This window comes from Anolis carolinensis, chromosome 3 (assembly GCF_035594765.1).
Source record: "Anolis carolinensis isolate JA03-04 chromosome 3, rAnoCar3.1.pri, whole genome shotgun sequence".
Taxonomy (NCBI): Eukaryota; Metazoa; Chordata; class Lepidosauria; order Squamata; family Dactyloidae; genus Anolis; species Anolis carolinensis.
The window spans coordinates 206,645,979-206,769,339 of record NC_085843.1 but is presented as its reverse complement, the minus strand read 5'-3'; the positions used below and the strand labels follow the sequence as shown (position 1 = coordinate 206,769,339).

The following is a 123,361-nucleotide window of genomic DNA, read 5'->3' as shown; positions in this document are numbered from 1 at the left end:
GACTCGGAAAACCCAGTGCCTTTCCACACAGCCATATAACCCAGAATATCAAGGCAGACCATGCACAATATCTGCTTTGAACTGGGATTTTATATAGCTGTGTGGAAGGGCTCCCAGAATATCAAGGCAGATACTGTAATCCACAATATCTGAGTCCACACTGCCATATAATCCAGTTCAACGCAGATGTTATATAGCTGTGTGGAAGGGGTCCCAGAATATCAAGACAGATCATCCACAATATCTGCTTTGAACTGGATTATCTGAGTCCACACTGCCATATGGATTTTATGCGGCTGTGTGGAAATTCAACATGGATTTTATGCAGCTGTGTGGAAGGGGCCCCAAAATATCAAGGCAGATAGTCTGCAATATCTGCTTTGAACTGGGTTATTTGAGTCCACACTACCACATAATCCAGTATAATGTGGATGTTATGGAGCTGTGTCTAAGGGGTCTCTGAATATCAAGGCAGATCATCCCCAATATCTGCTTTGAACTGGATTATCTGAGTCCACACTGCCATATAATCCAGTTCAACGTGGAATTTATACAGCTGTGTGGAAGGGGCCCCAGAATATCAAAGCAGATACAGTCAGTAGAGTCTTGCTTATCCAACATAAACAGGCCGGCAGAACATTGGATAAGCTAAAATGTTGGATAATAAGGAGAGATTAAGTCAAAGCCTATTAAACATCAAATTACGATATGATTTTACAAATTGAGCACTAAAACACCATGTTTTACAACAAATCGACAGAAAAAGCAGTTCAATATGGTAACATTAGGTAGTAATTACTATATTTACAAATGTAGCACAAAAACATTGCAATGCATTGAAAATTGACTACAAAAACATTGACTACTAAAATTGACTACAAATAAAGATAGAATTGCATAAAATGAATTTATAGTAACAACATTGTCGGAAGTTAAATGTGTTCAGTCCTTGCTGCTTAGAGAAATAGCTGTGGATCCGGGCGGGAGGCAGACTATGTTGGATAATACAGAACATTGAATAAGCATAGGTCGGATAAGTGAAACTCTACTGTAATCCACAATATCTTCTTTGAACTGGATTATCTGAGTCCACACTGCTATATAATCTAGTTCAATGTGGATCTTACCGATATGTAGCTATGTGGAAGGGACCCCAGAATATGAAGGCAGATCATCCACATATCTGCTTTGAACCCCAAAGGAGACTCAACTTGCTCTGATGTTCTACAATTTACTTTAATGTTTCTGTGTTGTAAGATAGAACTGAACAAAAACGGTCCCGAAATTTGTGGGGGGAGAAACTATATGTAATACAACCTTTTTGTGTTTTTTTGAACCAGAATATTTAAACAGCTGGCTCCTGAAATGCTGGCTTGTCTGGAAGTGTTATACTGGAATGTGAGCATACAAGTCAGATTTATTAGGTTGACGTTATTTATATTTTATATATTGACATTCTTTTTATGTTTCTCTAAAGGGGGATCATGGCAAGACAGATACATTTTATTGACTGATTTGTCTATTTAAACACAACAAAATAGAGGCATCCTTTCTTCAAAATGCTTGGGACGAAATGTGACCCGTATTTCTGATTTTTGTGGATTTTGGAATATTTAGATATACATAACTAAATATGTTGGAGATGGGACCCAAGTCTAAACATGACATTTATTTATGTTTCATACACATTTTATATCCATAACCTGAAGATAGTTTTATGCCAGAAAAAGCAAGTCACTTCATTTTGAGAATCTGTGGATGTGGATGGCTGGCTGTAGTGTGTCATCACATGGTTATTTTGCATTATTTTGAACTGTATGTCAGTGCAAAGTATCTGTTCTGTGAATCATACTCCATTTGGATATTTTGTATTTTTACAGCTTCTATTATAGCTCCCAATTTTTAAAACGAGGAATTGATTCTAACAACAACATAGAAACATCAATGAACAGAAAAAATAAGGCAAGATCTGAAAAATACTATTAAACATTTATGTTTTCAAATTCAGTGTTCTAAATTTCAGATGCATTAAACAGTTTTGTACCAATAGGCCTATGTTTGCCAAATAAATATTTTCCAGATAAGACAATCATTAACAGCAATTTCTGTGGATATATTGGCTTTTTATTTCTCTATATCTTGTGTCATCTAAAAATAAATTTTACAGAAGCAGCTTGTTTTATTACATTTATTTAGAAGACTTCTGAAGTTTTGAGTTTTTGTACCACATAGAACAGGTATTCCCTGAAATATTTTAAAAACAGAAATGTAACATTTTCCATATTAACAAATATCCATGCTGTGAAGCCAGCATCTGTTGTACGTCTGTACATTTGACTTTTTCCCCAACATTTTCCAGCTGTTTAATTCCTGATAGAATCATAGAATCATAGAATAGTAGAGTTGGAAGAGACCACATGGGCCATCCAGTCCAACCCCCTGCTAAGAAGCAGGAAATCGCATTCAAAGCACCCCCGACAGATGGCCATCCAGCCTCTGCTTAAAAGCCTCCAAAGAAGGAGCCTCCACCACGGCCCCGGGGAGAGAGTTCCACTGTCGAACAGCTCTCACAGTGAGGAAGTTCTTCCTGATGTTCAGGTGGAATCTCCTTTCCTGTAGTTTGAAGCCATTGTTCCGTGTCCTAGTCTGCAGGGCAGCAGAAAACAATCTTGCTCCCTCCTCCCTATGACTTCCCTTCACGTATTTGTACATGGCTATCATGTCTCCTCTCAGCCTTCTCTTCTGCAGGCTAAACATGCCCAGCTCTTTAAGCCGCTCCTCATAGGGCTTGTTCTCCAGACCCTTAATCATTTTAGTCGCCCTCCTCTGGACGCTTTCCAGCTTGTCAACATCTCCCTTCAACTGTGGTGCCCAAAATTGGACACAGTATTCCAGGTGTGGTCTGACCAAGGCAGAATAGAGGGGGAGCATAACTTCCCTGGATCTAGACGCTATTCCCCTATTGATGCAGGCCAGAATCCCATTGGCTTTTTTAGCAGCCGCATCACATTGTTGGCTCATGTTTAACTTGTTGTCCATGAGGACTCCAAGGTCTTTTTCGCACACACTGCTGTCAAGCCAGGCGTCCCCCATTCTGTATCTTTGATTTCCATTTTTTCTGCCGAAGTGAAGTATCTTGCATTTGTCCCTGTTGAACTTCATTTTGTTAGTTTTGGCCCATCTCTCTAGTCTGTCAAGATCGTTTTGAATTCTGCTCCTGTCTTCTGGAGTGTTAGCTATCCCTCCCAGTTTTGTGTCGTCTGCAAACTTGATGATTGTGCCTTCTAACCCTTCGTCTAAGTCGTTAATAAAGATGTTGAACAGAACCGGGCCCAGGACGGAGCCCTGCGGCACTCCACTTGTCACTTCTTTCCATGATGAAGACGACGCATTGGTGAGCACCCTTTGGGTTCGTTCGCTTAGCCAATTACAGATCCACCTAACCGTAGTTTTGTCTAGCCCACATTTTACTAGTTTGTTTGCCAGAAGGTCGTGGGGGACTTTGTCGAAGGCCTTACTGAAATCCAGGTATGCTACATCCACAGCATTCCCTGTATCGACCTAACTCGTAACTCTATCGAAAAAGAGATCAGATTAGTCTGGCATGACTTGTTTTTGGTAAATCCGTGTTGACTATTAGCAATGACCGCATTTGTTTCTAAGTGTTCGCAGACCACTTCCTTAATGATCTTTTCCAGAATTTTGCCTGGTATTGATGTGAGGCTGACCGGACGGTAATTGTTTGGGTCGTTCTTTTTTCCCTTCTTGAAGATAGGGACCACATTCGCCCTCCTCCAATCTGCTGGGACTTCTCCCGTTCTCCAAGAACTCTCAAAGATAATTGCCAGTGGTTCTGAAATAACTTCCGCTAGTTCCTTCAGTACTCTTGGATGTAGCTGATCTGGCCCTGGGGACTTGAATACGTTTAGAGTGGCCAGGTGTTCCTGGACAACTTGTTTCCCTATTTGGGGTTGGATTTCCCCCAATCCTTCGTCCATTCCATGTTTCTGAGGTTGAAGATGGCTTTCTTTTTGTGAGAAGACTGAGGCAAAGAAGGCATTAAGTAGTTCTGCCTTTTCCCTGTCCCCTGTCGCCATCACCCCATCTTCTCCTTGCAATGGCCCTATCGCCTCCTTTTTCTTCCCTTTTCTACCAACGTAAGCAAAAAAGCCTTTTTTGTTGTTTTTTATGTCCCTGGCAAGCCTGAGCTCATTTTGCGCTTTAGCCTTGCGAACCTTTTCCCTACAGGTGTTGGCTATACGTTTGAATTCTTCTTTGGTGATTTCTCCCCTTTTCCACTTCTTGTGCATGTCACTTTTGAGCTTTAGCTCGGTTAGAAGTTCTTTGGACATCCATTCTGGCTTCTTTGCACTTGTCTTATTTTTCTTCTTTGTTGGCACTGTTTGCATTTGCGCCTTGAGTATTTCACTTTTGAAAAACTCCCATCCATCCTTAACTCCCTTGTTTTTTAATATCGGCGTCCATGGAATGCCGCTCAGTATTTCCTTCATTTTTTGGAAGTCAGCTCTCTTAAAGTCCAGAATGCGTGTTTGACTTGTCTTAGTTTCAGCATTCCTTTGTATTGCAAACTGCAGGAGCACATGGTCACTTGCCCCTAAGGATCCAACCACTTCAACTGTATTGATCAGGTCTTCCACATTTGTTAAGATTAGATCAAGAGTTGCTGATCCCCTTGTTGCCTCTTCTACCTTCTGGACCATAAAATTATCTGCAAGGCAAGTGAGGAATTTGTTGGACTTTGTACTCTTGGCTGAGTTTGTTTTCCAGCAGATATCGGGATAATTGAAATCGCCCATGACTACTATATCTCTTCTTTGTGCCTGTTTGGTCAGCTGTTGACAGAAGGCTTCATCAAGTCCTTCATCCTGACTCGGAGGTCTGTAGTAGACACCCACAACAAGATCTTTTTGAGTCCCGGTTCCCTTGATTCTTATCCAGATGCTTTCAAGCTGGTTTCCCGGATTACAGTCTTGCATTTCTTCTGCAACGTAACTGTTTTTTATGATCAACTTGTAAATCACTCTCTTTTTTTACATTGTGGATTTATCAACATAGTTATGAAGTTTTTGGGAAGAATTGTTTAGCAAATTCAAGTCAAGCAGGTGTCTCTTTTGTGTGTGTGATTGTGATGAACCATGGGCCTTGTAGTCCTGCTCAGGACATTGTAATCCCTGATGAAGATGAAAACTTGGGTTTTTTACCTTCCCAGTCTGAACTGGATTCCTCTCAGCCAGATCCTTCCCAGGCAGATCTGGAAACCTTGCACCTGCAAGAAAGTTGTGCCCCAGAAGTATGTCAAACAACCCCAGAGCCTACTTCTCCCGTGTTCTTGCGCCGGGAGTTTTGTAAACAACAGAGAAGTTTGGATTCAGCTTCGCGCAGGAGTGCGAGGATAGCAGCTAAGAATGTTGCCAATTAACATTGGTTCTCGTGAGAATCTTTAAGGAGTTTAACATCTGGTCTCAGAGTTTAGCTTTCGTTTCTGATTCCCAGAGAACCGCTTTGGTGAGAAAGTTGGACTCTATATAGGTGTTTTGCCCGCGTAGCAACTTCGCGGAGTCAATTCGTCAGCCTACGGAGCGAGTTGTGTCTGGACAGCGCGCTCCGATTCAAGCCTCGCTTCAGCTCAAGCCTTGCCTTGCTATCCAGCCTTCGCCTTGCTTCCCAGCCCTTGTTTACCTACGGACTTTGCCTTGTTTCCCAGGACTAATCCTTGCCTTGTTTCACGGATTTTACCAAGTTATTCCACGGACCTTGTTCTTGCTCTTAGTTACCTTGTTCCACGTTCAAGCCTTGTTTCAAGTATCAAGTTATTTCCTAGCCACGCTCAAGTTTTATGGACTAAGGACCTCGTCATCTCCCCTCACTTTGCTTGGCAAAGTGAGTGTTTCGGTTATTGGATTACAACTTTGGACCTTAATATTTCTTATTGGACATTGCTTTTTTGGACTAATTCTGACCTTTCCTGAAGGGTCTGATTCTGGACTATTTTCTATACTTGTTTTTATTAACTTTATATATTCCTTCAATAAAGATATTAGTTAGATTCTGGCCTCTGTGTATGGTTATTGGTGCCTCTGCCGCCTGGGTCGTGACAGTTTGACTCCGCCACCCATAAGCACCAACTAACCGAGGCCAGGATGTCTACCGGAGCCGCGCCGGCTGGACAGCCGCTCAGCTACACCATCAGCAAGGACGAAGTGGACCGCATCCGTGACAGACTCAACGCGCAGGATGGAGAAATAAAAGGGTTGAGGGAGCGCGGAGTTCGCCTCCCGGCCATGGCGTTGCCTACCAAGTTTTCTGGAGAAGCTGCTAAGGTTCATGTTTTCCGCCGCCAATGTCAAGCTTATCTAGAGGCCCGTGATGCCGAGTTTCCCCAAGAAGACATCAAGGTGGCGTGGGTCTACAGTCTTCTAGACGGACCAGCGGCTAGCTGGGCGACGGCCCTGTTTGATCAAGCCTCCCCCCACCTAAGTTCAGCACAACGCTTCTTGGATCACCTTAAGGAGACCTGGGGAATCGAGGACAATTTGGAGGCAGCCGGTCACAAACTCCGGCGCCTCCTTCAAGGAGACAGACCCATGTCTCAGTACATAGCCGAGTTCCGCGTGCTGGCCCACAACACCGGCTGGAACGATGTAGCCCTCAGAGGACAATTTCGGGAGGGTCTCAACATTGAAATGCTGGAAGAAATCTCCAAGGTGGATCCTCCCCATTCCCTCGAGGCACTCATTGATCAATGTTTACGGGCTGAAGTCATGATTGCCAACAGGAAACAATGGGTTCGAGGCCAGGGCGGTAGAGCCGGGGCAAAACCCCCCGCTCCCGCCAGTGTTCAGCCACGTCCGGTGTGGAGACCCCCGCCGCCAACCCCATACCCCAGAGGAGGCGAGGAGGTGCCGATGCAGTTGGGCAATGTGCGTCCCAGACTAGATGCCGCCGAGAAGGCCCGTCGTCAACGCTTGAACCTCTGCTGGTACTGCGGGAACGGGGGCCACTTCGCCAGAGAGTGCCCAGCCAAAGGGAAGCCTGCCGCCCGTCTCGCGGCGGCGTCCTCCACGGAGTCGAAGGCGTCTGAGCCGACTGGCACACAGCCGGCGGGGGAAGCCAACGACCGGGTGTAGAGAGGCTCGCCAACCCGGTCAAAAAATCCATCCAAGAGCCGCCAACCGGGGTCCTGTTCCTTCTCGTGGTCACATTATGGTCAGCAAAAAGGGGACCCGTCATGGTCCACGCCATGATAGACTCTGGAGCTACCAACAATTTCATCGATAGAGAGTATGCCGACTCTCTGGGATTACAATATCATGATTTCAAGAATGCCCGTGTGGTGCAAGCCATAGACGGCCGTCCCCTCAAGACGGGCCCCGTAAGCCAGTGGTCGGAACCCACCAGGATGTGGATAAGGGAACATATGGAAGAGATTTCCTTCTTTGTTACCGAGGTTCCCCATTTCCCTGTGATTTTGGGAATTCCATGGCTGACACTCCACGACCCTAACATCTCCTGGTCCAACAGAGAACTGCAGTTTGCTTCACCGTACTGCCAAAACCATTGCCTCGTAGCCAAGGTATGCCATGCCACAGACTCCGAGCCCATCATCACCTTGCCAAAGAAGTACTCCGAGTATTGGGATGTATTCAATGAGAAAGAAGCCGAAAAATTACCCCCACATAGACCTTATGACTGTGCCATTGACTTGGTGGAGGGGGCCCCGATCCCGCGAGGGCATCTCTACTCCCTGACTGAACCAGAGCAAGAAGCTCTCAGGGAATTCTTAGAGACAAACCTTCGCAAGGGGTTCATCAGACCCTCTCAATCCCCAGCCGCCTCCCCAGTGATGTTTGTGAAGAAGAAGTCAGGGGAATTACGCTTGGTGGTGGACTACAGAGCATTGAACAATATCACCAAGCGGAACAGCTATCCCCTGCCCTTAATCTCGGATCTACTGGACCGACTTCGAGGAGCCAAGGTCTACACCAAGCTGGATCTTCGGGGGGCTTATAATCTAGTTCGCATCAGAGAAGGGGACGAGTGGAAGACCGCCTTCCAGACTAAATTCGGATTATTCGAGTCCCGAGTTATGAATTTCGGTTTATGCGGAGCTCCCGCAACGTTCCAGCATTTTGTCAACGATATTTTTCAGGACTATCTAGACAGATTCTTGATAATCTACCTGGACGATTTTTTGGTGTTTTCCAGATCACAATCAGAACATGAGAACCACGTCAAAATGGTGTTGCAACGACTGCGGGATCATGGACTTTATGCCAAGCTAGAAAAATGCGCTTTTGATCTACAAGAGGTAGATTTCCTTGGCTACCGCATCTCGCCTCTAGGGCTTTCCATGGATCCAGCCAAAGTTTCAGCAGTATTGGAATGGCGGGCGCCAACTAACAAGAAAGAGGTGCAGCGTTTCTTGGGGTTCGCGAACTACTACCGCAAGTTCATTCCAGATTTTGCCCGCTGGTCCGACCCCATCACTAGCTGCATCCGTGGAAAGCAGCCTTTCCGCTGGACTGATCAAGCAGAGAAAGGGTTCCAGCAACTGAAGAAACTATTCACCTCCCAGCCAATTCTACAGCACCCAAATCCTGGAACCCCTTTTGTGGTGCAAGCGGACGCCTCTGATGTGGCAATTGGGGCTGTACTCTTACAACCGGTGGGAGATCACCTCCACCCCTGTGCCTTTTATTCTCGTCAACTAACCACACCAGAGAGGAATTACACCATTTGGGAAAAAGAACTACTGGCCATAAAGGCAGCCTTTGAAACTTGGAGACATTGGCTAGAAGGGGCCAAATTCCCCATTGAAGTCCACACTGATCATCGTAATCTAGAACATCTAAGAACTGCCCGCAAACTAAATCAGAGGCAGCAACGTTGGGCTTTGTTCTTTGAACGTTTCAACTTCCAGATCCATTATGTGACCCCAGCTCAAACCAAGCAAGCAGACGCCCTGTCACGTAAACCGGAATACGCTGCAGGACGCAAGGAGACCTTTGAATCCCAACTGCTACAACCTGAGAACTTTGCCACGCTCACAGTGGGGAACACCAAATCCAGTCCCATTGGTTCAACTTCCCCTACTCCAGGACCCATCTGTGCTCAAGAAATCAGGGCTAGTCAGCAAGCAGATGCCTGGGCGCAGGACCAACTTCGCCAAGGTCTGCATTTTCCCTTTTCGCTTAAAGATGGGCTGCTCTGCTATAGAAATCATGTTTATATCCCACCCGGACCGGGCAGGGAAAAAGCGCTTCGTCTGTGTCATGACTGCAAACCAGCAGGACACTTCGGACTATTTAAAACCATGCATTTGATCCTAAGAGATTTTTGGTGGCCCAAGATCCGCAAGGATGTGGAAAAATATGTCAACACCTGCCCAGTATGCCAGCGCTCCAAGATACGAAGGGAGAAGCCCTCAGGGCTTTTGCACCCCCTTCCTACCCCATCTCGCCCATGGGAAATAATTTCCGCGGATTTCATCACTGACCTACCACCTTCCTGTGGATTCACCACGATCTTAGTGGTGGTGGACCTATTCACCAAGTTAGCCCATTTCATTCCCTGCGAAGGCCTCCCCACGGCCAAAGAAACTGCGGATCTATTTCTTCAACATGTTTTCAGACTACATGGATTGCCCAAGAGTTTAGTCACAGACCGTGGATTTCAATTCACCTCTCGTTTTTGGAAGGCACTACAAAAACTACTGGGCATAGACTCTCGCTTATCTTCAGCTCATCATCCCCAAACAGATGGGCAAACGGAGCGCACCAATGCCACTTTGGAGCAGTATCTTCGCTGTTATGTAAACTACCAACAGGACAATTGGGCTTCTCTGTTACCACTGTCTGAGTTTGCCTACAATAATGGAGTTCAAGCTTCTACAAAAGAAACGCCGTTCTTTGCAAACTACGGTTTCCATCCACGTTTCTTTCCCCCTGTCATTGAAACTTCAGAAGTTCCCGCAGCAGAGGATTGGCTGCAGGAACTCACAGCGGTGCAACAACTTTTGCTCCAGCAACTGGACCAAGCCAAGGAGGACTATAAACGCCACGCTGACAAACACCGCCAGCCGGGCCCCGAAATCAAGGTAGGAGATCGGGTTTTCCTGTCCACTCGCTTTCTGCCCTCCCACCGCCCATGCCGGAAGTTAGATGCCCGCTTCATTGGCCCCTATCCAGTGGTGGCGCAATTAAACCCCGTGACTTTCAAACTCCAACTTCCGCGTTCAATGCGCATTCACCCAGTGTTTCACCGTTCCCTGCTCCTTCCGGCGGATGGTGTGCGTCCTGATACAGACCAACCGGCCCCCCCTCCTGTTTTGATGAATGGGGAGGAGGAGTTCGAGGTTGAGGACATTTTGGATTCTCGCTTTCATCGCCGCCGCCTACAATATCTCATTGACTGGGTGGGTTTTGGGCCTGAGGAACGCTCTTGGGAAGACGCCTCCACAGTCCATGCTCCTGATCTAACCCGTCGCTTCCATCTGACCTATCCCACCAAACCGCGACCTCGCGCCTCGGGGAGAGGACCCCAGTTTGGGAGGGGCCCTGAGGAGGGGGATAGTGTGATGAACCATGGGCCTTGTAGTCCTGCTCAGGACATTGTAATCCCTGATGAAGATGAAAACTTGGGTTTTTTACCTTCCCAGTCTGAACTGGATTCCTCTCAGCCAGATCCTTCCCAGGCAGATCTGGAAACCTTGCACCTGCAAGAAAGTTGTGCCCCAGAAGTATGTCAAACAACCCCAGAGCCTACTTCTCCCGTGTTCTTGCGCCGGGAGTTTTGTAAACAACAGAGAAGTTTGGATTCAGCTTCGCGCAGGAGTGCGAGGATAGCAGCTAAGAATGTTGCCAATTAACATTGGTTCTCGTGAGAATCTTTAAGGAGTTTAACATCTGGTCTCAGAGTTTAGCTTTCGTTTCTGATTCCCAGAGAACCGCTTTGGTGAGAAAGTTGGACTCTATATAGGTGTTTTGCCCGCGTAGCAACTTCGCGGAGTCAATTCGTCAGCCTACGGAGCGAGTTGTGTCTGGACAGCGCGCTCCGATTCAAGCCTCGCTTCAGCTCAAGCCTTGCCTTGCTATCCAGCCTTCGCCTTGCTTCCCAGCCCTTGTTTACCTACGGACTTTGCCTTGTTTCCCAGGACTAATCCTTGCCTTGTTTCACGGATTTTACCAAGTTATTCCACGGACCTTGTTCTTGCTCTTAGTTACCTTGTTCCACGTTCAAGCCTTGTTTCAAGTATCAAGTTATTTCCTAGCCACGCTCAAGTTTTATGGACTAAGGACCTCGTCATCTCCCCTCACTTTGCTTGGCAAAGTGAGTGTTTCGGTTATTGGATTACAACTTTGGACCTTAATATTTCTTATTGGACATTGCTTTTTTGGACTAATTCTGACCTTTCCTGAAGGGTCTGATTCTGGACTATTTTCTATACTTGTTTTTATTAACTTTATATATTCCTTCAATAAAGATATTAGTTAGATTCTGGCCTCTGTGTATGGTTATTGGTGCCTCTGCCGCCTGGGTCGTGACAGTGATTCTGCATTCTGTTTAAAAGTGAAATAGCAACATGGTCATTATTCATATGTAATATCATTGTGCTGAAATATTCGGCTAGTGAACTCAATATCATAAAAAGGATGCAACCTCATTTTTTTAAGTATGCAATTTTATTTGTTTAACTTCTTTTATGAAGTGTGCCAGCTAGACAATGATTTAAAATATCTTGTTCTGGCTTATTTAGAAAGAAAAAATTCCAGAGAGAATTGTGAGGAAAATTGATCTTTTACAGAAGGAAAGTGCTAGAAAGAAGGTGTGTTCATTCAATTTGCATCCAAGAAAGCCTGGGGTTTGGGTTGGGGGTAGGGACTGAAACCCAAGAGAAACCCAAGTCCAGATGACACCCCACGAAAACACGAATGCTTTTGACACAAAGCAGGAAAACTCTGTTTTGTGCCGAGATAATGTGATAGTGGGTTTGATCCATACCTTCTTGAAAGGTGCAGGTTGAACCCACTATTTCTGCTGTCTGGACTGCTTCCTCTGGACTGCTTCCTCCCCCCCACTCCCCTTCCTGGCATGTCATTCTTACATGCCAAAAGAGCTCAGGCACCGTGCTAATGGAGGCCGGGTAAGTTCTTCTATTTTTTAAATGGTTTTCTAGGGTTTTTTTGGAGGGGGTCTGAGTGTCTCATTGTCCTCTTGGGAGGGCATCTGGACACCAGTCCTAGAAAGCATGAGCTTTCTGGGACGTGTGTGGACTTGAACTCGGACAGAATCACATTTTTAAAATGCGCTTTCTCCCGGGTTAAAGGGCTCTCTGGAACTACCCTCAGAAACAACCCTTGTTTCTTTTAATCAATTTTATCTTTTATATACATTCTTCAAGATCATAATGTTAGTTTATGACATTTTAATGAACTTTAAAAAATTGATACAAAACAAAGATGTGACACTATAATTGACTGGACTCATGGAAATTACATCAACATGTATTATTTAATTATTTGCAATGGGTGATTCATCATATTCAGCATCAGTTGTTATCATCATCATAATCATCTCCTCCTCCTCCTCCTCCTAAATATTGTCATTATTAAACATTCCATGTGTTAAGATGAGTTTTTGGAGGAGAATATGAATTGCTCTCATTTTTTGTGATCAAAATAAATGGATACCACACTGAAAAAAAAACTAGAGTAGGATTAATTGTTTCTTAAATTCTGCAGATAATGGGTGCATTTCTGAGGAAAGTTAAACTTTCCCTTCCCACTGCGCAAATGTAAAACACTCTTCAAGTTGCCAGTGCTGTGCAAACTCAAGAAGACACACTGCTTATTAACTTCTTGTGAGAAAAGTCGCCCTAGTCCCCACAGGAAGACGGGGCAGAATATAAAAGTTTTGTTGTTGCTTGTTGTATGTTTCTGAAGGTATATTTATTTCTTCGTGAGTTATTATTTTGATTTCATTAAACAATTTAAATAGAAGGCAAGAAATTTAAATTTAAAGAGAAGGCATATGGTAAATGGTAATAAGCACCTGCTTCACTGAAATTATGCCGAACATTCTTAGATGGATTTGTAAAAATAATATATCTCAGGCAAACTGAGGTTACATCTATACTGTCATATAATGCAGTTTGAAACCGCATTATATGGCCAGTGTACTCGTTGAATTAAACTGCATTATATGAGTCTACTAAACTGATCATATAATGCAATTCAAACCTCATTAAATGACAGTGTAGATGGGGCCTGGGTTTAAATGCCCCCATGGATTAGTTTGAGAGAACTTTTCTTAACTTTGGCAGAAATTAAATTAGCTGAATATTTTGGCCTATTGCCATTGGAAATCAATAGATTGTAGGTCTTTTTCACATACATTTTAAAAACTTGACAATGTGGGAAATTCTTCTCAGAAAGGCTGGATATAAATAAGGTAAAAGAAATACATACTTGCAACTTTCCTCTTGTTTAATGTAGCAAACTGAAGACAATGTGTATGTTGATGGCATCAGGTCAAAAGGAGCCCTTGGGCAAGATCCGCAGGAAGGTAATTAAATGTTTTTTCCCATTACTAAGTTGGCTTTTAAGGGATTTTTTTTTTTACAAATGTGGCTTAAATTGGATTATAATTTAAATGTCAATACTGTATATACTTTTGTTAACTATTCTACTCTCTATGGATAGTTATCGCATATGGCACAAAATTGTGAATATTTAAATATGTTTTATAGTATTATGTATAAAAATTGTCAGCTACTATTTGAAAATACAAGTTGAAATCATGTGTTTTATGCACCTTTGTTGTATATCATTTATAATTTTGTATATTTCTAGGACTCAAGTTAATACTTAATAAACTTTGAAAAACATTTTCAGTTATGATTATTGCCATGTTTCCAGATTTCATTAGGTTCCACATGAGATTACAGAAAATGTTTATTACTGTTTCTTTGCAATGTCTATTGCAAAATATGTTTTAAAAATCTTTTTTAAATGATAGTTGTGACTGATGTAGAACAACGGGTTAGATTGACTGAAGCATTGCGTGACAGAGTGAAAGAGAAACTGAAAACTTTTAAGGTAATGAATAACTTCAATTGAACTTGTAATTTGGCATTCAAATGAAGCCTACAACAACATGTATTTGTGTTTTTTATTAAAGGGGGACAGTTCAACCAATTTAAAAGGTTTGCCTTCTTCTCCGTGCTTTTTGGATTCTCTCGGAAAGAATAAGTCAAGTTCCAGATATGGGAATTTTGTGAGTATTCTGTGTTCTTGTTTATTCATGTCTTCAATATTAAAAGGTACACTGAAATGTCTTTATTTTAGGCCAAACAAGAAGATTTTTTTCCTGAGAACCAGGATGCTCCTACTGAAGAAAACCCAAACAACTATGAAGTTCTGAGTGTTGAGGTAATAAGACTTTCATAATATGCTATCAGGAATGATAAACTAAAAGTGTTTGAATTCCGATTATGCTGTCTTCACATGTCTTTCATTTAAAACTTCACTTGTGTCTTTAATATCTATATTATAGTATGCAAACTCAATGTTGTTGGTAAGAAAAAGGTTGTAGCAATCAAGATGTTTGGATGTAATAGCAAACAGTTTTGGATGAGAAGGTAAAGAGGAATAGCTAGAATTTTGTAAACATTATGAAATATTGTGAGAGAAGAATGGCAGTACTTTTCTGTGATGGTCAGGTTGTATGCTCCATTGAAGTAAGAGGCTAAACGGATATAGCATTGATGCTGGTAGGGTATCCCGAATTAAACATGCATTTCCTGAGGAGCTAGTCTAAATGTGCTAAAAAAACTATTTCGCATCAGCAGTATTGGCATGTACATGTGTGTGTGAGAGAGAGACACTGGTGGACAACAGCACTGTGCAGAAAATGCTAGTGGTAAACCACTCCTGAATGCATTTTACCTATGATACAACAATCCAAAATGAAACAATAGATAGTGCTGGAAAATGAAACTCCCAGATCAGAAGCTACTCATTGGGCTACTGGAAAAGATTTTTTTTTTTTCGTGTCAGGAGCGACTTGAGAAACTGAAAGTCACTTCTAGTGTGAGAGAATTGGCCGTCTGCAAGGACGTTGCCCAGGGGACGCCCGGATGTTTTGATGTTTTTTTTTTTATCATCCTTGTGGGAGGCTTCTCTCATGTCCCCGCACGGAGCTGGAGCTGACAGAGGGAGCTCATTCGCGCTCTCCCCGGTGGGAGTCAAACCTGGCAGCTTTCAGATCAGCAACCCAACCTTCAAGTCACAAGGCTTTCATCCACTACGCCACCGTACATCGATGAGTAGTGTTGAATCTGATGATGCAGATGGAGTCAAACTAAAAAAATGTGGCATGTTCAGAAATGAAGGAAAATTCCAGTGCTGCACAATGTATGTGTTAGGAACATGAAATGTGAAAAGCATGAATCAAGAAAACTAGACACCACAAAAGAAGAAAGAGCATGTCTTGACATATCTGTACTTGGTATGTATGAGTCAGAGACATTTTCCGTCAGATTATTACGTACACAGTGTTTTAAGAAAACAGGACTATGTGCTCTAGTGAGATATAGCAAAAGCCACCAAGGAATGCAACATGAATAGTGATCAAAGTCAGAATTATCCATGTCATGATATTTCCTATTTCTAGGTATGGTTGTGAATACTGGACAGTTAAGAAAGTTGAGAATTAACAGGATTTGATTGTGGTGCTAGAGGATATCTGCAGATACCATAGACTGCGAGAATGAACAAATCTTAGAGCAAATCAGGCTTGAACTCTTACTAGGAGCCAAAATGACTATATTGAGGCTGTCATACTTTGGACATGTCATAAGGCAATGTGATTCAGGCAATAACACTTGACAAAATGGAAGGCAAATGGAATGGAGGAAGAGTGTCCTCGAGGTGGATTTACTCAGTAAAGATTTACTCAGTAAAGTAAACCACCTCCCTGAATTTAGAAATCTTGTAAAGTAAACCACTTCCCTGAATTTAGAAATCTTTGTTTCTGGCTGAAAATGTTTAGTAAAACTGGATAACTCATTAAACTGTCTGTAACCTTTTGTATAATAGTAATATGTTGTCATCATAAAATATACTTCTTTGAATTTGTATCCATAATTTTGAAACTTCTTGCAGATCCCTTGAATTACTGGCATTTTTATTTGTGTTGACGCCATTAAGCGATTGATTTCTTGGGGAGTAATCAAGGCTTAATGTAAGACTTAGTATCATGATGGTGATACTGTGCCAAATAGATATTAGGACTTATTAAGGAAATTAACTTTGGGAAATAAGAAAATGGAATGGTTAGCACTTTTCAAGTTACTCAGCTGTTTTTTCTATCTTAGAAAGAAGTTCCATTAGATGAAGCCTTGGCATTTTTTACATCAACTTTTGAAAACCACACAAAGCTGGAAGAAGTTGATCAAAATGTTGACCAGGTATTGTTCTTTCTTCGGTTTACATGGTTTTTATTCCTGTTACATTAAGTCATTTAGTGCATCAGATCACATCCCGCTGAAGAATTCACCCATATTTGAAAGCCCTGTTCTTTTGTCCTTTTTCATTTGTAAAAGAAGAATTATTAAGTATCTTTTCAAGATGACCTATCTCCAGTAACCCAGAATACAGGTACTACCCAGTGACGTGTCTTTAATCTTTTTCCTTATTGCTTACATATTAAACTTTCCAACTGCCTTGTTCCACTCTTGTTTTCTGAATTAGGATGCAAGGACTATACATGCGAATTACAAAATTTAGAAGTCAGGCTTAAGGCCATGAAAAAGTGAACAGGATGCTAGCCAATAATGTTGTTGAACCTTTACAATGAAAATAATTATAATAGTTTCTCTGTTTTGTAGTATGGCTGAAAGATATTCTAAGTAGTACCAGAAAAAAGAAGATAATACAAATATTCACTAACCATTTATTTCTAGTTGGAAGTTAGAGAGTAGTGATAACTCTCTGATTCAGTTTTCATCCAAACTCACAGGAGGCTTTTAATCTTGAGACGTTGCTCTATGTACACATATATACACACAGATCAGGATCCCCTGATCCCCTATCAGTCAGTGGCATATACAGAAATATACTTACGACGTAGGTAATAGATATCAGCAATAGATGTATGGCAAGAAGCAAGAGAATCATGGCAAGAGAAAGAACACACACTTCCTACCCTCTTTTATACCCACTGCTTGCCCTTCGTCATGAATGTCACATGGTCATGAATCAGCTTCTTTAGCATGTACCTTAAATTACACATCATCACCCACTTAATCATTCAGCAGGTGTGTGACCTGCTGAATCCATTAGAACTGTATTTTCCACCAGTTTTACACAATAGGGTTATAACCAATGCATTCCTGTCTAACAATGCATTATCTATTTAAAAGTTATTTTGTCACCTCTTAGGCTCCTTCCGCACTGCCCTATATCCCAGGATCTGATCCCAGATTATCTGCTTTAAACTGGATTATATATATGGATAATCTGGGATAAACAGATAATCTGGGATTAGATTTTAGGATATAGGGACAGTGTGGAAGGGGCCTTAGTTGATCTTAGGCTGGATCTGCAATACTTTATATCCCTAGATTGTCTACTATGGACTGGATTATATGTGTTTCCACTGCTATATAATCTGGGATAAACAGATAATCTGGGATAAGATCCTGGTAAATAGGGCAGTGTCGAAGGGGCCCTAATAATATAATGCTTTCACTTTAGGGTTACTGTGTATAAATATAGCTTATTTTATCAGAAAATAATGTGTGTCAATTCTAATTTTTTTAATCTAAGATGTGCTCCATTTTAAAGCTAATTGTCCACTTTTCTCTAAATTCAGTATTTCACACTGATTTTGTTCATGGTGAATACACAATAGAAATCAATAAATGGCAGTCTTCAACATGCCTGTGACCTAAATGAGCAAACCCCACTGCTTCGCCAAGTCAGAGAAATAATGCCAGAACTACTTGAAGTAAAAGCTGCTGAGTATGAACACAGTGATTTGAAGGAAGAACAATGTGATTATCTTTTCATACCAAGCACTCTTCCAGGTACTTTAGATTTCAAAATATGGCAATGTCCTTCCTTTTACAAATGTCTATATGGATATTTGTAGAGTAGTCCCCTGATCTTCCAAGGTTTTTAATGCTAAGTTTAAAAGTTAGGCATAACACGTTTTTGATAAAGTCATGCTGGAGTTTAGCAATCACAGAATTCTTTTCCAAATGGCTATAGAATTACTGCTTGATTATCACTTCTGTATCTTTTTCTAAAATGGATGTCAAACTGAGTAGCTGGCAGTTGCTCAGATTCTCTTCCCATGCTTTTTGGGTACATCTGCACTGTATAATTAATGCAATTTGACACTACTTTAATTGTCACGGCTGAAAGCTATGGAATCCTGAAATGTGTAGTTTGGTGAGGCACCAGTACTCTTTGGCAGAGAAGGCTAAATACCTTGTAAAATTCCCACATGTAGATGCATCCTTTCAAGATGGGAACAACATTGATCCTCCTCTTGTTTGCTGGGACCTCTCCTGTTTGCCAATCATTCTCAAAGTTCTGTTAAAAGGAGTACCTTAAGAAAAGTTTACAGAAGTTTGAAGTTTCCTTGAAATTCCATATTGATACGAATTGTTCTGGAGCACTCGTTGAAAGATTAGATAAAAGAGCAGAAATTGGAAAAAAAGTGCTCAATTGAATGTTCATTCTATTTGAGATGGATGTAGCAGAGGATTTGCTGTCATGCCATATATTCTGGTCTCTTATTTGTTGTTTCCTAGGTCATATATCAATGTTTGTGGGATAAAAGAAGGGATAATGCACAACAAAGGATTTATGATATCTCTCTTTCCCTCCCTCCCTGTGTGTGAGTGTAATGCTAAAATCATATTAATGTTCTCAGTTATACACAGCTCTAAATTACCAAATAATATGTTGCCACGGATTTTAGAAGATGAAGGATTTTACATTCCAAGAAAACCTTACATTCCTAGGAATACATATCACAAAATGGAAAATCGTCTTCTTCAGCAAGAAGGGGTACAAATACAGTTTTGCTTATGTTTACATATTTCTAAACAGTATGATTAAAATGTAATTACAGCTATTGGGTGTATTGTTTATGCCTCTGAATCATCTTTGTCAAGGGGACAGACTGGTTTGAAGAAAGTGGAGAAATAATATCATTACCTTCACCTGTAAAACAAGCTCATCATTGCAGAGTATCTTTTCCTGTTGAGGCTGATACACAGTTAAGGACAACATATAGGAAGGTTTGTTTGTTAGTTTCTGCTTGTTGCTCTTTAGTTCTACCATAAAGGAACTGGATACATTTCAGTAGTAGATTGTATTATTTGATTATGTTTCAACTGATATATTTTCATGTATTCTATATAGTATTTATTGTTTTCGAAATTAGACTGTGAAGGAATTTAATAGAATCAAACAACAGGAACATTTTTGGACAGAATACAGTAGCAGATGTCAAACTTTAGCTATTTAGAATCACAATCTTTCCCCATTGGAGCTGGGGAAAAACCATGACATCTTGCATATATTTATATTTATATTTCCGGATTTAGAAGTTCTTCCTAATAGTCTTGATCATCTTCAGTACTGATATCTGTTACATTGAACTGGATATAAAAGTCTATACTGCCATGTAACCCGGTTCAATGCAATTAATCTGCATTCCGAAACTGAATTATATGGCAGTGTAGATCCAGCCATAGTAATCATCTGCAAAAGAATTGGAACCAATAAAATTATCATCTTGTGTTTCAAATATAAATGAATTTTATTATTACAGTCACAGACTGGGGAAAACGTTAAAAATTACAAACAGAATTTTTTAAAGAAAGTGTTAACATTAAGACCAGAGATTTGTAATATTAAAAGCAGAAAATCCATTCAGTTGATTTCATAAAAGGTAATTTAATAAAACAAAGAATGAATTATACATAGCTAATGTGCATAAAAGAATAAACTACTTGCTTTCATAATACTGGAAGTACAGTAGAGTCTCACTTATCCAAGATAAACAGGCTGGCAGAACATTGGATAAGCAAAAATGTTGGATAATAAGGAGGGATTAAGAAAAAAACCTATTAAACATAAAATTACATTATGATTTTACAAATTAAGCACCAAAACATCATGTTTTACAACAAATTAACAGAAAAAGCAGTTCAATACACAGTAATGTTATGTAGTAATTACTTTATTTATAAATTTAGCACCAAAATATTGCAACATTTACTATTTATTTATTTACAGTATTTATATTCCGCCCTTCTCACCCCGAAGGGGACTCCGGGTGGATTACAATGAACACATATCTGGCAAACATTCAATGCCAACAGACAAACAACATTCAGTTTTTAGACAGACACAGAGGCATTTTTAACATCTTTTCCAGCTTCACGATTCCGGCCACAGGGGGAGCTGTTGCTTCACCGTCCATTGGTGGCAAAAACATTGACTATTAAAAGGCAGACTGCCTTGGATAATACAGAACATTGGATAAGTGAAGCTTGGATAAGTGAGACTCTGCTGTAAATAAAATTATTGAAGTAAAAGACAGAAAAGACAAAGCATACAGAGCTGACTGAAGGAGAAAGTGATTTACCAGTGGAAAAGCAAAGATGTAAGTTGTTTTCTGTTGTTGAAAACATCTGATCAGAAGATAGTAATGAAAAGGAGTTAAACAGAGGAAGAAATCAAATGTAACAAGGTATTAAACAGCAAGGAGTCCGGTCAGATTCAGCAGAAATTCTGATGCAGTTTAAAACAGAGTTTGTGACTAATTTATTTCATTACTATCAAAGATGATAAAAGCAGAGACACAAATGTGCATAAAACAGGAATAGTGTGTTCTAGTTCAAACCACATCGAGCTCTGAAAATCAGATCAGTTTATGATTTGGAAAAATTATTTATTTTAAAGGAACATTTGCCGGTTTTCTTTTAAATGCAGGCAATGCGTCCTGAACTGGAAAAGCGTATTATAACTACGACAGGAGAAGAAAGCAAGATTTACCAACTTGATCTTAACATATCCAGCATTGTATTCAATCACCATTCTCTTTTCAATTGTGAGCAAGTGTTAGCTTCTAAACTGCTTAACATTTACGAGTGCTTTCAAAAAAGATGCCAGCAAAATGTTACTCACTTGCTATCTGAAAAGGTAAGGAAATGGTTTCATGTCAAGTTACAGTTCTAGTTATACAGCTGAAAGATTTTGATTACTTGAAGCAAAATGAGGCAAACAGATGCGTTTCCAATTATTGTCTTGATATCTCCTGATATACTAGGCTACTGCATCAACCTGCTTGCCCTAGCTTTAGTTTCCTGAATACCTTGATGAGGCTTATGACGTTGGGAGAATATATATTCTGTGTTTCAGATACAGTAATAACTGTTTTAATGCTGGATTTTTGTTTGTTTTTGGCAACATAACTGGTCCTTTACTGGCAAGAAAGACTTTGCAGTTGTGGAAGCTTTTCTCAAATAACTGGTGTTTTCTCCAGCAGAATATGTATGTTTGGACATAATTTCAAGTTGCCTGTCAATTTACAGTGACCTCATAAATTTCATAGTGTTTTCTTAAGCGGATACTTTACAGATGCTGTAAATCTGACCACATCTTGCTTATTCTGAGAAGGTGTTATTTTCCAAATGGTCTGAACTGTATTCTTACCAAGATGAAGTTCCTCAGCAGACTTGCCCCATGTATTTTACTGAGTCAACTTTAAACTCCATTATATTTCTCCTTTATATTTAGTATTCATAGGGTGTGTTGTTTCTATCATTTGATGTAAAATGTGACCATGCCGTTCAAATGTCCCTGCTGCTATTCACAGCCCAAACTTTAAAAAATTCTTGGTGTCTTTGCTTTTAGGCCTGTTTCTGGGGTTATTTGGGGTGGTGATTTAGCAAATTTCATTGCATAGATCACATCAGATCTAATTTCTTAGATATGGTTATTATGATTTTCTATGGGCGAGCAGATGACGGCTACTATATGCCATATGTTCTGTATCTGATAGGGAAAACCAGTGCCATTTTTTGAATCAGTGGATCAGCAATACCTAGAAAGAAGTCTAACATTTGAGGCATCAAAATGTGTATTGGCCAGGGTTATGTCATCAATTGTCATATGCACATCTTTTAGGTGCCCAAAAGTTTCTTCCTTTTTCTGTTGGTCGAAGGCAAAATGGAAAATGATGAATGCAATAGTTTCCCTAGGGCATATTAAATGTGCATAGTTTTTGAGGAATTTTATTTAATTTCAGCTGGCAATAATGATCTTTCTTATCTAAATAAATAGCTCATAACACCTTTTATTATAGGAATAGTAAACTATTATCTTCAGACCATTTTGCTAAGATCTTGTGGATTAAAATTTATACACAAACTTCCATTCTTTTTTCTGTTATAGATACAGAGGGTCTACTAAGTTAAAAAAATCTTTCACTTCACTAAATATGAGTACAGGCAGTCCCCAAATTATGAAAAAGTTATGTAGATTGGTTTTTAAGTTAAATTTGTATGTAAGTCAGAACAGGTGAATTTTTAAAGTGTAAAGGAGAAGATGGGGAAATGCTGACAAGGGACAGGGAAAAGGCAGAACTACTTAATGCCTTCTTTGTCTCAGTTTTCTCACAAAAAGAAAGCCATCCTCAGCCTCAGCAACATGGTGGACAAAGAATTAGGGGAAATCCAACCCCAATAGGGAAACAAGTCATCAAGTCCACAGGGCTAGATCAATTACAGTATATCCAAGAATATTGAAGGAACTAGCGGAAGTTATTTCAGAACCATTGGCAATCATCTTTGAGACTTTTTGGAGAATGGGAGAAGTCCCAGCAGATTGAAGAGGGCAAATGTGGCCCCTTTCTTCAAGAAGAGAAAAAAGGATGACCCAAACAATTACCATCCAGTCAGCCTCACGTCGATACCAGGCAAGATTCTGGAAAAGATCGTTAAGGAAGTGATCTGCAAAAACTTAGAAATGAATGCACTCATCGCTAATAGTCAACATGGATTTATCAAAAACAAGTCATGCCAGACTAATCTGATCTCTTTTTTTATAGCGTTACAAGCTGGGTAGAATGGAAGGGACACAGTGGATGTAGCATATCTGGATTTCAACAAAGTCCCTCATGGCCTTCTGGCAAACAAACTTAGATGAAGGGTTAGAAGGCAAGATCATCAAGTTTGCAGATGACACCAAATTGGGAGGGATAGCCAATACTCCAGAAGACAGGAGCAGCATTCAAAATGATGGTAACAGACTAGAGAGATGGGCCAAAACTAACAAAATGACATTCAAAAGAGACAAATATAAAATACTCCACTTAGGCAGAAAAAATGAAATGCAAAGATACAGAATGGGGGAGGCCTGGCTCAACAGCAGTACGTGTGAAAAAGATCTTGGAGTCCTTATGGACAACAAGTTAAACATGAACCTACAATGTGATGCAGCGACAAAAAAAGCCAATGGGATTTTGGCTTGCATAAATAGGAGTATAGTGTCTAGATCCAGGGAAGTCATGCTACTGTGATCGAGGTGACCACCCCCCCCCCCCAGGACTTTGTAAAAGATAGTTCAAAAATCAAGACTTTATGTTCTATATTCCATATATTTATAGTAGAAGGTGATTGAGACTTTTTACTGGAGTTTACTGTGACTCTCTGCACAAAAGGTGTTTGACCTTTTAGCCTGAGGCAAGAGATAACAACTTCATGAATTGTAAAATCATGCTGCCAAAACTCCACTTTTATGGATTTCCACGCTGGGTTCTCCAGATGTTATGAACTTCGTTCTTATCAAGTATTTTCAATTGTTTATATCATTCATGATTCCCCTTTATGCAATGTAACTCACTTTTATGAATTCTCCCTTATTTCCATGAAATCTATCTATCTGCCTATATGTAGCTGTACTCTTTGGGATCCCCGGAAAATATGTATTTTTCCCAGCATGGTTTATATTCCAACTTTATTTTATTTTTCATTTTATTTCATATAATTGTCAAATCATGAAATCAAATAGGAAATATTTTGAACTCAACCTGAACCCCAGAACTTATCCCATTTCCTATGACCCAGGCTTCCTTTCCCAAAAACAAAAGGATAATCTGCCACCGCTAAATCCAATCAAATTCAAATTGCATGGACAATATAGGGCTTGAGTCACCGAATTCGGAGTGTTGACCTAAAGGAGATTCGCCCCAAGGCAAACATTGTCATAGCTCACCCAAAGAAATATCCAGGACACCTCAGGAAGGCGCCCTGCAGAGCCTGTCAATATGGCTCATCACCACCCATCTTTGCTTCCATCTCTGACACCCCAAGGCATATCTAAAATCTGTATACGCGACAGAAACCCAGACATCCTTGATTGCTGCCATTAATAAATTAAGCACCCTTTAGAAATCGGTCTAGCAGGACTTAATCCGCTAGTTCCTGTCCCGTCACCTCATTGTTTCGATAACTCCCGCCTTCTCTCTCCTGATTGGCCCGAGTAGAGACATAAGGCAGCTTCCTATTGGGCCAACGAAACGAGGCAGGAAGCGAAAGCCCGCCTCGTTCAACCTTCTAGCCTATCAACGATCAGATAGGCGGGGGAGCAGGGCGGGAAATTCAAAGGGCTGTCAGACTGAAATTTTGTATAAATATGGCTTTATTTTGATTGTATGGTACCCTAGTAGACCGAATGATCGCTACTAGAGTCCTCTTCAGCTGAATTGCTCAATAAAGACTCCTTGGCGGATTTTCCTTCAACTTTGGCGGACCTTCTTCATTTCGGCTTCAGGTTGTATTGCGGCTCGTAATTCTCCTTTTGGCTTCGCCAAGGTCCGTTCTCTCAGGACCGGATCGGGTCTCTCCTTAAGGGCCCGATCCCCTAAAACGCGGTCGACAACACTACCCCTATATTCTGCTTTAGTTAAACCACACCTGGAATACTGTGTCCAATTCTGGACACCGCAGTTGAAGGGAGATGTTGACAAGCTTGAATGTCTTCAGAGAAGGGCTACTAAAATTATCAAGGATCTGGAGAACAAGCCCTATGAGGAGTGGCTTAAAAGTGTGATGACTCATGGGCCATGTAGTCCCGTTCCCAGTACTATTGTGGCAGATGAAGAGGAAAACTTGGGTTTCCCACCGTTTCAGCCAGAATTGGAGCCCTTGCACCTGCAAGATGTTTGCCCACCAGAAGTCAGCCAAACAAGCCTTGAGCAGAAATCTCCCCCATTTTCTCACCGGGATTATTATAATCGAGATAGAGGCGCTCGGGAGGCGACTCGCAGGAGCGCCAGGATAGCTGCCAGACAATTAGCTGATTAAGTCTGTTTCCCTTGGGAAACTTTAAGGAGTCATGCATCTGGACACAGTATGGGTTTCGTTTCTTGTTCCCCAGGGAAAGTGTTCCTTGGCGGGAAAACAAGATCCTATATAGGTGTTTGCCCGCAAAGAAATCCTTGCGGAGTCAATTCGTTACCTTGTGGAGTGAGATCGTGTGTGGACTACGCTATTCCAGTCCCTTGCCTCCAGGACCAAGTTCCAAGCCTTGTTTCACGGACCTTGTTCTAGCATCAAGCTTTCCTTGTTCCACGGACCTCGCCACGGACCCTGTTCTTGCTTATTGTCTTTTGTAGCCACGTATCAAGCCTTGTTGCCAAGAATCTAGTTTGCTTCCAGCCTTGTTGTCAAGCTTCATTGGACTAAAGGACCCTGTCATTTCCCCACACTTTGCCTGGCAAAGTGTGTGTTTCGGTTATTGGATTATAACTTTGGACTCTAATATCACATATTGGACATTGTTTTCCTGGACTATATTTGACCTTTCCTGAAAGGTCTACTTCTGAACTTTATTCTTCACCTGTTTTTATTGACTTTATATATTCTTTTAATAAAGATATTAGATAGATTCTGGTCTCCGTGCATGGTTATTGGTGCTCTGCAGCCTGGGTCCTGACAAAAGGCTGGGCATGTTTAGCCTGCAGAAGAGAAGGCTGAGAGGAGACATGATGGCCATGTATCAATATGTGAGGGGAAGTCATAGGGAGGAGGGAGCAAGCTTGTTTTCTGCTGGCCTGGTGACTAGGATGCGGAAAAACGGTTTCAAACTACAGGAAAGGAGATTCCACCTGAATATTAGGTGAGAACTGTTTGGCAGTGGAACTCTCTGCTCTGGTGTGTGGTAGAGGCTCCTTCTTTGGAGGCATTTAAGGCAAGGCTGGATGGCCATCTGTCAGGGGTGCTTGATATGTGATTTCCTGCTTCTTAGCAGCGGGTTGGACTGGATGCCCCATGAGGTTTCTTCCAACACTATGATTCTATATATCTATATCTATATAAAATGAAAACTTTGGATAGCATAGGGATGGCTTAACACTCCTGTGGTGTTTGTTTTACTGTCTGTGTCCCAATTCAGAAGATTTCACCTCATTTTCTGTCTCCGTGACAATTGCATTTTGAAAATTTGGCTTGTTGTGGGAACAAGGATTGATGATATAGCCTCCCCATGATAGCAGTTTCAAGAGTAAATTTCCCTTCTGAGGGGAAGATTTATCTCACTTCCTGTTGTCTCACTCCAGTTCTTAACTATGAGCTGTTTGTAAGTTGGATCTTTGTAAGTCGGGGACTGCCTGTACTGGATTAATATAGAAAATAATAAATTTTGCATGTTATATGACATTGCATTTGTATATGAATGCTGTTATGAGTGTATTATTTATTAACTTTAAATTATCAAAATGCCATTTAAAGTTATTAAATTTTCTAATAAAAGCTGAATGCAGTTTAAATACATTATTTATATTACAGCTCAAAGCATTAACAAGTGCCACCAAGCTGAAGGAAAGTAATTTAAAAATAAGCCAGCTGAGTACAAATACATTAAAGGATTTCAGATCACAAATAAGGTACTGTGAATGTGAAGTGAAATTGATATCTGATATAGATGTTTTATTTTGGGTTTGCTTGTTTGGGCTATACTTATATTAATTTCAAAGTTAATATTTCTCTGCAGCAGCCTGCTCACTTTGTTAAATGATAGTGCTGAACTGTCATGGCATGCTCACATGTCATGGTGTGTTCATACAAGTCACCTCCAGATGGATAAAAATAATCTCTGGAACCCCCTACTTTTGTTCCTGTATTTTCTGATTTTGTTTTGAAAAGCCATATGATGTTCTCCTCACATTGAAGTATTATTTCCTGTGAGCTCCTGGCATTATCTAAAACGGAACATCTAGAATCCACAAAACTGGGGTACTGTCATTGGGCTAATCAAAAATGCATAAAACAGATAATGCAAGCTTTCAACGCTCCACTGGCTTATCTTTTAGAAAAATTAATATCCAAAGTGATTTGCCATTTCATTCCTGTCTCTGTCTCTGTGCTGGGAAATAACAGTGGGTTGTAGAGAGAGGTTCCTCATTCTTCTTTTCTGCTTGAGTCTGCTGCTATAACTACTGCATTCCCACTCAGACAACTTCCTAGTAGAGTACCACTGGATAAGTTGCTTTCTCAGAATGAGGTGCCTAGTTATTAGAACAATAATGATGGGTTTGATTGGACTGCTTTGATCATAGGGTAAGTGCCTCTGTTGTCCAAGCAAACAACTTGCCCAATTGAGCTCTTCTTTTTTGGCTGGGAAGGCAGCAACAGACAAATCACTTGGGAGGAGAAGGAGAAATTAAAATGATACTGATTCAAGTTTGGAGTGTGGACAGCAATATCATGTCAGTTTGGAATTTTACAGGTAGATATGGCCCTAGCAGAGTGAATTTGGGGCAACTCTGCTCCTGATTAATCTGATTTACAGCTGGATTATTGTTTTGGCAGTGTAGATAAATCCTGAGTGTAGTTTGCCCAAGTTCATCAATGGCATCTATGAATGAGTGGCAATTCGCTCATTGTTTTTATTTGAAGATACTTTTAAAAATGCTGTGTGTATGAAAAAAAAAACTTCTTTTAGTTTATTCCAAGGAAAATTCAGCTTCCATGGAAGAAATAGCTCACAATGGTATAACTTGTATTATCACATTTTTTTCTTGACTTTGTATTATGTTTGTTATTTTGCACTTTTATAAGACATACTAAAAGGTTATATGATAAAGAACGCCAAAGAGATAGCTCTTTAATACAAAGCATGTTGAAGATATGGAAACAGATAAAATCTGTACGTATACGACAAGGATTTGTCAGTACTACAGTAAAGCTGCAGTTTCAAAGGTAGGTGGATAAAACTTTCATAATGTTTGGTAATTGCTTTTTTATTTTATTTTATTTGTTATTCAGTGGGTTGCACTATACACACATGTATAAAAGGAAAATGTAATATATAAACTATAAAAATGAATTGAAAATATACTAGAAGTTATATTGGCAGGTGACATAAGGTAAAGAACCCTATAGGACAGGAATCCCAATCCCATGCCTTCTCTTAATACTCTTTAGCCAAATAAATAAATAAATAAATGACACATCATAGTTGAGGTCACACTACTTATCCACACAGTTGATAAAGTAGCCTTTACAGCTTCTGGTTTTAGAGTAGCGGTTCTCAACCTGGGGTCCCTAGATGTCCCTAGAAATCCCATCCAATTTACCAGCTGTTAGGATTTCTGAGAGATGAAGGCCAAAAATATGTGGGGACCCCAGGTTGAGAACCACTATTCTAGAGGTAATTATATTCAAACTGGGGGGCTACAAGGAAATGTTTTCATACGCCATTTGCATTACCAAGTCCTGTTCCCAAAATTACAGTCATCATAAACTTTTACAGGATCTGAGAGTTTCACCAAAAGCTTCCAGATGCTTAAGTTAGTACATTTAAATCTTTTCTTCCTTCCTGCCCGTCTGCCAATTCCCTAGTTTGATTTTAAGGCTAACTTGCATCTGCCAATGTTTTTTTTTTCCTCAGAGGCCTCCCTTATTTGCTTCCTTCAGATCTAGAATCATAGAGTTGGAAGAGATTTCAAAGTTCATCCAGCAGGCAGCTATTCTATAAACCTGTAGACTGGTGGTCACAACCATTTGCCAGATTCTTCCCAGTCCTCTAAGAGGATTTAAACTGCATTCTAGCATTCTGTTATGTCTCTGTTACAGGCAGGATCAAGGTCTGGAAAAATTCCTTACTGTTGGCCGAGCCTTCTGGTTGTATTAATTTTAGGACTTCATCACATGGCCTTTCTTACCTGTCGTAGGATGCTTCAAGCACAGTTCCTGGATGGAGCCTGCCGGATCCCATCAGACGACACACAGCTACTGATCCAAACAAAGTTTGAGCATCCTACGACGGAACCCTGAGAATATGGGAGGCTTCCCGTATTCTCATTTGATTGAATGGGGAAAGTGTGGTGGAAAGCTGGGTAGCGATGCTTTCTCCCGTGGGATGGGGAAGGAAGTGATGCGGAGCGCGGGCAGTTGGTTCCCACGTTGCCTGCCGGATTTGTCCTGCTTCCTCACAAATGCCCCCCCCCCTTTTCTCCAGATTCAGGACCTCAATGTGATGAGGTTCCAAATCTCCCAATCAGCCATCCTCTTTGCCCTGTTACAACTGCCTCTCTTCTGATTGCTGATAATGGGGATGCAAAGTGTGCAGTGCTAATGTCTCTTCAACCTCCAGCTTCTTGCTCAGTGTCTCCTAGGGTCTCTGCTATCAGCTTTGTACTCTCAGAATATATGTTTTTAATAACAGGATGCTTTAATCTTGGCAATAGGGAATGTTGATAGATTAAATACAGAGCTATCCAAAGAAAATTTTATCAAACACACAAGAGTCATAATATTCACAATAATATGCATTGTGAATACAAAACATGATGGTACCATAGTTGTAATTGGATGACAGAATTAATGGATATCACTGATAATTGCCTAACAATCACAGTTGCTTCAGAATGGAGAACTTTTAACTAAAATAAAAATACTCACAGTACTTGTTTTATATTTGTTGTGTTTGACATCTAATGGTTGCTGGTTGTGAAGTCAATCTGAGCCCCCCCCCCCCCGGGAGTGAGAAGGACAGGATATAAATGTATGAAATAAATAAATAAATATGATTTGGAATACTGCAGGAGATGGGCTGGGGTTTGGAGCTATGCTATTAGGTGCAGGAGGTGCCAAGGGGAAATAAAAAAAAGAGGGAAGTTCAGAAGTGGGGAACATTAAAGATCTCAACTTTGGGACATGGGGCCCTTCTACACAGCCAAATAATTCAGAATATCAAGGCAGATAATCCATAATATCTGTTTTGAACTGGGTTATCTGAGTCCAAACTGCCATATAATCCAGTTCAATGTGGATTTTATACAGCTGTGTGGAAGAGGCCATGGACATACCAGATAAAGGGGCTATATGAAAGAAGCTGGGAAGAGGAAACACTGCCTGAAAATTAGATTTTAGTGGTTATTGTAAATCACCTTTAGGAGGGCTAATGAGTAAGATGGGAAGCAAAAGGATTAAGCACTCCCACTTCCCATTACTTTTGCCAATTTCTGGTTTGCAGCAGGCAAGGAAGACTAAAAAATTTACTGTTCACCTTGGGACTAACATCTAAATACAGTTAAAAATCTCAACTAAAACAAATCAGTTGAGCCAATGGAACTCAAGATACAAGTTTGCATGATCCAGTTGAGACTAATGAACTAGATTTAGGGCTCATTCAGGGCCCTTCCAGTCAAGGCCCAAAATGCAGACCCTATCGGACTTTTACCTAAGGTGTCTAAACGATGACTCAGGTAAAATATGACTAATTTGGGACAAAGCAGGAGAACCCTGCTTTGAGGCTGCTCCAGCAGCACTCCTGGTGCGTAAAAATGATGAGCCAGCAGGTGGGGGTCGGGGGGATTGTTTCTGTCAATGACCTCCTGGCACGTTATTTTTATACACCAGGAGGGCTGCTGGAGCAGTCTCATGGCAATCTGTTAAGGGTGTTAAAGGTTTTTCGTGTGGGTGTTGGGGTGGCCCCATTCCAGTGCTGTAGTTACCAGGCTGGAATGGGGACAAATCCCTGGGAAAGTCCAGGTCTTTGGGAAGGGTGTGGGGATTTAGAGTCACTTCATAATGGGTTTCTTATACCCGCTTTGAAGCGAGTTTAAGCTCTGTGTGGAAGCGCCCATAGAGTTCTGTAGCAGTTTCATTGCTTCCTTTTGTCCTTCAACAAGGCTGGCAAATATCTCTGAACTGGATGACTCTGAAGCCAAAATATCTGAAGATGATGAAAAAGTGGTAAGGAAACATTAAAAATAATTGACAATGGTTACCAAGCAAACTTTCAGCATCTGAAAGAAATAGGTTTTCAGACTGTAAGGATTTTAAAATGATAAATACTTGTGCTGCAGTAAAACAAATTAGACAAGTACCAATATCATTTTTCTTCATGTATATTAGTGTCTGATTGGCTTATTAAAGAAATATAGCTGATCTAAATATTGTCTTTGGTATAAGTTCTAAAATGTCTGATATTACATGCTATTATAAGTTAATATGCAGTTTTTAAAAGAGAAATAAATATAAATACAGACATTGTTATTTGTTTGAAATAATCTTATATGTGGTAAAAGTATTAGCATTGATTTCTAGGATTGCTTGGAGTCATCTCATGTACTTCAAACTGCAACAGATTTTGGAGATCAGACTGAATCTCTTTTCATTCCACACCTCTCATTTGTGACAGAGATAACAGCAACAAACATGTGCCCCAAGTGAGTTTCAGGGTGTTTTCATCTTTACAAAGCACCTACTTTTATATTGTATATTTCAATTAAACTGGGATTATAAAAACATAGTATAGAGAGAGAAGGATATGTAGCTTTCAGCTTCCTTACCCAGTAATATATTTTTGTTTTGTTAATTGACCATGGAATGTATCAGAAATATTTAATGCTGTACATTTTAAAACATTTTAATGGTACAATGTCTCATTTTTCTACACCGGTTATTTCAGGTTTGATGTATGGTTCCATATTTAAAGCTAATGGAATATTTCCTTTGATCTATTTCATCTGTATTCCTAGAAATGAACAAAAGAGAAGAGATAGAGTCAAGCTGGAGAAATACCTTATTAAAATATATTACAATAATAAATTGGTTTCTTCTACTCCAGAAGCTCCTCTGTGCCAGGAATTTAAAGTAATGTTTCAACAAATGTTTAGAATTCAAGTATTAAACTGGCCTGAATCTCTTTGCTTAGAGGTAAGGTTGTTTTGATAATGTTATATTTTAATTGAAACTTTGTATCTTTAGAATAGTACTGTATATATTAATATTGTGTGTAATTTTATCAACCATTTTAATCTATGATAGTTTTTATATTTTGAAGGTAATATGTAGACCTGAAGTGCTGTATATGAGCTTATATGTAGCCCTTAATATATAAAAGGGTAATACACATTTTTCATATCATACATATGTATCCTAAGCATACACAGGAATGTTGCTTATTTGTACAAACATTTACAAATACAGTAGAGTCTCACTTATCCAACACTCGCTTATCGAACGTTCTGGATTATCCAACACATTTTTGTAGTCAATGTTTTCAATATATCGCGATATTTTGGTGCTAAATTCGTAAATACAGTAATTACTACATAGCATTACTACGTACTGAACTACTTTTTCTGTCAAATTTGTTGTATAACATGATGTTTTGGTGCTTAATTTGTAAAATCATAACCTAATTTGATGTTTAATAGGCGTTTCCTTAATCTCTCCCTATTATCCAACATATTCGCTTATCCAACGTTCTGCCGGCCCGTTTACGTTGGATAAGCGAGAATCTACTGTAAGTAAAACAACTTTTTTTATTTTGGGAATCTAATACCATGAGACCACACATTGTCTACACTGATTCTGGAATGCATAAATGTTATGAAGATATTTCTACAGCTAGATTAGTAGTCCCTTTAGTGCGGGTTTGTGCTGTATACTGATTTCCAGAGGAGCATTCCCTGAATCATTAGGAACACTAACTTGTGGATTTCATGATGAGGTTGAGTGGCATCAACAAACACTTTCCCTCCCTCCTTTCTAGAAGCCCACATTATTTCATGGGCTTTGAGAAAGAGTTTTATGTCCAAGCAACCAGGCAGAGTCTAATTTCTTGGAAAATGGGCTTGGAAGTTAGCTGAGGGTCCTCCTACACAGTATCTAAAATGTGGAAGTTACCAGGTTAAGGAGGGGTGGCTAAACGATGTTTAGCTAAACTGCAGGAGGAATCTGAGGAATCAAGTTAAGGGCTGAAAAACACATGTGCCCTTTAAACCTAGTTCTTCCTGAGAAACACACACCTTTCCATGCCTGTTATGGAGAATTGGGGGAAGACAGAGATCCGAAGGAAGGTTATTTTTTTTAATTGCTCCATTGTGCACTAGACCTCATATGTGCATCTCTGGAGTGAATTTTAAAAAATAAAGCCTTCTGCGGGATGTCCCCTGTCTATTTTCCATCTTGTTCTGATACGGATGAAGCCTGTGAGGACAGTGGGGGACCCAATCCTGGGACTAATGGGTCTGTGTGGACCTGCTGTCAGGTCCCTGGATTTTTTACCTCCCATTTTAAATCCAGATTTTGGCGTTGTCTAGAAGTGCCCTCAGGCTTCAGTTTGATCTATTCTCATCTCATTTAAGAAGCTCATATGTCATTTCAAGTCTAGCCAGCTTGGACTTGGACTGGGTGAATTGATTCATATTGGCCAGCAGGCAGGTTACCAAATGTCTGAACTGAGACATAGGCTATAGGACCAAGCTTCTTTATCTGCAACCAATAAAACTGTGGCATTTCTCATTCCAACAAAATAAGTACATTTTAAAAATATTAACTTTGATGGGGTTTTTGGTATATGATACAGTACTGTAGTTTCTTTACAAATTCTTTTCATACTTTAGGTAAGTAGTCTGAAGTATCTTACTTTGTTAGAGCTTGACCTAATTTTTAAAGCAGTGCATTTTTATATTTTAGATTTTTAAATCAAGTAAAAAACCATCTTTGTTGGCCAGAGTATACTTGGCTGTTCCCAGTGTCTTTATATTAAAAAGCAAGGATGTTTTGGATGAGGTTGAATTTAGCTGCGAGCAGCAAGTTTACCCTTTGGATGGGGCAGTGGGAAGCAGTAAGTTAATCATATGAATTTTAACTAAATAGAGAAAATGGTGGTTGCTGTTATATAGATCATTGAAAGAAATATGTTACAAAACCACTATGATGGCTTATCAACACTAGGGATTGGATTGACAAAGTTTAAAATATAAATATCACTTGACTACAGGTTAGTCAAATACATAGAACTTTCTCTGCCAATATAATTTATTTTGTTTTTTAAGGACAAATTGGAGCAATTGGAGAAAATTTATATGTAGCTATTTTTGAGATTGCTTCAGTATGATAGAATCATGGGTTTTTACTGACAGTTGGATTTTAAAGTGCTGATTCATGTTTAAATACATCAATCTGCTGTTGTCATCATTAGTTTGACACTCACGTAGTGAGCTTAGCTAGGGCCATGCTCGGTGAGCTTCCGCTAAACCGGATCAGCCAGGACAGAGAAACAAGCTCTCCTGGTTGAAGGCAAATCCACAGAGGTTAATTACAATTCGACCAAAAAGGATGCAAGTATAACCAATTTGCTTAAAAAGGTACAAGCATAAACTCACAGACATTAAGTCTAGTCATGTCCGACTCTGCGGGGTGGTGCTCATCTCCATTTCTAAGCCGAAGAGCTAGTGTTGTCCGTAGACGCCTCCAAGGTCATGTGGCCAGCATAACTGCATGGAGCACCATTACCTTTCTGCCAGAGCAGTCCTATTGATCAAATCAAATCAAATCAGTCATAGACCAGCATAAGTGGGGTACAGTTTTATAAAAGCATGTACATAAAATCTAAAAGGCTTAAAAAACAAAGGCATGTTGAAGGCTAAAACACAAAACTCTTTATAAAAGGGATTGAACTAAAAAGTGATGGAGAGGAGGAAGATTGATGGAGGGGTAGGAGCATTCAGGGCACAGGTCTAAGGGATTGGGGTGGCCTAGGGGACTGGGGTTGACCTATTGGACTACTCACATTTGCATGTTTTCAAACTGCTAAGTTGGCAGAAACTCAGGCTAATAGCGGGAGCTCACTCCGCTCCCCTCCCCAGATTCAAACCGCCAACCTTTCAGACAGCAAGTTCAGCAGCTCAGTGGTTTGCCCTGTTGCAACACCGCATGGCATTTTATACAGTTCTGACAGTTATTTAGATTTCCCGCTTCCTCCCCTGATTGGCTGAAAAAGAGGTAGACTAGGATCTACACCAGGTTCCCTTGACATTACAGCCTGCAGGAAGAGATTCCTGTGGTGTGAAGAATTACAACTGGTGGTTGGTCAGTTCAAAGAACTAATCCACTGCAGAGATGCCTCTTGGGAGGGAACAGTCCACGAGGAAACAATTGTGTGGATATGCTGATTAACTCAAATGTCAGTGACATGTGAGACACAGGTGCAAGACCCAGAAGACAAAGATGGTGATATTAGACAAACAAGGGCTTGGCTGCTGGCATAAAGAGTTAATGTCTATTAAGGTCCCTCTCTCATGGGAACAGCAGACTCTTGGCCTCAAGTTCAATAGACAAACATTCTCAGCTTATTTTATTAACAAAGAGGATCATGTATCTACAAACACATACAAAGATTCTGATAGTTATATTGTTTGGTCATAATTTCCTTTCCCAAGAGATTATGTAAAGGTAGCTGCTTTCCAAAGACATTTTGATAATGCATTTGATACCGTTTATACACTTCATTTTGGTAGGAATTGACACAGTACATAAAAGATACAAGTTATACAAAAATCATCACTTTGATACGTTTTATGAAAGGGTTAGATTTGATAGAGTTTGTAGGGTACAGCTGCTGCTGGGACCGCTCCACAACCTTTATCGCTTCGACATTTTGTAACTCTGGGTATGTAGAAAATGTTTTAATAAAAAAGAAAATCATATTATTTGCTTGAAGTTTCTTGATGTACTATAAATCTTGCAGAAAGAGCTGAGTGAGCGGAGATTTTGACAGCTGTCAGTGTCTAAGTCAGCTGAAGGAAGCTATCAAAGTCAGAAAATGAAGAAAATAAGGTTTTCCAAGTTGAGGAAACTGGGGAAAAAACTGTAAAGAAGCGAAGAGCTGGTGGGAAGCTGGCAAAACCAACTAGGGCATGATGGGGTCAGGAGTTGTTGGGTCCCAGGGCTGGCTGGGCAGCAAGTAATCTGGGATGTTTCCGGACCCAGATTTTGAGGTCATCTCCCAACTCTGCAGTCCAGTCTTCCTCAGCCACAGGTTTCTGGGGGTGTTTTTGGAACTGTTGTATGTTTTCCGGGCCTGCCATTGATGCCTGCCATTGATGTGGGTGAAACATCAGGAGATAATACTTCTGGAACATGGCCATACAGCCCAGAAAACACACAACAACCCTGTGATTCTGGCCATGAAAGCCTTCGACAACACATGTTTTTGAAGCCTTTGCTGCTTTCGGCCTGGTATGATATACCCACAGCTTGATGCTCTCTAGCTTGGCAGCAGTGTAGCTGGTGAAGATGATTCAATATGGCCCTTGCCACTTCTCCTTTAGCACAGCTCCTTTTCACGATTTCAGCCAGACCCAATCTCTACAGGAAAAGGAATGTACAGGAGAATCCAAAGAGATGAAACAGTGGGATAAAAGATTAACAGAAGAGATGACAAAGGCTAGATCATTCAGGAGATCTCTTACCCCACTTGCACCCACCTCATGTAGGTGTTTTGCCTTCAGAGGCCCTGGAGAGGAAGGAAAAGATCTACCATAAAGAAACTAAAAAAGGCTAACTTGCAACACCCACCTTGGTACTGTTCTAATCCAAGGGAGGGCCAACGGAAGGGCATCAGGCCACTTGAAGTTAGCCTGCTGGCAGATCTTGGCAATCTGACACTTCAGGGTCTGGTTCATCCTCTCAACCTTGCTACTGGATCGAGAGTGCCAACTTGAATGGCGTCTCCATCAGATCTGCAGACCCTTAGCAACTTTCTTGATGGCACTAGCAACAAACTCTGGCCTGTTGTCCCATAAGATGAAGGCAGGGAGACCAAAGCAGGGATATTTTAGAATGTTCACTGTAAAGCAAATTGCCTTTAATATTTGTTTCTTTCTGTTTGTGTGAGTTTAGAAAGTACAAAGAGCTAAGGTACCCCTTAGATTCTAAGTACCCCTTAGAATCATTATGGAAAAATGTTCCATTAATGAACAAACAGAACACCATTATAAATTTATTTAGCATATAGTATTATGATTTAAAAGATTCTTTCTGTTATGTTTATGTTACAGATGTACCTTTTCTTCTTGAAAATGAAACTGAAGAATTATGTATTCTGACATCAGGAAAAGTAATTTATTCCTTATTTTGGGCAGTTGATGACAAAGGAGTTCCTTTAGCACCCACCTTTCAACCTATATCTGTTGGCTCTACTAGGTAAAAAATTTATACATTAGGTGTCAATCCTATATGTCTATCTGGTAGACAACATTGATTGTTTGCTGAATACAATGTTAAATTTGATGTCTTATTTAGTCTCCCAAATTCCTGTGTAATGTCATAATGTCACAACCAACATTCTGAACCCTCCTGGAGTCTGTAATAAATTTGCTGTCAGAATCTCTTATGTTCTTTGCCTCAGAAAGGTGTATGTGTGCTAGAGATAAACTTGGCTTTTTTTAAAAACGAGAAAGCTGCCAGTTTTGCTTCTCGGGATCAAATTACATGCAACAACTCTATTTTTGGGGGGAGGAGGTGGGAACAAAGGTGAGGCTGCATTTTAGCTATGTACTCCCTGCTTCTTAAACAAGTCTTTTCTAGCCTAAACTAATATGTAAGGATGTATCAGTGAAATGAGGGCATTGTTTCCCCAAATCAGGATGTAGAGATGTTGAAAATGCTGCGTTCTCATTCTAATTCCCTTGGTAACTTTGTGTGCTCTTTTTATTTGGATGCCTGAACTGGTTTATAAATGTTCTACTATGGTTTCAACTTTATGTATAAAACATTTTTATTTTAAAATGCTCATGATATTTTCTTCATCCCAAAGGGAAGCCCCTGCATTAACAAAGGTTCTCATTTCCACTCCGTAGGTCAATTTATCTTAACCCAATATTTTCCAGAATGAAATGTCTCTACTTGGCTGTTCATTTGTATTGTCCTAGAACTAGCTAAAATGACTTCCACCAGTAAACTTTTGTTGTCAGGACACAGATTCAATAGAGGTCGAGCAAGGGAAAGGGGAATATTTGAATTTAAAAAATGATTTTAGTGTTCAATAAGTTTGGTTTTGCTAAAGCACTGTAGCATTTTAACTTTTAATTCTGAATAATAATAAAGAAGACTTAGAATTGGGTGAAAATACATTTCTGAAATGTTGCACAAGTCCAGATTACTGAGGGGAGGAGAAAAAAAGTCCAAGGGAGATGGGAATGGAGGAAACCTGCAGTATTTCAATAAAGATTTTTGATGCAGCTGGTAATATGCTGTTAAAAAAAAAGTACAAAGGGATAAAGGTGGTATCAGTATACCTTAAAACCAACTGTAATATGTTTTTTGTTTTTCAGTATGTCAAGGAATGTCAGGTCTGGCAGAGGAATTGGAACTTGGTGGCATTCTGATATACAGAAATGTATTGAGTGGGCAAACGAGGCCAATATTGATCCAAATGACCCTGATTACACAGATTTATTTGAATTAATCACGGTAATGAAGATATTTTATTATATAACAGTTATTTAGGGTGAAAGTGTAACAGAAATTAAGGAGATGCAAGTAGATTTTAAGGGTTAGATTTAAATCTAAATAAGAAGCCAGGCCATGACCTTAATCCTAAGGCCACAACATTGATCAAAAATGTCTTGACTTGTACATGCTGGTTAGAGAACCTCTCTCCATCTTAATTGTTTGTGATACCATCTATATCTGACCTTTTCCTGATCCTCCTCTTCCACCACCACCACCTCTTATTCTTCTTCTCCTTTTACCTTTTGCCTCAATTAGTCAACCTTTGATTTCTTCAATAAGTAGAATGGATTAAGTAATAATATTTATATTGGGCAAAAATGACCCAAGTGACTCAAGCAAGTGGGAGACAAGTATTTTTCTTCTTTCATAATATAAGAAATGGAGGCTTTCCAAAGAAGGTGGCTGATAATAGGTTCAAGACTGATGAAAGAAAAAAATATTGTATGCGCTGTGTGCTTAATTTATGAGTCATTAAAATATATGGCAGCAGACATTCACTGACTTAGAAGTGTTGAAATTAATCTTTTCATGGAGGGTAAATGTACAGATGTAAAACAGATAGCTATTAGTAGCTATGATAGTTTTACAGAATCTCCATGTAAAGAAGAAATATACTTCTAAATACCAGACATGTAAGGGGAAAGACTATAGCCTTAGGGTCTTGTTTGTGAATGTCCCTGTGACATCTGATAGGCAACTATTGAAATATACTAAGATTGCTGGACTACCCTAGTATATGATCCATCAGTCTTCTTAGTTTCATATGTTGTACTATAACAAGGCAAAAGTACCAACTAAAAACCCTTCATTTTAGTATAAATCCCGTCATTTTAATTCAGAGCATGGAAAAATATCTATGGTGTAAATTAGAAATGTTTCATACCCCTTCTGTCTTCCAGCTGGTTTTAGTTTTCCCTGTTGTTTTTCAATTTTAAATGCCATATTTTAAATTGAAAATGCACACTTTTTGCCTCTTTAAGGGTGTTTAAAACCAGGTTCGCCTTATATTGATGGAATTTTATATTTGTCAATTTTTGGTTTTTAAAACTGTTTTACCTCTGAGAGGAGGGGGGAGGAGGAGGATAAGGATGAATTGCCCCAGCCCCAGCCCCAAATGGCTCCAGTTTAGTTTTTTTAAAACTGTCTTACTTCTGAGATTGGAGGAGGAGGAAGGGCTTCAGTCTCAAATAGCTCTGCTGGCCCACACCATTTTGTTCTCAGACTTAGCCAGATATCTGTTACATCTGGCTGAGCTAATTGCAGCTTCCTGCTTCCAGTTCACTCTCTCCCCAATGGGCCCATAGTAAAAAACTTAGGTGAACAAGATGAGCTCTGAGTTTCTTCATACTCCCTCATCATCCAACAGGAAAAGATTGCACTACGAAGTCAATTTGAAACAAAAACATGGCACTGTGCATGCATAGAACATTCTAAAATATATTCTAAGGAGATCGTTTTTATTTTCAAAATCAAAGTTTCAAAAACAGGGTGCGCCTTACATTAGATGGCGCCTTTGATTTGGTGAAATACGATATATGTTAGTGGTAACATATATGAGATGGGGGTTTTATTTGCCTAATGTAAAAAGTTCATTATGTTTTTATTCACAGGACCCTAGTATAAAACAGAGTGCAGAATAACTGAAGGCACACATCTTTGTCACATCATAATTTTTCTGGAATTATTTTAGAGTTGTAAACTCTATTTTATTCAGTATTAGTCCAAATCTACAGGACCTATTCACCTGTCCTTGCAGATGTATTAAAATTAATTTCTGCTCTTTCTGTATTGGTATGGGTCCAGGTTACTTACAGGATCACCTTCTCCCACACAATCCATGGCCCCTTAGGACACTGAGGTCCTCTTTCTCCAACCAGCCAGAACCCAACTGGCAACCATCACCCAGATGACCTTTTCATTGTCTGCTCCATGACTGTGGAATGGCCTACTGGAAGAGATCTGACAGCTAAACAAGCTATCGAAATTTAAGATTCAGTTGATGACCCATCTCTTCTGGCAGGCATACCCAGTCAACTTTCAATCATGAGTTTTGATTTACATTATATTGCTGCTTTATGTTAAATTGGTACCCAGTGTTTTGTGTATGTTTTATTTTTTATTTAATAATGGTGTGTTTTTACCTATGAATTTTATTTTATGAATTTTATGTTCATATGTTTTGACTTTGTTGTTTCCCACCTTGAGCCGTCAGGACAGGCAGGTAATAATGTGTTGTTGTTATTGTTATACTTTCTCATCTTTAACAGGCAAGTAGATAGGTATAACATTGGAAACAGCACTCAAATTAATAAAACTGTTAGGGTTCAAAAGCACAACATTTATTTGCTGTAGTTAATCAGCTCGATATTCTAATTTATAATTTTCATTCTCTAACAGTATGCAAGATCCCTGGAACAAAGTAATTCCAAGTACTTTCGTCTTGAACAGCTGCATGAAGAATTTAACTTTGTCACTGCAGAAGAGATTGAAAATTGTAAACGTTTTCAGCTGTTGCAGCTGAGAAGCTTAGGACAGTTAGACTTCTACTGTTTTCAGCAAATTCCTCTCTATGACAGAGAGATATCAGACACAATCTTCCAGGTATTTCAGTTTAACAGCCAATCTTTGTTTTACATAGTACTTGAATGCCTTTTGGTTTGCCATCATTCTGCTTTTATCTAACAAATTGAAAAAAATAAATAAAAGCACAGACACAAAAACAAAAGAATCAAATATAGAAATGATCCCATAACAAATCACCCTGAGTCCCCTCAGGGAGATAGGGCAGGTTACAAATAAAGTTATTATTATAATATTATTCCTTCCCTATAACTTCCCCCTGCCCCTGTCAACTAAAGCTAACAAATAAACTCTCTCCCCCTCTTAAAAATAGATAAAAAGTATATTAAAAGCATTAAAAAACACTACTGAGGATATCTCAATTGTATTACTGGTAGGTCTTACTGGGACTGTGATTCAATGTGTCAAAGGTCAGACGCCAACTGAAAGCCAAAATATAGTTTATTAAAGTAATAGTCAAAAAATAGTTCAGTAAATTAACAGAGACTTGAAACACTTAATCTTCAGTGTTATTAGGCAGTCAAAGCAGGAAAAACGCCAAAAGTATTAATTGGCATATAATCCGGATTAACCAGAGATATAATCCAGATTTAACATAGAAACTTGAACTCAGCCCAAAAGCTCAAAACAGGCTTAAAATGGCAAAACAAACAAAGGCAAACAGTTATGAAGCCCCAAAAACTTTCCCAAAACCCAGAAGTACAACAGCGATTCCAAACTGAAACAAGAACCCAAACCGGGCTAAAAAGCTCTTTGCTGTGAGCGGCAAAAACAAGTGAAACTGGAAGACGCTGAAGAGTTAGTGGCAAACCGCTGCAGAGACAAACACCGAGCCAGGAATTAAAGGAGCAGAACTCTGTAACGTAGTCAAGCCAGTCCGAAGTTGGGATAAGAAGAATGCGTCAGGGTCGGAAACAAAGCCAGTAGTCAGCAACAGTAGACAGCCACAAAGACAGGAACGACACCAAGCTGAGTTTGGGAGTGAAGAGATAAGCCGAGTTGAGTTCCAGTCCAAGGTCCAAGAGGTGAAGTCGTCACAAGAAGGTCCACGTCATGGAATGGCACAAAGAGCCAAGACAACAGAGGCAAACAGCAGATCTGTTGCAAAGTCCCAAGCCAGTCTTCAGAATCACGTACAGGAAACCCATTGGCGCCTAGCAACACTTTGCCACACGCAAAGCATAGTGATCCAACATTTATTTAGGTTTCCTTGGGCGTCTAAACCTCGAACGCCCTTGGATTAGGTGTCCCAAACTCCTCATCAGAATCTGAGCTCCAAACAGCCAACGCTCTTGGATCAGGCATCACAAACTCCTCATCAGAGTCAAGATCATCCTGCCCACACCCAACTCTATCCACACCTGTGGAACTACCCTCATTCCTACAGGCAGACCATGTAGGATCTGCTTCTGAAGATACCCAAGTCTCTCCAGCATTTACAGCATCCAAGGACCCAGATTCCTCCCCAAGATCCTCCGGAGCCCGTGCCCAATCTATGCCAACTTCCTCCATCACCACTGGTTCCTCAGCATCCATTTCCAGCTCAAGATCCCCTCCCAAGTCCCCACATGAATCTTCCTCAGAAGACTCCTCATCAATCTCCCTGATTCTCTTCCTGTATAAATCTTCCAGCGAGCACTCCTCGCAAGGGTTCTTCCTTCCTCTCCTGATCACTCCATTATCACTCACAGCCTCAGAAGACTCATTCACAACACAATGTTTCTTTCATTTTACCCACCTGCTATTGCTCTGAAAGCTAGACTTTCTAGATTAGGGTTTGGCAACCAGGCAAATTTCAAAAGTCTTCTTCAAGTCATCAGTTCAGCCCACTGCAAGTTATTGTCCTTTCCCCACCAGACAACTGAGGGGAGAGGGGAAAAAAGAGTGGGTTCATATTTTTTTGTTCTAGTGGCATCCATTCTGACTTCACATTATTTCATCAGTAGCTTGCAACCCAAATAGTATGGGCATTCCCTTGTTCTTAATCAAGTAAGGTTTGTATCCCGTGAACATATGAGATTTCAGTTTTAGGATCTATAGAATTTTGTCAGCTTCCCATATTCCTATCTCTGAGAAACCCAGAAACACATACCGTATATACTTGTGTATAAGTCAGCTTCATATATAAGGGCAAGTTTGACACAAACAATGCATAATTCAAGGGTCATTCTACAGATGGGGAAAAATGCTAGTACCACCTGAGGTGGTCAATTGCTCCTGGCTGCGACTGCCATTTCTCTGCCAAGGAATTTTAAAAGACCAGAAGTGGCACTATGGCAGAGAGAGTAAAGGCAGGAGTCGTTTTTTATTCCAGAATGGACTAAGCTGTTGCCTTTTGCCCTCTACTCAGAAAAGGGGTTGGTTCCTTTGTTTTAATAAAAGGTATAGTACTCACATTGACAGGTGGACAAATTGACCCAGGTTTTGGTGTTTGATTTTTTGACTAAAACTTCTAGATTTATACATGAGTATAAAGAGTAGGCAGACTTTTGATAAAAGGGCTGGAAATGATAATAACTGAATTGGAAAGGAGGGACATTAGTAATACATTTCTGATTACTGGGAACACAATTTATTTCCTGCAGCAGGCAGAGGAACATGGTGGAAACCATCTTTGTTTGTCACCAGGTTTGTCCTCTTCTTCCCTGAAGGCCTGTGTGACATGAGATTTGGAGAGAGTAGGAAAGATAGCCAAACAGAAGCTACCAAGATGACCTGAAGATGGGACCAGAGGTGGCCAAGGGAAGGCTTCATTTAGGTCCTCTCTCTGGTTATATATGTTTGACCCCAGGGTTCTCAGCCCCAGTTCATGCTTGGACTTTGTTCTTACTCCACTTTTTTCTCTGTCTGTTTTAGGTATTGCCATTTTAGCAGTTTTAGCATAGGGTGAGGATTCTGGTCTGTGTACCTGTCAATGTTGGTTCAGGTTTGCCTTATGACATCTTTATGCAGGCTAAACAGAGACATGTCCATTTTGAGAAGCATACATGATACCCTGGGCCTAGGCAACAGATGAATCACACAGTAGCTCTATCCATATGGATGCCCATGTCTGTCATTCTGTAGGTACCCAGCATATAGGCTGGAATAGAAGTATTTGAGTTCTTTGGATGGCCACGTGGGTTGATTGATGCCCTGATCCTGACTCATGTTTTCTTCAATTCTGCTCAATAAATTAGTGATCCCCCCTATTTTTGGTGCTTATTTGTCATAAGTGCAGCTTCACTCATTTTCTACTGAAATCTTTGTCTTCTCATCAGTTTTTAAGTACTAGTTTCATGGTAAGATTTTAAAATTTAATATTTATTTTAAAAAGCAAGCAAAAAGTGGTGTGGTGGCTTAGTATATGGACAGGAAAAATGGGCTTGCACTATACGCTTACAAGTCTGACTGGGGCAGATGTACACTGACCACTTATCCCAGGGTTGGTCCTGAAATGATTTTGACTGCCATTCCCCCAGTCTGTTAATATGGTTCAAGACCCTTTAAGCAGCTTTGGCCTGCATTAATTCAGATCACTTCCATGCACTGTTTAGCCTCCATGGAGCTGATTTGCTGACTCTTCACATTAAGTATAGTAGATGTGTCCTAACACTTTCAGAAACATGACAGGATTTTCACTTCATGTTAACTGTGTTTAACACCCATGTGATGAAAGTGTAGAACTATAAAGCTTGCTCACGATTATGCTGCATTTCTGCTAATTCTAATTCTTAGTATTGCCCATCTGCAAACTGAAATATTATTCTTATTTGTCAACATGGTTTCTATTTGCTTTCCTTTCAACCCTGAAGGAGTTCTTTGTGTTGTTCTATTCTACTCTGTTCAGTTTTTCTCTTTAAGAAGTAATGTCAGGATATATTAGAAATTGGCAGGATTTTTTGTGGGTTGCAAACACTGGAATAATACAATATGTGGGAAAATGAGGACACAAATTATATAACAAAACAAAGAGAAAATACTGTTTGATACTCTGAAAATCTATGTCTAATCAGAAAGTTGAGTGTAACATTTAGCAACTTGGATGTTGGCTTTCTGCCTGGCTATATAGTCAAGTAAAAATTCACAGGTAATTTATTAAAATACCTTAATTGTTATTTTAGGAGTATGGGCACAATTAAGAAAGGAAATGTTGCTGACACATGTGCCTATTTCTTATTTTAGCAATATGGAAGCCAGTTTGAAAATGACATGTCAATGACAGATGTGGATCCTATTTCTGCACAAAGGAATAGCTCTGTCAACTTCATTAGGATGGTATGCTACTTTACATAAATGTAGTATTACAAATGAAATGACTGCAAAACTACCTGCTGTGTTGAACATAAATCTATTTATTACTTCAGTTTGGACTAAGCTCAAGGAGTGTTGTTCCCCACTGAGCCTCATGTGGTGTGCTGTCCCTGTTGTATGCCTGGCTCATATGTCATTGCTACACCAACAACAGCTGTCTTTGGTTTCCTAATCTAAAAATACAACATAATTAATGTGGCACAGAACTGTGTGTGTAAAGCATATTTTCAGACAGACAGCTCCTTCTGCCAGGAGCAAGAAAGCACACTATGCCTCTTTAAAATGTGCTTAGATTTTTTTCCAGTGAGAAAAATGAGAGAAATACTGATGGAAAAAGAAATGAAATTGTGAGTGGTAGACACAGTTGTGTGAAGTTTTTGAAAAATGCTGTGAATTGGTCAGTACACCATGATTACAATTTCATCTGGAATTGCCTAGACAAATGGACAGATCAGAAGACACATCACTTGCCTGTTTTAATCTCTGTATTAAGGTTATGTATGAGTAGTTGGTCTGTATGATCACAGTTTGCAATCTAGATATAACTGCCTAAATCTTTCAGATGCATTTTAAAAAAATCTATCACCTTACTTCCAATTATTTCAAAATAAAAAAACTACCACATCTTGTATTTTGAAAAATATGTTACCAGATTGGGGAGGGGGTCTGCTAGTGCACAATCTGTGATATTTCTAGTAAATCTCATCTAATTTGGCAGTGTAGATGCACCCTTTGTTGGTTTGAACAATGACTTGGATAGAAAATACTGGTTGTATGGTTGTTTTCAAGAAAGAAATGACAGAAAACATGTTTGTCTCTGTAAACAAACCCACGACAATTAAGCATTTAATCACATTTATTAAATAGTGTGTATTTTTTTACAGATGAGAAAGCAAGTTAGAAAACAAATTGTGACCATTCGGCACAAATATAATTTATCAGATATTGTGAGTGATTATGAAGAAATTATATCTATGAGGTACATATTTAGAAACTGGAATTCTTTGCATTGGGTTGAGATGAGGAAACATATAATATTTGTAATAGTTGGCAATATCAAATTTTACAGATCTTTTTTATTATAAGATGCCAGAAGGTAGAAAACCAGGAAAGGATGTTTACTCAAAAGTATAGTTTCCTAACTCTAAAAAATGCCACAGTAAATAAAAATACATAATTGAGTTTGCACTTTTCTCATGTTGGCATGTAAATTACTTCTATATTTCCTTTCTAGCCAATTGAGTGATGCAATTTTCAAGTTAGGGGAACGCAGAAGGCATTTGAAGCCACAAAGGAAAGAAAGACGCAAGATTCCAGCGCAGGCTGTCTCTGATGGAGATGTTAAACTTCTCATCAGAATATTGAGAGCATATAATATTCCTGAAAGAAAGCTGCTGGAAATTAAGTAGGTATAGAATGTAACTGTGAATGTTGCGTTTATTTGCAATCTCCCAAATGGTATATGTAACATACAGGAAAATATGAAGATAATTCAAAGCTTTATTCTTTATGTCTTTCATTATGTGATTCTTAGTTTAAAATGTGTCTTTGCTTCCTCAATGAAGAAACAGAATGTAAGAATTAAGTACTACAAACATTTAGGTAAATATTTCCAGCTATTGAAGGTAACTGAAATAAATGAAAGACGCAAACTAGAAGGATTCTTTTACAATAATAATATGAAATATTAATAGAAATATAGGGTATACATTTTAAACACAGTGCATGCTTTACTTTAGCCTTTAATTGTCAACACATTGTTAGTTCTTTATTCTATTTTTGTCTGAAGATTAATTGCTTTGAAAGACTACCTTAATATACAGACACGTGGAGGAATCTTATGAAAGTGTATATGTTTACTATAATGGCCTTCAGATTTAATCTAATTCTACAAAATGAAATGTTTAGTGTATTCTGAAACAAAGAGAAAACCATGTGCCCTTAAGAATGTGTAGCCTCCTGTCAAACCTATTATTATGTTAATAGTTTGGTTTAAATGTTACAGTGTAGGTTGCATGCAGACAGAGTTTCTTTTCAGAGAAATCTAAGTAATATTTGACAACAGTCATTGATATAGAAAAAAATTACAAACTATTTACACTGCTACAGTCAAACTGACTTGAAGAGAACTACATCATTTTGCTAAAAAAAATCTCTCTGAACAAATATACTATTCATGATTTCGCCCAAGCATTGAAGTACAAAGAAAACTATTAACTCATTGCTCCCACACTCAGAAAAAAGACATGGGATTCCAGATCTGCATTAAGTAAAACTTTATTGATTAACTGAACCTCCCTGAGTCCCCTTGGGGAGATAGGACAGTCTACAAATAGTTTTAATATTATTATGAATGTGATATATAATAAGCAGATCAACCCCAGTTTTAAACATATCCTACACAGTTCAAGCACTGCTACATATGTGTGAGACCAAAGGCATTTCTGTCATTTCTGATCATCCTTTTCTGTGCTCCTTCTTATCATCCTTTTTCATTGTGCTGATGTGGCCCCTGGTAACAATCTCACTTCCAAGTGTTTGAGCCCTTGGAATAAACAAGACTCCATATTCAAAGCCAGATTTTTTGTCTCTACTTTTCTTAAATTGTGGTGAGTTTCTGAAAACTAGCTTTCTCTGAAATTCTCTGGAGTTAAAGGTTGGCTTTTTTATGGAATTCTGCATTTTTTGTTTTGCACTGTGTCTCTGTCTTTAGCACACCTCCAAGAGTGACAGCTGTGTTGTTCTCCACATCCTGTAACATAAAGAGTATCAGAATGGACTCTGAGTTTGCCTGAAACCTACTGTTTCTTTGTCAGTTCTTTGGGATAACTCCAAACTTGTCCCCTTTAGCTTGGTTTTGATGTTGGCTCTCAACATTTCCTGATACTGCAGGGGTATTGGATTGCTGTGCTGAACTATTATTATTAATGGCACAGACAACTACTGAGAGGTCCTACAATGCTTTATAAGGTTTGGGATCCTAGCTTCAGTCACAAGGCAGAGATCTAACCCTCCATCATAATGTGTAGGTAAAATAAGTTTTAACTTTCTGTCTGCCGCCCCCTCCCCCTCCATGAGTCATGAATAACCCGATATGTTTGTTTGAGGATCTCTGACACAGCATTATTCAGTGAATTGCAATTTGGAGCTTGTCAAAGAAGGAAACTACAGGCTCTGGAATGTACTCTTAGTAAATGATTTCACTACATGGCACAATATGTTCTGAAATGCCACTACTGAAATTTGGGGGAAAGTGGGACACCCTTTTCAACCATTGTTGGATAATCACCTACAGGATTAGTTTCTGTAGCTGGGAATTGGGTAACAGGCAGCCTACCACCTCTTGCCCAGAGTAAAAATATGCTTGTTTTATATCTAAAAGCCAGTGGCAGGTTTTTACATCAGATAAGCATCTTATAGTATAGCATCTCAGGTCATAAGGGGTCTCTAATTAAACAAAACAAACAAACCAATTATTAAGGTTCCAGGCTTTATTTAATTAGTAGTACAATGAAAATCTGGCTGCCTACTAGTAAAGGCTGTTTCTATATTTAGACTTTTTATTTCTTCTTCTGATTCATAAACTGCCACATTAAAAACTTTAGCTCAATTTTCTATGACTCTTCAGTGGCTCTTTACTCCTAAACCTCAATTGATGTTTCTGCTGCCTTGTTGTTGCACTATTAGTTCATCAGTTACGTCTTCATGAACATAAATAGACAAAAATGTAGGTGTTTTCATTTGAGAAATTAGCTAAAATATGTATATCATTCTTATTTAATATTTCAAGGGGGACAGTCTCACATTCTTCATCTTACTTATTGAATCGTATGTCCCGTGGCAGACATATTTTCTCAGGAAACTCAGCCTATACAGCTGATCTTCCCAGTGAGGTAATTATATAATAATCGTTTTTCTTTAAAATTCAACCATGCTTCTTTCCTGTGTAAATATGAATTTAATGATTTGAGCAAGGAAATTGTATATTCATATACAAGACATCATTTACCAGCTAAAAGTTTACTTTGATTAAACAATAGTCACATTTTATCAACAGCTTTTTGGGTATTTCAATGCTACTTAGTTGGTGGATTTTGATGTTTACAAGAGAAGCAATTTCTGTTGGGAGACAGTTTGATTAGCTTTGTTGTTTAAGATTTGACAGTTCTTCTGACAGACTTAAGGAACAAAATCATATGTGAGCTCCACTTTGAGACTAATTGCAGATATTTCGACTACAATAGCTGCCCTAATTTTTGTTGTTAGGGGATGAGGAAGAGGGCCTTCTCTGTGGTGGCACCCTGGCTCTGGAACTCACTCCCCAGGGAGATCAGGCAAGCACCCACTCTGGCAGTTTTTAGGAAAAGCTTAAAAACCTGGCTTTTTCAGTGTGCCTTCAAAGATTGAACAATTATACCTCTTTATCTTATCTCTCGCCTGTGAGTAATTTCATTGCTTAGTTTAGCCCACCCGAGTTTTTCCTTACTACATGTAGCACCTCTTCGATCTACCTCACCCACAGGCTTTACTAGCCTCGTGCCTTGTACTTTGACCCAGCTTGTCATCGTTTTAAACTTTTACACTTTGTTTTATTGTGCCATTGTCCCCATGTTTTGTTTTATTTTATTATTGTACGGCAGGGCTGCATACTTTCACCCTCCCTATTCAACTTGTACGCAGAACACATTATGCGATATGCGGAGCTTGAGGAATCCAAGGCCGGAGTTAAAATTGCTGGAAGAAACATTAACAACCTTAGGTATGCAGATGATACCACTCTGATAGCCGAAAGCGAGGAGGAGCTGAGGAGCCTTATCACCAAGGTGAAAGACGAAAGTACAAAAGCTGGGTTGCAGTTAAACGCCAAGAAAACCAAGATCATGGCAACTACACCTATTGATAACTGGCAAATAGAGAGAGAAAACGTGGAGGCAGTGACAGACTTTATATTTCTAGGCGTGAAGATCACTGCAGATGCAGACTGCAGCCAGGAAATCAGAAGACATTTACTTCTTGGGAGGAGGAGAGCAATGGCCAACCTTGACAAAATAGTGAAGAGCAGAGACATCACACTGGCAACGAAGGTCCGCATAATCAAAGCAATGGTATTCCCCATAGTAACCTATGGATGCGAGAGCTGGACCATAAGGAAGGCTGAGCGAAGGAAGATAGATGCTTTTGAACTCTGGTGCTGGAGGAAAATCCTGAGAGTGCCTTGGACCGCAAGAAGATCCAACCAGTCCATCCTCCAGGAAATAATGCCCGGCTGCTCACTGGAGGGAAGGATATTAGAGGCAAAGATGAAGTATTTTGGCCACATCATGAGGAGACAGGAAAGCTTGGAAAAGATCACGATGCTGGGGAAAATGGAAGGAAAAAGGAAGAGAGGCTGACCAAGGGCAAGATGGATGGATGGTATCCTTGAAGTTACCGGGTTGACCTTGAAGGAACTGGGGATGGTGACGGCCAACAGGGACCTCTGGCGTGGGCTGGTCCATGAGGTCACGAACAGTTGGAGACGACTAAACGACTGAGCAGCAGCATTATTGTACAGGCACCCTATGGGATGCTATTGTGTGCCTGGTTTGTATTTTAATGTTGTTTTATTGTAATTGTTTGGGCTTGGCCCTGTGTTAGCTACCCTGAGTCCCTTCAGGGAGATGGAGGCGGGATACAAAAATAAAGTTGTTGTTGTTGTTGTTGTTTCTAATTCTTTCCCATAGCCTGGTAAAGAATTTTGAAGATGTTATTTTTAGAGAATGAGTGGTTTCTGTTTATTAAAAAATGATTATGACACATCATCACATCCGGGGTGACATCATTTCTTTGATTGTTTCTCTTATTTATGATTTTCCATCATTGTTTGATAGCATTAAACATGCTCCCTCATACAACAGCATGGCAAAGTTGATTTTGCTGGGTATATAAAATTGCCCTGAATAATTTTATTGAAAAAAATCCCTATAGTCCAGAGAACATAACCCATTGTAATATGTGCAACCTATGATTTAGGTTACTTGCACACTTTCTGAATGTTTGCTGCTGTGATATTTTCTAGAAAGTACAAAAAAATAAGGTATTAAGCCTTTTATATTAGTGAAAATTGAAGAATAGTGTTGTAATAATAATAATAATAATAAGGGTAAGTATGGTACATTCTTTTAAGAATGTGAAATCAGTATAGATAAAAGTGTACTCCCAAAGGGGTAGACCCACCATTAGTTTTAGGGTATCGCCAAAGAGAGTGACACCCAGCCACCTCTTTCTCTCAAACTATCTTACAAGAAATGAGTCCTAGCTTCACTGCATAATGGACAGAGTAGTAAGCAGTGAACTGATGACCTCATCAGATGGGGGCAAATTTGGCGGCATGTGCCGATTTGCCTTCCCTTTTGCGATAGAACCTACCTGCTCTCATCCCACTATGTACTGCAGGGCTCCACTGTAAAAGTGAAGTTCAACTGGCAGATGCCACCATGGTGGCAACACAGAAAGACTCCTGTGTTACATTGACTTCAGTGGGGGGAAACCGGGCAAACCAGCATTTCCCCTCATGGGTTGGGGCAACCAGGCAATGTGGGGCATGGAGTGATGATTTGTGGTGATTCCAGTGGCACATTTGATGAAGTCATTAGTCTTTCTTGTCCCCACAGCTACAAATAAGCTGAAAATTGACAGACACACAGATTGGGAAATGGAAGATAGCTGCATCAAAAATACTGGTTTTGTGGGTTCAGTGATCATATTTGTTTTGTTTGTTGTTTTTAAATGGGTAGGCTTTTAAATATTTTAAATTCTGTTGGTATTGTGGATATATCCCAACTTTTATGATGTGGCTTTTTATCTGTAATGTGTTTTAACTTTTGTGAGTATCCTTGAGACCAGTTCTAAATGAAATTAATGATAAGTTTGAAAATTAGTTAAAAGTATGATTGTAATTAATTATAGACAGCATTTGTTTTGTTTTAGATTTCTGTCCACCCTTTTGTAGAAGTAACTTTCCAGAACACAGTATATCAGACAAGTACTGCTGATGGCTCACATCCATGTTGGAATGAAGAACTTCAAGTTGATTTCACGTAAGCTACCTGTATCCTATAATTCACATTTCTTACAGCCACATTGCAATCTGCTCTATTTCCTTGGCATTTGAAACAATTTGCTACTGTTGCATTTTCTACAGTGGATAGTTTACAGGTAATCTTCCTTATCCTTTGTTGTGGTTATAAAAATAGATTGTACTGCCCAAGTGGAAACAGTTTCCGTTAGGTAAGTGGGACGGGGAGGGGATATTTTTTTACTGTTAACACAATTAAGTAACTTCATTGCCTTTGCCTGTCTGTTTTTCAATTTATTATTTTTTAAAAAGAAGGTGGCATTTTTGTTTTGTGATTTACAATATTTATTTCTTTGTTTCAGGTCACCAGGGCATGACTATACTTTCTCAGGGCTGTCTAAAATAAAAGACAACATAAATATTAACATTTTTGATGAATTTGTAATTGAAAAGCATGAGGTAAATTTCTATTACGCATTGGGAACAAATTTAATCATGTGAATTATTCAACAGATCATCGTGGATTTGTTGGATGACTGACGGGAATGGTTTAACTGGATTTCCTGTATGGATTGGATGATTGTTGAGATCTTTTGCAACTCTACAGTTCTATGATTCTGTGAAAGTTTACTTTTTAAAGGCTTTGCTTTTAAATGTACAAGTGATCAGAAATTGTGAGAGTGTTCCTAGATGGAAGAAGCTACACTAGCATTTTGTTTCCATTCCTGAACAAATAATGGTAGGATGCATAGCTGAGGTTCACTGTTACAATGTTAATTTCAAATTTTCATTGCATCCATTTCAAGGAAATAAGATATGTAGACTCTCAGTTAACTAGAACTCAAGCAACCAGCAAAAAATTTGAAGAGATGCTACCTTAAATAAAAGTAAATATACATGTATAATGTAGTATAATGACCATATTTATACTGTAAAAAGGCATCTGATCTAAAACAGCAGACTGTGCTAAATTACTTGGAATTTTCCCAACTGATAAATATTATATCTTGTTTCTTGTCTGAGTTTTCAATTCTTTTTGAATAGTGTCTTAATTTACACAGTGAAAATTACTGCTTTTTAATGGGGATATCAGTAAATATCACCAGTCATTCCCCGGTGGCGAAGTGTGTTAAAGCACTGAGCTGCTGAACTTGCAGACCGAAAGGTCACAGGTTCAAATCCCGGGAGCCGAGTGAGCGCCCGCTATTAGCTCCAGCTTCTGCCAACCTAGCAGTTCGAAAACATGCCAATGTGAGTAGATCAATAGCGGGAAGGTAACGGAGCTCCATGCAGTCATGCCGGCCACATGACCTTGGAGGTGTCTACGGACAACGCCGGCTCTTCGGCTTAGAAATGGAGATGAGCACCAACCCCCAGAGTCAGACATGACTGGACTTAACGTCAGGGAAAACCTTTACCTTTACTTATCAGTGAAAAAAGTGCATATCCAGAAACATAGTTTTTATGCATATATCTATATTATGTGTGTTTGTGAATTTTCAGGGAAAATATAATCTGTCTGATAAATATCTTAAATCTGCTCAGTAGAAATGCTTCAGACTGGTCAGTTATGACAGTAAGTGAAAAAAAAAGTCCACATTATTTGAATTGACCCATCATGAAACCATTGATATGTAAAATGTGTATGTATGTGTATATAGATCTTTATATCTAAAATACCAACAATCAGCCCAAGTTTTGTTTCCTTAGGAAGTCTGCCCGAAAACCTGCAGCGGTCATTCCTATGTAAGGAAGAATTGGCTTGGATCCGTTACATTTCCTTTTTCTGCTCTCCTGGAACAATCAAAGGTAACAAACAAGACGAAATATATGTACCTTTGGCAGAATTTCTGGAACTGCTGTTTTTCTGTAACCTCTTCAGTTATTGAAAACTAGGGCCCCATCTACACTGCCATACAATTCAGCTTCAAACTGCATTATATGGTGAGGAGAACTGTGGCAGGGAAGAATCCTTTTTGATCCCACCGCTGCCACCAATTGAAGAGAGCCCAATTTGTGGTACTCAACTCAGGCAGGGGAAATCTTTGTCTAAATCCCACTGCTGCCTCCAATTCAGGAGATGTGCGCGCGTGTGAGAGGGAGGGATGGAGGATGTGTGAATGTATGACAGGGATGATTTAGTGGATAAGGAAGGATAATGGAACTGATTGGGTTTAAATGAGTAAAGATGGTAACTTATATAGGAAAGTACGGTAACTTATATAGATAGGTACGGTAACTACCACCAACGTGAGGTAACAGGCTTACAGAGAGGCAAGGAGACTTATCTTTATGAACAATAACAAAATTCAAGTTTATTTTTGGTACATAAGCGTATGGTTTCAATCAGTAAACGTTCCGGATCTTAAGTTACAATGTAGTCTTTCTTGAATGGATATTTCTTAAATAACTTCTCTTCAATACAGTATACTAAACTCCCCCGGTCAGCTTATATTCCCAGCCTTTCCCCTGAGTGACCATAAGCTGCCGTCCTTAGCTGATTTCCCCAGCTCCTAATCTTTCCAAAACCTAACCGCAACTGTCCTTTTTTAAACCCTCACAGCAACTGAACTTTTAAAAGGGAATATCCTCCAACTGTCATCTTAGCCACGCCCCTTTTCTCCCAAGGGAAGCTGTGTTACCATGGCAACCTACCAAATGCTGCTTCCAGCTAGTTTCCATGTTAGGCTTTTCCTTGCTAATATATAACCCTTTTTTTTCTTTTAACAAACAAATAAATAAAATCATATCAATAATCTCTGTTTAACACACAACTTCTCTACATATGGTCAGTGTAGTAGACTCATGTAATGCAGTTCAATGCAGTTAAACTACAATATATAAGTCTATGCTGACCATATAATACAGTTTCAAGCTGCATTATATAGCAGTGTAAATGGTACCCTAATTTTCCTGCTTTACAGAGATGTTTTTGGGGCTGCACACCAGCTTGCAATAGAGAGGGAAATTGGCTCCTTTTAGTTGTTCTGTATTTCTGACAGCAAAAGTCCTTCATTGATCTCTGACTTTTGTAACTTCGGATAATCCCAGATAATACCGTTATGTCTTCAATTTTCCAGTCCTATTGCTTGCCTTAATTTGAATGCTTCTATTGATAATGTGTTCACAGATATGTGGTACATTTCAAGTAAGCACACCACCAATTCTGCTTGGATATACTTGGAGTAAGACATATGTACCTCCTAAAGAAGAATGCTACGGACAGAACTTGAAAGAATATACTTTTTTAACTATCTTTGCCACTGTTGAACCTCAGCTATCTTCTGCTGAAAATAACTTACAGCCAGATAAGGTTGGTATATATATATTCCTAATTTAATTCTAAATTTAATTCTAACAATATAATTCTAAATGGATATCTTCATCCATATTTGTATGAAAAAATCACTTAAAATCCTAAAATATCACATTTCTATGTATGTTTCAGCTTATAAATAGTGAAGATGAAACACTATTGCAAAGAGCATACATTTTTAAGCAAGCATGTAAAATGTTGTTTCCAAAGAGAAGAATCATAACTTCAGTTTTTGACAATCAAGGAAGAAATGTTTTAGTAACAAAGTATATCACTCCTCTCAATCCACCACAAGTATTACTTGATATGTATCCCGATGATCCCAACTCAATTTCTGTAAGTATGGAATGTTTGTCATGGAATAAGAAATAAGAATCAGCCAAACTCTTTGATATACTTTGAATGATTTCCCTGTTGTGTTTTCCAGAGCACCAGTCAAAGATACACACATATACATAGATATAGAATTTCAGAGGTTTTTTTGTTTCATGTTTTTAATAACTTCAATTTCCTAACATACATTCCTAGGACTGACTTGTTTCTGTTAATTTTACAGGACCTTGTATCACGATTTGTATCTTTAATTCCTTGCATGTCAGATACTGTGGATGAAAATGGTGATGTGGATATTTGGATGACATCAGAGGTATTTTTCAAGTTTTACCATTCTGTTGTTGTTTTTTAAAATGATGTTTACAGGAATTACATACGTTAACTATATAAAAATACTTGTTTTGAAGAATAGATGATTAGGCTTTCCCAGACCTCTTCTACATTGCCATATAAGATCCAGATTATCTGCTTTGAACTGGATTATATGGCAGTGTAGACTCAGTGGATTATCTGATTTAGTAATGTGGATTGTATGGCAGCGTTGAAGGGTCCCCCAAAGGCAGTTGAGACTGATGGACAAAATGAGGAATGTCTAAAATTCCAGGGATACAGGCAGACATTCTCCAAAGCAGTTTAAAACAAGCTATCATTCATTATGGCTCATTATTCACCTTTATCATTGGCCAGCTTCTGTCTGGTCAAAGGAAATTTAGTATAATGCCAAGTTTTTAACTTTTCTTGTTGTTTTTCTATACATTATAACTGTGTTCTCAATTCACTCCTGACACAATAAATAAATAATTCACCTGAGCAATGTTGAACATATAAAAAGGTAAAGGTTTCCCCTGACGTTAAGTCCAGTCATGTCTGACTCTAGGGGTTGGTGCTCATCTCCATTTCTAAGCCGAAGAGCCAGCATTGTCCATAGACACCTCCAAGGTCATGTGGCTGGTATGACTGCATAGAGCGCCGTTACCTTCCCGCCAGAGTGGTACCTATTGATCTACTCACATTGGCATGTTTTCGAACTGCTAGGTTGGCAGAAGCTGGAGCTAACAGCTGCTGCTCCCGCCGCTCCCGGGGTTTGAACCTGAGACCTTTCGGTCTGCAAGTTCAGCAGCTCAGTGCTTTAACACACTCTGCCACCGGGGCTCCATTGAACATATAGTACCAAGTAAATATATTTTTCATTATACCAAAAAAGAAATAATTTATATATTTAATTTGGGAAGTTATTTTACTCCCGTATTTGAAATTTGTATTTTATTATTATAAAGCAGAACAAATAATCTTTCAACTTCTGAGTTTTTTATGCAAATGTCTTTGTAGCACCCTTTCATGGGATGTCTGCTTTTGAAATTATGTATTTTTTACTTTTCTTACAGCACTGCATCAAATGGGGTATTTGTAATAAAGAAGAGCATGCAGTGCTTTTGTGTAACTACCTTCTATATATCGGAAAGAAAGCCTGGCTGCTTTTAGGGGCATCTGTGCTAGAAGTAAGTCTAGCAAAATATTTGCATCCTTCTTTGTATAATTCTGCACAAAAATAAAATACAGTGGATCTTTGACTTAAGAGCACCCCAACTTAAAAGTGTTTTGAGTTAAGACCCATCACTCAGCCCGGGTTTCACCTTGATATACTGTACAAGCAGTGTTTTGAGTTTTTAATTTTTTTATTTTATTATAATTCAATACATTTGCTATACATTGTTTGTTTAACAGCAGACACATAATATTCAGTACAATCTACCATTCATTAACGTTTGGCATCTACTGTTATTTTTATGCTTATACATATTTTCTACCCCTCACTGCTGTTCCGAGCCACTAATTTTATATATAATCTGTCCAAAATTTCATTTCCTCTTGTGGAGGTAATTTTCCATCTTTAAAAAAACCTTTTCAATACATTTTCTCCATACATCATCAAAATCACTTTGCTTCCATAGTCCTCTTTTAACTCTCAATTTACATGTCAGCTTATCATTTATTGCCAATTTCCATACTTCCTTATACCACTCCTCTATTTGTATATCTATTTCTCTTTTCCAATTCCTTGCTATAAGCAATCTTGCTATTGTTAATAAGTTTGTTATTGCATCTTTATTCTCTTTTCAATTGTTTATTATTATATAAAGATTATAAAGCTATACTAGGACTTCTTTCTATTTTCATATTCATTATCTCCTCTATTTCTCTAATAACCTTTTCCTAAAAATTACTTACATATTTTCATTGCCACCACATATGTATATATGTTCCTGATTCTTGGCATCCTCTCCAGCAAATTTTTGAATAGTTTTTATTTATATTTGCTATTATTATTGGTTAGATACCATTTCCATAATGGTATCTTAATTCTCCTTAACCCGTATTGATAATTTTTTCAAATGGCTTAATCTCCATAATTGTAACCACTCCGTTTCATTTTTCATCCCTAAATCTTCTTCCCAGATCTCCTTGAGGATGTTATTCTTTCTTTTCCCTTCATTTATTTCAATTATTATCTTATATACTTTACTAGTTATTCCTTTCAAATTTTTATATCCCTTCCATTTTGTATTATTTGTTAAATTTTCCCCAATTTTGGAACCATTGTTCTGATTGATACATGAAATCATGTCATTTTTATTTCTCTAAATGCTTCCATAATCATTTCCTTCTTCATTCCAACCTTTATCCAATCCCTATTTTGTCTACATTTTTCCCTTAACTTTTTATCCATTATATTTTTAAAAATTTTCTTTTCATTATAATTGGGGTTATTGTTGAGCCATCTGGTATTAACTTTCTCCTGTATTTGTTCCATACTTCTAACACATTTATTTATTTGTTTACAGTATTTATATTCTGCCCTTCTCATCTCAAAAGGGACTCAGGGTGGATTATAGTGCACATATACATGGCAAACATTCAGTGCCATTATCAGAGATATGTCATATACAGACAGACAAATAGAAGCTATTTAACATTTTTCCAGCTTCTGGCTTCATGAGGGTATGCTCAATTCTGGCCACAGGGGAAACTGCCACTTCATCATCCACTGTGACGCCGAGTCCTTCTGATGATAGTACTTCCTCATGTTCTTTGCATGCCATCGGCAGTTTTATCGTGTCATAAATTAAGTTAAATTAGCCTCCCCGCATTAAGCGGTACCTAGAATTTTCTACTTGCAGACACATCTGCTTTTGAGCAGCTTAGGTCAACAGCAAGGTAGGCTATTAACAGTCCAGGTACTTTAATCCCAGACCTGGGCTTCGAAGAAGTGGTGGGAGGAAAAACATCTGAGGCAGAAGGGAAATTGGAAGAACTAATTGACACTGTTGAAGGAATTGAGCTGTAAGAAGAAAATTAGAAGCACTGCAATTAAAAAATTTTTTTTAATGAGCACGCGGGGGGAGGGAGACTCTGGGCCACAGGATGACTTCGGCTATTGGAACTATTGGAACAACATATTAAGAAGACAGAAACAGAGGAAGTTATTAAGAATTTAAAAGCAAGGAAGGCTCCAGGTCTGAACGGACTGGGAACAGAATATTATAAAAGTTTTAGAGAAGTATTGATTCCAAAATTATTAGAATTGTGTAATGGAACAATGGAAGGAGAGACAATACCAGAATCATGGAGAAGGTCATTAATAATACTAATATCAAAACTTGACAAAGTTTTAACAGACCCAAGGTCATATAAGCCCATATCATTAGTTAATCATGATGCAAAGATTTTGGAAAACAATGAACTCATTCTAGATCCATTTCTTTCCAGTTTAATATTGGTATATCTTTTTGCAGCCACTTCAAATTTTCAGTTTTCAAATCTTCTTTCCTGTTCCCTTCTGGGAAATTTTTAATTGTAACATTATTTCTTATCTGATTAACTTGCATATACACACATTTCTTTTCCATATCTGAAAGTTTGTTTTCACTTCACTGAATTTGTTGTTTGAGTGTTTTTTGTTCCTGTTTCTTCTTTTCAGCTTCTGATTTAATTGCTTGTATCTCTCCTTGTATTGTTTGTAAATTTCTTTGTAAGGTCTGAAATCTGTCAACTGAGATTTTCCTTTCCATGTCTAATTGCACTTTCATTTCCTTGGAGTTGGCCTAGATTTCATATTTCATAACTTGAATGTCATTCTCTCTCTCTTGTTTCCTCGTTTCTCTTTCTTTTTCAAACATCAGATTTTAAGTTGCTTAAAAATATTAAGTTGCTTAACTAAACACTCAGGAAGTATAAAGAATAAATTGTTTATCATTTTCTTTGAAAGAGAATGGAAAATGATGTTTTTATTCTTACTAATACAGGGGAAAGTAGCATATGTAGCATCACAAGAAAATGGAGAATTTTTCCTTTGGAATCCTCTCAGTGGTCAGTGCTACAAACAATTTGATGCATTTTGTCCATTGCAGAGTGTTGATTGCTTGATCAATCAGGAAAATGTAAGCATTTATAATAAAATATATTGAGAAGACTGAACATATTATTTACATGTTCCTTAGTTCCCCAAATAGTGAATAGTTATATGGCTGATACTGTGAGGGTTTCTTTGTTTGTTTTTTAATCTGTCAACACTGAAAAATTGCTATATTTTAAATATTTACACAAGCGTAGTGTGCGGAAGGTGAATATACTCCTCTAAGGAGATAGTACAGCTTCCCTGAAATTCCAACTTCTTCTCAATCTGCTGTCCACATCAATGTGCTTCAATTTCATTTAAATCTTAGATGTCATTCAGTCATCAGTTTCCTTCAGTTAAAAGATAGATCTCAAAAATCACTCACTTAAGATCCGTACATCAGCTTCAATAAGTATCAAACTTTTAAAGCTTGAGAATAATCCCTAGTTATAGGTGAATCATCTTCAGACATGGTTTCTATTAATGAAAGGTAACAGACCATTCTAGAAGGTATCTTCCACACTGTAGAATTGATATAATTTTATATGGTTAGGGTAGACTCATATAATGTCTGACATAAGAAGCAGATGGATGAAGACTATGGGATTGGTGTGGCAGTGTGGGTGATTTTTTTTTTGTATTAAAATGCCTTTGGGAATAACCTCAGTATCAAATGTGCAGAGCCGTGGAGTGACCACTTCACTTCATGGCTCATTCCTCCAGACCCTTGGCGAATGCAATTGCTGGGTTTTTTGAGCCACTTCTTGAGATTTGTAGGCTAATTCAGTCTAGAATATTGTACCATTTTTATTAGACACTACAAAATTGATTCAGGCCGTAGAGATGCCCATTCCAGGAATTACTTTCAAAGTGGCTTTTGTTTTCAAGAGGTATGGATTCTTGAGTATATTCCACTTTGTGTATACTCCTCCTCTCACTAACCAATTGAGTACTTACTATGAAGTCTAATTCTGGGTTGTGCTGCCCTCAATTAAATTACAATAATTTACAGTGTGGATACATTGTTTGTTTTTTCTTTTTTCCTACTTGGATTTGGTGGGAATTGCTAAGAGAAGCAGAAATGCCTAACTAATTAGTTTGTGACATTCTTGCACTGTTCTTGGTGTTGATGAGTATATAACAACAACAACCACAACAACCACAACAACAACAACAACAACAACGCATTTTATATGTTACCCGTCTCTTCTGACGGCTTGAGGTGGGATAGAACCCACATTGTGGGGATTCCTGCCCCCTACTTACCAAGAAAGAATAATCATAGCAAGTACCCAATATCGTCTTATTTCCTTTTTGTTCTGAGAGAAATTGTAAATGATTTCTCTCATTAGGCTTTTGTTCCCATTTTTTCAGAATGTTAGGAAATTGCTCCAATCGTTTTTAATTGTAAAGTTACTTTTTCAAATTAATTTTATACTTTGTACTAATATAGGTCTGGTTCAACATGCAGCAGAACAGTTCACCCATGTGCGTCAGTTTTGACATTTCAAAGGAATGCTTCTGGAAGCAAATGCTTCCAGTTATTCCTCAGGATTTGAAAACACAGACAGTACAGGTAAGTATTTCAGAATGTGTTCCCATGTTCAAATATGATGGAGTAGAAAACAGAATTGGAAACGTGCTTATAATTTCTAGAAAAAATATGGTTGGAAGAGGTAATAGCAGGAAGGAATAAGCCAAAGTGAGAAAAAGATCAAAACACTTAAGATCATCCTAGTTAAAGATAGGAGCAGGCTTATATTTAAGTAACTATATAGGGTTTTTTTCCCATATTGCTTGATTAATATGCTCAGCTGAAAAGGTATGCTTTATGTATTTTGTTTAATGGGATAAAGTGATTTTGTAAACCCCAAACTCCTGATAATATATCAAAAAGAGCTGATGTTCTGATGCTGCATAAATTCATAAATAGAAGTACGGTTCCTTATGAAAACACAGGGTCATAACTTTGGAACATGACTGTCTTTGTCTGCTCTGTTAATTATAGGATGGCAGCCTGGCCAAATGTGTCTTCTGCAGCTTAGGATGTTTTGCCAACTATTTCCATTCCTAGCAAATATTGATCTGGCATGTGAGCCATGCCCTAGCTACATCTGCTTTACTTTACTGTAATGGGCTTTGAAAAGTATCTGAAAACTTCAATTGGGACACAATGTGGTTACTAATTTATTGAGTATATATATTTTTCAATGTTACAACAACTATACTGGCTCTCAAATAATTTCTTAATTCAAAATGGTGTAAATAACCATTAAAAACCTCAACTCAACTTTTGAATTGTGGGTTGGATATTATAGAACTCTCTTCATATAGCACATTGGATTTAAATGATTTTATATGAATTATGTTTCTTTTTGCAAATGAAGGATCAGTATAGAAATGTTTAAATAAATAAAATACCTGGTGATAAGTTTTGTAAAATTCCATTGTCTTATTTGAATACTGATTGCTGTAAAATTGGTCTTATTGCATGCACTGAGTCAGATCATTCTGTCTGGAAAAAATATGCACAGTGATTAATAGTAGTAACAATAAAGGCTGCAATTGTATTATCTATAGCTGACAATAGGCCCAAAACACACAGGTCCTAGATATCAGCATCAACCCACCTGCCAAAGGTTGGAAGGCAACTTTTATAACCCCTCTTCCCAAATTCAACCGGAGTGAAAATCCAGCCAACACTCTGGCCAACCACTATCCAACCAATAATTTAAAAATTAAATTTTAATCTCATTGGTTGCCTCGCGCCCCTTATCCTATGGGGGGAGCATCACCGCCCGGCTCCCCCCCCCCCCCGTTCGTCCCTATGAGAACACGGGAAGCCTCCCATGTTTCCAGGGAAGTGTCCTAGCATTCTGCCAGGACACTTCCTCAACAGAGCTCCACTGGAAGTTGCCATATTTCTTATACGGTGTCTGGTGGGCTCCATTGGGGAAGCGTTCTGGCAGGGTGCTAGGATGCTTCCCAACCTACGTGTGATGAAGTGGTAATTGACTCTTATCAGTGTCAACAGTAATGATACTTTATTTATAAGCTGCCCTAGCTACATACGGGGACATTGGAAGGATAGTACATTTTTAGAAATCTAAAATTTTATATATCCATAGTCTTTCTGTTTAGATGGAAGGAAAATGGAGTGTCTTTCAAATGTATCTCAACATGACTAAGATATTTCCACCTATATAATATAGCTGGATCCTCACAATATTGATAACCATGGCAGAAGGATCAATTAAAATAGCCTGTGATAGCCAGTGTTTAACAGTGCCAACCAAGGAAGTCATCTTCACTTTTTTTCAGGCAAAATTCATATTCATGGGGAAATACCTCTTAGTAGAGACCATTAGATGATGAAATGTTGGACTGTGGAAGTTCTGTTCCTTGTTGCAAAATTAGCTTTGGGACTGGCGGCCAAGAATTGGTGTATGTCTACAATACATCCTCCACATTTGGGGGATTAGGGATGTATGATCCCTATTAAAGTGGAAAAACTATGAATAAAAACCACTATTTTTTTAAACCTGAGAGAACACTTTCTAGGAATCTTTAATCCTCCAGGCCAACTCTGTTATCTGGCAGCAAGATAACTGTTCTGGAGGACCTCCAGCACAACTCTGTGATCAGCTTCTGGTGAAGATGATAGATTAATCATATCTACAAATAATCCATCTGCAAAAATTAAACCCAAAAATGGAAGGAGTTTGGCTGCATGTAAATACAGACAGTTAAATCTATATAAATGTTGTTTTTCAGTTCATGAGGAAGGAACATGCATTCTCCTGGGATCACTGGGCAATGTGACACTTTTTCTTATTAGGAAAATTTATTTATTTATTTACAGTATTTATATTCCGCCCTTCTCACCCTGAAGGGGACTCAGGGCGGATCACATTATGTACATATAGGGCAAACATTCAATGCCCATAAACACATCGAACCAAGACAGAGACAACAGACAGACAGACGCAGAGGCAATTTAACCTTCTCCTGAGGGGATGTTCGATTCTGGCCACAGGGGGGAGCAGCTGCTTCATCATCCACTCTGATGGCACTTCCTCACTTCCTCATTCCAACGTTGTAAATTAGTTAGAAAATTAGAAAACAGATAAGAGAGTCCCAGTTAGTGGAAAAAATGTCCACTAAAACAGTATTAATACCTCAATCAGTTTCAACACTTTTCTGCACAACCACTCTCATTGTTCATCACCTATGCCACCAAGACTATCTTATGGAATCTCATTCCATACTTCCCTTAATGAAAAACTGAATTTGATCAGTAACAATCTAATTTTTTAATTGAAGACTGTAGTACATTTAGATTATCCATCAAGGTCCTATTTAATATGCATTTCCATGTTACAATTCCTTTATTTCAGCCAAAGAAAATACATTATATCCCAACTGATGAAAGTTTGATAGAAGAACTACAGAACAGGTAATTATCATAATCCGGTATTAAGAACCTTAAGAATTAGAAGCTCAGGACCAAAATAGTTTTAATCACTCTGAGCAAGAAACATATTTAATGTTGTAACTTAATATTTGTAGGAAAGTAGCTTGTATTCACTACTACATTCCCAGTTGTCAGTGTAATTTGCATCACTTTTCCATTGAAGATTCCACCTAAAAGAGCTAGGTGGTGGCCAGGGGAGGGTGGGACATGGCTGAAGATGCATGTGGTTATCAAAACATAGCCAGATGATCCTGGGCTTCTTCCCTGAATCCTCAACATGGCCATATAACATGACCTACGTAACATGTTTTTAAAAATCTGTTCCTGGTTTGGAAGTGTTATTTCCTGTTTACTTGTGCAGCATTTATTTTGAAAGTAGTTGTTATATTCCATAAACTTTGTTTTTGTGGCTGCCACAAACTATGTTGAATTGGTCAAGACTCTATGACATATTCATTGAGAAACTATAACAAAATGTGCAAGCTACAAAGACCACCATAAACTTTCTCTATGTTTTTAGGATAGAACTGATTAGGAAAAAAAAATTGTGTCACAGAGTGTAACCAATCATCAAAATAATCTCAAATAGGGTGCATACTGCAGCCATTTTTGCCCTAAAAGGGCATTAGAATGGAAGCGAACATGATCTGCACACCCACTTCTTGAAGATACCTACCAGTACTATGTTGAAGGCATTTTCAGTCCTTCAGGTGCAACAAAGTAATCCAGAGGACTAGGGACCACAACACCATCATACATCCTATGTACAAGTAAGAAGGCACTAATCTGGATATGTTGCATCATATTGGCTCTGGAACTCCCTTCCCAGGGAGATCAGGCAAGCACCCACCCTGTCAGCCTTTAAGAAAGATTGAAAAACTTGGCTCTTCCGGTGCGCCTTCAATAATGGATAACAATGACAACCCCCCTCAGCATTGATAATCTCCGTGCCCGTTGTGTTGTCTCCTTGCTTTTTTAGTTGATAATATTTTTCCCTTGCCCCACCTCCGAATCTCCCAGTTAATATGGCAGCACTTTATTATCTACCTCATTAGATGTTTAATTATATGTTCCTCACACCTTTGACCAGTTTTCTTATTTTAAATTGCTGCTTCGCTTTTATATGGCTTTTAAAAATTACTACATTATTGCTCAAAATGATGTTTTATCCTGTTTAAATTTTTGTTGATGATGCTAGTTTTGTTTTGTATGTATTTTATCCTGTTTTATTGTGGTTATCTGGGCTTGGCCCCATGTTAACCGCCCCGAGTCCCTGCAGGGAGATGGAGGCGGGGTACAAAAAAAATGTTGTTGTTGTTGTTGTTGTTGTTGTTATTATTATTATTATTGACACAAAGACATAGTATGACACAGCAAATGAGATCTATATGCTGGATTTTGTATCACAAAATCACAAGTCGAACAATTCCCAAGTGTTTAGGACTGTGTGATGTATTTTCAGATCATGCGTGCAGATCCCAATAAGGTGGCCTTTTTCAGTTGACAGATCATAATTTTTTCAATATTTATTGTTTTCAAATGCCAGCTGAGATCTTTTGGCACGGCATCCAGTGCGTCGATTACCACCGGGACCACCTGGACTGGTTTATTCCAGAGCCTTTGCAGTTGGATTTTGAGGTCCTGATAATGGCTGAGTTTTTCCTGTTGTTGTTGTTGTTGTTGTTATTGCATCACTGCACTGTCCTTGGAATTGGTGTGTTCATCAGTCCGTCATTTCAATCAAGGGGTCTTTTAAGGAGAAAAATTGTCTGGCTGATGGTTTGAGGCAGAATGTCTGTTACTCATACTGTAAATGGGCACTTTGGGACAGAGCTTTTGCAAACACCATTACAGTATGAGAAGTACCCAATGTGGGTTTGTCCATCAACAGCAGCAACAAAAGCCTTGACTATTATAACAGAATGGGAATGGAGATGACAATCCCTGGGAAATTCATTTCTCCATATCTAGTAAGTTATATGCAAGCTACAAAGACCACCATGAAGGAGGAAAGGTTGCTTACCTGTTAACTGCAGTTCTTGGAGTGGTGATCAGACAATTCAGTAAGTTCTCTCTTCTTCCCTCATGTTCATGTCTAGCCAAATGAAGCAGATTTCAATGTGTGGGAGCATGCTCCCTGGAGGGAATGGAGATGCATCAGACAATTGCTATTTGTTCAGGAAAAAGCACCATACAAATGACCACTTTTAAAATTGCAGTTGTAGGTGAGCAATTTACTCATTTGGCCTCATTGGTTGCCACTTCCATTGTCCAGCCACTCCAGTGTTCTTGAATACTGAAACTGCTTAAGAAGTCATTTGTCTATTGAACTCAGTTGATTATTTTCATCAGACCTTTCAGAACCAATTACTTTGGAAAGTGACTCCCTGAGATGGTACTCTTAACTAACTGCATAGTCATCCTGCTCTTTAATTCATACACTGCTTGTGTTATGTTCCTCTCTTGCTGTTCTGCCTCGAAATGAAAACTTGGAGTTTCCTTTTGGGGCATCAGATAAGGGAACAGCTTTATTGTTAATTTTCTGTATATTTTCTTCTGGAATTGAAAGAAATGTGCAGACCTCTGTGCTTTCCCACAGGTAACAGTTATGTATGTATGTAATTTATATGCTGCCTTCCCCCCCCCCCCCCCCCCCAAGAAGGTAAGTTAATTTAGGAGAGCCTTCTAGTTTTGATAACACCCCTCTCCAAATTTGTCCCGTCAGCCTTTCTATGGCCAGCTTGCCATTCTTCTTTGTGCAACAAGAATCTCTTGAGACATCCACTAAGGAGAGTTCTGGAGCACTTCTGAAATTATGTTCCTGTTTTCTCTGATACAAGCATAACCTAAAACTGGGCAGGTTGTTTCTTCCACTTTTAATGTTTTTTATTTTCTCATATTTGCTAGCCGGATGGAAATGTCACAGTATCTAACTTCCCAGTTGTGCTGTTTGAAATGAAAACACTATGTTGGTTTATTGAACCTCATTTCATTCAGCCTCTCTCCCTTATCACTGGTCCAATACATCATTGGACTATTCGTGAATATTCTATTATTCCATAGCAATATAGTGGTTTCATCATTAAACTGATTTTTTTATACCCCGTACAATATTTCTAAACATTTCTAAACATTTTCTCCCAAAAAAGGATTGAAAAGACTTTAAAAAATAAAATAATGGAATGGCGATCCCAGCATCCAACTCGGTGGCATCGACAATGTACTAATGTCCTACGACAGCTTCTTCCAAAGCTAGAATTTAGAAATGGACATACAGCTAAGGAAAAAGAGGAGAATTATTTGGAGACTTTTCATGAGCACTATTGGGTTAGTATCTGAGCTTACTGTATTATTGAAATATCCCAGTTCTCCTGGACACACCTAAAGGGCATTCCATGAGCCAGCCACTAAAATTATATAGCACACTTTCCATACTCGCATGAAAGAGGGACTAATGTCACCATTAGGCTACAAAAATGCCTTACAGAAATAGGAAGTGAACTGGAACTACTACTCTGAGCCTGCTTTTACACCATTCAGGTTATTCCAGTTTAAATATGCATACACGCTCAATCCAGAGACCATGTGCAGATGGCCAAGACTAAATCAGCCTTGTTGGACTGTCACCTCATCCTTCATGTTACTGCTACCACCCCCTCCCAAACACGGAGCTCTGTATGAGCACCTGCCATAGATTCTCCTAACATGAACACACTCTGATGTTGCCTGACCACACATCCTGATTTTCATCTGTGAAATGTTGGAGGGTATATGTGCAGCAGTAGGTTTTACTGTGGATAACTATGCAATGTGTTCCAAGGAGTGCTGTGTGAGGCAGCAGCCTCCATCTTAATTTCCCCATAATAGGTCATAAATTACAACCAATGACATGATGAAGAAATATTGGCAACTGCAGTCACCTCACATGGCACTTATCTTTGGAGTCCTCGGGGCGGGGGGGGGGGGGGGGAGATTTTTCTAAATAAAAAATAACACTGAAAATCAGTACCCGTGGATGCAGGAGTTTTGGTATATTCCTAATGGCTGTTGCAGTAGGGGACAGAAATAGCGGGGAAATTTTTCATAACACTGGGTTATAGATGTCATTTCCTAATTGGTTCTATCATAAAACATGGGAAAATTTATTAAACTGCAAAAGGTTCAAATGGCATATGAAAGGCCAAAAATGGCACATTGAAAGGTTGAAAATGGCAGCCAGAAAAAACGAAGTTTCTGGAGTATAACAACTACTTTCAAACTAAGTACTGCACAATGAATCAGGAAATAATACTTTCAAAAAAGGAACAGATTTTTTTTCAAATTTTGTTACATAGTGAAATTGTATCAACAATTTGAAAAAAAATTAAATCTCACTTCTGAGTAGGTCTTTGCAGGAAAAGAACAGGCTTCAGTGTCATTTGATCATGTTTTAGTTAATTTTCTTTTAGATAATTTTTTCTGCTACCAAATTATAAATTATTTTCTTGATTTGTTTAAATTATTCTTTTTCTTTTATAGATTGCTCAATAAGTTTGTAACAACATAAGAAAAAGTGATGCATTGGGTTTTTACATTTTAAAAAAAAAGCTGATTTAGAATTCTATTTTTGTAGGTTACAGGATTTCCTATTCAGATGCTGTATCTCGATGTACAGTCAATAACAGAGGCAGTTTATCAGACAGGAATTCATTCTTCGGAGGTTCCCAACACAGAATTTGCTCTTGCTGTGTATATCCATCCTTACCCAAATAACATGCTGTCTGTCTGGATCTATTTGGTATCTTTGATCCGTCATCAGTAGTATCAGATCCGCTCAGGAATCAGGAATTTGTTGTATCTGCTAAATGCTTTCTCATGGTGAATTTTTACTCATATATCACAAAAAAGGAAAATGTTAAAGTTATATCTTCAGATTCATATTGTCTTTAAGCAGCTATTGCCTCTTACCTGTTCTTGACATATTGGTTGCAAAAACCTTGCTTGCTTGTGAATTTATTAAAAGGGCTATTATACATAAATGTTTCATTTTGTTCCTATATAAAAGTAAGCAATATTAAAGTATTAATAGTTTAATTACAGATTTGCATGCATAAGCCACACCTGTGCGCACATGTCACAACAGAATGCTCGTTGTGCCCAAATTACCATTTCATCTTAACTATGTTTTAGTCATAAAGCCATCATCAAACTTTGGTATACTACATTGATTTGTTTCCCCATGTTATGTGTAGGTTCAAGCATGTCAAGCAATTATTAATTGGAAACACAAGTTAACAGTCCTCATGACCATGCTGAATAGGGAAGTGGAATGCCATAGGGTATACATGCCATATTATAGGATTCTCATGAGTTTTTAAACCCAGATTTTACTGGGTTGTTTTGTTTTACTCCAAAATGGCAATGAAAAGCCCCCACACATCCAAATCGTAGGTGTTCAGTTAGTTGTTTTGTTAGGTTTTCAAACAATTTAGCACCTTCTGACATCCAGCCCAGTAAAATTTAATTTTTATGGGACTGTATAGGCATTTCCTCTCCAAAAGAGTAAGCGTTTATCCAAATATTATCAAGCAATACCATTGCTGAGTGTTAATACAGCCACACTGCAAAATTGATACCAGTATTAAAATACCAAATAGTTTATTGATATAGATTATAGTTCTGATATTTCTTTGCCCCTTAATCTACATACACATGCCACTTATTAAGCAAAAAATTCAAAGTATATGAGCACTTCACACCTTTTGAATTTCTTTCCATATAATATAGTAAGGATTTCTAACTCAAAAAACAATGAGTCAGATTTCAGCCAGAAGTATTCTTTTTTTTGTCCATATCCATGCTATCCACACCTAATTATACTATGAATGCATCACGGGAGTTGTAGTTTGGTGAGGCACCAGCAAGCTTTGGCAAGAAGTCTAGACCTTGTAAAACTACAATTCCCAAGATTCTATAGCATTGAGCTATGGCACTTAAAGTGGTGCCAAACCAACTTAATTCTACAGTATAGATGCAGCCTAAGATAGCATGAAGCATAATATATGAACTAGAGAAATACTCCATTCCTAGACTTCTTCCAACCATATATACTCAGAATTCTCCATGTGCATTATTGTGTATGAACTTTGCTTCAAAAGAGGAAGAAAGTTACTTATAACTATTACTTTCTTAAAACCAAGAGTGTTCAGTATTTCAACATTATTCCAGTGTAGATTCAATATAAAGTTGTCCTCAAATTTGTACAAAAAAAAAATCTGACCCTGGCTTCCCCTTTTCCAGAAGGCATCTCACAAAATGTAAACGTATTCACTCTGTCAGTTTCTTTTAAAATAGTGTTTCCTGCTTCACACTTCCTGTCTTTTTGGTTGTTGTTAGTTTTGTAAATCAGACTTTAAGTGTGTGCTGGAGTGCATGCTCAGGTTGTGAGACCAACTTTACATATTCAAACACAGAGACAGATTACTCAAAACTAGTTTTATTTTAAAAAAGAGTGCATAGCACTCGTGCAGATATCTTTGTTGTGGATATTTCTCTCATGACCACGACACATGCATTTTAATCCCTGCAGCAGGAATGTTATGTAGTGTGTTGATTCAGTGGAGAATGACCAAAACCATTGAAACGAAAACAACTGGAAATGGTTCACAGTGCATATTCTATTGTCAATATAATGCTAGAATATCAAACTCAAAAGGCTAAATAATAAATAAATTTAAAAAATTGAAGAAAGCCACAAACCCAATAGCATGTAGTGGATCCTTTAAAAAAACAAAGCAAGTCTAATGACTTAAATACAAACAAGATACCCTATGTAGGCTTTACGGTGTTAACTAGAAAAATTACCCCTCCCTCCCCATAATTCCAGTGTTAATTAGCTAATGGTTTTGAACGTAAAGTCCTACAAGATAGTTTTCTTTGATTTATTAGTAACTCTACTCTGCTGTCTTGCACATGGAGGATGAAAATGAAACCAATGCACCTTGCTGGTATTTCAAGTCATGGATCATCACAAGACTGTACATTCAAAGTATTATTGAGGTAGTCAAACAATGGAGTTTTTCAAATAGAATTGCAAAACTGAGGTGTGTATCTTTCTCTTCTAGATGCATTCTGTATCCTTCATCATTTAAAAATGAAGCCATTGGAAATGTACACCATAGAACAAGACCTTCCCACTCTTAACTATTTTTCCCCTCTGGAGGAAGAAAGACAAAGAGAACAAAGCTAACACTAAAATGAGGATAGGAAAGAAGTAGCAAGGAATTCCCTAGCATATAAAAGTTGCTGTATGAATACCTTCCATCCCTCTTTCAGAAATTCACTTTTTTTGTTAGAGAAGCCTTGAAAAATATATTATGGTACAAAATAATTACCATGAAAGAGGATTGCTTCTCCTCTAAATTAAAGAATATTTTCTTGCAACCTGTTCAGCGTTGTAAAAAAATGGCATTTAGCAATGTCACATTTCTCAAAATGTCAAGTGTTTTAGGACAGTCCCTTCTTCCCTCTGAAAAGTATGTTGCATTAATTTTCATATTCACGTTTTCCAACCCCAATATTCTGCACCCATGCCCAATATTTTTGAGGGCAAGACATCAAGATATTCCCTGACCAAAGATTGCAAATGCTACCCTATAATTCAATTGCCACAGATTTCTTTTTATATCTATCTTGGGTAGGCAACTAATTCTTAATTTGTGATCTAGAGGACCTTCCATAGCAAGCATTCTCTATCATTGACATCCTCTCCCCACTTAAAATAATTCCTCTGATTAAGCTCTCTCACTTCTGACACTTAGTGTGACTTGCCCAATTCACGTCATAAAAATATCAGAATCACTATTAATGTCATAGTAAAGACAGAAAACATAGCTCTTTGAGAGAGGTATAAATTTCCGCTTCTTGTTCCTTCTATAGCCATTGAGTACAAGACGTGCATATCTTGTAAGCACTTGAGTTGTGCTTCCCCAGTGCAAACACTGGGAATTAATGCAATAAAAAAACAACACAGAACTTTTTGGATATAAGTAGTTGGTTGCATAAATTCTAGGAAATCACAAAAGATATTCCCCATCTGTTATGGTACAGCATTGGCTTTGTTTAAAGATAGCACCCTATTCCCCTACTCCTGCAAGTTTCATTAGAAAGCACACTTCTGGGTGAAGGGAATAGCCTGCATGAGTATCTGAATTCCCTTTGGCATTTAGAACAGCAATTAACCTAAGCAAGAGAACTCCAGATCACTACTTCCACAATACAGACCAATATTACAGTAGTTTGATTATTCCCTGAGTTAGTATGACAATTTACCTCTAAATGATCTTAATGAAGACACAAGCTGTTACTGAAATAGAAGACATATATAAATGTCAATCCATTATAATGTAAAACCTCATCCACAGGTATGGATAGGAAACAGCCATTGATTAAGTGAAGAGATTCTCACTTGTCTCCCACTTGGCTCCCCATCTTCTGAAAAATGACGGCACTTCATGGATTTTAATGTCAGTCAATACTGTGCGGAGGTGTGCAATAGTGGTCGCTCTTTATGGGAAGACAAATGCGAATTCAGTGCAGCCAGAACAAAAGTTTGTAGTTGAATATACCCAGCTTCTGCGAGTCTGAAATATTTTCCCCAATATTCTGAGATTTTTAACACTCTTCAGAAGATATGTTCTCATATCTGTAAATTCTGCACCTGAGCTATTTCCGTTTCTATTAAGAGGAGCAACTAGTATCACCCTCCATGTTAGTTGATACTGATAGCAGATAGGGTCCCAGTGTCATTATCACCTCTCAAAGCATGGAGTAATACAAGGATAACGTCCTGCAATCTGGTAGCTTCGGTTGTATGAAACAGTTAAACATGGCTTCACTTCTAATGGTACAGCTAGGGACATCCCAGTAGCAGTCTGCACATGGCCTCGAGCTTGAATACCACCTTGTAAACCAGCTGGACAAGCATGCAGTGGGTAAGATGACGTGGGACCAGATGACACAATTTGCTGACAGTTCTGTTGCGTTGCTGTTTGAGAATACTGTAGAGGGGTCTGATGTGCTTGAATATAGTGGTGTATATGCTGCTGAGGAGGTTGAGCCGCCGTTTGAAATAAACTGGGCTGGGCAGCTTGAGAAGTATGTCCTTTTTGCTTGTTGGCTTCTTTCACATCATTATCATGGGCACTAGGATATAAAATTAAAACTTTTATTTTGTTTTATAGGTACAATTCACAACCCACCAATCCCATGTGTATATACAAAACATTTCAATGTGTCCTGATGAAGACCAGTACTTTCTCTGGCAATTATTTGTGGCCAATACAACAGCAAATGGAGGCCCTCCCACTGCACCTCTGTTTTTAGCATGCAGCAATTCTAACATGGCATAACAATAAAACTATGACTGACATTCTGTATTGCAGTTGAAGCTTTGTAACCCAAAATTATAGATTCGTCAATGTTCTGTAGTCAAGAATGTGATGACTATGGCACATGTTTAAATATTTGAAAACATGTAACATTGAGGAAGGGGCAAGCTTGTTTTCTGCTGCTGTGGAGACTAGAACATGGAATAATGTATTCAAACTGCAAGAAAAAAGATTCCACCTAAACATTAGGAAGACTTTCATGATGGTAAGAGATATTTGGCAGTGGAATATGCTGTCTCGGAGTGGGGTGGTCTCTTTCACTTGAGATTTTTAAGCAGAGGCTAGATGGCATGTATTAGGGGTGCTTTAATTGTATTTTCTTGTGTGTAAGAATAGATTGGACTGGATGGCCCTTGTGCTCTCCAATTCTATTACTATTGCCATGATCGCAAATGTTCCCCCAGTCCATCACAACAGCCAGCAGCAGCATAGGTTGAAAAGTGGTCTGCTCAGCTGCCACTTGAGACACAAGGAGGAGGATGTTTTCAGCGATCAAAGCTAATAAGGACTTGTAGCAGTGGTCCTGCTTCTGATTGTTGAAACCTCATTCACTGGCTGGAGGGAACTGGAAGTGCTGTCTTCCTTGTGCCCCAACTGACAGTGGAAGAGATCTCCATTGCTCCATGTGACTGCTGGCTGTTAAAGTGGGCTTGATGAGTTGGACCAGGTGATGTTACTTAGATATGCATGTGTAACTAAGTAAATAGTGTAGAATACTGGGGTATGTTAGAACGCTGTCTTGTTTTCCCATTTTAGGTGAAAAGGGTAATCAAAATAAATAAACACTTCTGCTGAATAGGAAAGTTATGGAACATGCATGGTTGTGTGTGCATGTGCTAAGATGCTGTTGTAGTTTAAGCATACCAGGCTACCAAAATGAGAGACCACTCTAAACACTTACACCAACAGCCGTTCAATGCATGGCACCAAGAAGTCCCAGGAGTATGCAGTGAGGCGATGGAGTCGTGCCGGCCATGTTGGTGAAAGTCGCAAGATAATCCTTGACGAAGCCACACATGCAGCAGCCACTAGCGAAGGGGCATAATTTAAAAATGCATGATCTGGAGAGACATTGGAGGATCACCGTTAAGTCAAACACAGTATAAGCTGTGGAACTAAGTAAGTATGGGGAATGTCTTTAGAACAAAACCATGCGTACCTTGTAGGGATACTTCCAAAAAGTAGTCAGCATATTTTGCCATATACAACTTTGTCTTTTCCAAGCAAACCATTGGCCATCCATCATGGAGATCCGATTCATGAACAGCAATAGAGAGATAATAGTCAATGAAGTGAGCTGCTGTTGGGAGGCAGAGGTTCCACTGAAAGGTTTCCAATAACAGCAGCTCCATGTGCAGCAAGTTCTGTTTAGTTAGGACCAGGTTCATGTTAGTCATACAGCCCAGGTTGTTTAACTGTTCAAGTTTAGGCACACTGTCTTCCTTTTCTTCAAATTTACCTTGAGAGAAATGAGAAGGTGAAAAACCATTACACGGTTAAGTATTTAATCAAACAGATTATGTATGTTTCCATATCGAAACATCATATCACTAAATGAGAAGATGCATTGTTAAAAACAGTCGCTAGAAGATTAGCTGTCACCATGTTCTGGGGAAAAACTGCAATTCCAATTCCAATATACTTTCTATGGAAAGCACAACTGAGTGTATTTTTTGCTAGTGACATCCTCATTTTCAATGGATAGAGAATCCAACATATACCTCCAAATATATATTGGAGATAACCTTTTTTTAAAAAAAAAATCATTCAGGGTTTGGGAGTGAGTATATGTGTATATTTTAAAGGTTTAATCAGAATATTTTGTCATTTGGGCTGCATAACTTGAAAATAATCTATTTGTATCTTCACATTTTCAAATTCAATAAAGAACAAAAAAATTGTGGCCCTTTAAAGACTAATAAATTTTATTTGGCATAAGCTTTTGTTGACTCTACCCAACACCTCAGATAAGATTTGTTGGTCTCTAAAGTTCCACAGGACTCGTTGTTTTTTCTTTAAAAGACTAAACACTTTTGACCCAAAACCTATTGAAGTAGCTATAATAATTCTGGAAATCATTCTGCTCACAATGAAAAATGTTCTGGCATCGGACACAGGGATATGAATGAAACTATTTCACATCTCTGCATCTCCCTTGCAGTTTTTAATAGCCTGCAACATTTTGTGATTATTTGGCATACAACAGGTTGGAAAACTGAGCAGTGTTAACTGAGAATAGGAAAAATGGGCAACAGTTGTAAAACTTTGAAAAAAAATTGACATTGTGTATTTAAAGAAGGGAGAATACCACTAAGGAAAACTCAAGCAGAAGGATATTCAGGAAACATTAAGTGACAATTGGGAAATGTTCTAATATATGTTGGGTTTGGTAGCAATTGGGTTTTGAAAACAGTTAACCAAGAAAGTTGTAAACTCTAGTCTGTGGAACAATGTGAATAAAAGGATACAGAACTTGGCCTAGTGTACGAGAACTGGAACTCAAGATGATTTGGATGTATGATTCTCAAGAGATCTAGAGACCAAAGCCTCTCACTTGCTAGACTTGAGTAAGGGCCAAACTTGTTCATTTGCTAGTCTGAGTAATATCAACTTGTTAAGCCTGTTGCTTTATACTTACTCGCTAAAAGCAAGCAGGAAAGAGCAACCACATGTAGCTGTTGAATGGAGATGTCATAACGGTCCATAAAGAGGTCCAGTAGATAAACAGCAAGATGTCGAGCAGCTGGACAGAGTCGGAAGCGATTGCTCACAATGGCAATCAAGTCTGCAAAATATCTTCTGAGATTTAATTGCGGAGACTGGCCTTTATATGAGGGTAGCTTCAGCTCCTAAGTGGAGAATAATCCAGAGAATAAGTATTTTCAGGATGACACAACCACTGTTTAGGCACTTGTACCACAAGTAACTAGTATTAAATAAATGGAAAAGACTACCATAATTTAGGAAGCTAGGTTTATAGGCTTCTTCAGATGGGGCAAATGTGTTGACAGGCTGCAATATGTCTTACTGTAGTTGTTATTATTTAAAATCCAAATGACTTTTCTATTGTTCTGGACTATATTCTGACAATTCCCAGCACCAGCAGCTATATTTCACTCTCAGCTTTGAGGGATTTTCTTTTTAATTCTGAGACATATCAGAACAACAAGTTCCCTTCTCCAACTACCTTAAAAATTATACTGCATTAGATACTAATTTTGTGTCTATGCAAAATAACTGTTTTTTTAAAAAGAGGAGAAATGTCATCCTTCAGACAGGAGAACTACCTCAATAAAACCTACCCCAGTTTTAAGGAAGTACAAGCAACTGACAAACATGTCCTGCAAGGAGTGGAAATGTGGATGCAGTGGCAACAGCAATAAACTAAGTGTAACAAAAACCCACAGAGCTAAAACACAAGCTCACACTTTAGATTTAAATGGAAGAACTCATGAAAAACAAACATTGTTAGCAATATTCCAAAGACAAAAGCAGGCGATTTAACTGCAGAATGTAAATCCAAGTTTTTCCAGTTTGAAATACAATACGGCATAATTGGGTATGTTCAAGCATAAACAAGTACAGTATGTTACTATGGGATAATTCTCCTTTGCTTCACAAACTGTTTGTGACCATGCTTATTTCCTGCAGCTTCCAAGGTTTTATGATGAAAAAAGGCCAGAAGTTTGATTCAATGTGGCATGACATTATACAACATAAAGGAATCCAATTGTGGCGGCCAAATTATTGAAAACTTTGAACAGAATTCTCAAGATTTTGCTTTTGGCTGCAAATTGGATTTGTGCCGAGGTTGGGAGGCTTTGCTCTTTGCCCCTACGCTGTTACTCCAATTGAAATTCTCTCCCTCTAACCGGTTTTTAGGCAAGGAATTTGGAGAGATTTCATAACACTATTTAACAAAATTTGAAAGTTTCCTGCATCATTGTGCGATACTTACTTTGAAAGTACAGTACTTGTTAAACTCCAGAAACTTCGTTTTTGTGGTCACCACAAACTATATTGAATTGGTTGAGACTTGATTCATTGAAAAATTATAGTAAAATGTGCTGCAGGATGTCCCGCAAAAACAATGTTTTTGCAGTTAAATAAACCTTTTCCATGTTTTTATGATAGAACCAATTAGGAAATTACATTTAAAACCCAGGAACAAAAATCATGTTACATAGTGCAATGGGAATGCTATGCCTCACCACAGGTCTCCCACAATACATGCAATGTGACATAGCTTCTGAAATATTAATATTTCTATTATGTCAGCTAGCAGAAATGGAACCTAAATGAGATATCTCTGTCTCTCTATGACCAGAATTGTCATGGCACACTACTTGAGTAAGGAGCCCCAGGTGGCACAGTATGTTAAAGCACTGAGCTGCTGAACTTGCAGACTGAAAGGTTGCAAGTTCGAATTCGGGAAGCGGAGTGAGCGCCCACTGTTAGCTCCAGCTTCTGCCAACCTAGCAGTTCGAAAACATGCAAATGTGAGTAGATCAATAGGTACCGCTCGGACGGGAAGGTAACGGCGCTCCATGCAGTCATGCTGGCTACATGTCCTTGGAGGTGTCTACGGACAATGCTGGCTTAGAAATGGAGATGAGCACCAACCCCCAGAGTCGGACACAACTTGACTTAACATCAGGGGAAACCTTTACTTTTACCTTACTACTTGAATTTTAGTTATGGTACATATTGTTTACCACCCTAAGTCCCCCTGGGGAGATAGGGCAGGGTGCAAATAAAGTGTTGTTGTTCATGTTGTTGTTGTTATTAAGCACTGTGTTCAACTATGAGTTCTCTCTATAATCCAGTACACCGATTTACTTCAACTGGACAAGAACTACACAAGATCATTGATTTCACTTCAAAGATGTATCTGGTTTCTAATTTAAATCTGGACCGAGCATCCAACAAATGGGAATTCAAGCAGTGCAGGCAATTTAATCATTTTTAGTGGACCTAGGAATCAACAAGGCCACCCTGGGGGCATGTGCCATTAGGTCAGTGATCCAGGAAGTTGCCCAAGATCAAAAGGACAGTCCTGGGTTTACTGTCTGCTTGAGGTATCATGCCAAAGGGCACAAGGCTCTTGGGAAAGAGTTAAACTGGAAAAAAAGACTTGCAACTATGAATCAATATCTGACATTTGCAGCAATTACAACTGCTGAGACAGCATTCCTATGACTGCAGGCTAGTACATACAACAGGCGTAATATATAGGTTCCAAGCGTTTACACAGCTGACAGTACTGAATCAGAATATTAACTAGTAATTCCTGTAAAGTCCTAATTCTTCAGGGAGGGTTTATGTCAGAGTTGCACAGATGTAAGCATTCAGGCAGTACAGTATAACCTTCCTTTGTGTAGCAAAGCTGCCCTTGGTGACCACATATCCTTTTAAATACTCCTTGAAAAGCACGGAAATCCTCCCCGAAATAGGTACAACTCTTCACATATTTGTGAAAAAAAAACCCACTGAAAGTAAGCATATGGCTTATAAGTACAAGCAACATTTTTAAAACCCTCTGATCACTTCAATTTATTCTACTAAATGCTGGCAGAATTTGACCTCCTTTATGGAATTTCTCTACAGGAGCAAATGTTAACTACACAACAAGAGTTAACTATTTCCACACTGATTTTTTTAAATCTGTGGCTTGTAACTGTTATTATAGCTAGCCTATGTAAATAGAAGGTCAGCTGCCATCCTCTCCTCCTTTTTGCCTTGTTTTATTTGTGTTGTATTTTGAAATGGTCATATGATTGGTCAAATAAATAAAATTATTATTATTATAGCTAGCTTATGGAAAAGAAGCCTGAATAGATCCAACATTATCTGACCAGGATCTTAAACACTTAGTCAGCTGTCATAATGTTTCTAACAGCCACAACTGAGCCATTCTCATGTTTGCCCCAGTGGCACTGCAATCTACTATCATTCTACTACTATCATATTTCTATCATTCTTCATGAAGTTCAGCCCCATTCCCATGAATCTGTGTTCAGTAACAAGCCAGGTCTTCTATCCAGGTTCATAGGTTTCAGGACAAGCCTTCAGAAGTTTCCCTGATGGAACCTTTCAAGCAAAGGCGGCTCTGGCAACACAGGATGCTTCCAAAATAGCAAATGGATCAAGTTCAATTTGCATGCAGAACAATCCACTTTGGCAGGAATTACACAGACAAATCAAACAGGCCAGAATCCTGTATCAGCTCCATAAAGTGCATCTATTATTATTACTATTATTATGTTTATTTATACCTGCCTTTTTCTCTCCACAAAGACACTCAAAGCTGCTTCTACATTGGAGAAATGATGTGGCTTGGCACCATTCTGAACTGTCATGTCTTAATGGCATGGTCATGGAAGATGCAGTTTGATGAGGCACCAGAACTCCTTGGCAGAAATGGGTAAAACCGCTTTAAATCCCCTTCGGGGGAGATAAAGTGGGGTGTAATTAAATATAATAACAATAAAGACCTTGTCAAACTACAACTCCCATTTGTCGATAACACTGAATCATGGTAATCAAATTGCACTAATTCTACAGTGTAGATGCATCCTTAGTTAAGTAGACTTAAGAATAAGGAACTTCTCTCTTGCCCTGGCCTCATCAAACCTGATGGAAATGCCATTAATATATTATTTTTAAAAATTAATTAATTAATTAAATTGACTTATGCTCAGCTTTCTGCTCAGCTACCAATGACCTCCCATAAAATTGTCATTTCTTTCTTTGCAGCTAGAATGGTAATAATGTCAAAGGCTGGATCGACACTGCCATATAATCCAGATTTTCAAATCAGATAATCCAGATGATCTGCTTTGAGCTGGATTTTATGAATCTACACTGTCATATAATTCAGTTCAAAGCAGATAATCTGGATTTTATATAGCAATATAGATAAAAAGGTAAAGGTTTCCCCTGACGTTAAGTCCAGTCGTGACCGACTCTGGGGGTTGGTGCTCATCTCCATTTCTAAGCCTAAGAGCCGGCATTGTCCGTAGACACCTCCAAGGTCATGTGGCCGGGATGACTGCATGGAGCACCGTTATCTTCCCGCCGGAGTGGTACCTATTGATCTACCCACATTGGCATGTTTTCGAACTGCTAGGTTGGCAGGAGCTGGGGCTAACAGCGGGCGCTCATTCCGCTCCCGGGATTTGAACCTGGCACTTTTCGGTCCACAAGTTCAGCAGCTCAGTGCTTTAACACACTGTGCCACCAGGGGATATAGATAGATATACAGATATATAGACAGATGGGGCCAAAATCACAGTTATCACAAATGCAGCACAGTTACCTAGATTTACCCATCTGTAACTGCTCTGTATTCATAATTACTTAGCCACACTTTTCGCAATATTAAACAACACAGGAGGCCCATGAAATCTATTCAAGTTGCTGTTCCTGGAAAAGTAATTGGGTAACCCAACCAGAGAAGTCTGGCATAGCAGACCACTTGATGAACCAACCTGGACACAGCATATTATTTGAGAACTCAGAAATGCTAGACCAGTCTAACAACCACCTACACAGAAAAGCCACTGAAATCCACAAGCACATAGACAACTTCAACAGGAAAGAGGAGACCATGAAAATGAACAAAATCTGGCTACCAGTATTTAAAAACTCTAAAATCAGGACAGTAAATAAAGAAAACACTCTGAAAACAGAGGAATTCTAGACATGAAAAAATCAGGGCCAGCTAACACCTTTCAACAAAGGATTCCCTCAGGCAGGAGGCAGCCAGGCTTTAAATCTGCAAGGCCATTCAATGCTAATCAAGGTGACCAGTTGCAACATTCATACTTGTCTCAAACAGACAAGAGTTCTTTCTCCCAACCTGGACTTTCCAGATATATAAAACCCATTTGCTTAGTTTCCAACAGACCTCACACCTCTGAGGGTGCCTGCCACAGATGTGCGCAGAACATCAGGAAAGAATGCTTCTGGAGCATGGTCATACAGCCCGGAAAACTCACAGCAACACAGCAATTGGGTCTCTTCTTTAAAGAAACAGGGTTATCGGGATGGATGGGTCAATTTGGCCACCCTTATCTCAAGTAAAGAACGAAATTATTTGGGGGGCGGGGGGCTGTCACACCACATAGCTAATGTTGTGTGATTCCATGTTAATTGACTTGGTTGCATCCTGTGAAATTCCGGGATTTGTAGTGAAGCAGTAGAACTTTCTAGCTGAGAGTTGGAACCACAAATGCCTGGATTCCACAGGATGAAATTACAGCAGTTAAAGGGGAATCACTTTTGCGTATGTGAAAGGGCCCCAGGTGGAGATGGGGAGGTTTGAATGAAATCCTTGAACATCATGTAACTTTTCTTTCTTCTGAAATTGTAGGGAAAGCACTTAGCACAAAAAAGTTGATTCAGCCTCCCTCCTCTTTCACACTCCTTTCACAAAAAGAAACAATTCCAGTGTTAAGTACTCCCAGATCTACATACTATGTCAAGCGGCTACCATGACTCAGACAACACAACACAACTCAGACTTCTCAGACTTCCTTCATGTTTATTTAGACTCCAATCCACAAAAGAGATGCAATAGACACACCCAGGCATGCCAGTCAGGATACAAACATTCTTTTTGTAAACAGAACAAAGCTTATGCTCACTGAACCTCCTTCTATACCTTCTCGCACCCCTTTCAAATGATGCTCCTGGGGGTCGAGGGCATCCTCAGGAATCAAATGAGGGTCTGCAGATAGAAGGGTCCAATTAAAATTTCCTTTTCCATGATGTGATTGGAGCAACTTTGCTTCCAAATTTGTGAAACTAATGGTATACTGTAACTCAGGCATGGGCAAACTAAGGCCCGGGGGCCGGATGTGGACTCCTGGGTGCTTACCTTAGGGCCTTCTCATTTTTCTTGTTCTCTTGGCATAAGGATTTGGTGGCCCACCACATCCTTATGCAGAAAGGACAAGGAGGAAGGCACGCAGCAGCTGAGAGCCCTCTGGAGTGCTCTCAGCCACTGCATGTCTCACCCTCCTCTCAGCATAAGGACAGTGCGAACAGCCCTGTCCTTATGCTGGGGGACGGTTCGAGGAAGGCATGCAGACATTGTGAATCCTCTGGAGTGCTCTTGGATGTCGCCTGTCTCACCCTCCTGCTGAGAGGACAGCCCGAAGATAAAGGGAGGTGTATTGGGGAGGAGGATCGGGGCAGTTGCCACATGTCTCATTTTCCTCCCAGCATAAGGATGGGGTGAGCAGCCCCATCCTTATGCCAAGAGGACAACTTGAGGATGACCCGGGCCATGGCCTGCACCCTCCTGGCTCTCTCCCTCTCAGGTTCATCTCACCCAGCCTGTACCCGGCCGCCCTTCCTCCCAGCCCTCCCCTCCCAGTGTGGCCCACAATGTGGCTCCAAGGCAAAAAAGTTTGCCCATGCCTGCTGTAACTCTATCCTATGAGCGTCCATGCATCTACACTGTTGAACCAATGCAGTCTGACAACACTGTAACAGCCAGGACTCAGTGTTATGGAATTGTAGTTTGCCAAGCCACCAGTATTCTTTGGCAGAGAAGACTAAGACGGTTGTAAAACCACAACTCCCATGATTCCACAGCATTGAGCCATGGCAGCAATGGTGTCAAACTGGATTATAATTCAACACTGCAAATGAGTTCAGTGCATTGCCAGGTAACTGCAAAGGACTGCAACCAGTTTCACACACAGTGAGGTGCACTGAAACTGGCAACGCAAGTTATCAGAGTTTACTTAAACATTATTAAGTTTCAGTGTCAGAACAAACTTTCAGTTCATGGGATCATGAGCCTAAAACAAAATCCCATTAAATTCAGTAAGTCTTGTTCTTGATAGTGCCCTTAGGACTACTGTTCTGGACTTAGTTGCTCCACACACTCTCAAGCTGGATCTACACTGCCAAATAATGCTGTTTGCCCCCAGTGGCGCAATGGGTTCAACTCTTGTGCCAGCAAGACTACTGATCAAAAAGTTGGCAGTTCGAATCTGGGGAGCGGGGTGAGCTCCAGTCTTTCAGCTCCAGCTTCCTATGCGGGGGCATGAGAGAAGCCTCCTACAGGACGGTAAAACATCAAACTTCCAGGCAAGGACAACGTCTTTGCAGACGGCCAATTCTCTCACACCAGAAGCTACTTGCAGTTTCTCAAGTCGCTCCTGACATGAAAAAAACCCTGCATTATTCGGCAGTGTAGATCCAGCTGTAGAGGAAGGCAATGGCCAATGTCATATTGCCAAGAAAACCCTGTAAATAGGGCTGCTACAGAAACTCAAGAAACACAGCAACGACTGGGTTGCTGTGTTTTCTGGGCTGTATGGCCATGTTTCAGAAGCATTCTCTCCTGATGTTTCACCCACATCTATGGCAGGCGACCTCTGAGCATGGATTTTTAATCAATGACTATTGCTAACTTTATTTTTTGCTAATTTTTTCAAATTTGATACTACAGTAGAGTCTCGCTTATCCAACATTCTGTATTATCCAACGCAATCTGCCTCCTGCCCAGGTCCACAGCTGTTTCTCTAGGCAGCAACGCGCAGTGGGTCAACACGCCCAACAACAACATAAGTGCAGTCACACTCCCAAACAAGTGCCAGATTTGTTGTAAAACATATTTTGGTGCTTAATTTGTAAAATCATAATGTAATATGAGGTTTAATAGGTTTTTCCTTAATCCCTCCTTATTATCCAACATTTTTGTTTATCCAATGTTCTGCTGGCCCGTTTATGTTGGATATGTGAGACTCTACTGTATATTCAATATTGATATACTCTATTTTATATGTGGCACCATGTGTGCTACTTGTAAGCCGTCCCGAGTTCCTATGGGAGATGGTGGGGTATAAATAAAAGTGTATTATTATTATTATTATTATTATTATTATTATTATTATTATTATTATTTCTGCCATAGATGTGGACAAAACGTCAGGAGAGAATGCTTCTGGAACATGGCCATACAGCCTGGAAAACACAGCAACCTTTTGATTCCAGCCGTGAAAGCCTTCGACAACACATACAACAACAACTAATAAAAACAAAATATTCACCATGGTGTTATGATTTGAAAATTATAGTAGAACTCTGGAAACCAGAGTTTAAATTCCTATTTGGTCACAGAAACCTGCTCTGTGAGCATGGGCAAGTTACACTCCCTCAGCATCAGAGGAAGGCCATGGCAAACCCTCTGTGATCAAACCTTGCCAAGAAAACCTAGGTACAGGACTACCTTAGGATCATCAGAAATGATATGAAAGCACACAACAACACAAAAAAGCAAACAGATGTAACCAGTCGGTCCGCTGTCAGAATGAACACAGACAGATAAACCATCAAATCCCTCTGAAAATACTACAAGGCTGAAAGTTTGGAAGCGACCGAAAGGTCAAGCCTTTCCTTGTGCAAACTAATTTTTCAAGGCTTGGGAAACAAAAGAGGTATGAGCCGCTGTGTCCTTTGATGTCCCCGAAGCATGGTGGGAGAGGGGCGAGGTGGGGAGAGAGAAAAAAATAGAGTCTGGGCAGCTGTTTCCTCCCTGTGTCCCACTTAAAGAAGAGGAAAGGAAGTAGAAGGAGGAGGAGAGGAAGAAGGAGAAAACAAGGAGGCAAGGAAAAGGAAAGACAATGAAGATGAAAGGAAAAAGACACCCAAAGTGACACTCAACTTTGAGTCTGGCAGCCTAGAGCTAATCAAAACTTTCTGATCTGGTACGAAACTTCACCAGGGACAGAAGGGAAGGTTTTGTGCAAGGGGCTTACCTTGTAGCGGAGCGCTTGGTGGATGTCGGCGGCCAGCTGTCCTTTCCACCACTGCCCCTCCAGCTCCATGGGATGTGAGGCAAGGCGGCCGGCAGGCAAGCAAGCAAGAGTGGGCGGCAACTCCGAAGCCTGCAGAGAGAGAAAAAGAAAGGGTGGAAGTTGCTCAAAAGGAGGCAGCTCATCACTCCTCCAATACCAGGCCTGGCTTTGCACTCAACTAAAAGCCAACCCCACTCTTTTCTCTCCGATTCCCCCTGATTCCTAAGGACCCCACCTCTCTCCGGGGAAAGGAGGGATCTGTAGTTGGGGCCGCAGCTGATCCCACTCACTGCATGTGAAGAAAAAGAAGGAGGGGGAAATGGGGCAGCCAGTTGCTGCCTGATGTAATTTTCCTTTACTTCCCAATTCCCCAGTGAGAGTTTCATACAGCTGGGGTTAGATCCCAGTAAACTCCCCCACCCCCAAATACACATACCCTGCAGATACCCAAATCTGGGGATGTTCAAGTCCCATTATACTATGTAACACACTTTTCGTAGATGGGTTATAAATGTAATTTCCTACTTGGTTCTATCATAAAAACATGGAAAAACTTTACCTACACTGAAAAAACTTTTTCAGCAGGACACCCTGCAGCACATTTTTCTATAGCCTTTCAATGAATAACTCCCAATAATAACAATAAACTTTATTTTTACCCCACAACCATCTCCCAAAATTGGCTCAGGGTGGCTTACAGAGCACTAGTAATGTAACAATACACACAGTGCACTAAAATACAAATACAGTAGAGTCTCACTTATCCAACCTTCACTTATCCAACATTCTGGATTAGCCAACGCAGTCTGCCTACCCTGTTTTCCCTAAAATAAGACATCCCCAGAAAATAAGATCTAGTAGAGGTTTTGCTGAATTGCTAAATATAAGGCTTCCCCGAAAGTAAGACCTAGCAAAGTTTTTGTTTGGAAGCATACCCGCTGAACAGAACACCAGAGTATGCAGGATCGGTAAATGTATGTACCATAGATGGTTGTACATGGAAATGTTAGTAACAAGAAATTCTTGACAGGATTCTCAGTTTGTCTGGTTATGCTGGTTTGTGATGACAACTACTGTACAGTATATAATAAATGTTCATTTCTTTGTTCAACAATAAATGTGAATTCTTCTTCATGGAAAAATAAGACATCCCCCTGAAAATAATACCTAGAGCATCTTTGGGAGCAAAAATTAATATAAGACACTGTCTTATTTTTGTGGAAACACGGTATTAGTAGTCAGTGTTTTCATAGTCAGTATTTTCAATACATTACAATGTTTTGGTGCTAAATTCGTAAATACAGTAATTACTACATAACGTTAATGTGTACTGAACTGCTTTTTCTGTTGATTTGTTGTAAAACATGATGTTTTGGTGCTTAATTTGTAAAATCATAATGTAATTTGACTTTTAATAGGCTTTTCCTTAATCCCTCTTTATTACCCAACATTTTCGTTCTGCCGGCCTGTTTATGTTGAATAAGTGAGACTCTACTGTACATAAATACTAAAGGTAAAAACATAATTTACATCATCAATACATAAAACAATAACACAGTAAAATAAATGAACCCTAAAATAAATATCAATAAAATACCACGATAATTATGGACATAAAATAAATAGCAACCAACCAGTCATATAAAGTGCTTTCAATGAAGAAATCACTGGGTCTACATTTTTTTCTCCCTAGAGCCTCAATCAATTCAACAGTTTGTTGCAGCCACAAAAATGACGTTTCTGGAGTAGGACAACTACTTTAAAAGCAAGTTTATCACAAATAAACAGGAAATAACACTTGCAAACCAGGAACGTATTTTTTTTCCAAATTTTGTTACATATTATAGTAGGACACCAGATCCTGTTTGATCTTGGAAGCTGAGAAGGGCCAGCTCCGGTTAGTACTTGGATGGAGCCCAGGTGTTGTAGGACGTATTTCAGTGAAAAGTACTAGTCAAACCATCTCTTGGGGATTCCTTGCCAAAAGAAATCTTATTGAGGTTTTCCTTTTTGGGGTGCATCTGAAGGCAGTTTGACACCATTTTAACCACCATGGCTTAATGCTTTGGATAATCCTGGTTCGAATCCATGAGATGGGGGGAGCAATGGTTTAAACCTTTGTGCCAGCTGGTCCACTGACCTGAAGGCTGGGTTGCTGACCTACAGGTTGCCAGTTCGAATCTGTGAGACAGGGTGAGCTCCCGTCTGTCAACCCTAGCTTTCAGGGACATGAGACAAGCCTCCCAGGAGGATGGCAACATATCCGGGCATCCCCTGGGCAATATCTCTGTAGACTGCCAATTCTTTCACACCAGAAGCTACTTGCAGTAAGTTCTCAAGTCGCTTCTGACATGATTTTAAAAAATCCTGGGATTTGTAGTTTGGTGAGGCACCAACACTCTTTCCCAGAGAAGGCCAAAGACCTTGTCAAATTCCCTTGACTCCATGAGATTGACAGCCAAGGCAGTTCAAGTAGCATCACGCTGCATTCCTTCCCATGTCCCACCTAAAGAAGGGAAAGGTGAAAAAGAAGAGGAAGAAAATGTGGGGAAGGAGAAGAGGAAGAATTGGGTCCCTTCTACACTGCCATAGAAAATCCAGATTATCCACTTTGAGCTGGATTATAGGTAGTAGTGTGTATTCATATAATCCAGTTCAAAGCAGATCATGTGAATCATTGGTTTTGCTCATCTGTATTGTATGGAAGTGCACAAGGAGCCTTGGAGGAGAAGAAGAAGAAGAAAAAGAGGAGAAAAAGGTGGAAGAGGAAGAAGAAGAAAAGAAGCGGAGGAGAGAAGAGAAAGAAGAACTAAAAGAGGAGATAAAGAAGTGGAGGAAAGTAAGAAGATAAAGAGGCGGCGGAGGCGAAGAAGAGGAGCTGGAAGTTGGAGAAGAGAAGGAGAAGAAGAGAAAAAAGGAAGAAGAGAAAAGGAAAAGGAGGAGAGGTAAAAGATAAAGAGGGGGAGGTTAAGAACAAAAGAGGAGGAAGAAGAGGTGGAAGTTGGAGGAGAAGAGAAAGGAGAACTAAGAGAAGATAAATAAAAGGAAAAATGGTAAGTGTAAGAAGGTAAAGAAGAGGCAGAGAGAAAGAAGAAAGGAGGATTGGACGAAGAGGAGGTGGAAGTTGAAGAAGAGAAGGAAAAGAGGAGAAAAAAGAGAAAAATAAAAGGGGAGGAGGAGAGGAAGAAGAACTAAAAGAGGAGATAAAATAGAAGTGCAGGAGGAGGGGAAAAGATAAAGAAGAGAAGAAGAAGAGGAGGAGGAAGTTGGAGAAGAGAAGGGAAAGAGAAGAGGAAAAGGAGACAGAGAAGGAAAAGAGAAGAAGAGTAAAAGGAGACAGAGAAGGAAAAGGGAAGAGGAAAAATAAAAGAGGAGATAAAGAAGACAGACGTGGAGGAGGAGAGAAAAGTGTAAAGAAGAGGAAAGTAAAAAGAAAAGAGGAGAAGGAGGAAGAGAAGTGGAAGTTGGAGAAGAGGAAGAAAAACTAAAAGAGAAGATAAATAAGAAAGAAGAAGTGGAGGAGGAGAGTAAGAGGAAAGAAGGTGGAGGAAGAAAGGAGAAAAGGGGGAAGAAGAGAAAGAGGAGGAAGAAAGCGAAGGAGGGGGGAGGGTGCTTTGGGGAGGCCCGCGTCCTTAAAGGGGAGGTTTCTCGCTCAAAGGGGCGCGACAGCTGACCTCGGAGGGTCTCCTTCCTTGGCAGGAGACCCCCGATCGGGCCAGAAAAGAAGGGGGAACAACGGCCGGCTGTTTCTCCTCTTCCTCCTCCTCCTCGAGGCCCGTCGGGAGCCTCCCCGAGAGGAACAAAGGGCCGGGCAGAGTCGGGAGGGAGGGTGGGAACGAAGGAGGGGATCCCGCCGCTTACCCGGAGCCCGCAGCGCCGCTTCCTAGTCGCTGTCCCTCGCGGGGGCCGAGGCACCCATTCCCGGTGCCGGAGCCCAAGGCCTGCGGACACAGGACTCCGCGGCGGAGGAGGAGGAACAGGCGCAGCGCCGGCCGCATCCCGCTGCCATCACCGCCCCTGGCCTTCCCCGTCCATTGTGGAGCCAGGGCTTGTATACAAAGACCAGGAGCCCCCAGACATGCGGCCGCGCCTCCGCCAATCGCCGCCCGCCTTGCCGTTCCAAGCTGGACACGCCCTCCAATCCCAGCGCCGCATGCAAAACGGGTCAGGGGAGGGGAGGGGAAGGGAGAGAGAAAAGAGGCACCCGTTTCTTTTTACCCGGCTCAGGAAGTTTTTGGGCCAATCGGAGCGCCGTAGCCGCTCAGGCTTCTTTCGGGAAGAGGTGGAAGAGGAGCATCACGTGCTCAGGTTTTGCGCAAGGAGGGCTTAAGGTGTGTTCCCAGCCCTAGATTCCCACCTGATCCTGGAAGCTAAGCAGGGCTCGCCCTGGTTACTATTTGGATGGGTGACCGCCAAGGACTAGTCAGGTGCCGTAAGCTATATTTCAGAGGAAGGGATGAGCCCCTTTAAGTAACTTAAAGGTTGGGTTGCTGACCTGAAAGCTGCCAGGTTCGAATCCCACTCGGGGAGAATGCGGATGAGCTCCCTCTATCAGCTCCAGCTCCATGCGGGGACATGAGAGAAGCCTCCCACAAGGATGGTAAAAACATCAAAAACATCCGGGCGTCCCCTGGGCAACCTCTTTGCAGCCGGCAAATTCTCTCACTCCAGAAGCGACTCAAGTTGCTCCTGACACGAAAAGAAAGAAAAAAGAGGAAGGGATTGGCAACTTTACTTCAACCAGCTTTGAAGCTGCAAGGCCTTTAAATACTAATCAAGGGCCCCTTCCACACAGCTGAATAAAATCCCACATTTTCTGCTTTGACCTGGAATATATGGCAGTGTGGACTCAGAGAACGCAGTTCAAAGCAGATATTGTGGGGTTTTCTGCCTTGGGTTATATGGCTGTGTGGAAGGCCCAAAGTGGCTAATTGCAACATTCACACTTGCCTCAAACAGACAAGAGTTCTTTCTCCCACCCTGGACATCATTCCACATCATTCCCTCGCTACTTTGCAGATCACCTTTCGCGGACTTGCTGCTTCGCATTTTTTTAAATACAGTAGCGTCTCACTTATCCAAGCTAAATGGGCCGGCAGAATCTTGGATAAGTGAAAATGTTGGATAATATGGAGGGATTAAGGAAAAGCCTATTAAACATCAAATTAGGTTATGGTTTTACAAATTAGGCACCAAAACATCATGTTATACAACAAATTTGACAGAAAAAGTAGTTCAATACGCAGTAATATTATGTTGTAATTACTGTATTTACGAATTTAGCACCAAAATATCACAATATATTGAAAACATTGACGACAAAATGCCTTGGATAATCCAGAACCTTGGATAAGTGAGACTCTAAACATTAAAATAATAGTATAAATCATAAAAGAATATTATAAATCCCTCTTTCTACTTCCTTCCTAAGGAGAAGCCGAAGGAAGGAAGGAAGGAAGGAGAAGCCGAAGGGAGAGAAAAGGAGGCTGAAGCAGATTTGTTTTCGCCTCACAAGGCAGCGGCAGACAGAGACTCTACTTGCCAGTGAGCTTGTAAACAACACAAATATAGCGTCCCTACTTCGCGGATTTTCACTTTTCGCGGGTGGTCCTGGAACGTATCTAGTATAAAAACATGAACCTCACTTTACAAAACCTCCAAGGTTCATTTACTGATTTCCTTAAAATTAATTATATTGCCGATGATGTCGATAGAGTCAGACAAGCCAACGAAGCCAGAATACAGAGATATTTCCCAATTGGAGGTCTATTAGCTGTATAAAGACACCTACTCCTACTCCTCTCATATGCTAAAGAGCAAAGGTGTTTTTTTAGTTGTTTATGTAACAAAGTTACAACTAGACAACACTATGTAACAACTAGACAACAGCCATTAGGAATACAGTGTTCCCTCACTTATCGTGGGGGTTACGTTCTAGGACGTTCTGCGAAAAGTGAAAATTCTTGAAGTAGGGACACTATATTTGTGTTGTTTGCAAGTAGCATCTCTGTCCCCTCCTTGCCTCTCAAGTACGTGCATGCGTGCTCCTGCCGCTGCCTTGTAAGGTGAAACCAACGCTACTTCAGCCTCCTTTTCTTTCCCTTCCTTAGGCGGCTTCTTAGGAAGGAAGTAGAAAGAGGGATTTATAATATTATTTTATGATTTATACTATTACTTTAGTGTTTATTAAAAACTCGTGAAACAACAAGGGTGCAAAAAGTGAACCGCGAAGTACCGAGGGAACACCGTATATCAAAACTCCTGCATCCACGGGTACTGATTGTACTATGTAACAAAATTTGAAAAACAATGTGTTCCTGCTTTGAAAGTGTTATTTCCTGTTTAATTGTGTGGTCCTTATTTTGAAAGTAATTGTTATACTCCAGGAACTTTGTTTTTGTGGCTACCACAAACTACATTGAATTGGTTGAGACTCGAGATATTCATTGAAAAACAATAACAAAATGTGCTGCAGGATGTTCCACCAAAACAAAATTTTTGCAGTTTTATAGAATCATAGAGTTGGAAGAGACCACATGTCTAACCCCCTGCCATGCAGAAAAGCATAATCACAGTACCCCTGACAGATGGCCATCTAGTCTCTGTTTAAAAGCTTCCGAGGCAGGGAATTGCACTGCTGAACAGGTCTTACAGTCAGGAAGTTCTTCCTCATGTTCTGGTAGAATCTCCTTTCCTGTAATTTGAACCCATTGCTCCAAGTCCTAGTTTCCAGGGCAGCAGAAAACAAGTCTGCTCCCTCTTTCTTATGACACCCTTTCACATATTTATACATGGCTATCATGTCTCCTCTTAGCCTTCTCTTCTGCAGGCTAAACATGCCCCTTTCTTTAAGACACTCCTCATAGGACATGGTCTCCAGACCTTTGATCATTTTAGTTGCCCTCCTCTGAACACCTTCAAGCTTCTCAATATCTCTTTTGAACTGTGGTACCCAGAATTGGACACAGTATTCCAGGTGAGGTGTAACCAAAGCAGAATAGAGAGGCACCATGACATCCCTCGAGGTAGGCACTATACTCCTTTTGATGCAGCCCCAAATCTTACTGACTTTTAAAGCTGCTGCATCACATTGTTGGCTCACGTCCAACTTGTTGTCCACAAAGACTCGATCTTTTTCACATGGACTATCATTGCTTACACTATTGCATAGTGAAAGTAATGGTATTCCCCATAGTAACCTATGGCTGCAAGAGCTGGACCATAAGGAAGGCTGAGCAAAGGAAGATAGATGCTTTTGAACTTTGGTGCTAGAGGAAAATCCTGAGAGTGCCTTGGAACGCAAGAAGATCCAACCAGTCCATACTCCAGGAAATAATGCCCGACTGTTCACTGGAGGGAAGGATATTAGAGGCAAAGTTGAAGTATTTTGGCCACATCATGAGAAGACAAGAAAGCTTGGAGAAGATCATGATGCTGAGGAAAATGGAAGGAAAAAGGAAGAGAGGCCGACCAAGGGCGAGATGGATGGATGGTATCCTTGAAGTGACTGGCTCAACCTTGAAGGAACTGGGGGCGGCAACGGCCGACAGGGAGCTCTGGCGTGGACTGGTCCATGAGGTCACGAAGAGTCGAAAACGACTGAACGAGTGAGACGACGATCGTTGAGCCAGGCATCTTCCATTCTGTATCTTTGCATTTCATTTTTTCTGCCTAAGTGTAGTATCTTACATTTGTCCTTGTTGAAATTCATTTTGTTAGTTTTGGCCTAGCTCTCTGATCTGTTAAGATCATTTTGAATTCTGATCCTGTGCTCTGGAGTATTAGCTATCCCTCCCAATTTGGTGTCATCTGCATTACACTTCTCCTATTTTTTCTTCTTGCTGGCACTGTTTGCAATTGTGCCTTCAATATCTCACGTTTGTCTAGAATGCATGTTTGACTTTTTTTTAGTCTCACCCTTCCTTTGTATCACAAACTCAGTGAAGAGAACTGAGGTGACAGGGATGGAATCCTTTTGATCCCACCGCTGCCACCAATTGAAGAAGGCTGAGGTGACAGGGATGGAATCCTTTTGATCCCACCGCTGCCCCCAATTGAAGAGAGCCCAATTTGTGGTACTCAACTCAGGCAGGGGAAATCTTTGTCTTTAAATCCCACTGCTGCCTCCAATTCAGGAGATGTGTGCACGTGTGAGAGGGAGGGATGGAGGATGTGTGAATGTATGACAGGGATGATTTAGTGGATAAGGAAGGATAACGGAACTGATTGGGTTTAAATGAGTAAAGATGGTAACTTATATAGGAAAGTACGGTAACTTATATAGATAGGTACGGTAACTGCCACCAACGTGAGGTAACAGGCTTACAGAGAGGCAAGGAGACTTATCTTTATGAACAATAACAAAATTCAAGTTTATTTTTGGTACATAAGCGTATGGTTTCAATCAGTAAACGTTCCGGATCTTAAGTTACAATGTAGTCTTTCTTGAATGGATATTTCTTAAATAACTTCTCTTCAACACAGTATACTAAACTCCCCTGGTCAGCTTATATTCCCAGCCTTTCCCCTGAGTGACCATAAGCTGCCGTCCTTAGCTGATTTCCACAGCTCCTAATCTTTCCAAAACCTAACCACAACTGTCCTTTTTTTTAAACCCTCACAGCAACTCAACTTTTTAAAAGGGAATCTGCTCCAACTGTCATCTTAGCCACGCCCCTTTTCTCCCAAGGGAAGCTGTGTTACCATGGCAACCTACCAAATGCTGCTTCCAGCTAGTTTCCATGCTAGGCTTTTCCCTGCTAATATACAACTCTTTTTCCTCTTTAACAAACAAACAAATAAAATCATATCAACAATCTCTGTTTTACACATAACTTCTCTACACTCAGGATCACTCCCACTTAAGGACCCCACCACTTCCACTCCATTACCAGATCCTCAGTGTTGGTTAGGATCAGATCCAGAATAGCTGATCCCCTTGTTGCCACTTCTACATTCAGGACAGTAAAATTGTCTTCAAGGCAAGTGAGGAATTTGTTGGACCTCTACTCTTGGCAAAGTTGGTTTTCCAATATCACAGAAATTGTGACTATATTTTCTTTTTGCATGTTTGGTCATCTAGTCAAGGAAGGCTTCATTCACTTCTTCCTTCTGGCTTGGAGGTCTGTAATAGATCCCCATAACCACATCTTTTTCAGTCCTTATTCCCTTAATACTTATCCAGATGCTCTCAACCTGGTTTCCAGGATTGGAGTCTTGCATTTCTTCACATGTGTAAATATTTTTGACAAATGCTACTCCACCCCTTCTCCTGTTTGGTGTATTTATCTGAAATAGGTTATATGCCTCCATTGCTACGTTCCAGTTATAGGACTTGTCCCACCAGGTTTCAGTTATGCCTATTACATCGTAACTGTTTTGTCATGCTAAGAGTTCCAGCTCATCTTGTTTATTTACCATGCTCTGGGCATTAGTATAAAGACATCTAAGCCTGTGGGACATTCCTTTTAGCTGTTTATTTGAGATTTTTGTCCTCTTGCTGCTTGGCACTTGTCATGTTTGTCCAAATCTTTTTTTACCCTTTTGTCTGTTCACTCTGAGCCTTGATAAACTGCAGTTACTAAGGATAATGTCACCCTCCCATACACAGCCTAACTTAAAGTCCGCCTGATCAGGATTGCCAGTCTCTGAGTTTAATAAATCTTTTCCATGTTATGATAGAACCAATTAGGAAATGACATTTATAACCCAGGAATGGTAATTGTGTTCTATAGTGAAATCTGGCACCAGATCCTGTATTATCTTGAAAGCTAAGCAGGGTCGACTCTGGTTAGCACTTGGATGGGAGACCACCCACCAGGTGTTGTGGACAATATTTCAGAGGATGGAACTCGAAAAATGACTTCAGAATATTCCTTGCCTAAGAAATCTCAATGAAATTAATGGGATCACCATAAATCAACAAGTAACTTCAAAGCACCTGCACACACATCTAACCATGTTGTCACCTCGTTCCCCCCCCCCCCCCCCCGAGCTCATCATCTTTAATATAGTAATTTCTGCTCATGCTGAAAGTATCTATTTTCCTTGAATTTAGCTAGGACTTATCTTAGAGAATTTTGTTTCACTTTGTTTTTGAAAAAGATATGAAAATGTGCAAACCATGTATTCTAGACAAAAAGAAGTTGAGGTTTAAAAATAGGAACGATTTCAGAAGAAGGAGTTGGGAAAATTACATCTTTGAGTATTCCTTGCCTAAGAAAACCCAGTGAAATGCATTGGGTTGTCATAAGTGAACATTTGTGGTATTTTGGTGTAGGAAATTATGAGGGTTTGGTCTTGTTCTTGGAGCTATTGAGGGTTACCTAATGGATTCTCCAAAAGAAATTAAACCCTTTGTCGCAATTACATCTTTTGTGATCCTTCCTGAATGGGGGTTGTCTGGACGGCCTTTTGCATTTTACTGGACTACCTAATTAATTTGTAGTCATAAATAATTAATCCCTAGAATTCATAAACATCGTGCTTTGTGGCTTGGTGCAAAACATGTTTAATTTATGATTATTAATTATCCATCAAATATTGGACTATTGCCTATGGTCTGCAGAATTTAAAAAAAATATTCTGTACTGCAGTAAAAAAAACCTTGGGATGTCATTCTGCGCACTGATCAGAAATAGACTGTATAATAGACATAAATATAAATCCTGCAGGGATGTATAGGGTTGCATCTGCACTATAGAATTACAGTAGAGTCTCACTTATCCAACACTCGCTTATCCAACGTTCTGGATTATCCAACGCATTTTTGTAGTCAATGCTTTCAATATATCGTGATATTTTGGTGCTAAATTCATAAATACAGTAATTACTACATAGCATTACTGTGTATTGAACTACTTTTTCTGCCAAATTTGTTGTCTAACATGATGTTTTGGTGCTTAATTTGTAAAATCATAACCTAATTTGATGTTTAATAGGCTTTTCCTTAATCCCTCCTTATTATCCAACATATTCGCTTATCCAACATTCTGCTGGCCCGTTTATGTTGGATAAGTGAGACTCTACTGTATTGCAGTTTGACACCACTTTAACTGCCATATAGTTTCACAAGGCCTTTAGCTTTCTCTGCCAAATATTGCTGGTGCTCAACCAAACTACGAACCTCAGCATTGATCCATGGCATTTAAAGTAGTACCAAACTGCATTAATTCTACAGTATAGACACACCCAGAGTGAGTGACTGTCCCATGGTTTTATGAATTGTATGGCCCATATTCAGGTGGGATTTCACAGGTCCTAAATTACCACTCTGACCATTTTATATCATACTATTAGCAAAATCTCCATCGAGAATTTTGTTGGTTACTATGATGTTTGGGGATGGGATTTAACTCTTTCTTCCCTTCCACAGTTTTCTCAGGGGAGAAAAACTGTGCTGCTATTATATTTGAGTGAGATACGTAGCAATGGCCAAACATATCTAGAAATGCATTGCAAATAATTGGTGGAGGTAGCAGTGGTTGAGACAGTGATAAACCTGGATTTATTTTGGCAAAGCTTTTCAAAAGCTTAACACGGAAACAAAACTTGCTGCTTTTGAAAGGAATGTTCTTTTACATTTAAAAATAAAATGCTGCATGTCTTACAGTAGAGATAGTATTTAGAGCTGTCTTCTTGAAAGTGAAGTATGGTTTGGCAATGCTTAGTTTATGAACTTTTGACTTAGCACCCTTCCTTACAGTCATATAACCTAGAATATCAAAGCAGAATAACCCACAATATTAGCTTTGAACTGGTTTATGTGAGTCCACGTTGCCATATATCCCAGTTCAAAGCAGATAATGTGGGATTTTATTCAGCTGTGTGGAAGGGGACTCTGTAGCATGTAATTGAAGGAGAAACAACTACTAAACTCTATAGAGCCAGATGAAGCAGACAGAGATGACAGATGTGAGAAAACGCAAAATGATTCTCGCTAAATGCCTTCTAGGAATTTCCTTAGCATATATTATATTACTTTGCTTGCACTGTTGACACATTTAGGGCTGAGTAAGCACTATGTGTCTGGATCTTATAATTATCTGGACCATATAAAAATCTGTGGGAACAGAATGTCTCAGCTTAGCGCAAATGATCTTCACCAGGGAAGTCTCCAAAAAGTGATTACAAGATCAAATGTTCTATATTGCATCCGTAGGGCAGAAGCAATGCAGTTTGACACAACTTTAACTGCCACGGCTATGGCATCGAGGAAGTTGTAGTTAAAGTGGTATCAAAGCTGCATTGATTCTGCCGTGTAGATGCACCCTATTGAATTAGGTAAATGAAGTAAACAGATAGCCAGCTACTACTTTGGACTAAAGCTTCCAGAACTCAACAAACAGCATGAAGCTGCAGCCTCGTAAAGTACATTTTCATGTTATAGCCAAGATATCAGTGGGGTAGCCCAAAAAAGCATTTGCATCCCAACTGCCAGGCGGCATGAGAAAATTTGGGGGAAAAAGGAACAGATGGCAGATAACTTGGAACTTCCTAGAGATATGTGTGCTCAGGTGTTGTGATGGGGTTGAGGCATGAAGCTAGTAAAACTCTGAAACAAAAGAAAATTTCAAGGGAGATTACAATATGAGATTGCTGAAGTTAGGGATTTTTTAAAGGGAACTGGTGCATCTCCACTGCAGAATTACAGGTAGTCCCTGAGTTGCAAATATCTGACTTACAAATGACACCTTTAGTTAAGAATGGGGGTGAGACAACAGGAAGCAAGAGAAATCTATCACTAGGAAGGGAAATTCAGTCCTGAAAGAGTTATCAGAGGGAAAAAGTGTCTCCACTGAAGCTTCAACGCCAATCCTTGTTTCCACCACAAGCCAAATTCTTCAAAATCAAATGATCACAGGGACAGAAAGTGCAGTAAAAGCTTCTGAACAGGGGCACAGACAGGAAAACAAACGCCACAGGAAAACAAACCCTTCCCTATGCTATCCAACAGCGCTCCATGCAGTCATGCCGGCCACATGACCTTGGAGGTGTCTACGGACAGCGCAGGCTCTTCGGCTTAGAAATGGAGATGAGCACCAACCCCCAGAGTCAGACATGACTGGACTTAACATCAGGGGAATCCTTTACTTTTACCCATATGTCAACTCTATTGATCCAAAAGGCCTATTCTTGTTATTAAGATTTTGTTACTGTTAACTGACTCCCCTTGTGCCAGGGTGTGTTAGCAGCTGTTTTATGCATGATTAGACTGTTTCCATTGAATTCCTCTGCTTTTAGGCACCTAAAATTGTGGATAACATCCCAGTAATCTGATCAAGAGTTGCTTCCCCACTGGAAAGTGAGAGTATGGAGAAAATGATAATTGCATTCCGTCTGACATATGCTTCATGATTGTCTGCCATGCATAGATTTTCTGTCCACACAGTGCTTTGCCTCATATATGGGTATGCAAATTGGTATGATTGGCAGTGGAATGAAAAACTGCCTGTTCAGGAGTTTTCAACCCAAATGAGAAAAAGTCCTTTCTCATCTGTCTAAAGCTGCAGTCTTCTTAGGGCCCTTCCACACAGCTATATGTTCCAGAATATCAAGGCAGAAAATCATGCAATATCTGCTTTGAACTGGGTTATCTGAATCCACACTGCCATATATTCCAGTTCAAAGCAGGTAATATGGGATTTTATTCAGCTGTATGGAAGGGGCCTCAGGACCATGTATTGCTGGAGTCTACCTTGTAGGATCTTGAGCATTACCTTACTGGCATGTGGAAATAAGTGTCACTGTATGAAAGTTTGAGCATTCTTAGCATTTCCCTTTTTTGTTATGGGGATATAAGTTGATTTTTCCCCCAACATAATGGCAATTATTTTCCATATTCACTGGCATATTTTTTGTGTGTCAGGAGCAACCTGAGTTGCTTCTGGTGTGACAGAATTGGCTGTCTGCAAGGGAATGCCCGGATGTTTTGATGTTTTTACCATACTTGTGGGAGGCTTCTCTCATGTCCCCGCATGGAGCTGGAGCTGATAGAGGGAGCTCATCCGCGCTCTCCCCGGGTGGGATTCGAACCTGGCAGCCTTCAGGTCAGCAACCCAACCTTCAAGTCACAAGGCTTTAATCCACTAGGCCACGGGGGCTCCTATGCTGGCATATGACATGCATCACATTGACAGCAGCCTATTTCAAGATTTTAAACAGTTCTGCTGGGATCCCATCATCTCCTGCTGCCTTGTTATTAGCAATGCTTCTTAAGGCCCGTTCAACCTCACTCCTCAGGATGTCTGCTTCTAATTCACTCATCCTACTGTTAAAGCTATTCTCAATATTATCCTTCCTATACAGATCTTCTGTATAGTCTGACCACCTTCTCTTGATCTCTTCTGCTTCTGTTAGGTCCTTGTGAGCTTTGTTTTTGATCATATGCATTTTTGCCTTAAATTTATCTTTGATATTTCAAATTTTCTGGAAGAGGTCTCTTGTCCTTCCTATTATATTGCCTTCTTCCACTTCCATGCATTGCTTGTTAAAAAAATAGTTCCTTATCTCTTCTGGCTAACCTTTGCATTTAATTTGACATATCTCCCCTTATCACTGTTTCCTTTTGCTTTTCTTTTTTCTTGGGCTACTTCCAGTGTCTCAGCAGACAACAATCTTGCCTTCTTGGTTTCCTTTTTCTTTGGGACGTACTTTGTTGCCACCTCCTGAACAATGTTGCCGCTTTCTGAACAATAAAAGACTACTACTGTGTAATATTTAATTTCAAATTCAGTTTCAGGGAATTTCGGGTTGCGTTTTAAAGGGAATGTCTAAGTAGCATCTAGACAAAGGGGAAAAAAGCTTTACATCGTAAGAAAGGAACTATAAGAAAAAATCCTGTGGGTGCTATTGTGAATTTGTAAAAGGAAATGTCTTTTTTTTTTTTTTTACAACAGAATGTATTATATGACTGTAAATTCAAATGCTAATACAGCAGAACACAACATGCTCTATTTAAATTTGTTTGTCTAGGATTTTTTTGTATGTTGCCCTTTTTAATCAGAGCAGATTCAGCAAATGCCTAGAATAAACAGCATAGTTGCTTCCTTGGAGAACAAATGGAATATGGATGTGACTTATAAGTATGTATATATATTCACTGCATGGACACAGACCATTGAAATAGTGAAACAAATAATCTATTGCTCTCTTTCTTTCTAGATTGAGGATGGAAACATGAATTAAACAGACAAGCATTAGTCTTGGGTCAGACCTGGTCAGGAAAACATGTGGTAATTTTCATCAAAATTGTTGACAGACTTTTTAGGAGTCCCATAGGCAGCAAGACAGAGGTTAATACCTAGTTAGGATCTGGATTTTTGCTTCTGGGGCTGTTGACAATTTAGTTTAGACTTTATTAAATATGATATTTGGGTGTTGAATAAATGATACTATACAGTTTCTCATTTATTGAAAAATGTACCTTGTGGGTCTCAGCTTTGGTAGAATCAGAGCTCTAGTTGGAAGTTTCTGGGGCCTTTACACACACCCATCTAACCCAGAATATCAAGGCAGAAAATCCTACAATATCTGCTTTGAACTGGGTTATCTGAGTCCACATTGCCATATATTCCAGTTCAAAACAGAAAATGTGGGATTTTATTCAGCTGCATGGAAGGGGCTTGGGAAGGCCATCTAAAAAATGATTTTTACAAACTCTGGAGAGAATGGTATATATATGTATGCAGCTGCAAAGCCATTGAGATTGGCTTACCACAATTCAAATGTGGTATTTGTTTTCTAGATTGAAATCTAAAGGCAGTGGAGTTAAACTATTATGTCCAAAGTTTTAAATTACTTAGTTTTGCTATGACTTGTAAAAGCTTTGAGTCCTAGTGACCTAAATACTTATTGGTTAGAGTCAGCCAGAGCCATCAAAGCAATCCTTGAATGTGAAGTCATCACTTATGACAAAACTGTCATTTCAATGAGTTGAACTATGAAAAAGATTCAAGTTGGTCTGCATACAAGTGTAGGGATCACAGGGCTACCTTCAAATGGCATTGTACATCAATTCCATCTCTTCATTTACTTTTTGTAGGGTCATCATGGCATTTTGGTTTGAGCACTGAATTGTGATTCTGGAAACCAGAGTTTGAATCCCTGCTTGGCCATGAACCTACCGGTGGTGCAGTGGGTGAAACTTTTGTGCCAACAGGACTGCTGACTGAAAGGTAGGTGGTTAGAATCTGGGGGAGAGAGAGGATGAGTTCTTTCTGTCAGCTCCAGCTCCCCATGTGGGGACATGAGAAAAGCCTCCCACAAGGATGGTAAAACATCAAACATCCGAGCGTCCCCTGAGCAACGTCCTTGCAGATGGCCAATTCTCTCACACCAGAAGTGACTGGCAGTTTCTCAAGTCGCTCCTGACATGAAAAAAAATCTACTAGAGGATGATCATGGGCAAGTCACACACTTTCAACCTCTTTGCAATGGCAAACCTCTTTTAAACAAATCTTGCCCAGGAAATCCTGTGACAGGGTTGCCGTATCCCAGAAATAACTTGAAGATACATATCCAGCACATTAAAAGTCATAAGAAATCCAGGAAAGATTTGGGACAGTTACAACTGGAAAGGTTGTTATTTGGAAGCAGTTCCTGCTCTTTGGTAATCTTTGGAGCTTGATGAAGTCTGCCTGCATAACATGAATCTCAATGGGAGGAATTTGGTGTTGGCTGCGCAGCTAACAACTACACAGTCGAACTATTGCGGAAGCAACTCTGTCCTGGAATGCAATATCTATCATGCTGAACTGGAGCCAAAATATCTAAGCAGGTAATAGAGTAAGTACAGGCAATCCCCAAGTTGCGAACAAGATAGATTCTGTTGGTTTGTTCTTCAGTTGAATTTGTATATAAGTCGAAACAGGTACTTAAAAAAAATGTAACTCCAGATATGTGTGTGTGCGTGTGCGTGCACACGTGTGCTTTGGATAAGATAGGGAAGAATTAACAGCTTTGGTGAGAAAGCTTCACTAGAACCCCCTTTCCCCATGTAATCTTTTTCAGGAGTGAATTTCCCTTCCGAGGGGTAGATTTATCTCAATTCTGGTTGTCTCACCCCCATTCTTAACAGTGAGTCATTTAGAAGTCAAATGTTTGTAACTTGGGCTCTGCCTGTACAGCTGTTTTAATAATAATAATAATATAACAACAACAACAACAACAACAACAACAGCAGAAAGATAATAATAATAATAACAAATATACAGATACTGTGGGACTTCCGAATCCAGACTGACAAAGTTCTGGAACACAACACACCAGACATCACAGTTGTGGAAAAGAAAAAGGTTTAGATCATTGAGGTTGCCATCCCAGGTGACAGTCGCATTGACGAAAAACAACAGGAAAAACTCAGCCGCTATCAGGACCTCAAGATTGAACTTCAAAGACTCTGGCAGAAACCAGTGCAGGTGGTCCCGGTGGTGATAGGCACACTGGGTGCCGTGCCAAAAGATCTCAGCCTGCATTTGGAAACAATAGGCATTGACAAAATCACGATCTGCCAACTGCAAAAGGCCCCCCTACTGGGATCTGCACGCATCATCCAAAAATACATCACACAGTCCTAGACACTTGGGAAGTGTTCAACTTGTGATTTTGTGATACGAAATCCAGCATGTCTATCTTGTTTGCTGTGTCATACAATAAAATAATAACAATTACAACTTTATTTTTGTATCCCGCCTCCATGTCCCCAAAGGGACTCCGGGTGCTAACATGGGGCCAAGCCTGGATAGTTACAATAAAGCAGAATAAAATACATACTTAATACATTTCATCAGAAGATAAAATAGATCAAAATAAAAACATAATTATACACAATAACATAGTAAAAATAAAATAGAGACAATAGTATAGTTAGATGTAATATAAAATCAGAACAGACATTGACAAAAACGTACTGGGCCAAAGTGCAAGGAATGTATATTGTAAACTCAACAGATGAGACAGATGAGTAAAGTGCTATATTATAAGAGACGTGGGATGGAATAATGCTGAAATTATTTCAACTGATGGAACAGAATAAAATGCATCAGGTGTAGTGATCGTCACTGAGACCTATCATGGGGAATAATATTCATTCTCTTAAAGCGCACTGGAAAAGCCAAGTTGTCATCTCAAATAGATTTTTTAAGCATCACAAGTAGGGACGACTGCATATGTTCTTGGCAGATATTATTCTCTTCAAACACCTTCAACCCTTAATGTGGGATGTGGAACTTATTGTACAGCTCAGTAAAATATGGCCCGTGCGATGACTGCAAACCCCATTGGCCCTTTTCAGAATAGCCGAGGGTAAGGAATAATGGGAATTATAGTACAACAACCACAACTGAATGACCACTTATTTCACAGATCTGACGCCTGTTCCTTGGAATTCAGGGCCCTTCCACACAGCCATATAACCCAGAAGATCAAGGCTGAAAATCCCACAATATCTGCTTTGAACTGGGTTATCTGTGTCCACACTGCCATATATTCCAGTTCAAAGCAGTTCCACACTTCCTTCAGCTGTGTGGAAGGGGCTCCAGATATTTTTTCACACATACAATGTTTATTGGTTATCCTTTCCCAGCTTAATGTATCTCGCATTTTGCAGTGACGAAAGGGCACAACACACATGTCACAGTGTCCACTGACCTAAGTACGTCCATTATACACTAATGTAATGAAATAATGGTACATTCATAACCAGTCTTGCTTATAAATCACTATAATCAAAGTGGCATAGATTTGGAAGGGCGAATTGATGTGAGATGCAGGTATATGTGCTGAGAGAACTTTTTAAAGCAAGTTTTGTACATGTTTATGTTCCTTATAGGCATCTGAACATGAGGACTAATAAGGGCCTTTTGAATGACTCCCAAAACTTGTTCTGCAGCTCTGCGGTGCACTTTGCACCTCAGAACAATTATGTTAAATCTCTGTCTGGTTAGAAGACCTCTGTGAAGTCTACATCGGCAAAAACAGCCTTTAACCAGAGAGGCCCCTTCTGCACTGCCATATAATCCAGATTATCAAAGCAGATAATCCACATTATCTGTTTTGGATTATATGAGTGTACACTGCCATATAATCCATTTCAAAGCAGATAATGTGGATTTTATATGGCAATGTTGGCCCCTTCCACACAGCTGAATAAAATCCCACATTATCTGCTTTGAACTGGGATATATGGCAGTGTGGACTCAGATACTCCAGTTCAAAACTGATATTGTGGGTCATTCTGCTTTGATATTCTGGGTTATATGACTGTGTGGAAGGGCCCATAGAAGGGGCCTGAGAAGCATTACTTAAATCTGTGACAAACTCAATAATGTTTAGATTTAAGCCAATACTAATGTTGGCTTAGGTCAGTGTTTTACCAAATAATAGTGCAAATTTTTCTACTAATACTGTCCTTTAGGAATCCTTTTCACAAATTCTCTCTGCATGGATACAAACTGCAGTGTGGTAGAAATAATACACAAAAATATTAATCGTGTTTTCATGAGCAGCTCCATCTGTGTTGACTTAGCATAGCACAACTTTCTCGGCTGAGCATCCCTTATCCAAAATGTTTTGAGCCAGAAGTGTTTTTGATTTCAGATTCACCCCCACCCCCAGATTTTGGAATACCTGTATTTGTATATGCATACATAATAATATTTTTGGAGATAGGATCCCAGTTGATACACGAAATCAATTCATATACACCTTGGGGTAATTTGATACACAATATTTTTAATTACATTATCCACAAAATAAAGTTTGTGTACTCTAAATCATGTCACAATCTCAGATACACATTTGGAGGATTTTGGAATATTTGGATTTCAGGGTAAGGGACTTGCTCAAATTGTAGTTATGGGATTTATTTTTGTTAACTATTTAAATGTCCACCACATTCTTGGTCTTTCAGGCCCCTTCTACGCTGTCATAAAAAATCCAGATTATCTGATCTGAACTGAATTATATGGCAGTGTAGACTCATATAATGTGGATTATCTGCTTAGATAATCTGGATTTTATGGCAATGTAGAAGGGGCCCCAGATATCTGTTTAAAACATGCCAATTTGTGCAAATTTACATAACTGATCTGGGGAAGAATACTTTCTATCTTGACCTCTGATTATGAAGGGCAGAATATAGATTACAGTCGCTGCCATTTGTGGTCTGTTGCCTGAAAATCTTCTGTTGGGATCTAAATAAATTGCTGTTGATGAAAAAGCCAGATAGCCTGGTGAAAATTGCCAGTGCTGGTAAATGCAGTGCCATAACAATATCATATATAAGAAACACTGGCATCTTCACAAATCTTAGGTATAAGCAATAAATGTGTGGGGTAGTGACAGGAAGAACAGGTGGCATAGGCTAAGAGGCTTCAGATAAATTAAAGAAATGCTGCAGTTGGATTAGGGCAAAAAATGTCAAGTCATTAAATCCTCATTAACTGGTACACATATGATAATGAAGGCTACTTGGCCCTAAAAGCAAATCTATTGCTTTTCTTATCTTTGTCCTATGAAAACAGGAGGGAATAAATGGGAGATGTAATGTGATACACATGGCCAGAAATAAATTGCATGAGTTAAAGCAAAAGCAAGGTAAAGTATTCTTATCAGAGTCTGGCCATACTCACTGGGGAATTGTAATTTTTTAAAAGCTGTTATGTTGATTACATTATGTAACACAAATTTTTGTTCCCGGGTTATAAATGCCATTTCCTAATTGGTTCTATTATAAAAACACGGAAAAGGTTATTAAACTGCAAAAGCTTTGTTTTTGTGGGACATCTTGCTATAGTTTTTCAATGAATATCTCATAGAGACTCATTCAATTAGTTTGTGGCAGCCACAAAAACAATGTTTCTGGAATATAACAACTTTCAAAATTACTTAATGTCAAAAGCATTGCATAAATAGATAAGTTTAAAACTGATAAAATAAAGGGATCACAAGCTGCTAAATAGTTTTAGACCAAAAATGGGCAACAGTGATTGCATTGTCTGTAGCTTTAAACAGCTCTTCCTCTGCGCATGAGGCAGGGCATTGTGGGCAAGCATACAAATGCTGAGTTGTTTGTTTTGCGCTACAGACTCATAAGGTGGAGGAGTCTTCTGGCCATTTTGCCAGGTTGTCTTTTGATTTGCCACCTCCGCTTCTGAGTCTGTTCAGGGACTTCCAAGTTGCCCATTCTTGGTTTGCCCCTTGAGGAAGACCCTTGTGATGGGGCTCCATCCAGTTGGAATTGCCTGATTTTGCTGCCCATAGGGATATTCTTGCTTTTGCTGTAGGAACATTTAGAGGATGGTGGTTCACATTAAACTTTTCCTTGCTTTAAGTCTACTGGGAGGAGGGTCACAGCTATACATTGGGTGGCTTTCACAGTGTTCAACCTTATTTCACTTGCAATTGGCAGCAACTTCCCGAAGCACATCAGGGGAGGGGGGATGGGGACAGGGACGGGGACACAATGCCAGCTAGCTTATAGAGTCTATAAACAGGGGTAGGTTTAAGACATCCTGTGATTATTCTACATGTCTCATTCAGTGCTATATTGACCTGCTTTGCATGGGCAGATTTATGCCAGATGAGGCAGGCATACTCAGCAATTGAGTAAGACAAGGCCAGGGCTAATGTTCTTATTAATTTTGCACCCCATGCACTATTAGTAAGTTTCCGCAGGATGTTATTGCATGCAGCTACCTTTTGCTTGGTGTTCATACGGTGTTTCCTAAATGTTAGTCTAAGGTGACACTGAGATATTTAAGGTGGGAACAGTGTTCAAGCTCTTGGCCTTCCCAGGTAACCTTCAGTTTCCTGTTGGCTTCATGACTGTTTCAAAGCTTGTGTTGTTAGGCCAAGGTCATCAGCATATATAAAGCTCTTTGTGAGTGGTGGTTGTGGCTGATCGTTAGTAAAGATGTTAAACAAGGTCGATGCAAGAACACTGCCTTGGGGTAGACCATTCTTTTGCCTCCTCCACCTACTTTTCCTGCCAGGAAACTCCACATAAAAGCTGTGGTTTTCTAGGAGAGTTTGGATGGTTTTTGTAAAATTGTAGTCCTGGGTGATATGGTAGACTTCATGTAGCAATTTCCTATGTTATACCGTGTTATAGGTTGCCGTAAGGTCCACAAAAACTGTTCTCATAATGCAACCTTTCTCATAGCCTCCCCCAGTATACTCAGCGAGGTTAAGAATTTGAGCTGTACAGTTTTTCCCTGGTCTGAAGCCTGCTTGTTGTGCAAAAAACGGGTTCATTAACTGGGCCTCGTCAATTTAATAGCAGCCTCTCATATATTTTATATAGATGACATGAGAGAGAGAGATTGGTCGATAGTTCTTGGCATTGGAGGCATATTTACCAGGTTTTAAAATGGCAATAATCTTAGTTTTCCTCCATTGTCTGGGAATGTGTTTGTGTGCTAAGCATTGATTGTAAAAATTCAAAAGCCACTTTTCAGCTTTAGGGCCCAAGTGTTTTATTTGCTTCATCATGAGGTCATCTAGGCCGGGTGCTCTACCAGTTTTGCACCACTTAATAACTTCTCTAAATTCTTTCAGGCTTAGAGGAGATGACAACTGGTGGGTTTCAAGTTCTGGCACCCTGTTGATTTTCACCTTTACGCTGTTGCAGTTGGTTTTTCCATTCTGAATTAGCTGGTGTCCTATCTGGTCAGGTGTTACTTTTGCATGTCCACAGTTGATCAGAGGATCATTATTCAGGCATCTCAACAACTACTAGGCTCTATGACTACTCTTGGACATATCAAGATGATCAAGCAGCTTTATCCAGTGGTCTTTCTTAGCATTAGCTATGGCTGTAGATAATTTGTGGCCTGCTGCTATAGGGCTCTTCCAGACAGATTATATGAATCTGCACTGCCAGATACTCTGGGATAAACAGAAAACCTGGGATCAGATCCTGGGATATAGGGCCTGCCTTGAAGGGGCCATAGTTTCATCACTGTATGGACTGTCTTGAAATAATCAGAGGTATTCCTGTAGCTGAATTAGCGATTCTTTATTTAGGCCTGGTAGGTAGCATGTACAACAGCCTCTAGGGATTGAGAGCCTTGAGGATTCTTTCACAGCTTCTACAAACTGAATAATTAAACAGGAAATAACATTTCAAACCAGGAACAGAACATTTTTCAAATTTTGTTACATAATGTTCTATAAGTTTTCAAAATACATTTTTCTCTCCTCTTATCTTTTGTATCCTCCTATTCCCTTATTCTCTCTCCATACCTTTTGGGAGAAGAGTTATCAGTGCCTTCCTTTTTTAATGCCAAGAATAGTATTCAATATTATTTTGACCAGCCACTTGACACCTGCAAGTCCCTTTTTCAGACATTATACGTAGTTATAGAAGAAGTGAACTATATATGTATCTTTGTTCATGCCATTCTTGGATGGGGAAGCACTGTACTTTACTGGTCAAAGGGTCCTTTCAGACAAGCCCTATATCCCAGGATCTGATTTCAAGAGTTCTGCTTTAAACTGGATTATATTAGTCTGCACTGCCAGATAATCTGGGATAAACAGAAAACCTGGAACCAGATCCTGGGATATATGGCTTGTGTGGAAGACATTTAAAAGAGTTACTTCTCTAAGCACTGTATCATAGCCCAGTATTGATAAGTGTAACTGGAAACAGTCGTCTAGGGTAGAGCTTCTCAGAAGATCTGATGTGGAGGACCAGTTATTTTTGTCCCAGGTGACAGAGACCAGCACTAATTCTATGTCCATTGGGTACAACTGTTTCTTTTTTTTTTCTTGGAAACTTGCAAGCAGCAGTCACCGGTCAATGGATCATCCCTCTAAGTAGCATAGCAATTTTGCCAGCCTTCTCTGCAGATGTGGCATGGACTGGATCCTAGGCTTTCTGAATGCAAACTGCACAATTTGCCATTGAAATGTGGCTCCTTTTAAATTTTGGATGGATTTACTGTTAGGCTACTCCCAGTTTTTATGATTGCTGCTCACCAACCATGGCTAGTGAGGAGCAACCATTAAAAACACCACCCAACAGGGACCAGACCCTGTAATGAAATCAAATGTCAGTTCTGTTCCTGTATCTACTTAGGCCCCTTCTATACTGCCATAAAATTCAGATTATCTGCTTTGAACTGGGTTAGATGAGTCTACACTGCCATATAATCCAGTTCAAAGCAGATAATCTGGATTTTATCTGGCAGCATAGAAGAGGCCTTAGTGCAGACATGACATTTAAGTTCTTCCTTACAATGGAACATGTGCTGTCACCCTTTAGTATTCTACATTGGGCCTCTGCATAAAAACAAATAGACAGAAGTCTGACATTTGAGAAGACTATATTCAGAAACTTAGTGAGAAAACATTTCAGGTGGCTGTGTGTTTTAATAATCTTATATATAGCTTAGTTTATTACTTTAATATGGCAATCTTTTAAGTGTACTTGAAATGTATTATGTTCTTAGCTAATGCTGTTTTATTGTTTGTGAGGCACCTTGGGCAGCATATAAATGCAATGTATGAATAAATAAATAACCCTATTGCTGACCTGAAGGTCAAATGAACAAAGGTAATTGAAATGGCTCACCTGAAACAATGGAATTATAACAGTTATGGCTATATTTCAACTTTCCTTCAGGGAGTCCAATGAAGTGCACATGGTTTGCACATGGTTTTTCTCTGCCCTTTGTCCCTGCACAAGCTAAGTGTATGTTTGTGCATGGAAAGAGTGTGTGTGTTATGGTTCATTTGGGACTGTGTGGCTTTCATTTTCGCCTTGCCTCTCGTTTCCTACAAAAATGTTGTCATTCGTTTTGTGTAGACGAATGGTCGAAACGAAATGATAGCATGAAGGAAACTAAGGAAAAAAATTCATGCACATCTCTATTGAGCAGGCTGACATACAACATATTATTGGCGAAGTGTGTTAAAGCACTGAGCTGCTGAACTTGCAGACCAAAAGGTTGCAGGTTCAAATCCCGGGAGTGGAGTGAGCGCCCGCCGTTAGCTCCAGCTTCTGCCAACCTAGCAGTTCGAAAACATGCCAATGTGAGTAGATCAATAGGTACCGCTCCAGCGGGAAGGTAACTGCGTTCCATGCAGTCATGCCGGCCACATGATCTTGGAGGTGTCTACGGACAACGCCGGCTCTTCAGCTTAGAAATGGAGATGAGCACCAACCCCCAGAGTCAAACATGACTGGACTTAACCTCAGGGGAAAACCTTTACCTTTACCTTAACGTTCCACCTTTTTGTCAGTGAATTTAAGGTGCCAGCACTATGATGACCAAATTGCCTAGTTCACAGTGACCGGGAATTATTTACAGTAAAAGGGGGAGACTACAGTTCATAGAAGTGTTAGAACTATCACTGGAGTCCTTTTGCATAACAGAATTATAGCACTTTGATGCTGCTTTAACTTCCGTGGTTGCATCAAGTAGAATTCTGGAATTGGAGATTTCAAATACGCCTCTTTAAACTGCAGATCCCAGGACTCCATCGGACAAAACAAGAACAGGTAAAGTGTAGTCATGTTGATATATTTTTGCTGTCTGAAAGGACCCAGAAGAAACTCAAACAGTGTACTTCATGAGCCTGTTTTGTGTCCAAGTTGACAGCCCTGCCTATGTATCTAGAACTGATTCACTAGTGAGTCACACTATCAAGGAACATCATGGTTGTGTTCAATGCCATGTTCAGTTGTGTTATTGTTTGCAGAGCCTTCTCTATCATAGCAGAAGGGAATTGCTTAGCTCAAACCAATGCACACACGCTTGTGTAAGTTCCACTGATGCACAAACCTGCAGTTTGGATAATTCCCTCCCCTTGTGATCATGTGTCTTTTACAGAAATATGTATATTTATAAATATTTTACAATGTTTATGTCTTTTAATTATGCTGTAGCTGGGTTGTTGCGTGTTTTCCGGGCTGTATGGCCATGTTCCAGAAGCATTCTCTCCTGACGTTTCGTACACATCTATGGCAGGTTGTGAGGTATATTGGGAAAAAAGGAGAGGCGGGTAAGCAATAATGATAATGATGATGATGTGAGCTTGCCTTTGTGATAGTCTAGTGTAAGACATACTATTTCAGACTGACATGCTAAAGAATCCCTATACTCCGCAATCATTTTAAATGGGAAACTGCAATGACTATCCTATTCAAAAGCTGGAATATTTTTCTACCTCTAGAGGGACCACCAACATCAAAAATGCCTCACTTTAAATGAGGGGAGATATGCAATTTTGCTATAGCCTTACTATCAGGTTTATTGATAGATGGGTCAGTTAAGTGTTCACTAGGGGAAAAAAGAGGGACAAAATCAGTTTAGCCAACAAACTTGTTCCAGTCTTTTAGTTAAACTGTTTTTAGTCTATCCAGGTTATTAACTAATTTAAAGCTAATTCTCTTGTTTTTTTCAAGTGTTGAACCTTGAAAGCTTTAGATGAAGTGGAAATCTTGCCTTTTTGTGAGAGTGATTGTTTGGTTAACATACACCTTATAGCATTGAAGCATGGATCCAGAGGTTGGGAATGTAAACTACTTTGGATTACACTTTGCATGGCGTGTGAGGGACTCTGGGAATTGTAGTCCCAAAAGTCAATCTCTCAGGCTTTGTGTACATTACCTGCATTTATACTACAAGAAAATACATTTAAGTGAAAAATCAAGTGAGAATACAGGCAGAGTTACAAACAAGATAGGTCATGTTATTAAGTTGAATGTGTATGTAAATTGGAACAAGTACATTTTTAATTGTAACTCCAGCTATACATGTGTGTATGTGTGTGTGTGTGTGTGTTTCCTTTATCCAACCTTTGCTCATCCAACATTTTGTATTATCCAACACAGTTTGCCCCCCACCTGGATCCACAGCTGTTTCTCTAGGCAGCTATGTCCAACAACAACACAAGTGCAGCCGCGCTCCCAAACAAGTGGCAGACTTGTTGTAAGATATGATGTTTTGGTGCTTAATTTGTAAAATCATAACTTAATTTGACATTTAATAGGCTTTTCCTGAATCCCTCCTTATTATCCAACATTTTAGTTTATCCAACGTACTGCTGGCCCGTTTATGTTGGATAAGCGAGACTCTACTGTATATGCATATGCATGCCTGCTTTGGATAGCATAGGCAGTCCTTGGGTTACGAGCATCCGATTTACAAACAATGCATAGTTAAGAACGGAACTGAGTCAACAGAAAGTGAGAGAAATCTACCCCTAAGGAAGGAAAATTTACTCTTAAAGGAGTTATCATGGGGAAAGGGGGTCTCTACTGAAGCTTTAGCACCATTCCTTGTTTCTATAACAAACCAATTTTTTCAAAATCAAATGATCACAGGAATAGAAAGTGAGGTGAAATCTTCTGAACAGGGGCACAGAAATGTTACAGCGGTTGTACCCCTTCCCTATGCTATCCAAAAATAAAAGATGGCTGGAGTTACACTTTAAAAATTACCTGTTCCACCTTACATGCAAATTCAACTTAAGAACAAACCTACAGAACCTATCTTGTTCGTAACTCAGAGACTGTCTGTAGTAGGTGCTATCGGCTATAACAATCTGAGTATTCTTTGCCTAAAAAAACCTTGTGAAATTTATGGGTTCACCATAAGTCAACAGGCAACTTGAAAGCATATAGGTCCATCTGTCCCTGTTGTATCTGAAACAATTGCTCCTTTCTGATGCTACCATTTAATCTGTAGCACCAGAATTGGGGCGAGGGGTCCCAGGAAGATGGAGAAAAGCCGAGATAACGAGACAAGGGCTTGTCAAATGGACAGATGTGAACATAAAGCATGATAGTTTAGGAGGACACAAATCTAAGGGTTTATTTTCAGACAGAACTGAAAATGGTTTACATGTGCTCAATCTGAGCAACTAAAGGCCCTTCCACACAGATGTGTAAAATCCACATTGAAGTGAGTTAAAGCAGATATTGTGGATTATCTGCCTTGATATTCTGGGTTATATGGCTGTGTGGAAGGGCCCTAAATAGTTCAAATCTGAAGATGTAAAGTCTCAGAACTGGGCTGAATTGAGGCCTCTTCTACATAGCAGTATAAAATCCAGATTGTCTGCTTTGAATTGGATTATCTGGCAGTGTCAACTCAGATAATTCAGCTCAGAGCAGATGATGTGGATGATCATGTATTTTATGCTGTATCATATTGTATATTGTCAGGCTTGGTCCCATGAAAGCTGCTCCAGGCCCCCCTGGGGAGATGGGGTGGGATACAAGAATAAAGTTTTTATTATATTATTATGATTCCTTGATATTCTGGATTATATGGCAGTGTAAACGGGCCCTGAGTTAGCCTATTTACAGATGAACTGCAGAACCTAGAGAAAAATGCTTGCCTGAAGGGGCTTTTTCTGTTATCTATTACTTTTTTGTGCTCTTTGATGATGTATCTGAATTATCAGCAAAGCCATTGGAGGAGCCAAAGTAGAACAAAATCTTCACCAAATCAAAGTGGCCAAGGATGGATCATCAATCAGAGAAAATAGTAATTAATAACCCTCTTCAGTGTGTTTAAACCTCATTTTGTGTCGATTACCATGAAAGATGATTGTACTCTTCATTCCAAAATAAGCACAAAACTACCCCCTCCTACACTACCATATAATCCAGATTATCGAAGCAGATAATCCACAGAGAGAGAGAGAGTGACTTGCCGGAGGTCATCCAGCAAGTTTCCATGTTTGAATATGGACTTCAATCACAGTCTCCCATATACTGAGTTCAAAACTCTAGGCACTACTGTTTGCGTAATATAAAAAGAATGAAGCTCCCAAACGAAAACAATTACAGTACCGTAATTGTTTAACGATACTGTACTATTCTACCTACACTGTAGAATTAATGCGGGTTGGCACCACTTTAATCGTTAAGGCTTAATACAAAGGAATTGTAGAAGTTACAGTTTTACAAGGTGTCAGAGAAAACGCTGGCTTTTTCTAATCTCCACATAATAACCCTTGACCTTTCCATGGGTCATATCAAAATCCTTAATTTTGGCCCAAAACCTGCCCTCAAGTTTTACATCTAGTTGACTTACACATAAGTATACATGGGTATATACAAAAATATAGGAAAGTTGCTAACTTGACAAACTCTAGAAAGTTTGGAAAAACTAGGCTGTGAAGTCCAGGCAAAGGAACACTTTTTTCTTCAGTTTGCTGGAATCTGTCTAATGTTGTCTCAGCTGAACATCTGCAGTATTACATTCAGGTCTTTGGGCTGCTATAATTCTGAGTGGGAGTATGTAACTTTGCTCCTTTTGTTTTCATGTACATTGTGAAGATAAGTCTAGTCCTTATCTGGAGGCTAGGATGAAGTAGCTGCTTCAGCACATTCTCTAGAAAGATAAAATCATTTCCAAGTATTCTGAATTCAGGGAAACAGTTGTTCCTAGGTATGTGAAAATGTCTCTTTCCCTTCCATTGATGCTCATGTCAAAACATGTCCAAGTATGTTTTGCAGAAATACGTAATAAATTAATTTCATAGACAGATAAATTGTAGCTCCCATTTAATTCTATGAGACAAATCATTCTGGTAAACATGTGGCACGAAGCAAAACTTTACTTTCTTCACCCAGAGTGTGCCCCCCCCCCACCCATCAGTTATAGGACTTGCTACTTTAGCAGCCATGGCTCTATTCTATAGGATCCTGGGATTTGTAGGCAAGGAACGTAGAATTTTCTAGGATACTTGAAGCTACAAGTTGGATATCTCTTATCTGAAATGCCTGGAACCAGAAATGTCTTGGAATTCAGATTTTTGAATACTTATATTTTCAAATACATACAAAATGAGGTATCTTAAGAGATGGAATCAGAGTCTAAACACTGAATTAATTTATGTTTCATATACATCTCATAGAAATACTATGAAAGTAATTTTATACGTGTTTTTAATAATTTGGATGCCCAAATGGGCATTTCCGGCTAGATCCGGCACATAGGTGGCAATGGGGAGGGGCCTTCACAGGCTCTCCTTCCCGTCATTTTTAGGGCTATTGGGATTAAAACAGCCACATTTTCACATCTACCACTGTGAGCTCACCAAGTTTCATAATGTTTGGGTTATCCCCTGATTTTTAGGAATTTCTTTTCTTTCTAGAAATAAAATCTCCTTAATACCTCACTACTTACTGGGTATGTTATATTACATGTCTGTAACATCTAATTATGTAAACATTTTCTCATATCTTCTAAGCATGAGTAGAAAAGCAACTTCTTCTTCTTCTGATTCTATACAATCACTAGTGAATGCTGGAAATGTATGATATGAGAGAGAGAACCCAGCAACCAATCTTGCTGTAATATCTTCACACCTGGAGCAGATTGCCCACCACTATTGACTTTCTTGATGGCTGGCCATGTTCCTTTGCCTAAGGCTGGATCTAAACTGCCCTGTATCCCAGGATCTGATCCCAGATTATCGGCTTTAAACTGGATTAGATGAACCTACACTGCCAGATAATCTGGGATCAGATCCTGGGATAATAGGGCAGTGTAGATCCAGTCCAAGTCTTACACTGGTCAAACAGTCAGAAACCATGAACTGGGACTGAAGGAAGATTACAGAAATACAAGATTTTACTTTGCTTTGCTGTTAATTTGCTTTTATTGACATCAGTGTCAATAAGGCAGGGGTTACAAACTCATTTTCATCAAGCGCCATATCAGCCTTATATATACTTTCAAGGGGCCTTTGAATTCATGGACGGAGAATCTGTGGATACTATATTTTGTCCATTTTGTCGTATTTTTTGTCGTATTCCGGTGGCCTAGGGGATAAAAGCCTTGTGACTTGAAGGTTGGGTTGCTGACCTGAAGGCTGGCAGTTACGAATCCCACCCGGAGAGAGCGCAGATGAGCTCCCTCTGTCAGCTCCAGCTCCATGTGGGGACATGAGAGAAGCCTCCCACAAGGATAGTAAAACATCAAAACATCCGGGCATCCCCTGGGCAACGTCCTTGCAGATGGCCAATTCTCTCACTCCAGAAGCAACTCCGGTTGCTCCTGACACGAAAAAACAAACAAACAAACAAAAAACCCATGATGATCAGTTCTCCTTAGTTTTTCCCCAATTTGGGTCCCCAAGTATTATTGCACAACAACTCCCATTGCTTTTGATTATCCAATTTGCAGACTGGGGATAATGGGAATTGCAACCCAATAGCATTTGTGGCTTGGAGGTTGGGGAAATGTTAAAGGACATTCTAAAGTCAGATATCATATCCACAAGCCTTGTATCTAAATTCAAACCCCACTGTCTTAACTAAACAGAACAAACTGCAGCCTTCCAAGATAGTATTGTATCATAACTCCCATCAGCTCTAGTCATGATGTATAATGATGAGGAATACAGGAGTCGTGGTCCAGTATCTGGAGGATCACATAAAATGACATGGTGGGCTGGATTTGGCCACGGGTCTTGATTCTATAACATCTGCCCTAAGCCAACCCTTTGCTATTGTGGCATGCCTTCAAGTCATTTCTGACTTATGGCATGTAGCCCCAGGAAAACCTGAGATTTGGGCCCTATGTGTGGAAGGGCCCCTAAATCCCAGTTTAAATCCAGGTTCCTTTCACAATTTGGGCCTGTCTGGGAGGGCCCTTAAACACAATTAACTTGTAATACGTAGGGTAGGCCTGAGGGGCTCCGCCATAGAAATTGACTCTATAAAAAGCCCCGTGAGTCTGAAAGGTTGGGAGCCACTGCACTATACCATGTTAGCTGTCTTATTAATGTGTTATCAGTACTTGATAACACATTAATATGTGTGTTAAATATGACAGTTAAATTGAACTCAGGGAAAAAGAAAAGTCAAGTTCCAGGACAATTGCATTTGGTATTGTGATAACTGTAGTTATCACAATACCTACAGTTACCTATGTGATAACTGTGTTAGGCGTCTCCCAATCTGTAGGCAAAGCTTTTAAGGCAATACAGGACTTTGGGTCTTCCCTTCAAAACTGAATCAACTGTCCAAAGCAAAGTTTGAATTTATTATCTAATTCTAAGCTATCATTCTATGAATAAGTATCAATGTATCTAAAACTTTAGGAACAGATGGTCTTGATTTCATCTGGGTTCTCTTACAAGGTAATAGAAGTATTTTTAGTGCTTCTTTTACAGATATATAAACAAGCACCTCTTCTTTCATCTGTTCTCAGACTGTTCTTTATATATTTAAAAAGGCACAGCCTATAGTTTTCCCCAAGTACGCAATCACCAGGTTGCTTTTAGAAACGTTTGATTTCTTTTAGTGGCAGTGGAGGGTGGGTGGAACACTTCCCCCTGTTTTCCTGTTATTCCTTCCACCCATGTCCCTGTCGTGGAAACAACCCTCATTTATGATATGGGAAAGGGGAGGGGGAATTACCAGCAAAAATGGGGGACATGGTTTTCCTCCTTCAACTCCCCCGCCCCCAAACTATCCTTCTTTCTCTAGTGCCTCCTAGTGGCCTCCTCCCAGATAATTTGACAGACAGGTACAAGATTTCAGTGTAAATGTGAATTGAATTTGGAGATAAAAGATCTCGGTGTTTAATATCAAGTTCCTGGTGAATTAAATTTGGATATAAAGGATATTGGTGATCAATATCAAGTTCCCAGTGAAATCCAATGACTCACAGCTTCATTATTATTACTACTACCACCACCACCACCACTACTACCACTACTACATTTATTTGTACATTATTCTGCTTTCCTCTCTAGATCGAGACCCAATATCAAGTTCCCAGTGATGGCTAAATGACTCACAGATTCATTACTACTACTACTACAACTACTACTAGTACTACTATTAGATTGTTGTTTATTTGTTCAGTCACTTTCCTAGAGTATGGACTGGTTTGATCTTCTTGCGGTCCAAGGCACTCTCAGAATTTTCCTCCAACACCACAGTTCAAAAGCGTCTGTCTTCTTTTGCTCTGCCTTCCTTATGGTCCAGCTCTCATATCCATAGGTTACTACGGGGAATACCATTGCTTTTACTACTACTACTACTACTACTACTACTATATTTATTTGTATCCTGCTTTCCTCTCTAGATCGAGATCAAAGAAGGCTCACATCCTTAAAAACAATGCAATTAAAAACCTACAAATTATAAACTACAAACTATAGCCTTAGACAAGCAGTTGCTATAGGGGTCAACACAATAAGCTGGTCCTTCTGTCATTTATCAACTGTGCAATCAGAGGACAGTCCATCATCAAGCTGTTATTACAAATTCATAGTTCTTGACTTGCGAGTAGTTAATTAAACATTCATTTAAAATTAGTTTTATCTCCAGGAATATGTCCTGGAGATATTCAGGGATTAGTAGTTTGCATAGGACAGTGTTTTGTGTACAAAGTAGATTTTCAGGTTACTGTGTACTTGGTTTGTCTCCTCTTGTGAAACGTAATAACATTTTGAATCTTCTTCATACTTAAAGACAACATTAAATGTTTTTAAAATAGCATATAAGACAAAATTCAACACAATCCAATCCTTCAGGAAAACAAATGCAGGCATGCTATCATAATCAAAAGAGAAGAAACATGAACTCATCTGTTTCCCTTTGATCCTTCTATAATGTGCTTTTAATGCTGCTACTTGGTTTAGTTCTCCTTTTCTCCACCCTCCCTTTCAGGCAATATATCTACATCTAAAGAAAAAAATGACTAAAAACTGAAGATTGGCCAAAGATCATAGAGCACATTTATGTGTGCTTATTTTAGCCTTTGCTCATTGGATGATTTTTCTGCTATTCTCAGAGGTCTTAGTTTTATCCAGTGTCTAGCTGAGTTCTCTGTATAACAAATAGGAAGGTCAGTGGGCTCTCCAAGGTTACGGGGTAAGTGGCTCTCATGGGATTAGAGTCCAAATTTTCCGGCATAGAATCCATTACTCTTTTCAATACTAATTCCCTTCTACTCATACTGAATTCATTTTTGGAAAATCCCTTTTCTGTTTCTGAGACTTAAGCACAATATTATGTAGGTGTTTATGCAATAAGGCTTTTTGCAAAATGGCAGTCAGACAACTTCCTCATGGCGTTATTTCCAAATGCAGTGATTTATCTCAAGGGTTTGACAAGCCTACTGGATTTTTTCCAGAGCTTGGAAAAGTTACTTCTTTGTTACCTGGTGTTTTCTGGAAGTTGAAAGCAAATAAGTAACTTTTCTTTTTTTGTTATTCCCATCAGTTTTATTTGCATTTGTCTTTTCACTTATATATTATGTATATGAAATCATATACTGTGCATATCATATCAGTTCAAAGCAGATATTGTAGATTAACTGCCTTGATATTCCGGGTTATGTGGCTGTGTGGAAGAGCCCTTAGAGCCCTATTAGTTGAGTTCAGTGGGACTTACCTCCAGGTAAATGTGTATGTATTACAGATATAAATGACTGATGCTTGGTTGTGCCCCCAATTTATGACTGGTGTTCAGAGTAGCTATTCTTGATAGAGGTTTCATTTTGGTTGACTCTCTTTAGGTTTTATGCCATCCTGAATCTTGATTGTTGAAGAAAGGTAAGATATACATTGAGCAAAACAAAACCAGACAAACCAAATTTCCCCCAATTGAGATGTCCTGGTACCAAAGCTTTTCTTATATCTTTGTTAATCAAAAAAATAACATTTCAGCAATCATTGGCTCAATCGCTCTGAATTTGAAAAATTGTCATGAATAACTTATTATTATTTACTGTGCTGCATACTGATGTCCAAGTGAATTTATAAATTGAGAGAAAAAATATTCAACTCCTTGGAAATGCTTTTAGTAAGAAAGGAATAATAAAAGAAAACCTAATAGATCAAAGAACATTTCCAATAACTGTATGAATGAGCAACAAAATAGAGTGATTGAAAAGAGCCACAATTCTTCCTCATTTTTTTCAGTATAAGACAAACAATACAAGAGTTAATCTTCATCCGAGCAGATGAGACATTTTATCTCCTAGAGAGGAGAGGGGAAAATCTGGAAATTGTTTTTGTGGTCTCCTAGAGTATCAAAACGAATGTGTGTGTGTGTGGGGGGGGGGGGATCTCTCCCTAATGCCCTCCAAAGATATTTGGGATTTTTTCTATATTTCCTCTCTCCCCTCCTTCCCCAGCCATTCTAGAGAGGTGTGGTTTTCTTAACAGGAAGTAAATAGGAAGTGGTTTAGCCCAGAGCTACATTTGTTGCCAAGTCTACACGGAAAAAGACCTACACAGTAGGCATTTTATGACATTGTGACTTGAAGAGAGGCATAAACACTGGGTGAACACCCTAAATTTGATTTGTTGTTGAATATCAGATCCCAAAATTATGAATTATGAAACACAGCTCCATTTAGACATACAGCGAACCTGCACAGCTTTTTCCATTTGTCCTGTAGCAACTGCTTCATGAATTGCCTGGATTATTGCTCCAATACACCTTGGAATTCAGGATGTAAACCCATAATTTTCATTATCCCTTCACAATGCATTGGGAAGACTTTAGTGACATAGAATGGGTATGCATTAGGACTCCTGGGTCTTTTTCTGTTTCTACCTGATATGATCTAATTTATTCCTGAGAGCCCTTCCTTGTCCTTGTCCCCAAACTGGACCTCTCCCTGGGTCGTCCATTGAAGTGGTCAACATCCTTAGCACCTTTTCTTTCTCTAGACTGTCACTCATATTAACTGGAGCTGAGATATCAAGACCCACTTCAGCCCATTATCACTTGCCCCACTTCATTCCAGTCTGATAATAATCCAATAATACTTGAAAATAATCAAATGACAGTTTATTAAAGTTTCCCGCCGACCAGTGGTGATGTCATACGGAACCTCAGACTAACGAAGGAATGGATCCTAGCCAAACACTTTCTAGACCAATCAGGAGGCAGCTCAGTATTCTTGAATAGCTGTCAAAATACAATAAATATGCTGTGTATTCGCAATTGCACCATGTCATTTCTTGGGAGTTTTGTCTCCATTGACATCCTCCCTGGCCATTGATTTTGCCTTCAGCCCATTTGTGTTTTATCTGATCCTTTGGAAGCTTTGCATTCTGGGCCCCAAACCCAGAATGCAATCACATAACAGATTGACTAGGTGGCAAAATTGTAGTGATGACATTTTCCCAGAATATTCCACCTCCTGTGAATATGTGTTTTTTAGCTTTGGGCTTTGTGGAGCCACCATTTTCTATTTACGAATAGAGCATGAGGTATTTGTATATACAGTTGTGCACTTAGTATCTGCTGGGATTTGGTTCCAAGACGCTGTGGATAATAAAAATCTGCACATGCTCAACTTTCGTTATATACATAGCACAATGAAATTGTGTCCTTTATAACATGGCAAAATCAAGCTCTGATTTTCCATATTTTTAAAATAATACTTTCAAGCTGTGGATGGTGGAAACTGTGGGTGCATCATTCTGTGGATGCAGAATTGCCTGCCTTGATGGTCTGGATTGTGTGGCAGGGTGAGAGGGGCCTAAGCCAACCTTTGGACCTGGAATTCCATGTATATGTGTGTGTGTGTGTGTGTGTGTGTGTGTGTGTGTGTGTGTCGGGGGTGCCATCTGTCGTGGGTGCTTTGAATTCGATTTTCCTGCCTCTTGGCAGGGGGTTGGATTGGACGGCCCATGAGGTCTCTTCCAACTCATGATTTTATGATTCTATGAATCTGTGGATACAGAGGACCAACTGTACTAGAAATACTGAAGTTCTCGGTACTTCTGGGGAAATGTCAAAGCAATAGATTTCATGAGTGTACAATCAAAGGAAGTGACTGATTTACTAAATACAGGTAGGCAG

The 123,361-nt window shown here is 39.5% G+C and overlaps 2 protein-coding genes and 1 long non-coding RNA gene across 13 annotated transcripts; 2 read left to right on the top strand and 1 right to left on the bottom strand.

Annotated features, from left to right (window-relative positions):
- The first annotated feature begins 14,059 nt into the window (after positions 1-14,059).
- cc2d2b (coiled-coil and C2 domain containing 2B) lies at positions 14,060-70,330 on the top strand. 8 transcript variants are annotated; one of them, XM_062976132.1, is made up of 32 exons: positions 14,062-14,295; positions 14,367-14,450; positions 16,397-16,489; positions 17,935-18,109; positions 18,964-19,100; positions 19,208-19,333; positions 21,036-21,245; positions 26,894-26,991; positions 28,166-28,306; positions 31,243-31,306; positions 31,661-31,782; positions 32,095-32,272; positions 34,040-34,190; positions 37,408-37,552; positions 38,683-38,821; positions 41,261-41,464; positions 45,608-45,700; positions 46,621-46,715; positions 46,971-47,141; positions 49,527-49,629; positions 52,706-52,815; positions 53,156-53,252; positions 54,504-54,602; positions 55,924-56,106; positions 56,242-56,445; positions 56,666-56,755; positions 57,828-57,941; positions 60,747-60,881; positions 62,292-62,414; positions 65,236-65,294; positions 68,462-68,639; positions 69,925-70,330. In XM_062976132.1, exons 1-32 carry the CDS (start codon positions 14,176-14,178, stop codon positions 70,111-70,113), a joined length of 4,230 nt encoding a protein of 1,409 aa, XP_062832202.1. In that variant the 5' UTR covers positions 14,062-14,175; the 3' UTR covers positions 70,114-70,330. The 8 variants fall into 8 exon arrangements, with proteins under 8 accessions (XP_062832208.1, XP_062832205.1, XP_062832203.1 ...); XM_062976135.1 differs by lacking the exon at positions 56,242-56,445 and having other exon boundaries at positions 14,061-14,295; XM_062976133.1 differs by lacking the exon at positions 57,828-57,941 and having other exon boundaries at positions 14,061-14,295.
- A 1,441-nt stretch (positions 70,331-71,771) lies between these two features.
- On the bottom strand, positions 71,772-91,070 carry ccnj (cyclin J). 4 transcript variants are annotated; one of them, XM_062976140.1, is made up of 6 exons: positions 91,052-91,070; positions 86,518-86,646; positions 77,379-77,589; positions 75,900-76,199; positions 75,642-75,801; positions 71,772-74,495 (listed from the first exon to the last, which is right to left on the bottom strand). In XM_062976140.1, exons 2-6 carry the CDS (start codon positions 86,584-86,586, stop codon positions 74,102-74,104), a joined length of 1,134 nt encoding a protein of 377 aa, XP_062832210.1. In that variant the 5' UTR covers positions 86,587-86,646; positions 91,052-91,070; the 3' UTR covers positions 71,772-74,101. The 4 variants fall into 4 exon arrangements, with proteins under 4 accessions (XP_062832210.1, XP_008114969.1, XP_008114968.1 ...); XM_008116762.2 differs by lacking the exon at positions 91,052-91,070 and adding an exon at positions 90,775-90,795; XM_008116761.3 differs by lacking the exon at positions 91,052-91,070 and adding an exon at positions 90,418-90,729.
- LOC107983237 (uncharacterized) lies at positions 90,795-104,233 on the top strand. The gene is made up of 3 exons (XR_001730676.2): positions 90,795-90,887; positions 101,719-101,789; positions 102,599-104,233. It is a non-coding gene; the product is annotated as an uncharacterized LOC107983237 (long non-coding RNA).
- The last annotated feature ends 19,128 nt before the right edge of the window (positions 104,234-123,361 follow it).

Coding starts and splice junctions, on each gene's coding strand:
- cc2d2b (XM_062976132.1), top strand. CDS start 14,176: ATGTATTTGTGTTTTTTATTAAAGGGGGACAGTTCAACCAATTTAAAA. Junction 18,110..18,963: donor CATACCAAGCACTCTTCCAG/GTACTTTAGATT, acceptor TAATGTTCTCAG/TTATACACAGCTCTAAATTA. Junction 56,446..56,665: donor ATGATCCCAACTCAATTTCT/GTAAGTATGGAA, acceptor TTAATTTTACAG/GACCTTGTATCACGATTTGT.
- ccnj (XM_062976140.1), bottom strand. CDS start 86,586: ATGGAGCTGGAGGGGCAGTGGTGGAAAGGACAGCTGGCCGCCGACATC. Junction 76,200..77,378: donor TTCCTGCTTGCTTTTAGCGA/GTAAGTATAAAG, acceptor ATTTCTCTCAAG/GTAAATTTGAAGAAAAGGAA. Junction 74,496..75,641: donor TGCATTGAACGGCTGTTGGT/GTAAGTGTTTAG, acceptor TTTATATCCTAG/TGCCCATGATAATGATGTGA.